This window comes from Lissotriton helveticus, chromosome 2_1 (genome assembly GCF_964261635.1).
Source record: "Lissotriton helveticus chromosome 2_1, aLisHel1.1, whole genome shotgun sequence".
Classification (NCBI taxonomy): domain Eukaryota; kingdom Metazoa; phylum Chordata; class Amphibia; order Caudata; family Salamandridae; genus Lissotriton; species Lissotriton helveticus.
This window is the reverse complement of record NC_136059.1, coordinates 102,268,435-102,412,613: the sequence shown is the minus strand read 5'-3', so window position 1 is coordinate 102,412,613 and position 144,179 is coordinate 102,268,435.

Genomic DNA, 144,179 nt, shown 5'->3' with positions numbered 1-144,179 from the left:
TGCGGGTGGACCAGCCAATCCTGGCACTTCATGAAGCGCCAGGATTGGCTAGGGGGGCACACTGCCTGCTCGCCCTGGCACCTTTGAAACCCCTGCCCTGGCTTAAGCAGCACCCCCGGCCCCTTCGGTCCCTCTCTAATGTTAACTTCACGCTGTCAGCCACTAACGCGCATGCTTGGGCTAGATACAGCCCATAAATCCTCATGCGCAGACAGTACTGTACTGCTGCGGGCATGCTGCAGACAGACAGCCCCACCCCCTGCACGCTCCGCATTCCATCGGGAGTGTCCCGGAATTGAAGCGCTGTGCTGCGGCGCTTCATTATTTGTGAATTACAATTGCAGGCAGCAATTATGCTCTTGCCACGGTGCGTCCAGGGTTAGAGGGGCTACGCCCCTACGCCCCAATGGACGCACCGCTGCTTTGCATTCAGCTCACATTCCCTATAAATGTCTGATTCTGCATCCCCTTTGTGCCGCCTTCATCTTGACCAGCATAAACGTTTCCTGCAGTCGCTTCTGTTTCATGTTTAATTTATCACTGCACTATCTAGCGTATCTCAGTATTTCATCAGTCGATTTGTTCTGTAAACAAATCAAATGCTGCTGAACCATCATACTAATCTCAGGCTGCAGTCCTATCACAAACATAGACACAAAACCTCCCAAGTCTTTCCCTTCTGGGTTCTCCAGGCTGCTGTGTTGCTTAAACACTTGTAACAACCTGGTAAGCATGCACTGTCTCCTTAGGTTCCTATGTGGTTCTGTCGATTTTTTTCTCAGTCAATATCCTTTACAGGCACTTTACCTTTTGGGAACATATTCACCCGTTGATACTTTTTCATCACCTTAGGCGATGGCGCATGAGGTATCGGATTCCTATGAGGCTATTTTCCAGACCACTGAAAATCTACCTTACATTCGATCCATCGATGATTCTGTACCGCTATATCGAGAAAGGTATTCAAAACAACCAACACCTGCAAGATTTTAACAAACCTTTCAACTTGAGTGTACCACTTACCTGGATTCTCCCTTAATTCTGGGAAATCATTTATAAATGATGCAAGATCACTCCTACTCTAATGTACATGTACATAACCCCCACGTGGCACTTCTCTCAATGGAAAATCCTGTGTTCTCTCTCCGTCTGGGACAAGAGGAGGCCGTTCTCCCTTACTCCTTGTAGTAGATACTAGCTTCAATTTCTTCTAGTCTTTCTTTTTTGTACCTCTGCCTTCCCACTTGTCTAACTCGCTCTATTTTTTAATACTGCAGATCAGTTCCCTGATCTGCAGTTTCATCTTTGAGACTCTCGTACTCATTACGGCCTCATCATCAAAACACACACGGTAGCCCCTCTGTAAGGATTTAGACATTGAATTCTGTGGCATACATTCGGGCTAACCTGAGCTTTGGTCATGAGCTTGGCCTGCACGTTGTGTAATGTCTTTACACATATACACAAGTTCATTCTCTTGACAAGTGTCTCTGAGGAAAAAAATCAAGATTGCCTGAAATCGATTCGCCTAATTCCAGTCTTAACCTGACCACATTCACAGGTCTCTCTTTGTTTGGGAGATGAATTTCTCTTCTCGATTCTGAAATGTCATGACATCCAGGGGACCCATTAAAGAATCAAACCAAATCTTCTGTTTCCTGGAAACTAGCACCATTTTGGAAATACGGGGGATGTTAAACGTTATTCCCTTTCTTGGGCTACTATTTGAAATATGCTGTGGTGACTTTCAAATAGATATAGCAGAATTCTGAGATCTTGGGACAGGCTTCTCTATAGGACTGAATCCTGATGTACTTCACATCAAAGAGGCAAGGGGAGATATTCTAGCTCCCTACCCTACAGCGGGCCATCTTAGTCGGGACTAAAGGAATTCTACTTGTCACTCCCAAAATCAGGAGCACCGGGTCATTTTTTGGAGTGTTCAGTCCAGTTGATGCTATCAAGCAATATGTTGTTCCCCCATATGACTCTGGATTATACACGGGAACCGCAGGACCAATAGAGACAGGTAATTTTTTTGCATCTGGGGCATTTGCAACCGGGGGACTCATAGGAGCATGAATCCTTGAAATGTCTCCCATTGGAATCTGAATTAGATTCATAGGGGCTGTGGCACCTTCAGCGGTTCTACCTGTACCAGCGCCACACAAACTGTCAGATGGCGCAACATTATAAGTTGGTGGACAAGATGACAACAAAAAGCCATCACTAGAATCATCTTCGCTACTTTTGTTGCTCTCCATCCCACTTAACATCAGCATAACTACTCACTGGTCTCCTAACTATATTAATATACTTATCCCTTTCCTTAGCACAGGTGGCATGCTCCCAAGCATTAAGTGCTTCATGTTATGCTGTTCTTGGGGGTGCCTTTATTTCGTAAAATACTCTCCTCAGATTTTCAATAATTTTCAAATTAAATGAACCATAGAGAAGAAATCGAAATACATTTTCATTCTGTGGGATCTTACGCCACTGCCTCAACTAAATTCTTGCCCAACCACAGTGTAATCCGATGATGGCTCTCCCCTCCCTCTTCAATCGGGAGGACGAATCGGGAGTAGAAGCAGACCGCGGCTGTGGTCCAGTGTTTCCCAGTGATGTCACCATGTTGCCCTAGGGAGGGGACAAATTGGCAGCCGAGACAGCCCCACATGGAGAGTTGTCTGAACCTGTTGGGGTGACGGAGGAGGAGGAGCTGGAAGCAGGCCCGGTTCCAGGAATTTTTATTTGGGTGGGCCAAGGGTGCATTTGGGTGGGCCACTGCGAGCTCGATTTTTCGCATATATGTCTAGGCAGGCCTGCTTCAGGGGCCTCCTTTATCTCTTCTTAGTCTTACAATGCCCAGTAAAACCCACTCTTTCCCAAATCTCTTTCTAAATGTGATTGTTAGAAGGGGCGATCTCAGAGGGCCAGGTTGTGCTCACCCGACCACCCCAGGACCCACCTCTCCTACAGATCTTGCCGAGTCTTATCGTGAGGTCCTCACTGGGGAGGACTTCGAGTCTAGGATCGTACACACTGAGCTCACACCACACTTACGAACGGACACCCCACCGTTGGATTTCAGCAACAAGTTCTTTATAAGCAGTAAGAGAAAGAAGCACTCTTATGTACACAATGATCGAGGGATCACAAAGTCTTTGAGGATTCGGGAAGAGGGAAGCGGGACAGTCTTTAGCCTTTGGGACAGTACGAGGCGTACCCTACGCACAGCTCTCAATCCTCGAGCCGGGGGATACGGGGGATGATGGTCGTACTGGTTGCTTCACTCACGTCGAGTCGGCTCGGGTCGGACCAGAGTACTCCTCGAGCCGCGACGAGGTCAGCAGGGCTCGATCCGGAGAAGTTCTTGAGGAGCCGCGACAGCGTCAGCAGGGCTCAGATGGTTATAGGTTTCAAGCTCGAGCCGCGACAGCGTCAGCAGGGCTCCGAAGTCTTAGAGATGGTGAGCCGCGACAGCGTCAGCAGGGCTCTGGTGGTTACGAGTTCAGCTCGAGCCGCGACAGCGTCAGCAGGGCTCCGAGATCTTAGAGAGGACGAGCCGCGACAGCGTCAGCAGGGCTCCGATGGTTACGAGTTCAGCTCGAGCCACGACAGCGTCAGCAGGGCTCAGGTGGTTCAGTTCCTTGTTGCGAAGAGGGAGCCGCGACAGCGTCAGCAGGGCTCAGCGATGCGAGGTTGAGTTCTTCTCAGGTCAGCCGCGATCAGAACAGCAGGCTTCAGGTCCAAGATACAACTGCCCTCTAGTTGTCGGGTGGTCCCTGATATAGTCCATTGGCCCTTTGATGTCCGGACCCTCGCAGGCGGAGGTCTCATGCCTTGGGGGCTGGTCGTTGGCGAGGTCCGGCGGTTGGCTCTTTGATCTCTTTGGAAGATGCGTCCGGGGATTCCCAGACGCCCAGCAGGTCTGGAGCCAGCACTCAGGGAGGCCAGAGGTGCAATCGAAACTGGCCCACAGGGGGAGGCCAAAGGTGTGACAGAAACCAGTCTCTCAGGGGAGGCGGAGGTGCCATCGAAACTCCCTGGCTTATCTCACTCGGGGAGCCCTCTACTCCCCAGCCGGGACTGGTGCGCCTTTGGAGTCTGGGTTTCGCTGGGGCCGGGGTCACGCTAGGCCCAGGGAGACAGGGATCTTGGGAAGGGAAAATGGCTGCCGGGCCTTGTGGGGCATGCGGGTTGTAGGCGCTCGGAGCCGGGAGTGGGACGGGATAAGCGGGGCTGGTCGTCGGTTACAGGGTCTGGGTGTACAGGGAGCAGGACGACCAGGGCTCGGGGTGCAGGCTACGCTAACGGGGGGCTGCGCAGGGAACTCAGGGCACAGGGCTACGCTAACAGGGTGCGGAGGAGCAGAGGCGAACCACGCCACGAGGCCGGGTCCAACAGTGATCACTCTCAAAAAATGTTTTTGTCCATGTAATGTCCCTTTGATTGTAAGAGGAGGTTTCTGAGGTGGGAGTATCAGGCAAGTGACACTTCTCGGGCTCCCACTGTGCGAGCCTTCAGGGAGAATCCCTCTTCATTACTACCTCCACCTGACCCCGGACTCTGCAACGCACTCCCTTACAGGCTTGATTATCCACTACTCCTCTCGAGTGCACCTTATCGCACAGATGACCTTGGGTCCCAGCCCCAAATCAGGCACCATCGGGCTCCACTTTAATTTTTCCCGGTAAAAACATTAGGAAAATAACCTTCAAACTTAAAACATGGAATATAGCAGTAAATATAATTAGCACCCACTTTAAAGTATTTTCCACAGTAGCCCTTATGACCCGACTGCTAATTAAATAAACAAAAACAGAAAGGCCGGCTTCAGCGCTGATGCAAAAGTCTTTTTTGGCGAGCGCCAATAACCTCTTTCTTTGTAAATACCTTTACTCCCACCTTCCAACAGTGCCCCTCATCTCCCCATAGCCCCTCCCCCTATTGACCTCCTCCTCGGATTCCCTCAATGCCACCCTCCACCAGTGCCCCTCATCTCTCCCTAACTCCCCCCTCCACCCCATGCCCTCTTCCTCGGATTCCCTCACTGCCAGCCTCCACCAGTGCCCCTCATCACTCCATAGCCCCTCCCACTACCTCCTCCTCGGATGCCCTCACTGCCACCCTCCAACAGTGCCCCTTATCTTTACGTAGCCCCTCTCTCATATGCATTTCATTTGTCGCATAGCGCTACTCATATCAGTGTAGTGTGTGTCAGTACTTTACACAACGCACACATTATACAGATACAATGAATCATACAAGTATGTAAATCAGTCTATAGGGAATGTCACATAAGCCAATGAGGATTACAAGGTGTATAAATCACATGTCATCCATACTGGTGGGCGGAATATTTTAAGAGGGTTTGGTCTGGGGAAACACAACCTTAGGATTTAAAGAGTATTCCATGGGGGCCAGCTTTACTGATAAAAATGTATATCTGCCCAAACATACTCATTTTAACAACATTAGAATAATGAAAGACTGGGGAAGTTCTAACTATATCACAAATCCTAAAAAGCGAAGTTCTTACTATACCATTCTTGTTTGTATGCAGCTCTTAGATGACAGTTCATTGGTTACTGTCCTATGTTAGGATTGTAACTTCTGAACTGCAAGTAACACAAAGATCTCTGTGACAAAGGCAGTTACCCACTGAGCTATCCAGGGCTTTAAGTGGGCCGGGTCTCACTGGGTCTGAGCACCGGCAGTTTTTTTAAAGGGGCCCTATCGGGCTCTGTTTTGTGCGCTGGTCACAGGTAATCCGTTTTTTTCAGAACTGCAGTGACAGCAGTCTGCTGTCACTGCGGTCCGGAAAAAAAGTGCCAGGGCACAAAACAGAGCCCGATAGAGACCCGTTTCGCGACAGCAGGCACATCGGTGTACCCTGCTCACACTATTCACAAGTGGAATGTTACGGCATGACGTCATGCCAGGTGAGCGTTGTAGGGAAAGGGAAATCCTTTAAAGAGTGTCATTTTCTCTCTGGATTTCCCTTCCCTTTTTGAAACTCAGGAGCAGCAACATTGTTTTGATGTCACCAGTGCTTTAAGTGGAAGCTTTTGCAATGATATACAAGCCATTGTTGCTGTTATTTATCTTATGCAACTAAGAGGGGAAGAGGGGTTGGCCTAACGGCTAAGGCGCTCGACCTCGGACCTGGGGAACTCGGTTCGAGTCTCGGTAACGACGCCAAAAAACCCCTGTGATTCTGGGCAAATCACTTAATCTCCCCGTGCCTAAAAAATGAAAGTAACTGGTGCTATGTAAAGCGCTCTGATAACTGATTCGGTTCGGTTCAAGTTCGCGCTATATAAAACTCTCAAAAAAAAAAAAAAACAACCATTGACAAAGCCAATAGCCCTGACTTGTAGATATGATGTTACTTGTTGTATCAAATTCCTGGATGCAATGACAGAAACAGCAAAATACAAGTCAGGCCGCACACTGCTAAACACAGATTTTTAACGTACTGTTTTTAAGCCACGTCCTCAATTACATTGGCCACACCCCTTTGAGAGACCCCCCAGCTTTTTCATCCCACTCAAAGCCCTGGAACTATTTACATAAAATACAGTTCATCTGCATTTGAAAACTACTAACAGACAAATGATTGCTCTCCAGCAGGATTATTAATCACTAGCGTTATCTGGGCATTTTGTATTCTGATTGTTGTCCTGCATCGGCTATTATAATGATAAAAACTGTTTAAATGAAGCACACACGTATCTGTCCTGCTGGGCCTGTGCAAATTTTAAAAAGAAAAATATATAGTAACACATTCTCTTACCTACTCCATTAGTCAAACTTTGTGTCACAGCCTTATGTGACAAGCCACTTCAGGGGTCAGGAAAGGTGCATAGGAATAAACAAACTTCTTTTCTTCTGCGCTGCATATAAAAATCAATATCAACGCAGCAGGACAGTATGCAAAGGTTACCAAAGGTTACCCTTGTCAAAGAAAGGATTTGTCACCTTTTCGCCATGCAGAGATGAAGGGGTGAAAAAATAAACAAAGCCTCCTTAACATATAAATGGTCTTGTAAAGACCTGTGAAGTACTCGGGTGCGGCTGCGATAATCGCTAAAACTGTCTGTGTGTGTGCGCCCCTCGGCCCGGGCTGACACACGCAATGGGGGAGGGTTGAAGCACTTAGATCCCAAAGACGCCTGCCTTCACTGTGAGGGCCAAGGATCCTGTTTGGGTGGGCCAGGCTCATGTTTGGGTGGGCCTGGCCCACCCGGCCTACCCGCTAGAACCGGGCCTGGCTGGAAGCAAGCACGGAAATGATGAATCGCCAAAGACGCCGGGAGCCCCAGAATTGCGAGGACAGCAGTAGGTGAAGGCGAACCACCAAGAGCATCGGACAGATGAACCCTGGACACTGTATAAAACCCAATCATCCAGGGAAGCAGGCAGACGCTGCGGCACCCTCTGCCAGGGGGGTTGCAGCCACAGGCAAGTCTTGTGTGCCAGGGCATCTGTTATACAGAGGTGGTGGAAGGGGATTCATGGGACCCAAAAGTAAGGGGGGAAGGGAGAGACAGGTACTAAAACGGAGAACAGCCAAAGAGCACATCACATGGGGATTCCCGTCTGAGCATATGGGCTTGAGAAGAGAAGGCCAGGATTGTGATAAGAGCAATGAAGAGATGTTGCACAAGTGTGCGGAGATTTGCTCACTCCGCGTTTCACGGAGAACGCGGAGTGTAGGGCAAACCTCTGACTCCGCAACGGTGCGGAGTTGGCCAGCCCCCGCCTCCACTCCCCATTAAAAATTAATTATACATTAATAAAGACAACAAAATGAACACTTACATGTACTGCGGCGTCCCCGGGCTGCCCTCCTCCTCTTCCTTGCCATCTCTCTCCTACTTAGGTTGATTATCTTGCGAAAACTGCGCATGTGTGTGTCCCAGCGCATGCACATTTCTTGCAGAGTAACTCCGGGCGGAGCTGGCATAGCGTGACTACACTGAGGTCCACGGATTTGGGAATAAATTCCGCTCCACCACCCTACTCCACCACCCCATGTGCATATTTCGCAAGATGTTCGACCCAAGTAGGAGATGGCGAGGAAGAGGAGGAGGTCAGGGCCGCACAAAGCCTGTTGACTCGGGGGAGGCTGGAAGCAGAGACAAAATGAAGTCATCACACTGTACAAAGAAGCGTGAGGGACACCACTTGAAATAAAAAATAAGTTTAGACTGCTCTTAAATATCCGGTTAACTCTTCCTAACCCCTTCGCTGCGGGGGTTATTCCCCCGCTGTGCTGCGGGGGGGAGGGTGACCGTCCTGAGATCCTCGGCGGCGGTCGCTCCCCACACTGCTCCCTGCCCTGACCCAGAAGCTGGTATCGTAGCACAAGACTGCCAGATCGCTCTTTGCCTGTTGCCATATCGCTTAGCTCGCATTACTTGGGTTTAATTGTGTGCATTTTCGTAGCGCCATACTGCAGTAGAATTGTATCACAGCGCTTAACTCGTATTACTTGTGTTTTATTGTGGGCATTATCGTAGCGCCATAGTGCAATAGAATTGTATCACAGCGCTATTCTGCTAAAGTGCGCAATTATCACCCATCGATTTGCTGCCTTGACTGAATAATCGTTTTGTGCCCGATTGTACTTGTGCATTTCCAGTGCCATTGCGCCCCAATCTCGTCGTGGTATATTTGGCTCGCAGCCATCTTGTAGTTTGTTGTTGTGACCCCCAGCCCAGCTCTCTCCGCCCCGCTCGCAGCTCCTCCTCCCTCCCACTGAAGTTAAACTCCACCGTTCCGATCTAGCGCTGTGACCGTCCTGAGATCCTCGGCGGCGGTCGCTCCCCACACTGCTCCTGCCCTGACCCAGAAGCTGGTATCGTAGCACAAGACTGCCAGATCGCTCTTTGCCTGTTGCCATATCGCTTAGCTCGCATTACTTGGGTTTAATTGTGTGCATTTTCGTAGCGCCATACGGCAGTAGAATTGTATCACAGCGCTTAACTCGCATTACTTGGGTTTTATTGTGGGCATTATCGTAGCGCCATAGTGCAATAGAATTGTATCACAGCGCTATTCTGCTAAAGTGCGCAATTATCACCCATCGATTTGCTGCCTTGACTGAATAATCGTTTTGTGCCCGATTGTGCTTGTGCATTTCCACTGCCATTGCGCCCCAATCTCGTTGTGGTATATTTGGCTCGCAGCCATCTTGTAGTTTGTTGTTGTGACCACCAGCCCAGCTCTCTCCGCCCCGCTCCCAGCTCCTCCTCCCTCCCACTGAAGTTAAACTCCACCGTTCCGATCTAGCGCTGTGACCGTCCTGAGATCCTCGGCGGCGGTCGCTCCCCACACTGCTCCCTGCCCTGACCCAGAAGCTGGTATCGTAGCACAAGACTGCCAGATCGCTCTTTGCCTGTTGCCATATCGCTTAGCTCGCATTACTTGGGTTTAATTGTGTGCATTTTCGTAGCGCCATACTGCAGTAGAATTGTATCACAGCGCTTAACTCGCATTACTTGTGTTTTATTGTGGGCATTATCATAGCGCCATAGTGCAATAGAATTGTATCACAGCGCTATTCTGCTAAAGTGCGCAATTATCACCCATCGATTTGCTGCCTTGACTGAATAATCGTTTTGTGCCCGATTGTGCTTGTGCATTTCCACTGCCATTGCGCCCCAATCTCGTCGTGGTAGATTTGGCTCACAGCCATCTTGTAGTTTGTTGTTGTGACCCCCAGCCCAGCTCTCTCCGCCCCGCTCCCAGCTGCTCCTCCCTCCCACTGAAGCTAAACTCCACCGTTCCGATCTAGCGCTGTGACCGTCCTGAGATCCTTGGCGGCGGTCACTCCCCACACTGCTCCCTGCCCTGACCCAGAAGCTGGTATCGTAGCACAAGACTGCCAGATCGCTCTTTGCCTGTTGCCATATCGCTTAGCTCGCATTACTTGGGTTTAATTGTGTGCATTTTCGTAGCGCCATACTGCAGTAGAATTGTATCACAGCGCTTAACTCGCATTACTTGTGTTTTATTGTGGGCATTATCGTAGCGCCATAGTGCAATAGAATTGTATCACAGCGCTATTCTGCTAAAGTGCGCAATTATTACCCATCGATTTGCTGCCTTGACTGAATAATCGTTTTGTGCCCGATTGTGCTTGTGCATTTCCACTGCCATTGCGCCCCAATCTCGTTGTGGTAGATTTGGCTCGCAGCCATCTTGTAGTTTGTTGTTGTGACCCCCAGCCCAGCTCTCTCCGCCCCGCTCCCAGGTGCTCCTCCCTCGCCCCTCCCCACTCCACCATCCACATATGACAGTTGCCTATGCGCGCAGCGTTGACGTGCAGCGGTGGCGCCCCATGCGCGACGAAGGCGCGCCAAAGGTAAGCCCGTCTACGCCCGTCCGCGCCTGGACCGCGCCCAGCGCCTGTCCCCCTGGTCCCCGCCATTCCCAACGCACTAAAACCACATATGATGCCGCAACTCTCCACGCCCTCAACCCCGGACGCACACCACAATGCTGCCAAGCCACCCCAGGACGTACCCACGGCCCATTCGCCTGCCTCTCCTGCAAGTACAACTGCTTCAGGACCCTCACCAAACCCACTCCCTCCACACACAACTCCGACCCCAACCGCCTGAAGTGCATCCTGCTTAACACCCGCTCGGTCCACAAACACGCCACTGAACTCTGGGACCTACTCGACACTGCATCACCGGACATCGCCTTCCTCACAGAAACATGGATGAACACATCATCAGCACCCGACATCACCATAGCCATACCGGACGCTTACAAGATTATCCGAAAAGACCGCACCAATCAAACAGGAGGAGGCATCGCCATCATCCACAGGAACACCATCAAAATCACGACCAGCTCCGACGATAATCTTGCAACAGCCGAACATCTCCACTTCCAGATCCACACCGACCCCAGGACCACACTTAGAGGCACCCTCATCTACAGGCCTCCAGGCACCCGCACTCAATTCTGCGATGACATCACGGACTTCGTCAGCCCACATGCCCTCGCCTCCGAGAACTACATTCTTTTAGGAGACCTCAATTACCACCTTGAAAACAAACACGACAGCAACACCACCACCCTTCTAGACAACCTGACCAACCTCGGACTCAAACAACTTGTTGACACACCCACCCATGCTGCCGGACACACACTCGACCCTATCTTCACTTCCAGCAAGCATATCACCTTCGATCGCACCACAGCTCTCCATTGGACGGACCACAGCTGTGTTCACTTCAGCTACAAAACCACCCTGAACCACAACCGCCCACAACCTATCCCTCGAAGAAACTGGAACAAAATCACCTCCGACCAACTCCTCACATCACTCAACCAAAACACTCCCACCCTCTCACTGAACCCAAACCAAGCAGCCACCAATCTCAAGCAATGGATCACCCTCAGTGCGGACGAATTAGCACCCCTGAAAAAGCACCAGATCAAATCAGCCAACAAAAAGGCTCCCTGGTTCAACGATGACCTTAAAAAATCCAAGAAGCTATGCCGCACCCTGGAGAAAACATGGTGAAAAAACCCTACCACCGGCAACATGGCCACCCTCAAGGTAGCCACCTGCAAACACCACCAACTGATTCGATCCGCCAAAAAATCAGCATTCAAGGATCGTCTCGACAACAACTCTCACAACAGCAAGGAACTCTTCAACATCGTCAAAGAATTCACCAACCCCACCGCAGCATCTAACGACATCACTCCCTCCCAAGACCTCTGCGATGCGCTTTCCTCCTTCTTCCACAACAAAATAGCCGACATCCACAACAGCTTCGAGAACACCCCCAGCGATCAGCCCTCCCCACCCCCCTCAGATCCTAATCCGCCAACTAACATCCTTAGCAATTGGAACCCAATCACCACTGAAGACACCACCCGCCTAATGAACTCAATCCATTCTGGCTCGCCAACCGACCCCTGCCCCCACTACATCTTCAACAAAGCTGACTCCATCATCGCACCCCATCTCCGTGACGTCATCAACTGCTCGTTCAACTCTGCCACCTTTCCAGATAGCTGGAAACACGCCGAACTCAGCGCCCTCCTGAAGAAACCCACAGCAGACCCCTCGGAACTCAAAAACTACAGACCCATATCCCTCCTCCCATTCCCGGCCAAAGTCATTGAGAAAGCAGTCAATAGCCAACTCGCCACATTCCTTGAATCCAACAACTCCCTCGATCCATCTCAATCTGGGTTTCGAGCCAAACACAGCACCGAAACCGCCCTCATCGCAGCGACTGACGACATCCGAACACTACTTGACAACGGAGAAACTGTGGCCCTCATTCTACTCGACCTCTCCGCCGCTTTCGACACAGTCTGCCACAGCACCCTTATACAACGCCTCAACAACATCGGCATACAAGGAAAAGCCCTGGATTGGATCATCTCATTCCTCACTGGGGGAACTCAAAGAGTTCGACTTCCCCCATTCAACTCAGAGGCCACTGAAGTCATCTGTGGCGTACCACAAGGATCTTCACTCAGTCCCACCCTCTTCAACGTTTACATGAGTCTTCTCGCCTCCATCGCGCGTCAACACAACCTCAACATCATCTCCTACGCCGACGACACCCAGTTAATCCTGTCCCTCACCAAAGACCCCAAAACAGCCAAAACCAATCTTCACGAAGGCATGAAAGAAGTAGCCGAATGGATGAAACATAGCCGTCTAAAACTCAACTCAGACAAAACTGAGGTGCTCATCCTAGGATCTTCCCCCTCTGCATGGGACGACTCATGGTGGCCCTCCGCACTGGGCTCAGCACCCACTCCCACAGACCATGCACGTAACCTTGGCTTCATCCTAGACTCCTCTCTCTCGATGTCCAGACAAGTCAACGCAGTCTCATCCTCCTGCTTCAACGTACTTCGCATTCTCAAAAAGATCTTCCGCTGGATCCCCCTCGAGACAAGAAAGACTGTCACCCACGCACTGGTCACGAGTCTACTGGATTATGGAAACACCCTCTACGCCGGAATCACAGCAAAATTACAGAAAAAACTCCAACGCATCCAAAACGCATCAGCGAGACTCATATTAGACGTCCCTCGCCAAGATCACATCTCCGGACACCTAAAAGACCTCCACTGGCTTCCCGTCAACAAAAGAATTACTTTCCGCCTTCTCACCCACGCACACAAAGCCCTCTACAATCTAGGACCTGAATGCCTTAACACTCGACTGTCATTCTACAAACCCACCCGCCAACTAAGATCGTCCAATCAAGCCCTTGCCGCAGTCCCGCGCATCCGAAGATCCACCATGGGTGGCAGATCATTCTCATTCCTTGCTGCCAAGACCTGGAACTCACTCCCCACTCACCTCCGCCTTACTCAAAACCACATTTCCTTCAGAAAAGAACTTAAAACATGGCTATTCGACAAATAATGATCCCCTCCCCAAGCGCCTTGAGACCCTCTGGGTGAGTAGTGCGCTATACAAATACTCGAACTTGAACTTGAACTTGAACTTGAGGAGGGCGCGCACAGCGCCCGCATGCTCATGACGAGCTCAGCTCGTCACAGGTGCATTACCTCCCGTGGAACGCTCAGCACAGGAGAGGAATTCTCCCCGCACCTGAGCGTTCCACGGCTCATGACGAGCTGAGCTCGTCATGAGCACCGGAGCGCTGTGGCTCATGACGAGCTCAGCTCATCATGAGCCTCGAAGAGGCTAAAGACTTTTGAACTTATTTCTGGTGTTGGGTCTGTTTCTCCTTCACCAGTGCCAGTTTACACACAATTAACTATTATCCAGCTCTAGTAACCATCCTCAGCGCAACACCTTCTGCTCTATCCTATCACAGTGCTCAATTACATAACAACCCATAGCATTGCAGCACCTGTACCAACTTTCCAATCCCAGCGTGACACACTGTGATGCAACTCTCACTCGTCACAGTGGTTCCCCTTCCTTTACAATTTTCACAAACACAGCTTTTCATAATGCCAAGCAAGCACAATAGACTAAACTTTTGTCTGCTCCACTGAAGAATTAAAAATATTCAATCACACAAGAAATACTCCCGAGTAATACTTTCCAACCGACTCACACACACAGATGAAATCTTTGCCAGCGTAAAATCATCCTGAATAGTGCAGTTTCTCCTTTTGCAGAATATGATCCACCAGCACCAATCACTGTTAGTACTCTCACAACAAAGTTATCGTTACCAATCTCAATTGTGCAGTCGACGGTACCTCACGACTGACACCACAAACCTTTGTAGACAAATTACACCACAATATACTCTTGTCTATCCTGGGATCTTGGACTGCGATGGCCCATAACAACTTTAACAGCTCAACATTAAGTGCATATACATCTACACAAAAATTCAAAACACCATCACGCCACTACATACAATTTCAACAGAATACCGCAAGCTCGAGATACAGCATTCCAGCCGGCACCCTATTAATACTCATTCTCCTTAGCCATTGCAACTCCTTCCTAAATTCTGGAACACCGACGATCCTCCAGCCTGGGGCATGGACTTTAAGGGCTTGGACTGGGCTTGGGCAACTCTAGATTTCATCCAAAGATATTCTAGCTCCCTACCCTTCAGTGACTAACCATCCAGCTGTTACCACCAGATTGGTCCAGGGTATTTGAACCTTAAACCCAAAGTAAGATCATCAAATATACAACCAAAGTCAATGAGATTCCACAGCAAAGGCCTAGAACCAATAAATTCACCCATAAGGTTTTATTTTAGAACATGAATCCAGTCAGTATGTATGTAAAGCAAGAACAAATTTGAAAGGTATAACAATATAGTATGGAGATTAAAATGTGACAGGAAATGTTATCGTAATAAAATCAGATATAAAATAGATATAAAATAGTCACAATACAAAGGAAACAGATTGATCAATCAATCAATCAATCAATCAATCAGAGTACTTGTAGAGCGCGCTACTTACCCGTGAGTTCCATAAAGAAACTTTCCCTTACTAATCGATTCAGACTTCCCAAATAAAGATGGCGCACTAGCAAGACTGTAGGAGGTCAGAGGCAGCATTGCCCAAATTCAGCAGGTCACATCTCTCTTTTTGTTTAAAACAGACACACACATCTCCGGCCTTATACTCTAATCATGGGATTTGGCCTCAAAGCCTCATAACTTGTAACCGCTAGATTCAAGGAAAGGAAATTCTCTCTGATGAGATAGAGAAGTGGAAATTGATGGGCACTCTCCAAAGCACACCACTTGCTGCATTTTACACAGACTGAAACAACAAGCATTGGCAAAGCCAACAGGTCCCATCTTTTAATGGCATTACCGATCATTTGACTTTGCAATACTTTTTACCAATACTGTTCTGCTTTGGCAGAAAAGAAAAAAAATGATTGTCTGCAAATCCTGAACTCCACTTGCAAAAAGAAGCCACTGCAGCATGATGACATATATACACATGCTTCATCACATCATATACATGGCATGCTATAGCTTCTTTTTTTACTTTTAGTTTACCAATTGAAGATGAATAATATGGATGCCAATCGTGGAGTGATGAATTAAAAAATATTAGCAAGCACACTTTAAAGAGAAAAAGAGTAGCATGGTTCCGAAATGGGGCCGCTGAGTCCTGCTTAAAAGGGGGAAAAAAGAGAGAGCAACCTGGAAAGTACAGGTGTAGAGATTAGAGGGGAAGCAGCACACGAGCGAGAGATCAAGAAAACATGAACACTGTAAGAAATTAGATTATTAAAATGGGAGGGGTGTGAATCCTGACCCCAAATCATAATCACAGTTCTTGTTATGGTGAACAACTAAAATCACCAAATAAACGCGTGCTCAACCCTCTGGTAGCTATGGCACAGAACAGAAAAATTATTATTATTATTATTATTATTATTAATAAAAGAAATTTGTAAATAGCGCAACTAAACCCGTAGGCATCAAGGCGCTGGAAGATGGTAAACAGATGACTCAAAAATCACCTACGGAAGAATTAGAGATAGGCTTCTTGAAATAACCAGGTCTTGAGTGATTTACGGAACAGAGTGTGGGAAGAGATCACCTTCAGGTCGTGGGGTAGCGTATTCCAGAGTCTGGGTGCAAGGAAGCGAAAGGACCTTCCGCCCCATCTGGCCTTGGATATACGAGGGACAGCTAGCAAGCTTTTACTGGAAGAGCGAAGTGCTCTACCAGGGGTATAATAGGCCACCAGGGCGCGAATAGCCTCCGGTCCGGACTCATTAAGGGCACGGTGTGTAAGGCATAAGGCCTTGAATTAATCCTCGCCTGCATGGGGAGCCAGTGCAGGTTTTTTCTGATGACCGTGCCCGAGGAGCGTTTGGAGGCACCCACAACAAACCGGGCAGCCGCATTGTGCACGGTCTGGAGGCGCTGGACCAGACCATTGCTAATGCCGAGATATAGTGCATTGCAATAGTCCAGTCTGGAGGCAATGAGCGCCATTACTACCTGTTTGCGTGCCTCAGGGGAAAGATAATGAGCGGTTTTTCTTAAAATCCTCAGAGCATTGCAACAGGTGGACACAGTCCTGCTGACCTGCTTGTCTAGCAAGAGAGTAGTGTCCAGAATTACCCCAAGGTTGTGGGCGTAAAGGGACGGCGATGGTCAGGCGCCAAGGACAGAAGGCCACCAGTCCATAGACCAGGTCTCACTTTTGCCCCCAAAAATGAGGACCTCCGTTTTCTCCCCATTCAACTTGAGGAAGTTCTTAACCATCCATCCGGCGACCGCCTCCATGCAGTTTTTAAAATTGAGAGCAGCTATGCTTACAGATTGAGATATGGAGGCCGTAATCTGCGTGTCGTCGACGTAGGAAAGAACTTCTAGCCCAAAGGATCTTATAAGCCTGGCGAGTGGGGCAACGTAGACGTTAAAAAGCGTGGGGCTCAACGAGGAGCTCTGAGGTACCCCACACTTCACAGGCTTAATGGGTGACGTATACTCGCCTAGCTTAACCCTTTGCTTCCGTTGGTCGAGGAAGGATGTTAGGAGGCTGAGTGCAGAACCCTTGACTCCCAGCTCGCTGAGTCGGCTAATCAGAATGGTAGGGGACAGGGTGTCGTAAGCCGCCATAAGGTCAAGTAACACCAGTAAGGTGGTCTGACCGGTGTCGACCTTGGACCGGATGCTGTCAACAACCACTGTAAGCGCCGACTCAGTGCTGTGAGTCCTACGAAAGCCATGCTGTGAAGGATCGAGGGAGTTGGTACTGTCAAGGAAAGCACTCAGATGAAGGTTAAGGTGAGCCTCCAAGAGTTTAGCAGGGGCAGGGAGAAGGGAAATGGGACGAAAGTTCTTTAATATCCCAGGTTCCAGGGTAGGTTTTTTCAATAGAGGCTTGACAGTGGCCAGATTCCAGGAGAGGGGGTAAACCCCCTCTGAAATGGCCAGATTCATAACCTCCATTAAAGGGGGCAGGATAGTCTGTTTGCAATCTTTGAGGACCTTTAAGGGGCATGGGTCTAACGGCGACCCGGACTTTAGCTTGTCCAGCAGCGTACTGAGATGTATAGAAGTAATGGGGGGGAACTGGGAGAGGGAATGGGAAGGGACAGGAGCTTGGGTTTCCTAGATAAAGGTCGGAGAGGTAGCAAATAGAGAACTGGAATTAAGGGTTTCCAGGTGTTCTGCTCGATTTTCCCGGCCCTCTTTGGAGGAAAGGTGATTGATGGTGACTTCAGTCTCTTATCATTCCAGTGCAAGGGTTAGAGTAGTGGATAGAGCCTATTTACAAGGCACTTTGATATGATTCTGTATTCTCCTCCCTAGATTAGGGCTTATACATATAGGCTAGGGGATAGATTCGCTAGTATTAGGGATAATTCGTCCTTTAGTTAGGGTATTAGTATACTTTCCATGGAGTTATGCTGAATTCGGGCCTGGTAGGCCTCAAACGGGAGAGACTCCATCTTTCTTTCTGCTCCAGCAGCTTGGGATGCTTCTAGGTCAAGTGTAATGTTTTAGTTACGAGGTGTTGTTCGCTTGGAGAGAACCGGTTCAGGCCGGCCCTTGTCGAAGGATTGTATTTTTCTTCATACCGAAGACACAACATCAGGCCGGCCGGCTGGGAACGTGTCCTTGGTACGGGGAGGTACAAGAATCTGGTGGGCGGCAGGTTACTGGCTGGAATTTTCCATGAAGAAACACGCTTCTATATTAGTGAAAGCCCGAGATAGTTGTGCAGTCAGTTTGTAGGCGGCATCTAGCCGTTAGTAGAAAGCCTATCACTTATTCCAGGGAAGACAGACGCCATTCTAAAGGCGGAGAAGAATCGAGAAACATATACTCTCCTAGCAGAACAGCCAGGGAAGGAGAGTAGCTGATGAGAGGAAGGTCCCAGGGGCTTGGAGAAGGGTGAAGGGAACAGCGCATAGCGGTGCAGCCGTGTATCCGTGATTGCGGAGGTGTGACTTCAAGACGAGCCAAAGCCCAGACGAGAAGGGAACCTAGATGACTGCTGACTGTGGACTTCATATTAATAAGGTGATGTCGACCCTTTCTTATTAGAGTGTACGACCTAATCTTTTACTTTTCTTTGCAGGCTATGTGTTGTAGTGTGGTGTTATATGTTTGTTTGTAATGATGGGAAATAAAGTACCCCAGTTCTTAGTGAACCGACATGTGCCGTGTGTTCTTGTATGAGAGGGTAACCTATTCTTCTAGTCAGATGCTGCTATGTGAACAGATGCTAATCCTGATCAGGTAAGTGGTAACTGAATAAGGGAGAGAGGAGCCCCTTGAATTAACGACCATACTGCACATTATCTAAATTGGCAACCGTTGTGTGATCGGGAATACTATGGTTCTATATCCCTGATGAATAGTAAGATCGACCCCTTTGTATAATGGTAATCATAGGATAAGCTGCCGTCTGGGTAGGTTGTCTGGGTCCGTATAGGACTGCGAGATCGCCGATTCTGATACTGCCGTCTGGGTAGAGAGATCTGGGTTCGAATGGGACCGCGAGATCGCCGATTCTGATACTGCCGTCTGGGTAGAGAGATCTGGGTTCGTATGGGACCGCGAGATCGCCGATTCTGATACTGCCGTCTGGGTAGAGAGGTCTGGGTTCGAATGGGACCGCGAGGCCGCCGATTCTGATACTGCCGTCTGGGTAGAGAGATCTGGGTTCGAATGGGACCGCGAGATCGCCGATTCTGATACTGCCGTCTGGGTAGAGAGATCTGGGTTCGAATGGGACCGCGAGATCGCCGATTCTGATACTGCCGTCTGGGTAGAGAGGTCTGGGTTCGAATGGGACCGCGAGGCCGCCGATTCTGATACTGCCGTCTGGGCAGAGAGGTCTGGGTTCGAATGGGACCGCGAGGCCGCCGATTCTGATACTGCCGTCTGGGTAGAGAGATCTGGGTTCGTATGGGACCGCGAGATCGCCAATTCTGATACTGCCGTCTGTGTAGAGAGGTCTGGGTTCGAATGGGACCGCGAGGCCGCCGATTCTGATACTGCCGTCTGGGTAGAGAGGTCTGGGTTTGTATGGGACCGTGAGATCGCCGATTATAGGAGGTACATGGTATGTATCTTAGGAATTCCCTGTCCCTAGGGGATAGATACCTGTTGTGAATAGGTCCTAGGGAGGGGCAGAGGGTAACGTTCTGGCTGGGTTAGTGAGGCTCTGATGAGCTGGTTCTATCTAATCTGAGAACCCAAGCAGAACATTTGGCGTCACAAACCGTTTACGAAACCTGTGTGCGTTGTTGTTGTCTTTTTATTTGTCCTCGGCGTATACGTGCTTTCGTTTGTGTTTTCTTTTTCTGTTTTGTGTGTGTAGTTTTGTTTTGTCAGAATGTTTTTAAGAAAGTCGAAATCTGTTTTTAAGTTGCCTGTTGATATTCCCGGCTGGGATTCAACGCCTTATGAGGCCTTGGCCCGCGAGTGGGCTGATTCTACTGGTTTGAGTGAAAGTTGGAATTCTTGTCTGGGGCTGGCGGAGCCGGATGATGTGATTTCCTGTTTGCAGAAGGCGCCAGTGGCGAAGGGTGATGAGCTTCCTATTTTGGGACGCAGGGGTTGGATTGTCTCGTCTGCGTACAGACTTGTACATGAGAGGTTGTTGAAATTACAGAAGGAGCATGTTGACATGGAACGGAAGTTTGTTGAAGTTCAGAATGATCACACTTTGTTGCGGTGTCAAAATAAATTGCTTGCCGACAAGCTTGAGACGTATCAGACTATCGCCGAAAGGGCGGCTGTGCGGATTGCACGTTATAAATACAAGAATCGTCGGGGTCATGTTTCTAAACGGAAAGTGCGACTGGTCGTGGCGAAAGCCGGACTGGATTGGAATCCTGATGAATGGGATGGTAATATCTGGAATTCGAGTGATTCTCGTTCCTCGGATGAGGAGTCTAACAATCGCGAGTCTTCTCGCTCTAGACGGGTTTTTAAATCTGCTTCTTGTGCTACGGATGTTGAGTCCCGCGACTGCGATCGGTCTTTGCATTCTGTTGATGCTTCCCATACGGATTGTTCTCCTAGGTTTACTGATCAGGCTCCTTCTGGTGCTCTTTCTGCGGTCTCTGCACATCCTGTTTTTCGTAGGAAGTTGCAGCAGACTCCCGGTAATCCGAACGGTATTCCTTTAGATTCTTTGGAGGATTTTACTCAACAGGAAATTAGTGATATCTTGCAGCGCTTTCGACAGCGCGCTGGTGAGACCTTACTTACGTGGATGGTGCGCCTTTATGAACTGGGCGCTGCTGGCATTATGTTGGATGCTGGCGATTCTTTGAAGTTCTGTTCCTTGAGTTCGGATTCTACTGTACAAGATCATTTTCGTAATTATAATGGTGGTGGTCAAATCAGTTTGCTTCAGTTGGCGACTGAGGGGTGTAATCAGAAGTACCCTACTGAATCTGACTGGCCTGTGAATGACAAGCCGTGGTATACATTGCGCGATGCTGCACAACGTCTCAAAGAGGAGGTGATGAAAACTGCGATTTTTCTGAGTACTGCTGACAGATTGCTTGTTGGTTTGTTGACGTCTTCTGTGCGGAATCGTATTATTCGTTCTTCCCCGGTTGCTTATAAGCAGGTCATGATGACCTTATTGATCAATCAGACTGGTAATGCATTATCTATGGTACTGGAATCTGTGCGCCAGCTCGGTGAGTTGGGTGATTGGTGTAAACCTGAGCGACAGTCTCGGCCTGACACTCGTACTACTGGTGACAATAAGCTTACTAGACGTGACATGTTTATGGCACTTTTGGCTGATGGTGTGAGGAAGGAGGATATTGATGGTGAAACTACTTCTCGTTTGTGGGACTTGTTTCGCAAGCGCGGTTTGGACCGAAACGAGGGTGCCCGGCGTGTGCGGACGAATGAGTGTGATCGTGAGTATTCTGATGACAGCGGTGATGACGCCCATCGTGTGCGTTTTGATCGTCGTGATGATCGACGGTATGTACGTGATGTGTCCCCTCGTCATGGAAGAGAGAGAGAGAGAGAGGGGGAGAGAGAAAGGGAGAGAGATGATTATGGTAACAACCGACGTAGAGATGAAAGGGATCAGTCCCCTGAGTTGAGGAGGAGGGAGGATCGACACAGATTTTCCGATCGAAATTCACAGTACAATACGGAGGATAAAAATCCATTTCGTAAGGGAGATGGATATGAACATGATATATTGATACCTGAGAAACGTGAGAACCTTTATCCTGATTTGTCCTGGATGATAGAACACAGTAAAAATGACTAGGAAGTAGGTCAAGCTCCCGTACACAGATGGGCTCACCGAGATAATAGACCCTATGTAGATATTGAAATTTTTTGGAGACATCGTAATATTCAAAGGGCCTGAGCATTGGTAGATACAGGAGCGGAGGCCACTCTTATTCATGGAAAATCAAAGAAATGTAAAGGCCAATTTTTACAATTACTGGTTTAGGTGGAAAGGAAACTCCCGCAGTACAAACTACAATTGAAATGAGAATAGGCAGGATTCCTAGAAAAGAATACTCTGTATTAGTCGTGCCCCTTGTAGAGTACATCATTGGAATTGACATTTTGAAAGGAATGACTTTACATTTGGATGATGGATGTTATCAATTTGGAACTAAACATTATATATCATCCAGACCCGTACGGGTTGGTCGTTTAAGAATGCCCCCCGTAAAGATTCCCCAGGCGACAAAAGTGGTTTGCCAGAAGCAGTATCGTATCCCAGGTGGCCATGAAGAAATTAGTACCACTATTCAGGATTTGGTGAATGCAGGGGTTATAACTCCAGTTACCTCTGCCTGGAATAATCCTGTTTGGCCGGTGCGTAAGAGTGATAACTCCTGGCGCATGACTGTTGATTATCGAGAATCGAATAAGTATACGCCCCCTTTGACTGTCGCAGTACCGGATATTGTTACTTTAATTGAAAGAATTCAAAAGCATCCAGGTACGTGGTATGCATCCATTGATATTGCTAATGCTTTCTTTTCAATCCCGATTGCCCCTGAATGCCAGGAACAATTCAGTTTTACATGGAACGGACGTCAAATGACGTTTAGAAGTCTTCCCCAGGGCTATGTGCATAGTCCTACGATATGTCACCGGCTGGTGGCAGAGCATTTGGCTGAGGTACCTGTACATTCGAAAATTCAGATATGTCATTATATTGATGATGTTCTGATTCAAGGTGAAACACAAGATGAAGTTCAGACCCAATTAGATAAAATCCTTGAATGTTTACGTGAGAAAGGTTGGGAAATCAACCCGGATAAATTACAAGGTCCATCCCAGACTGTAAAATTTGTGGGTATTAATTGGCATGAAGGTCACAGAGAAGTGATCCCACAAGTAAAACAAAAGATTCTTGATTTTGCAGTTCCGAGGAATAGGAAAGAAGCCCAAAGCTTCATTGGCTTATTTGGTTTTTGGCGCCAGCATATTCCTCACTTGAGTCAGATATTGGCCCCCTTGTATCGAGTCACTCGTAAAAAGAATGCGTTTGAATGGGGTAAACCACAGCAAGATGCGTTTAGTTTGGCAAAAGAAGCGATTCAGTATGCCTTGGATTTATGGCCTGTGTGCGATGGTGATGTGGATTTGAATGTGTCTGTGCAAGGCCTTTATGCAAATTGGAGTTTGTGGCAAAAACAAGGCAGAAGTAAAGTACCATTAGGTTTTTGGACTAAAAAGTTACCTGATGCTGGTGAGCGTTATACACCTTTTGAGAAACAGTTGCTTGCATGTTATTGGGCTCTGGTTGATACCGAGCAATTAACTTTGGGACATTATGTGGTCCTGCGACCTGAAATTCCTATCATGCAGTGGGTTTTGAGTTCGCCGAAAACTCATAGAATTGGACATGCTCAGGAGGCGAGTGTGATTAAATGGAAATGGTACATACAGGACAGGGCACGTGTGGGACCAAAGGGAGTTGCATCCTTGCATGAGCAAGTGGCGCGGGCACCGTTGGTTGAGACAGAGAGTGAATGCTCCGTACCTTTAGTGCAGGAATCCCCTGTCAAGTGGGGTAAGCCATTTGATGATTTGTCCCTGGAGGACAGAAACCACGTTTGGTTTACTGATGGTTCGGCAAGGTTCATAGGGACAAAAAGACATTGGAAGGCAGTGTCCTATAACCCGATCACACAAAAGTTGCTGAGTACAACTGGTGAGGGAAAGAGTAGCCAATTTGCTGAGCTTTATGCTGTTTATCAAGTTCTGAAGCAAGAGTTACCTGGCACATGTCATATTTTTACTGATTCCTGGTCTACTGCCAATGGATTGGCAGTTTGGTTACCGACTTGGCATTCCCATAATTGGGAATTGCATTCAAAAGAACTGTGGGGGAAAGAATTATGGCAAGATATTTGGGACATGCTCCCGCAGAGTACTGTTACAATCTTTCACGTGGATGCTCATACCCCAATAGACTCCCTTGACAAATTTTTTCATAATATTGCAGATGAACAATCTAAAATTGCTGAGGCAATGGTGGACATGCAGGATTCTGATATGGAAGGATTGGCGAAATGGGCCCACCAGAAAGCAGGACATTATGCAGAGAAAGCCACTAGCAGGTGGGCTGCTGATCGAGGAATTTATATTCCTTTAGATTTAATCAAAGACATTTTTTTGCATTGTCCCATTTGTCAGCATGCTAGGCAGCGAAAAGTGCCTCAGATTGTTAAAGGTCATTTACATCGCGGGAAACTGCCCGCTCAAATTTGGCAAATTGATTATATTGGTCCGCTTCCTATGAGTAAAAACTGTCAATACATTTGCACCATTGTGGATACATACAGTGGCCTGTTAGTGGCCCTCCCCTGTAAACAAGCTACCCAAGTGAATACAATTAAGACATTGGAATTGATTATGCTCTATTATGGTGTCCCCTTCCAAATTCAATCTGATAATGCATCCCATTTTCGTGGAAGATTGGTACAGGAATTTTGTGTGGAGAATAATATTGAATGGGTGTTTCATATACCATATTATCCTCAGGCCTCGGGACTTATCAAAAGGATGAACGGTTTGCTGAAACATCAACTGTGTAAGCTAACCGGCGACTGTTATAGGAATTGGAGGGACTGTCTATTTCAGGCCTTGTTAATTTTGAATAATCGTCCCTTCCTAAATGCTGAATCTCCATTGATGTGTTTGTTTCCTCCAAATGTCGATGCAAAGCCCAATCAAATTAGTGACCCTGTGATATACTGGGAAATTACCCCCGGAGCACTGGCTCCATGCAGAGCGACCCCGGGGTCGGCAGGTCTAGACCTGCATGCCATGAATGATACTATTATAAAGAGTAAAGATCGAGTCATCATTGAAACCGGTGTTGGTGTCTGTATACCCACTGGAAATTTTGTATTAATAGCCCCTAGATCGGGGCTGGCTGTAAAAGGTATTCAAGTGCTCGGAGGAGTCATTGACAGTGACTATCAGGGAGAGATTAAGGTGCTCCTGCTGAATAGCAGTGAGGTTGATTTACCGATTCATAAAACTGACCGAATTGCTCAATTGTTGATAATGCCTGTTTTCAGTGGTGAGATCACAAAAGGCACTGCCCCAACGTTGCTAACTGTACGAGGACAAAAAGGTTTCGGCTCCACGGATAATCCTGGAGCTAGAGTTTGGGTGCAATCGCCTAAGAATCCCCCTGAACAGGCTGAAATTATTGCAACCGGTCACGACAATACTGTTCTAGTCATGAGACCAGGGAAAGATAGCTGGGAAGCTGGCCCAGCTGACAAATGTTACTTACGAGAATGAATAATGCCTGTTTTTGATTCTCTTTCAGATCATTCTCTGGACTGTTGCTGCAGGATGTGTCGGCGTTGGACTCCTTTTGGACTGCTACGACGGGAGAGGAGGGAACCCATCGACCCGGGCTGATTTGAGAACCCGGATGCCGCGTTCCTTTGCTGCGTGGGATTCATCATCGAACTTTTGGACTACTTTAGCCAAGCGGGTGACCAATGCCCCTCATTTTTGCTTAACGCCGATGCGGTCGGTGACTGACATTCTAGCGACTTGTTTAGTTGCTGTCCCTGCTTCATTGGAGACTTTGGCCCATATTTTCAATGTATCGAATGCCCGTCCTAATGTCCTTTTGGGAGACGTTGCTACACATGAATACTGCCCTTTATGTACTGAGTTGTCTGATTCAACACCCTTGATCCAGTCCCAGATAATAACTTATAATATTACACAGGGTGATTTATGCTTCTTTCTTACTTGTGATCCCAATGCTATTTCTGAGTGTGTGCGTTTAAAATTGAAAGGTGCTACATCATTCACAGCTCATGAAAGGACTTTATGCTTCCAAAGATCACCGAAATCATGTACCTCTGTTCAAAATAATATGACTTGTAAGAGTTTAGTGGTGACCCCTAGTCATTACCGTACAATGCTGCTACCCTCTGGTTGGCTCTTCTCTTGTGGTAATACATCCTGGCCATATATTCCCGCGAACATTTCCGGAGGCCCTTGTGCCATTACCAGACTGAGTTTGTTGATGTTTTCCTCACATCCCCATGCTAATTCCCGTGTGATCCGAGATGCTGTAATGCTACAAGAGGACTGTGATTCGTCTATGCATTTATATTCCAAATCTGAATACCTTAGCTTAGCTTTCTCAATTGTTGGTGTTCCTGCCTTGGCGGTCTATAATGCCAAGTCTATTGGGAAAATGGCCTGCTGGATGGTAAAATCCATTAATCATACTTCTACGATTTTGTCTGACATACTATTAGACGCCCAGGGTGAACGTAGAGCTATCTTGCAGAACCGGGCGGCTATTGATTATCTTTTGCTCAAACATGGACATGATTGTTCTGATTTTGAGGGTCTTTGTTGTTTTAACCTGTCTGACCATACAAAATCCATTCAGGCTCACATCGACAAACTTCATGACTTGACGGAAGAGGTTAGAAAACACATTGACCAGGGCTGGTTTGACTGGCTCTTTAATTGGCTACCTGATCTACATATGTTGCGTCAAATATTAGGGGGGATTTTGATTACTATTAGCATTCTGATTGCTATCTGTTGCTTTATTCAGTGTATTCCTTCTCTACTTCAATACTGCAAACCCGGTACTAGACATAGATCAGTTAGTTTTGTTTCATATTACTCGTCCACAGATGTTAGTTCTGTTTGATGAATGTATAATAGACTGAAGTCAAGGGTGAAATGTTCTGCTCGATTTTCCCGGCCCTCTTTGGAGGAAAGGTGATTGATGGTGACTTCAGTCTCTTATCATTCCAGTGCAAGGGTTAGAGTAGTGGATAGAGCCTATTTACAAGGCACTTTGATATGATTCTGTATTCTCCTCCCTAGATTAGGGCTTATACATATAGGCTAGGGGATAGATTCGCTAGTATTAGGGATAATTCGTCCTTTAGTTAGGGTATTAGTATACTTTCCATGGAGTTATGCTGAATTCGGGCCTGGTAGGCCTCAAACGGGAGAGACTCCATCTTTCTTTCTGCCCCGGCAGCTTGGGATGCTTCTAGGTCAAGTGTAATGTTTTAGTTACGAGGTGTTGTTCGCTTGGAGAGAACCGGTTCAGGCCGGCCCTTGTCGAAGGATTGTATTTTTCTTCATACCGAAGACACAACATCAGGCCGGCCGGCTGGGAACGTGTCCTTGGTACGGGGAGGTACAAGAATCTGGTGGGCGGCAGGTTACTGGCTGGAATTTTCCATGAAGAAACACACTTCTATATTAGTGAAAGCCCGAGATAGTTGTGCAGTCAGTTTGTAGGCGGCATCTAGCCGTTAGTAGAAAGCCTATCACTTATTCCAGGGAAGACAGACGCCATTCTAAAGGCGGAGAAGAATCGAGAAACATATACTCTCCTAGCAGAACAGCCAGGGAAGGAGAGTAGCTGATGAGAGGAAGGTCCCAGGGGCTTGGAGAAGGGTGAAGGGAACAGCGCATAGCGGTGCAGCCGTGTATCCGTGATTGCGGAGGTGTGACTTCAAGACGAGCCAAAGCCCAGACGAGAAGGGAACCTAGATGACTGCTGACTGTGGACTTCATATTAATAAGGTGATGTCGACCCTTTCTTATTAGAGTGTATGACCTAACCTTTTACTTTTCTTTGCAGGCTATGTGTTGTAGTGTGGTGTTATATGTTTGTTTGTAATGATGGGAAATAAAGTACCCCAGTTCTTAGTGAACCGACATGTGCCGTGTGTTCTTGTATGAGAGGGTAACCTATTCTTCTAGTCAGATGCTGCTATGTGAACAGATGCTAATCCTGATCAGGTAAGTGGTAACTGAATAAGGGAGAGAGGAGCCCCTTGAATTAACGACCATACTGCACATTATCTAAATTGGCAACCGTTGTGTGATCGGGAATACTATGGTTCTATACCCCTGATGAATAGTAAGATCGACCCCTTTGTATAATGGTAATCATAGGATAAGCTGCCGTCTGGGTAGGTTGTCTGGGTCCGTATAGGACCGCGAGATCGCCGATTCTGATACTGCCGTCTGGGTAGAGAGATCTGGGTTCGAATGGGACAGCGAGATCGCCGATTCTGATACTGCCGTCTGGGTAGAGAGATCTGGGTTCGTATGGGACCGCGAGATCGCCGATTCTGATACTGCCGTCTGGGTAGAGAGGTCTGGGTTCGAATGGGACTGCGAGGCCGCCGATTCTGATACTGCCGTCTGGGTAGAGAGATCTGGTTCGAATGGGACCGCGAGATCGCCGATTCTGATACTGCCGTCTGGGTAGAGAGATCTGGGTTTGAATGGGACCGCGAGATCGCCGATTCTGATACTGCCGTCTGGGTAGAGAGGTCTGGGTTCGAATGGGACCGCGAGGCCGCCGATTCTGATACTGCCGTCTGGGCAGAGAGGTCTGGGTTCGAATGGGACCGCGAGGCCGCCGATTCTGATACTGCCGTCTGGGTAGAGAGATCTGGGTTCGTATGGGACCGCGAGATCGCCGATTCTGATACTGCCGTCTGGGTAGAGAGGTCTGGGTTCGAATGGGACCGCGAGGCCGCCGATTCTGATACTGCCGTCTGGGTAGAGAGGTCTGGGTTCATATGGGACCGCGAGATCGCCGATTATAGGAGGTACATGGTATGTATCTTAGGAATTCCCTGTCCCTAGGGGGTAGATACCTGTTGTGAATAGGTCCTAGGGAGGGGCAGAGGGTAACGTTCTGGCTGGGTTAGTGAGGCTCTGATGAGCTGGTTCTATCTAATCTGAGAACCCAAGCAGAACACCAGGTCTGTGTAAATGTCCGCGATCTTCTCATGAAAGAATGTGGAGATCTGGTCACACAGAACCTGGGAGGCTGTTATGGGGTCAGGTGTCTGAATAAAGGAGAGGTTGTCAACTATCTTAAACAAATCACTGGGAGATTTGAGCGAGGACGTAAGTTTGGAGTAGTGGGCCTGTTTTTCTGTAAGCACCGCAGCTTTATAGCCTTTGAGAAGGGATTTATGTTTATCCTTCTCTATGGGGTCCAAGTGTGCCCTCCAAAGCCTTTCCTGCCTCCTACATCCTTGTCTGAGAGTCCTAAGGGACTCAGAGTACCAGGGGGCTGAAGGCCGTTTCCTGGCACAATAGTGTTGCCGGGCTGGGGCCAGCGAGTTGACAGCCTCCGTCAGGGTATTAGAGAGGTCGAGAGCCGCAATGTGAACATCCCCGGTAGGATGGGGTTTGAGTGTGGCCAGAAATGGAATGAGGGAGTCGTTGGTAATCTCCCCAAAGTTCCTTCTCAATGCCCACTTGGTGTGATCAGACCGAGGGCCGGTAGGAAAAGAGAAGGTAAAATCAAAGGGAACAGCAAAGTGGTCCGACCACGACAAGGGGAAGGGGGTACCAGTTTGAAGGCGGGAATCGTTGCTAAATACCCCATCCAGGGTGTGCCCCGCTGAATGGGTAGGCCCAGTCACTAACAGCAGCAAACCATAGGAGGATAAGGAGTCCAACAGATGGGCTGTGTCAGGGGAATTGTGGTTTTCCAAATGGAAATTAAAGTCCCCTAAGATGGTTAACCTAGGCCCATCAATATAGGGCTCTTTGATCTTGAGGAGTTCTAAACTGAACGCGGACCTAAGACCAGGGGGTCTATAGACCAGTATTCCAGAAAAGGAGATAGTGGGGAGGGATTAAGAGTGAAATGCATTGCTTGAAGGCGTTCGAGCGGGGAGGACAGATGGACAGTCCGACATTTTATAGAGCTGTGGTACAATATCCCCAAGCCTCTTCCCACTCGACCCACTCTATCCATCCTGGCCAGCGAGTACCCATCAGAGATAGCATTTAACAGGTCCGGTTCGGACGAGTCCTTGGCCCATGTTTCGGTAACGAAAGCCCATGTGGGCTTTCTCTGTGAGATAAAATCCCTAAAGGAGATGTTGTTTTTGACCAGTGAGCGGTAATTAATAAGGAAACCCGCGAGGACAACGGTGGACGACGGAGGTGCCCTCGTGGGGAGGGCAACAGTTAGCCGTATCCGGGGTTTTATGCATAGTGGCTGTGTCATTACATCCACATACAAGGGCGTTTACAAGAGTTTCAGGGGTGAAGGAGTAATGGCAGGGCAGCTTAGAGGGTTTCAGTGCTCGCAGGGCAGATGAGGAATATAAGGGTTCCCCTGAGGCAGCATGCCTGGCCCCTGGTGCTTCCTTGTCGCTGATGGGCGCAGACGGGCTGGACTCTGGCTCGACTCCGGCGCGATTGTGGCGCGACCGCTTATCGCGTCCGCTGCGCGGAGTCATGACTAGTTGTTTAAATACTGGCGACTAGAGCGCCGAGCCAAGAGTGCCCAACCTAATATGGCCGCTTACTATTTGCGCAGCCCGGGAGCCTCAGTCCTTAAATCGGCCGAGAAACGCCCAGGGTGCGTGAGTATGGGAATAAATTACTATCAGCGGCGCAGAGTGCAAATTCTTAGTAGTCCGTGACTCAGCAAAGTGTGTTTAAAATAGGAAGAGCGCTGCGATAAAATCCATGAGCACTGGGAGATAGGGGGGGAGGGAACGGACACAAAGGGTCAATGAACAGAAACAGGATAAAAGTATTTTAAAAGCGCTATCTGAACAATGCCTCCCGGCTTCCGCCTCAGGAGATGAATGAGCAGCAATTATGAGCAAAATGAGCAAAAATTAACTTAGAGGCAATGTGTAAAGTATTTATGGAGTATTAAAAGATTAATAAAGTTGGTATGCAAAACAATGAAAATCCGAAACTGAATTTGAAAAATAGAGGAACATGTGATTGGCACAGTAGCAAAGAACGTAGGCACAATTTGATGCTGACTGCGATAGGGTGCGGGTCAGATGCACTAACAGGTTCATCCTGGTCAAAGGTCTGACTTTCTCACTTTAGTCCTTTAAATCCCAATCCATCACAAAAGTACACTTCTATAGCCCCCCTGGACCTCAGGGAAGGCATTTAGAGACTCAGAGGGTGGCAGGCAGAGGACAACAAGAGAGTCCAGTCCAGGTCCAGTTGCTACTGGTGAGCTGGGCAGTTGCAGGAAAAGGCATCTTGGATCTTTTTGTTGTGTGAAGGTGGAATCTGACTACATGGTTGCCCCCACTTTTTCCTGGTGTTTTGATGGTTTTTGACTTAGGTTGACTGGGATCCTGCTATCCAGCCTATCTGTTTTCCTCTCTAGAATGATTGCATGTACTCTAGGTACACTCCAGTTTGGTTACTGGGGTACCCTTGTGAGTCCCTAGAATATGGTACCTTAGGTACCAAGGGCATAGGTGCCCCAGAGGCCTACCAGGAGCGGCAGCATGTATTATGCCACCCCTGGAAAGCCTTCCAAAATGACACCACAGGACTGCTACTGCACCCTGGGTAAGGCGGTGCATGCACCCCTTACTAAGATATAGGCTACCTATATCCACATTTAATAACTGACACATATACACCTATCAGTCACTCCTATGACAGAGCCTTAACAATCCTGAAGGCAGAGTGCTTGGTTTTGTGTGAGAGGATGCCCAAGCATGAGCAGGACCCCTCTGCAGTTTCCGGAACCTATTCTTTGAAGCTGTTCTGTGATGCAGCCAGACCATGTACTCTTTAGTGCATTATATCCTCGCGGCAAATGCTAACTTTGAAATGGCTGCATGGAAACATGTCGTGTTTGGTGTCAAACACTTTGGAATCCGCCCCCCTCTCCCCCGCCAGTCCTTGTGGCGAGGGTAGAATTCCATCCATCTAGAGGGAGAGACATGTACACACTGGTCTGCCTGGTAAAAGTTTAAACAAGCCCTAGCATCACAAAATGGATGCTGCAGTCACAGACACAAGTCTGGCCTCCTGCCTCTGAACGAAACTCTGGCAGGGGAGGCCTGGACAATAGGTTTCCTGTCACAGGGAGGTATAACCACCTCCCATACAGGCTTTAGTTTATTGGGGCTGGGTGGGTGCACTCTGAGAGTGCTTTGATGTCTGCACTGGGGGCACATTTGGTGTCCCTGTGCATAGTCCAGTTCAAACCGGTTGCAGGGGCACTCAGCCCTTGCTCTGGCCCGAAACTGGACAAAGGAAATAGGTGTAACCACCCCTCTTTCCAGACTCCTCCATAGGTGGGTTCCCAGAGTATGTCCAACCACTTTTCTTAGTATAAGTATGGCACCCCTGGCAACAAGACTTTAGATTACACCTGGACGAAACTCTGAAACTGAATCCTGCAACTACTCTACTCTACTAACGATTAGAGGACAGAAGAATCTCCCTTTGGGTCAAGGAGTGACTCCCCTGTTCAAACAAACCAACAAATTATTTGCTGGTCTGCATCTCTGAAGCTCCCACCGGACTCCGAAGTATTTGCAGCCTAGGTAGAGGATTTCCAGACTTCTCAAGGCCGACCCGAGTCCCCAGCAAAGCTGAGACCTGCAGCCCTCATGAGTGATGTGGAACCGGAACTTCTGGACACCATGTACATTTGCTAGTGCATTGACTTCCCGAGCTTTCCTGAAGTTGTGTACTGGGTTACTTGTAGCCCAAGCCGCGAGCACCATCTGCCCTGAAGATTGTGGGCCTACACTCTACGAGTGTTCCGTGGGCCTGCTTCTTGCATTTCTGCTTGAGGCTCCTTTGCGATCCCTGGTTCGTTGACTGGTGGGTCCCCACACAGGCCAATCTGATTTTCCTAGTTCATTCCTGGTTTCTCCAGACGTGCCCTGACTCCTTACCAAGCGGTGAGTCTCTCAGACCTTTCTGGTCTGCACCGAAGCCTATCTCTGCTTTCTGAATGGGTTGCGGTTGCCTAGGCACCGACACCGCAGAACTCTAACATCTTTTATGGGACAGCTGAAATCCAGCTCCTGGTTGTCGTTGACATCTCTGAGACCTCGTAGCTGAAGAGTCAAGCTTCACCTTCTTCACCTGAAATCACCTGAAATCACCCGACATCGGTGGGCATTCGCCTATCGTGCCCCTGGTCACTGGCTAGTGACCCAGACTCTGTCCCCTCTGCTTTCAGGTTGTTCACATCTCCGATCCAGGCTTGGATCCCACCGTACACTTTCCTCTGGGACGGCAGCAGCACTTTTCAACAGATCGCCATTGCAAACAACAACAAAACCCGACACCATAAGATACCTATGCAGCCGGCTTCCCGGGTGAGGTAACTCGAGTACTCCAGTGCTCCTGTGGGTATTTACTCCAGAACTCCCTAGTTCTAAAGGGGTTTGCTCCAAGTTCTCCTCTAAGTGTCCTTTATCTTTGAATTTCCAACCGCGACTTTCCCCATAGAAGTTAATGGTGATCCGCGGCTGTGTTTAGACACTGCATGCGTCCTCCGTGGGTCCCCCGTGTCACTACCTTGGGTGGATCCTCATGGCCCCAGAGGTTCTACAGGCTCAAGGCCTTGTATCTATGTAAGTCGTGGTTCTTATACTACTTTCTTAATATATGGTTTGGTACGCCCCTAGGGCTCAACGTATATTGTGCTAATTTACTGTGTGCTATTAAGTTTACTGAATGTACTATTGCCTCTAGCCTCATAAAGAGACTAGTGGGATGTGTTTAGAATAAATACATATATTTTATATATATACCTGGTGTGGTTCTCCTTTCATTTGGTCATTCACGAGATTATAGACTGGTAAAACAAGCTGCTTTACATTCCTTCAAGACTTAGCCTGAAGGCTGCTCTCCACAGCTACCACTAGGATAGCTTTCTATAAAGGTTGTCTTTAACCTACCACCAATAAGGGTCGTTTGGACTGGTGCCAGGTGCCCACTAGAATAGTGGGCAGCATATGCCAGGCCAACTTCTCACAGTTGTGACCCTGTGGCTTTAACAGGAGGTCAATAATATGACCCTTGGAGTCCACTTCTTTGTACTCTGTACTAGAGGGAGCAAGGCCAGTCTTCAGGGCTCTTCTTAGGTCACAGACAGGAGGTCTAGTCTTCTTGTGGTCCTCGGCAGGTCCAGAAAGTGTTCTGAAGCGGGGGCCTGGAGATGTTATGACTGGCAATGATGGAGTGCTGAAAGAAAAGGAAAAAGTAGTTCATTGAATGTAAGCAGTGGAAGGTTGCAAGTCATCCAACCAAAAGGATGTTAAGAGGTTATGCTCTAGGCGAGGGAAAATACACAAAAAAAGGACGGAAAACCATTTATTGAGAAACAAGGAAATGAAACTGACAAGAAAGCAAACATTGGTATGAATCAGGATGACTCGAGCCCACTGTAAGTACTGGTATTGTCCACAATAGGTCTTGGAGGACAGACAGCTGTCTGTAGGCGAGATAAAAAATTTAGTAGTAGGGGAGAATCTGACACAGGTGTACAATAATAATTAGGCACTACACCTCTTAAGCAGGCACTCAACGCCAGTCAACGTTGCTGCTAGGGAGAGGAGTTGGCCTAACAACCTCGAATCTGGGGAACTGGGTTCTAGTCTCGGCAATGACGCTGAACATCCTGTGATTCTGGACAAATCACTTAATCTCCCGGTGCCTAACAAAAATGAATGTGTGTCCTCATGTAACGTAACTGGTGCTATGTAAAGCGCTCTGATACCCGATTCGGGTCAAGTTTGCGCTATATAAAACTCTGCAAAAAAAAAAATATATATATATAGAGCAGAAAGCAAGTTCTACAGCCAAGTCTGCTTCAGGGGAGCACAAAAACAAGACTTTCGGTTGAGAGGTCAGGCATTTATCTTCTGGAGGGCAGAAAGAGCTACCGAAACAGAATTGAATCACACTCCTTGTACAAGGGCTGTGACTAGCACAAGAGGGAAGTGGTGGGGTACCAACGCTGATGCAAGCCTCCAAAGTGCACAGCTTTCTCCCTGCTCATTAGGTACCAGGTGATGGGCTCTGCCAGTAGAGAGGGAATCCTCGATTAATAAACATGAAACTTGAAAAGCAGCTTTGTTCACACCTGCCCTCCCTCAGGAGAGTAGGAGCCGGCGGCGTCAGAGCTGCTGCTGGCACTTGTAGGATATTTTTGTGGGATGACACTTTGAGGCTTCTCTTATCTCCACAAGATGGGTAATTTGCTCCCTGGAGTATGTTGTGAAATACCTCTGCACCTGTCAGAGGGAGCCTGCGAGAGAAGTCCCAGCAGCAGTCTTTTCTAATTTGTAAGATGTGGAACTGCAGTCAGGCGTGTCTGAAGTCTGAAGGCTGGTGCGTGTGGGTGTGTGTGTGTCTATGTGTGAGTGTGTGTGTGGATGCTTGTGTGTGTGGTGGTATCCACATGTGTGAGTGTGTCTGTGTGTGTGTGTGTGTGTGTGTGTGTACTTGCGTGTTTTGGGGTGTCCACATGTGTGAATGTGTCTGTGTGTGTTTGTGTGGGTGTTCACTTATGTGTGTGTCTGTGTGTGTGTGTCTATGTGTGTGTGTGGGGGGTGTCCACGTGTGTATGTTTCTTTGTATGTGTATGTATCTGTGTGTGTGTGTGTGTGTGAGTGTGAGTGTGAGAGAGAGAGACAGAGAGAATGTGAGTGTGTGTGTGTGAGAGAGAAAGTGTGTGTGTGAGAGTGTGTGTGAGAGAGTGTGTGTGTGATTGTGTGTGTGTGTGTGTGTCTAGCTGTGTGTTGTGCACATGTTGTGAGTGTTTGACACATGTATGGTAGTAGGACTCTGCTTGTAGTGGGCTTCTGAGTACTGGGACCATTGGGGTTCATTTTGGATGACCCCTGGCCTACCATGGCACAATATGGATGGTGGTACAGCTTCCCCAGGCAGTAGACTACAGACTGCATGTCTTTGACTGGAGTGCAGAGACTGGACCTGAAGTGATGGAGGATGGAGACAGAGCTCACCTTAGAGATTGGTGATCTCATGCTTCATTGTTCTTCTGTATTGGATACTCCTGCATGGAGTGAGCATCATTGCCACCTGCTGTGAAACCACATCTTTGCACAAGGCCTCTGTCTGAGGAACACATTTAAAGGAGAACCCAACCAAACCGATTATGAAAACCCCGCACAGTGGATCCACAATCCCTGTTGAGAAGATGTGAACAAAAGTGAGATTCAATCCACCCTATTTTGTTCCTGTTCCAAGTTTTCATGGCCAAAGAAAAAATTGGAAAGGAATTCTATGCAGAGTACTCAAAGAACTTACTTTATGAGGGCAAGTCTCCGGGAGATGAGGGGACATCACCAGAAAGATGCACTTACTCCTAGAGGATTCGAGGGTCTGCCTAGAACGTGGACCTCTGCCTGTTTGCTAATTAATTGATGGAGTGTGCCTGGCTCTGTAGGCGAAAAAACTTTCCAGGAGGAGAAACCTAGCATGTTCTGAGCATGGGAAAGGCCACATAGAGCGAGCAACTACCAGGGAGCAAATGCAGGAGTGACCCTTGAGTGGAGGGATCTCCCTTTCTCCCAAAATAGTTTTGGTCAAGAACCGCATCAAGCCTTCTACAAAAATCAAATATCAAGTGTGTCCCACAGTCTGCTGAGACTAAAAGACTAGTGCTCCCACTGCAGATGTTGGAGTCAGTGTGTTCTGTCTTTGCTGAGAAGCGCACACTGATTGGCCAACTACCAGAAGTCATCTCAATAATTGTGATCAGCCAGAGGCCACAATTCCGTCTGCAGATGGCCAAGTGAGGCCACAGCAGGCGTAGTCAAGATCATCCCATTCCAATATGGCCTAGAGAGACTGCAACTGCAGAAGACCAGAGCTCAATCAATCAATCATGGTTTTGCAGAGTGCACTACTCACCCGTGAGGGTCTCAAGGCGCTGAGGGGGTGAGCAGCTCTGTTGGCGTCATTCGAAGAGCCAGGTCTTGAGTTCCTTTCTGAATTGGTGCAGTGTCGAGATCCGACGAAGGTGAAGGGGGAGTTTGTTCCAGGTCTTGGACATGACGTAGGAGAAGGATCATCCACCTACTCTGGACCTGTGGATGCGAGGGACTGTAGCTAGGAAAAGGTCGGTTGAGTGGAGGTTTCTCTTGGGTGTGTGGAAGGAGATTCGGTCGTTGAAGTATTGGCCCCGATGTTGTGGAGGGATTTATAGGCGTGAGTCAGCAGTTTGAAGGGTATTCATCTTTTAACAGGGAGCCAGTGGAGGTCGCAGAGATTGTGGGTGATGTGGTCATGCTGAGGACGAGTCTGGCTGCGGCATTCTGGACAGTCTGGAGTCTGCGAAGGAGTGTTTTGTCAGTTCCGGCGCAGAGCGCATTTCTGTTGTTCAGTCTGCTGGTGATGAGTGCGTGGGTGATGGTCTTCCTGGAGTTGGGGGGTTCTATTTGAAGGTCTTGCGGAGGATGCACAGGGTGTTAAATCACGCGGAGGACACAGCATTAATCCGGTGGTTCATGGTCAGTGAATAGTCGATTATGATGCCGAGGTTACGTGCGTGGTCCATTGGGGAGGGTGGGTTTCCGAGGGCAAGGGGCCACCAGATGTTGTCCAATGAGGAGGGGGTGGAGCCGAGGATGAGAACTTCTGTTTTTTCCACATTGAGCTTGAGGCAGCCTTTGCTCATCCATGTTACAACAGCTTTCATCCCTTCTTGGAAATTGCACCTGGTGATGTCGGGTTCCTTGGTGAGGGAGAGGATGAGCTGGGTGTCATCGGCGTAGGAGATGGTGTTGAGCCCATGGTTTCTGATGATGGTTGCAAGGGGGGATATATAGACGTTAAAGAGGGTGGGGCTGAGGGAGGATGCTTGGGGTACTCTGCATCTGATCTCTGTTGGTTCTGAGAGGAAGGGAGAGAGTCTTATTCTCTGTGCTCTGCCTGAGAAGAAAGATTTTATCTATTCTATGGCTATTCCTCGGATGGCGGCATTGTGGAGCCTGGTGGCTAGTGTGAGGTGTGAGACGGTGTTAAAAGCTGCTGATAGGTCTATGAGGATGAGGGGATGCCGTGTGGCATTGGTCGAGAAGGGCGCAGATGTCTTCGGTGGCAGCAATGATGGCAGTCTTGGTGCTGTGGTTGCTGTGGAATCCGGATTCAGAGGTGTCTAGGATGTTGGTAGTTTCTATGAAGTGTGCTAGCTGGATGTTGACGGGTGCAATGGCGGCCCTGTGGAGGATGTGCGGCAGGCAGGGGTCGGTAGGTGCTCCGGAGTGAATGCTCAGGGAGCTGCTTCAGCGAGATGACGTGTTGAAATCTCTGAAGTATGCAAGTTCCAAGCGAGGTCACCACCTCAGCCCTAAAGGCTCAGAAGCTGCAAGAGGAGGACCATGGCACGCAGGCATCGCACACCTGCCCAAACTGCAACATGCAAATGCTATGTTAAAAAGATTTCTAAAGCGCACGGCTGTGCCTAGAAGGGGGCTTCCTGCTGCCAGTCACACGTAAGACGACAGCAGAAGAAGAAGGCCGGCTAGGCCAAGGAGGAGAACAACCAGGTCTTTAGTTGCTTCTCAAAACGTTAGTGGCTTTGACTCTTTCTAAGCGAAGCTGGCAAAGAGTTCTATAGGGCTTGAGCAAGGACGGAAAAGAACTCCGGCTCATCTTGGGTGGGGTATGTAGGCCAGATGCAAGTCTGCTGAGCGTAAGACTCTCATAAAGGAATAAAATTTCATAAGAGCAACAAGACTTGGCAAATGCAGGTAACCATGTGGCTTGAAAACTATGTGAGAACAAAGACTGAACAGCAGACCGAAGTTTAAGAATAAATCCACAAAGAGAAAAGGAAATGGAACTGTTGGATACATATGATTTGGGGGTTACTGAGTGACCGGAACCTGTGCCTAATCAGTGCAGTTCCCAAGATTAGATGTCAGGGATTACTGACTCTGCCAACTCCATTAGTGGGGTTGGGAACAGAAAGGTGTATTGTTCAAGATTGTAAACAGGATTTCCACCATATATTGCATTTCTATAACTGTGCTGTGCATTATAAGTAACGCTTTGTGACTCCACTCTGTAACGGCTTAACATACCCATGTTTCACGTGGAGGGCTGCAGCACGGCTCTGCAGACTGCCGTGGCTTCCAAGGGTGGCTTCCAAGGGTGGTCCCTTTGAAACAACTCTCAGTGCACGAGCTGTTTCACTCCTTCTGCCCTTCTAAACATGCAGCACGGGTGAAGGACCTTCATCTCTCAGAGATGTCCTGACATTGTCTTCAGCAGAGCCAGGAAGCTGAGTCAGTGCCCTGTCACCATGCTCATGCCAGTGCCCGAGACTAGGGCATTGCTCGAACATCCGAAGATACTGTCTGTGCATCTTCTGCAACCAGCCCTTAGGGACAAGGAGCCAAAATGCCAACGAGGGAAGGTTGCATCTGCTGGGCACTCCCGCCTTCTGAGACCCCTTGGCCTCCTTGACACTGGGATGGGGCAAGGAGGGCAGAAGGTCTCAGAGTTAAGGCAAAAAGGAAAGTTCACAAACCAGAAAAAAGGTCTGGAGCTCCCTCTGCTGTTGTGCCACCTTCGTTGCAATTAAGTTCAGATGCCCAAGGCACACACCCATGGGTCTCTTTGTCTGGATTATGAGCGGGGCAGACAGGGAACCCCCTCGCTAGTAAGACCACTATGGGCAAAAGTGAAAACTGGAGTTGGTTGTGTATAACAGCCCCCGCGCTGAGATTCATGTGTAATGAATGTGCTTTTTCCCAAAAGGTTTGCACCCAAACCCTACACTCCCAAAAGAGAGGCAAATATACCACTGCACCTTTAAATAATACAAGTTTGAACAGCACTCCCAAAAGACGAGGCAAAGTCACAGCACCCCCTTAAGGCGAGGCAAGAAAACAAATCCAGGTGCACTCAAAATGACACACAAATGTATTAATGCAATATTTTAGAAGGTAGGCCGAATATATCAGTAAATGCAGATTTCCATATATCAAGTGACTCAAATGAACAATTAGAATAAAATACAGTATATACAAGTAGCAAAGAGTAGAAAATATATATAATATGGTTAGGAACACTTCACCGATCGATTCTGCATCATCCTTGCCAACTCAAGCTGGGGAAGCCCTTCAACAGCCCAGGCAGGAGATTGATCAGGACCCAAATTCCGCACCTCCACAGCAATATGTCTATTCTGTGGTGAACTTCCACCTGGCCCTCGAAGGTTGGCAGCTTTAATTACCATTACTCAACGTGAGGCGAAGCTTCTAGAAAACCTTGCACCCTTCTCATTAGAAAAACCGAGCTGGCTGTACTGGTCTACGTCAAAGCCAAGACGAAGGCAGGCCAAGCTCCCGTATTTTGACTGCGAGACAGAGCTGTACATTCCACAGATTACCTGAAAAGTAACAAGTACGCCTCCCACATAACATATTCCAGTTCACTCAGGACAGTGAGGAGCGAAAAACAAGTGAGGAGCAGAAATATGCCCCCCCCCCCCACTTTGCAGCTACGTGCGAGCTCAGAAAATGGAGTCAGGTCAGAAAATGGAGTTGGTTATGCAAAATAGAGTCAATCGTCAATACATTCTTCTCTAAATCACTACAGCATGGCATCCAAAAACCTGGCGAAATCGGGCCGGTTACTCAATTAATGAATACGTCCACCCCAGATATCTTTGGCCACGATCTTGGTCCTGGAAGGTCCACACAGAGTTTCATCCTTCCAAGGTAAATGAAATTAATAAGATTACGTATAGAATCAATAAAAGTCAGTTATTCAATGCCAAAATGTTCCAAGCAGTGAACGTTCGCTTTACCAATACATATGTAAAAATAACCGAATGGCTGGAGTGACTGCTGCTGAAGTAAACATATGTGCAGCTGGCAAATTTGACTCTCACTATAGGAAGCTCTGCCTTGCATCTTCTGGTTAGCAGTACATTCGGAAATATCAAAAATTGTGTACTGAAATTGCAAAGGGATTTGTGTAACTAGATTGCATGTGCGCCCAGGGAATGTCACGCCAATTCTTTGTGATCGTATCACGACCTATGCAAATTAATGCAAAGAGCTCTGGGATCTCAGATTGCGCTGGTGCATTTGTTCACTGAGGTTTGGACTGAACAATGAGTAAAAAATGTTGGTTTCTACATATAATATGGTGAATAACTTGGTGAAAAATGTCAACACCAGTACTGAAAGTGATAGGGGAACGCCGGAACAAAAGTGCACCCGTGCAACCTGTCTGATTTCACCACAGAAACCGGTCTGCTTGCAATGTGCATGATGCAGTAGTCTGAGAGGGAGGAGTCACATGGTTCTCTTGAGTCCTTCAATCCAAAGAGCTGAGCCTTGATGTGGCTTGCTCGTACCAACCATCCACTAACCTCATGTGCCACGAATTAAAGACAAAAAACGAACCTTTCTTGTAAAACAGGAAGAAGAGATGCCCATCTAGTGGAGGAATCGCACAATGTCATATCAGAAAATGTGAGACAAACACAGTTTCCCCGTCACCAAATGATGTGATCCTAGGCAATTATTCTGCGCCTTTTTCTTCATTATCGCGCATGAGTCAGGATCTGTACTGTTCAAAAATCTCAGTTTTTCTTTTCTTTTTTTCAACAACTCTTGATTGGAAACAAATAGCGAAGTCATGGGCAAGGAGGAGACGATGGGATTATAAGGAAAGGAGTAGGTGGCAGAAAGGGAGGGGCAGTCAACAGTACGGCCAATCCCACCTAGTTACATGATGCATCAATATAGACAAAGAATAAACACAATGGGCCTCATTTATGAAAAGTGACGCATCGCTGCGTGAAAACAGCGATGCGTCACTTTTCACTGCGCTCTCCCTGCGACATGATTGATGCGTCATATTTATAATATGACGCATCATGTCGCAAGGAGTTACAGATACGTCAGTATTTCTGACGTATCTGTAGGCGCAAAAGTGACGCATTGCTGGAGTGTGTCACAAAAGTGACGCAACTCCAGCAATGATTCCTTTCACATGGGGAAAGCCCCATGTGAAAGGGCTTGCGTCAGTCTTACGCCTGCTGTGAGGCAGACGCAAGATTTTGACGCAACATCGTCCTAAAAGTGACGCAGTGAAATCTCATAGATTTCACTGCGTCACTATTACGAAGCTTTTTAGGGGGGAACGCCCCCTCTGCATACATTATACCTGACGCAGGTATAATGTGGCGCAGGGGTTTAAAAAGTGACGCATCTACCTAGATGTGTCACTTTTTAAATATGGCGCAACAAGGCGCATGTTTTACGCCGCCGATGCGTCACAAAAAGTGACGCATCAGCAGCGCAAAACTGACGCAAGGCCTCATAAATGAGGCCCCATATGCATTGAAGGCTTCTAGGCAATAATATAACAAAGCCTCCTCGCTGGCAGACTTCAGAAAGAGACTTAAGGCCTGGCTCTTTGACGAAGACACAGCGCCCAGCTACTCCTAAGGGGAGCAGTGTGCGCTTACACATGCTGTTGAGTGATTGGTTGACTGATTGAGGCAGTGCCAGGGAGGTCAGGACCCTGGCAATCCATCTCACTAGATCACCATGGAGACTGCCTTAGTTATGATCTTTGTTTGGGATGAATGTCTGACATAATATCGACCACAAAAATATCGCAATACAAAAATATCGCAAAAAAAATATCGAGGACAATAATATCGGGATCCTATCTTCATAAAGGTAAGTACAAAAATATCGAAAAAATAATATCGTAGTACAAAAATATCGAAATTAAAAATATTTGTTTTTTAAATGTATTAATAATAATGTAAAAATAATGTTAAAATACATATAATTTAACAAATATTAATAAAAACATTAAAACATAATTAAATAATTAAAAGTAATACATATACATTTAAAATAAATTAAAAATTTAATAATTTAATGTAATTTTATTTCTTTTAATTTCATTTAATTGATTTAAATTAAATTTAAATTTATTTTATTTTTACCCTTTACGCCTGTACCCCAAAAACCCAAAACTGACCCTGAACCCTAAAAATACCCCTGTACCCCAAAAACCCCAAACTGACCCTGATCCCTAAAAATACCCCTTTACCCCAAAACTGAAAACTGACCCTGAACCCTATAAATACCCCTTTACCCAAGAACTGAAAACTGACCCTGAACCCTAAAAATACCCCTTTACCCAAAAACTGAAAACTGACCCTGAACCCTAAAACCCCTTTACCCAAGAACTGAAAACTGACCCTGAACCCTAAAAATACCCCTTTACCCAAAAACTGAAAACTGACCCTGAACCCTAAAAATACCCCTTTACCCAAAAACTGAAAACTGACCCTGAACCCTAAAAATACCCCTTTACCCAAAAACTGAAAACTGACCCTGAACCCTAAAAATACCCCTTTACCCAAAAACTGAAAACTGACCCTGAACCCCAAAAATATCCCTTTACCCAAGAACTGAAAACTGACCCTGAACCCTAAAAATACCCCTTTACCCAAAAACTGAAAACTGACCCTGAACCCTAAAAATACCCCTTTACCGAAGAACTGAAAACTGACCCTGAACCCCAAAAATACCCCTTTACCCAAGAACTGAAAACTGACCCTGAACCCTAAAAATACTCCTTTACCCAAAATTAATTAACATTATTTATTTACCAATTAATTATTAATTAACAATAACAATAAAGTAAATATATTAGCACATTAGCTATAATTAATTTAATTTACTAATTAATATTAATTTTTCCCAAATAATTAATTAACAATAAAAAAAAGTATATATATAAAAAAATTAATCTAATTAATGTAATTAACTAATTAATAATAATTAATTCCCAATTAATTATTAATTTAAAAATATGTACAAATTTATATTAATTAATTAACTAATTAATATTAATTAATTACCAATTAATTATTAATGAAAAATATGTACAAAATTATATTAATTAATTAACTAATTAATATTAATTAATTACCAATTAATTATTAATTAAAAATATGTACAAACATATATTAATTAATTAACTAATTAATATTAATTAATTACCAATTAATTATTAATGAAAAATATGTACAAAATTATATTAATTAATTAAATATTATTAAATTACTTCCCACCCTATTCCCCTATAAACCCACAACCCGCTCTAATACTAAAACGCAAAATGTTAACAAAATGACACATTTTCAAACATACATTTCTAAACATATTTAGCAAACATATAAACAACAAAATAAAATACATAACACTAAACAACAAAATTTCGATATTACTAACATACATACCTTAATCTCGATATTCTGTCTGTCGATATTATGGCACATCGATATACTGTACCATCGATATTAAAACATCGATATTATTGCATATCGATATTTTAATTTCGATATTTTGTCTGCCTACCGTTTGGGATAGAGCGCACATTCCATTCCAGTTATTTTTGTATTAAAAAAACTGGGAACATTCCAGGATAAGGGGCATCCTTCTGGGCAGCGAGGCTAATGGGTTCACAATGGTTAAGAAAACGTCACTGGCGTACAGGAATGATTTAATAGCTCCAGTGAATGAGGGCAGACCTGATATTGTCATTGATGGAAGGTCTACCAGGTGTGAAACTAACATGTGATCCGTGGAATACCAATGGTAGGACCTTACCAAGCCTAGTAGCTAAGCTCTTTGCAAGAATTTTAATATCCACGTTAATGAGAGATATCGATCTATAGTTGGGACATGTGAGAGGATCATTACCAGCTTTAAGTAGTAGGGCGAGTTTTTATTGGATAGGACACTCAGTGAGTCAGAGGTTTGGGTTTCCTTAAAAACGTTATCAAGCACTGGACTTGCAGAGACTTAGTTGTTTTGTAAAATTCCTCTGGATAACTGTCTTTTCTAGCTGAGTGGCATGTGTGGAAATCAGATTTAGCAGCTGAAATTACCTCTGTTGTACGCTATCCTTCTAGTTAATCACCTTCTTTTCAAATGTCACGTGGGCTGTGGGGGCCTGTGTTATGCCCCTGATCCAACCTCATCCTGGCATCACATTTAATCAATCAACTTTCCTCTTCAATCCTTTTGAACGCTAAAGTATTTAGAGTAGAGTTAGAAGTAATGGAAATTAAAATGACTGCCAAGGTGGAGTGGGTGTGGAACTATTCACCTGTAAGGTTTTGTCTCTGTAACTATCAGCAGATAATGGAACTGGAAGAATGGTTGCAACCTTACCTCACCACACCTGATACTCAGTTGAAGAACCACATTTAGCAACTGGAGCTGTGGATCGATGCCACCGTCAAGGGCTTGCAAAGGTGCTGACATGGCGAGGGTGCTGTAATGTCTTTAAGAGATCATAGAATGTCTATTATTCCTGGAATCTCTTGTGTGGTTCCTTGGAGAACAGTTGCATTGCATTGACCTTCGGAGCGCACCACAGAAGTCCTGTTGGCATTAAACGTCATAACTGGCATAGTGTGATTATTGGCCACAGCACTTTAGCGACAATGGCGAGGCCTGCGCATCATCTTTGGGATGCTAGTGAGCGAAGCCATTAATGTGTTTTGGACCATTTGCTGTTTAATGCCAACCGCTGCATCATCAGACAGTTAAGGCACAATTTATTCAAGTACTCTTCATGAGCCATCAGCACTATGGCAGACCTGTCAATCGGCATAGCCCAACTATGATTATTTGCAACAAATATTTTAAGTGAGACCTCCCACTAGACTTACGGTGAGACACTGGAATTGCACATGCTGGAACCTCAAGAGGTGTAAGCGCAGTGCAGGAAAGTGTGCTGGGTCGACTCTTCACATTTACCTGCACCAAAACACGCAGGCTGCAGTGGCAGTATGTCTGTGTTTGGTGAGGGGTCTCTTAGGTTGGCACAATACATGCTGCAGCCCTTAGAGGCTCTCTCTCTTTGGTCAGATGACCCTTGGTAGCACTGGTATCTTTTACAAGATGCTTATATGTGAGCCAGAGGTGCCAATTGTGGAAACAAATGTACAGTTTTGGTGAAAGAACACTGGTAATGGGAACTTGATTAGCAAGGACCCCGTACTATACATTTAAAGTGCATCAGTAGTCTGTCAAAAAGTGTGCGGGCCTGTAACAGAAACCCCCTTTCCTACACAAGCCCCTCCAGCCCATAGGCCAAGAGACTAAGCCAAAGCTGGGATAGTCTTACTAATCTGTCAGGTGAGAAAGAGTAGAGGAAGTGGTCTGAATTATTTCACGGCCTACTCTGCCTTACATCCTTCAGGCCAGGTCAGTTCCTGTGGGGAGCTGGCCTACCTCAACAGTTTCAGGACCTAACTTACACTTCCCCTTTTCTAACTCATTAGTATATTTACCTACTCTTTTTAGTTTGGGGTCAGAGATGTCCACCTCTGAAAATTCGAACTTAGCCAGGACGAAGAGGTCATCAACCCCACCATGATCATTACGGTCAGAAGGCCTAACTTGCTATTTGGCATAGGGTCAGGTCACCATACCACGAATAGTGTAGCCATAGAGGCTAAAACCCAGCAGAGGCCATTGACAGCTGTCAGTGCCCAGAACCACACCTTTAGCTCTTCACTGACAGGTGAAGGAGCAAATATGCAGGCTTCTTTGGGTTCAGGTTGACTGTCTGCTGTTAATAGAGGGGGGTCACCATTTCTGTTAGTGAGCACCCTACTTCCACTCTCTTTTCTGTCAGCTGAGTAGCCACCAACTCAGGCTGGACAGGTGCCTGACTAGTCAGGTCTTTTTGTGGATCAGGTAGGGCCTCACTAGTGGCAACAATGAAGGTCTCCCCTACTGGTGTAGAATCTCCTTTGCTCACTGGAACTGTGGCTAACAGTTGCCTACTTTTCCTACACTTTCTCTTCTTTTTTGTGGGGGGGGGGGGCTACCTACACTAGTTGCAAATTCAACCCCCCAGGTTTCTTGGGTGAGGTCTGGCACTGGACCAGTACTCTGGTTTGCCTCAAACCAACCTCTGGGTGGTCATTCCCAAGGAGACAATTAAGGGGGAGGTCTTTACTGACTACCACCCTTCTCTAACTGAGGGATCCAGCTTTTGCTAGGGCCACTACAGCCACAGGCCTAACAGTGACAACCCCCTGGGACAGACCTTACTCTTTTTATTTCCCCTGGGACATACTGGTTTGAGAGAACCAACCTGTCCTGTACCACAGTCTGACTGGCACAGGTGTCTTTCAGGGCAGTGACTGGGATTCCATTCACCAGTAGATGGTGGAAGTTTCTACTACCCTCTAGAATCTCCAATTCACCTTTGGGCCCCCTTCCCAGTGAAGTTTAGGTGGACTTCCTCATCAGGGGAACCATCCCCAAAGGCTATACTGGCAACCCCTGGAGCTACGCTAGGAGTTTAGTTTTTAGGACAGCTAGGTGCCCTGTCCTGTTACAGTTAAGGCACCAAGTCTTCCTGGGCACCAGTTCTTACCCTGGAACCCATTTTCAGTTTGTAGGGTGTCTCTGGGTCCCATCCTGTACAGTTTTTTGGGGGCCTACAGGGGACTCATTATTGTTATCTTTTTTCAGAGTACCCTACTGTCTGGGGGGGGGGGTCTTCTTGACCTCAATCTTTTGGTCACCCCTACCATATTTAGTTTTGGAAACTGGTCCTTACCCAATGATGAGCCTTCTTCCCAAACTCTAGGGGAGAGACTGGCCCTAGGTCTGCTAAGTATTGATGCATCTTTTCCTGCACACAAGTACTTAATAAATGCACACTATTTCCAGTTAACCAGTTAACCAGCCATCTGGTGTTTTTACTGAGTAGTCTACAAAGTCAACCAGGACTTTTGTTAGCATCCCTAAACTTGATCCTAAACTCTTTAGTTGTGTCCAAACCCCTCAATCAGGGCACTCTTTATGAGGTCATAGGACTCAGCATATAACACAGTGAGTTTCAGAAGTCTTTGCACTTCCCAGTGAACAGTTCTCAAAGCAATGCTCCCCAGTGTGGCCTCCTCAAATGTCTCCATGCATAGGCCCTCTCAAAGGCTGTGAACCATTTTGTGATGTCATTACCTTCCTCATATTTGTGGACAATCCCTTTGTGGACTTCAGGGTCATAAAGGTTCCCTCTGTCCCATGCAATTATGCTGCAGCCACCATTTATGGGTGCTAGGCCCATATCTTCTCTTTCTCTAGCTAGGAGTTTATCCTCCGGGGCAATACTACGAGCCATCCTTGCTAAAAGGATGTCCTCCTCATTGAGACTTGGAGTGAATGACCCACCTATGTGGAAGCTAGGTACTCTTTGACTACTCTTGAAAAGATGGATATAAGGACCATATCTTCTCTGTCTAAGTGAGTAGGTTGGGAATGGTCCCCCTTATCACTACTTTCTCCTTCTGGGAGGTGGTTTGTGAGTCTTCAGAGGGTCCTTAACTCTTTTATGCCAAGATGGAGGTAAGGTGTCAGCTTGAGTTCTACAACTACATACTCTGTATCTCCCATTATTTTACTAAAGTTGGGTCCTTTTTTATAAAAGGACTAAAAACTTCTAGGCACTAACTAAAGTGGGCTTTAACTTTTAGAAATGTGATAGCGACTTAACCAAGGCCTAACAAGAGTTTGAACATTTTGAAAAAATTGTCAATTTCCAAAGACAGTTGAATCTAAAAGCAATGTTGGATTGAAGTCATGTGGTCACTTTTTGTCAGAGTGGTTTAGCAAATGCAAAGTCGTAGTCCCCAGAGCTGATCCAACAATGTAGGAAGCAGGCTTTGTATATACTTTACCATTGTAAGGTATAGAGTGCTCAGAGTCCAATAGGTCCCCAGAGGCTTTACAGAGGCTAAAAGTCGATAATACTAATACTCTCTTTTGTGGCAGTGTGCGCGAGCAATTAGGCTTATCAGAGGGCAGTGATAAGCCTTTGTTGTACACACACAGGCAAGAAATGAGTCCACACACTTCATGACTAAATCCGAGACCAATGGTTTGTAAAAATATTATTTTTATATATTTATTATTTAGAACCAGAGAAACTTTGTTTACAGTGAAATACATTTTGCAATATCACTGTTTTTCAATGTGAAAAGTGGGCATGGTGCATTTTTCAATCAATACAGTCTTATCCTATGGGAGGAAACACAATCAGCAATATGCAGGTGAGTAAACGATGTATAACAAGAAGGTACACAATCAAGTAATCTGAGAACCTCTTGGTACCTAAAGACAAAAGGCCCAAGATAAGAAAAGTGCACCTACCAAGAGATAAATCAATGTCCAGGATAAGGTGTGTATACTCGGCTGGGTGTTGCAATGTTCCAGCTTTTAATTGTATGTGTATATCTTTTGTCTTTTGTAAACACAGCCCTGAAGAAGTCCCAGCAGGGACGAAACGCGTCGGCTGTCCTATTTTCACTCTATTGAAAAATAAATCATCTAAACAAAACGGACTTTCTGGACATTCACATTTGTGAAGTTATCATTGAAAACCTGTTCATTTTATGGTGCACCTGTGCTTTCAATTAACTCATGTTGTAGTTCTGTTTTGAACTGGCATTGTGTTGGCGGGTGTCGTATCGGTGTGCACATGATCCCCACCTAAGGGTTTAGATAAGGGGAATTTTTTCACATAAGTGGCAAAAATTTTTTGTATCAGGTGCATTTGTATCAAGGTTCCGCCATCCACCATGCTATAGAGTAAACGATGTATGTAATTGAGGTTTTGTATGATAGATCAGTACCAGGCAAGGTTCATGTTAGTGATAAAACTGCACCAATGGGGTGACCGGGCTGCATCACGAGCGGCACTGGGGCAACTGGGCTGCATCACGAGCGGCACTGGGGTGACCGGGTGCAGAGGTAAAACTTGAGACCTGGTTCTATTGTTATCCACAGAGAAAGGGAAATCAAAGGGGTACTACGTGCAGGTGAGTAGCACGGTTTTAGAACCCAGTCTCTGAGGGTTTAGTTAAGCACGGGGGGACACAAGGCAGCACCAAACTAACACCCTCAGCAGCACAGGGGCGGCTGGGTGCAGAGGGCGTCCAATGCAATCAAACGGAGAATCTCAAAGTTGGAAAAGGCTTCAGGCTCAGGCAAGGAGTCCCATCAACAGAAACCTACAGCTGCACAGGTTAGTTTAGTTGTGCTGGAGCTTCAGGACGCCATCATATGATATCCCCAAGGCCCAGGGACTCCGGGTGCATGGGTGTCATTTGGTGTTGGAAATCAGCTTTCCAGTGCAGGTCACGGTTGTGAGGTTGCCATGCAGAGGCCGCAAGTGTCATAGTGGAGTTTGAAAGGGGTCAACCCATGGTGGACTCTTGCTCTAAATTGCTAGAGAACCATTGCTGGATTGGTGGGCCACTGAAACTTGGGCCGCGAGCGTCGGTGCAGAGGTGGTCGGTTTTGTGGTACGGCAGGCAGACCACTTAGTATTTAAAGTTGTTTTGCTTCTTGACAGGTCCGCTGTGCACAAGAGATTAGGAGTCTTTTTAGAAGGCAGGCAGCCCTCCCAGGGTTCAGGGGGTTGCTGGGCTGTAGGATGAGTCGCTCTTCTTTAGCAGGGTCTTTGAGGACTGCAGACAGGCCAGTAGGCCTGGGGCGAAGTCAGTTGTTGCCTTCAGTCTTCGCTGCTGCATGGCCCTCATTTGTCTTCTTCTACATAGGTCATTAGTAATCTCAAAGGATTATATACTAATTTTAGGGGTATTGCTGAGATCAGAAGGTAGTAGCCAATGGTCTACACCCTTTGCATGTCCACTCCCTCAAGGGGAGGGGCATATCCCTTAATGGAAAGGATGGCGTGTATAATGCTGTTACAAGTGCTGAATGGCTAGCAGCGATGGATAAGGATGAGATTTTGAAAGAAGCCAGGAAGACTATTCACCAGGGTACATGGTGAGAGGGTTCAGTGTCTGTGTCTGTGTCTGTCAAAGCATATTGCAAGGTGGTTGAGGATTTGACAATATGTGTTGAGGAACTGATCATGAGAGAAGAAAGATGGAGGATTCTAAAAGGGGAAGGTCACTTCAGCTCAGGACACCTTAGGGGTGGTCTTGGCTTGGAGGGGGCACACCTCTCCTGCTTACTAATTTTCTCTCTAATATTGCCATCAAAAGGGGCCTTGGTTAGGGGGTTGGCCAGCTCCACTGGCTGGAGCAGCCCTGGTCAGCATATCAATGGGCAGGCAGCCTTTGAGGCTCACTGCCTTTCTATGCTTATCCTGCTTGAAGGTACGTGTGAAGCACCTCCACCCAGAGCAGGCTTGATTCTGACCCATGAGAGCAAATGACTCCCACCTCTGGGGGTCAGAAAGATGTCTAGAGGAATCAGGCTGGCAAGGACACACTAGCGAGCTGGTCGGATTTCAGTGGGTACATCTGAAGTGCCCTTTGGGTGCATTTTTTAATAAATCGAACAATGGTATCAGTGTGGGTTTATTAAACTGAGATGTTTGATACCAGTGAAGGGTATACAACGTTTACAACGCGCGCGTTACAACGAAGTACCATTACCACGCGGTTATAACAACGAAAGTTGTTACAACGCATTGCGCTGGGGGGGCGCTCAAGGATAAAAAATCATTTAATTTACTATCCCAACACCTTCCCTACTATCCACGGGGACTGGTGTTGGAATAGTAAATTATATTTTTTTAATTTGCGCCCCCCCCAACGCAAGTCGTTGTAACGACTTGCGTTGTTACAACCGCGTGGTAATGGTACCCGTTGTAACAGTGTGCGTGGTAGTGACATACATCCCAGTGAAGCCATCATGGAGCTGTGGAACCCATAATGACAAGCTTCCAGCCCATGTACTCAGTATGGCTTCAATGTGCACTTTTAATGTCTAAGAATGGATTTATATACTTTATAAGGGCATATCTGCTCATGCAGTTATGCCCTCACAAGCGGTATGGTGCACCCTGCAATAGGGCTGTAAGGTCTGCTGTAGAAGTGACTTACCTATGCAAGTAATGTTTATTGTTTAGTTAGTTAAAACCATAACAATTTAAAACAAGTAGCAAAAATGCAATGTTACAATAAACAGTTAAAAAGCAGAAATTTAACTATAAAATCATTTTGTTTCTTAAAAGTTCAATGTCGTGAGTTAGACCTTGTTTGCCCAACTTCCAACCCTTTTAGCAAAGCTTTTTAAAGGCTTGAATAAATTTCGCAGTGCTGTCAGGCATGGCACACACGGATGTGTGCCAGGTTGACTTTTCACTTTTATCAGCACCAAAACACGCATGCTTGTGTTTAGTGAGGGGTCTCTTAGGGTGGCACAATACATGCTGAAAAAGGCCCTTGGTAGCATTAGTACTTTTAACAAGGAAATTATATGTGAGCAAGAGGTGTGCCAATTGTGGAAACAATACTATAGTTTTGGTGAAAGAACACTGGTACTGGGAATTGTTTATCAGGAACCCAGGGCTCTACAGTCAAAGTTGCATCACAAGCTAGGTAAAAATGGGGGGGGGGGCTACTGCAATAGAAACCCACTTCCCTATATAAGTCACAAACAAAGCATGAGTGTATGCTCAGTCCCCTGCTCATTCGGTTGAGGAATAACAGCAAAGCAATTAGGGGCCCACAAATAAGTACCACACTAAAATGCATATTACAAGAATCCTAGTGCCGAAGCTAGCGGACATAAAACAAATCAAATCATATCATGGTTCTGAATCAACAAATTTGAAAAATAATTCAGGAAGTGTAGCAAACAAGGTTACTTCACCCATGTATGTCATGAAAACAGAAGCAGAGTGGGATCAGTGGATGTGGCTTCTAAAGATATAACTAGTCAAATCTAGGATGACCAGCATGATGAAGTGTGAACTTTCAAAGAAGTTCAAAACAAAAAATTTCAAAGAGACAGTGATAAGAAACTCTTTGCTAGGCTGAAGAGGCCAAACTTGATGCAACAAAGATCAGCTCAGATCTTTCATGGGTTTAATATTATATAATTCAAAGTTTGTGAGTACTATTGCTGAAAAAAATGAATGGATCTCAGGCAGGGGCGGCTGGTGACATTTGAAGGTGGTGAGGCGTGGAGGTCCGAGTTAAGTGCCCGGTGGTGGGAGGGGGCAGACTGCAAGGAGGATGCGGGGAAACTGCAAGCCCTGCACAGCCGAGGTGTGAGCGAGAAACAGAAAGGCAGAAAGCGGCATAACAGCAAATAGCCCTCCTTAGCAGCAATGCTGGCTACACAAGGAACTCCAACCAGAGTCCATTAACGTGTGCACATACTGAGCGGGGGGGATCCAGGGCAGGGGGCCTGAGTAGAAGTGGCCTCACTTGTTTCCAGGTGTGTTTCAGCAGTGTAAACTAACGTGTGCATTTTTTTTTACCCCCGCTTTTTTTTTTTAAGTTTACGCTGAAGCAGTCATTTGCGGAAAGGCATTATGCAAATGTGGGCCGATTTTTTTTTTTGCGTGCCTGGGTCTTTTTTCAATCCCAATCCAACCCTGACCCGAACCCGGGGAACACACGGAAACAACTTAAGCAGCGGTGACAAGAGTGACTGTCAATGAATACAGTGACACCCACTCAATTCGGCACTGTAAAACCAGCGCACCTAAATCCTACGGGAGCCATCTCAACGGTGCCGGGCGTGTGCCACACCCACAGACAGACCAAACACAGCCAGGCCCGAGGGATGGGAGCCAGACACAAAGTAGATGGGCTCCACCTGAGCATGCCGGAGACACCAAAATCAAATGTGAAAATAAATGGAAGTTATTGCACAGCACTTGCCTGTTGTCGCACGGTGGCACCCCAGCCTGTCGGTATTTTGCAGTGCTGTGTAATTGATTGACACTTCTTGTAAATATCGGATCCACAAACAGCTACTGGACAAATATGATTGTAGCAGGAAACAACTTGACTCTACAAAAACATCCGTAGTTGCACACTCTTTAGTAAGCAACGGAGAGGGTATGGAACCATATTTATTTTTAATGTATAATCAACAAGATAGATTTTTAATGTGCCGTTTTAGGCTCAATTTGTTACCAAATATTTTAGCTTACCCGTCTGGTTTTACCCTAACAATTGAGCAGAAGGGTGCCTGCGGCTGCGACAATAGGTCTCCGCAGGACACCCTCCATTTTGTATTATTATGTTCTTTTTATCGAACCCCTCGCCACAAATTTCTTGTAGATATTCTAAAGGAGTGAAAACTTTGTCACGCTAAATCTGCTCTAACATTTTTTGTGCTCTATCATGAGTTTTTTTAAAATTGCTGTTAAATTAAGAAACACTAGGCGCTGATTCAGGATGTACTTAATGCTTTTTTAATTTATATCAATTACATTTTTAACATTGTATAGTTCATGAATGTAATGTAATTTATGATTGATGATTCTGTATTATGTATTTTTATGATGGTTTTTAATCATCGAAATAAAAATCTACTAAACTGAACTGAACTGAACTGACTGAGGCCGGTTCCGGTGTCTGTCCTGATCAATGCACCTGCTGCTGCTGCGTGTCAATCAGTCCTGGTGGTGCCGGATTCAGAAGTGCGTGGCGGACGGTGGGCTCTTCCGCAACTCACTCCCTCAGCTCCCGCCTCCCATGCATTGTCCAATCAGTGAGCGCTGGGACTAGCGTGAAGGCAAGGGCTGGTGCCACCCACTGCTCTGCCTTGAGGGGGTCGGCCCTGCCCCCTGCCATTTATTTCAGTGGCACGGTGCTGAAATCACCTGGGGTGCAGCATAGGCGCCCTATATGAAACCAGTCATTTACCGCTTTCTTGGACCACTCCATTCAATATGACGTCACTCTTTCAGCATGTGCTTCGAGGGCGAGCAATAGCTCTCGCCCCGGCAAGGACATGCGTAAGAAGTCTCTGACCTGTGACCTCGTCCGTCCTCCCCCTTCTAGAATTTTTTTTTTTAATTTATAAACAAAACAGAATTTCACACGGGCCGGGACGTGAGCACTTCCATTTCACTTGAGGCTGCTGCATTGCGTGTGGTCAACTTGGTGTCTCTCTTCTTGTCTCCTACCCGATCCTCGTCCCAAGGCTAGTGGGGCAACGCCCCTTTCGCCCCTATGCACCAGTCGCCACTGATCTCAGGATGAAAGTAAAAGAAGTTAAATTTCTTGGGGCAAAGAATACATTTGGGCAATTCAAGGACTAAAGCATGAGATAGCAGTAGCGGGCATGCTCACACCTTCTGACATCAACAGACAATCCATAGTTATGGTGGAAGTTGATACTTCTAGGATTCGGGCCTTTCTTTCCAAAATACACAACGGCAGAGACATGACTGTAGCCTTAGCTTCTGGAGCTTTGAATATTTCAGAAAATAACTATTCGTTCATTGAGAGAGAGGTATTGGCAGCAGTGTGTGGAATAGGACATGTCAGAATGTAGGTATGGGGAACCAATGTAGTCTTGTGGACGAATCACAAAGCTCTGTTGATAATTCTGAGGCATGGACAAAAGTTCAGGTAGGTTAGCAAGATTTGCGGTCAGACTGTAGAGTTTTAACTGTTTGATTGAATACATTCTGGGGTGAAGGAGATGGAGGGCCGATTGCCTTTCATGACGATATAATAAGATTGAATTGATGGGGGGTTATGAGGTTGAAGAGGTTGTGGCATGTTTGGATGATGGAAAAGGAAGGCGTGTATAATGCTGCCACTAATGCTGAATGGTTATCAGCGATGGATAAGAACGAGATTTGGAAAGAAGCCAGGAAGACGATTCACAAGGGTACATGGAGAGAGGGTTCAGTGTCTGGCAAACCATATTGCAAGGTGGTGGAGGAGTTGACAATATGTGATGAAGAACTGAGAGGAGAAAGATCTGTACCTCCTCAAGAGGTGAGAGGAAAGTGATGGAGCGAGGTTCAGAATAATATTTTGTTTTGACTCGCAAAGTTAAACTCCCATAATAAAATAACCGTATTAATAAGCTTGTGAATGAAATGTACTAATCAATCTAGTTTAAAATGCATTACACGACACATGAGACTAAAATGATGTGCTCTATGTTGCACTTGCAAGTACGTTGAAAAATAATAAACTAACCTTGTCTATTGTCTTTGTCAGTATTAAATGCGGCTGTATAACTAATGGCATGTGCTTATTTATGTGCTTATGTTATGTCTTTGTGACAAAAATGCATAAAAGATTTCCAGCAGTTCCTGAAGAAGAAGAAGGTAGATATAAAATGCTGCTTTGTGTGCTTCAGCTAGATAACATTAACTAATGGGTTAATAATTATCAAAGGCGGTGGGTAACAGAATGGTTTTCAATACTCTAATTAATTAATGTCTTGTGTTTGTTTGAATACTAGCTTTCAATAGAGAGACCTAGGGCCTAGCGTTTTTAAAGTGGGTGTTTGGAATCCTGTCGTGAAGAGCCGAGCACAGAGAAAAGTGGAAAGTTTTGCCACGTTGATGTTCATCAGGAAAATAAATAAAATAGACTGTGCAAGACGTGCTCTGAGAGAGACAAATCCAAGGACAGGATGCGGCAAATCAGCCAAGCTAAGGAAGTAATGGACTGTTACTCAAAAAATGTTGCATTTCCGAGGAAGCCAAAAGTTGCGTGAGTGAAAGGACAATGGAGTTTTAGAAAAGCTCAACTTTGGATTGAAAAAGGTGATGATCTCACATGGACTTACATCTGTCAGCCAATTGGAACTCTGGATGGCAGGAGAAAAGTATACTTTTAGTGGAGATTAGCTAGTTAGAAAGGTATACAAACCTAGCCTCATGACAGGAGGGTGCTCCTCACTTTCCGGGTCCTGAAAGACGTGATATGCCGTCGGACTTCTTGCTCACGTAAGGATAGCAGAAATAATTGATTTTTCCTTTCTAGGTGAAGTGAGAATAGTCAGGGAAATAGCTTTAGGGAATGGAAACTGTTATTAGTTAATATTCATGTTTTCTGAGAATGCTTTGATTTGTCAGTCTAATATGCCATTTCCTCCAAAAAAATGCTGCTTATTTGCTAATACAATAAAGACTAATTCAAAATGCTCTTTTCTGATTAATAAAGTAAATAAAATTAGATTTTGAAATGCCAAGCTGGTCTTGTTTATTCATGGTCTAATTACCATCAGTTGATCCATTTACCTAAGTGACTTAATTAAATGATTATTGATTTAAAACCATGGTTAAGAAATGACAAACTGCAGATGAATATACATGTGTAAATAGTTTTATAAATAGTTCTGATTAATTAGGTCACATGATTCAGTTGCCCAAAATTTGTATCGGTTGTTTATGGGCCTTGTGAGAGATTTATGATTAATGGTGAGTATCATGGTGTTGGGTAGTGTTGTTGAGACAGATTTTCTATAGGGGCGCTGCATCAAAAGCTAGCACATCAAGGTAATTTGGGACAGCCAATGACAAAGAAAAAGCTGGAGGAGAGGTTCTGGTGGATGGAGGCAGAGGTATTCAGACATGTGATTGGAGATATGGTATGAAGAGAGAGTGAGAAAAGGTTAAATGTTGCTGCGGGTGGGGGAAGAGCAACATCTTGGTGATCTGGGTGCACCCTGGGTGAAAGTAGGTCTAGATTTCATTGAACCGTTTACATGTTCCCATGTCTGTCGGATTACCAATTTTATGCTGCTGTAGACGTTCATTCCAAAATGCTGAAATTTGTTTTTATGAGGACTGTCACTACCACAAGTACTATCAAAGTACTCATGGATATATTTGTGTACCCCAGTACTTGATTATGGACAATGCAACACAGTTGATCTCCAACCAAATAAGAGATTTCCTGGATAAGCATTGCATCAAACATGTGAGGACACAGCTTTAGAGGTCTCTGCCCAATGGCTAGATAGAAAATGCCAACAGAATAGTAAAGGACCCAATAGCAAAGTCAGTTGAAAGTGAAAGAAGAGGTGAGAGACATGAAGAAGATGAAAACAAATTATTTATTTGATTTCATTTAAAATCATGAAAGACATGTGATGCAGCCAAAGATGAACTCAACAAATTAGACTTTTGTGCTAATTAAAATATTAGGTTACAATCTAGTTAATACAAGGTTTAAAGCTGATAATGCAACAACTTTCCTATGACTTCTTATAAGCCTAGGGCTACCAGCCCTGAAGTCAGTAGATGAAAGATCTAATGCGTACAAGTCTATCCAACTGCACACAGTGCAACGCAAGTGAACGCTAGCAGGTGATACTGTGACGTAAATAAGGGATAAAGTGCTGATGCAATAATCACATCGACTGACAATGTTTGTCGGAAGTAGGCAATGTGCCTATGTGTTGGTTGCTTGTGTCCCTGTGCAAGTTCTCTGAATTTGCATTAGGTTTGTTCAGATTTGATGTTGGCTGTGTGAACAGTGCGCCTCTCTGCATTTCTTTTTCTATTCAATGACTATAGGGTTGCTGACTTTAAATTACCTCATTTTTTTATGGCTCAAAATGACTTGTTAATTAAAAAACACAGCTTTACGAGGCTTAATGCTGGTCCTAGCTTTAATTTAAAATAAACAGGAAAAGCAAAGTTCCCTAACGGGCAGGCTTGATTCATTTGCCTCTCTTTCTAGTTCCTTTGCTGCTAAGCTCAGAACCTTCACAGCCTTGCATGCCATTTGGACAGTCGATCCTCCTAATGATTTTATGATGGCGGATCTGCAGGTTCTTATTTGTTGTTGCTTTAATGTTGGCAGTATAATAATTTTCTGGAGGGGTAGTAACGCAGGGCAAGTGCACAATAGATGGAGCAATGATTTGTTATTATACCCACAGAGGTGAAAGTCCAGGGTTTACCAAGACCGTTTCCACTTTGGTGTTAATCTTTAGCTAAGTCCGAGCCTCAATAACATCAGGTTGAACTTTTTTTGATATTGAGAAGTGGTCCAGGAAGTACAGTTGAAGTTTTAGAGTTTTATATGTTTGCATCGCCACCCAAGCATAGCTTTTGTTCGTCAAGGTTGCTTTGTCTGATAGCAGTGTTTGCAGCCTGATGGCTTTGTTAGTAGTTTGTTTGAACTCGGAGTAGGCCGATACTGTGTGCCAAGCCTCTTCTAACTTTGGAGAGGAAAGTGATTGCAGTAAAACAAAGTGAGCTGAGTTCTTTTGTGTAGATTATTGTTCGATTTCCAGCCAACAATGATGGGCGAGGCAGTTTGCCTCTGCTGCCCTTATTCTCCAGTAAAATGTTATGAGGGCGCCTTGTCTTGCCTGAATCTGCTTTTTTAATCCAAACTCCAGCCTGATGTGAGCTTGTTATGTGTATCGTGGGACTGAAAATAAGTTCTTGAAAAAGCTAGATTGAGCGGTGTTCAAACCTGATGCATCATTAGTTTAAAGTAGTACCGATCCGTACCAAGATTGAGGGCAAGAATTTAGCTGCTACGACCTACAGCAAAGGATTTGTTGAACAGTCTCTGTGTATTTTTGTACGATTCAGACGGCAAAAAGCAGCTGGTTTGCTTTTACTTGCCTTGATACCAATTATTGCTTATAGTTAAGTTGCCGATCAAGTAATACCCCCAGACGTCTTTGGATGTCACAAAATTTGAGGCATTCCTGTGCTTGCTCCTGGATACCTTTGTAATGAAACAAAAAATGTATACCAGGACTCCTAGGCAACTGGATATCTCTCAGAGATCTAGAGCTGCCAAATGTTCTAAGTTAGAAAGAAAAATTATTAAACCAACCAAAGACGCAAAGTTATGGTCTGATCTTCAGTCTGCGGTTTCTTCTCGCAATATGCGTACATTCTGACTCATAATAACCAGAAGTTGGGGTAGAGATCACATCAAACTCCTACTCCTATTGACAAACATCTTTTATATTCTCATTTGTGTGCTCTGTGCGCATCTTCTTCTTCCGTTCTAGCGGATTTGTGACTCAGATTTTTAAAAAGTCTCAGAGATTTGTTTTCATTAAAAAAATTGGAGGTGGTAAAAGTAAACACATATTTAGATGCAAACATCTCAAATGTTTCTTGGGTCCCATATAATCCCTTTCAGGCTGCAAAATCAAAGTCTACGAGAATTGGCCTTTCATAGTTTTTTAATGAACAAAGAAGGAGGGACTTTGTTTTGCTACTAAAGGTGTATATTGCTAGCGTGGTTCCTGTTGCTTTATATGGAATAGAAGCAAGGGCACTTTCTTCGTTTATCTCCAATATTGAATCTGTTTCATGGAAGAGCTACCTTGGTGTAAGCTCTTTCAGCTCTGTTGAAAGGCTTTGTCTTGAACTGGGCTTGATGGGTATTACCTTCCATGCCTACTGACAAAGAATTTAATATTTTCACTAATTATTCAGGAGTCCCAAAAATGCATCGAAAAATGTAACTTGGTAGTTACCTGCGTGGGATAATAAAAAGATTTAAACCTTTGGGGCTCTTTACTGTTATTGTATACCACAGTTTCCCTTCAATAATAATGAGGTGTTATTGTGTCTACCTAGTAGCGCCTTAAAGTGTCACTTAAAAAGGTATGATAGAAATGAAAGTTTCCAGCTTGACTTGCAACATTGTTTAGAAAAAAGAAGATTACAGCTGGGCAGTATGTTCGCAAGAAGTGATTAGATGCAATTGTATTTAAAGTCCATCATTTGTCCCCTTGGGCAAAGATTTTTCATGAAATTAAAGTTTAAAGACATGCCCTGGGGTGCTAATGTGTGGATCAAGAAGGATGGGGTCTCCCCACATCCATGCTGTCAATATTGTGGAGTTGTTAAACATCATTTGAATCATGTGCTTTTTATTCTGTCCTGACCTTTTTTATCTGCAATTTTGTTTCCAACCTGTGATTTGAACGTATTCTGTAGTAACGCACAAAGGAGCACTTAACATTTTTTAAACCCTCACACTGTGAATATTTGTTATTATTGAATTAGGTTTTACGGTGCTTTCTTGATATAAATTGACCTATTTGTATTCCCTACAATGTACTTTACTTGCTCTAATCAAGTTTTGTATTGTTTAATGACATGTATTTTTAATTCACTGTATTCATTGATTGTTGATTGTTGTGGTATTTAAGTTTAATCTGTGGATGTACTTTAAAGATTAAATAAAGAAAGAAAATATAAAAAAAAACTAAAAGCCACATCATGTTGAAGGTGTGCATAGCACAAAATGATTTTGTTTATATTTACAGAGTTATATCAGTAACTAAAAAGAAATAAAATGCTGGGTGTAGGAGAGTAGGATCTGCTTACTATGGTTACCCCCACTTTTTGCTGGTGTTTCACTGTTTCTCAACTTTAGTCTGGATGGGGCCCTGCTAATCAGAACCACAGCCTAGCTGATTGGTTGCTGGGTTACACTTGTGAGTCCATAGTATATGGTACCTTAGGTACCAAGGGCATAGGTACCCCAGAGGCCTACCAGGGGCTGAAGCATGTATTATGCCACCCTTGGGAAGCCTCTGGACGAAACTCCAGCAGGAGAGGCCTGGACAATAGGTTTCTCTGGAAACCTCTGGATGAAACTCCAGCAGGAGAGGCCTGGACAATAGGTTTCCTATCACAGGGAGGTGTAACCACCTCCCAGACAGGCTTTAATGTATTAGGGCTGGGCGGGTGCATTCATAGAATGCTTTTCAGACAGTGCTGGGGGCACACTTGGTGTCCCTGTCCATATCCCAGTTTAAACCGGTTACAGGGGCACTCAGCCCCTGCTCTGGTGCGAAACTAGACAAAGGGAAAGGGGTTTAACCACTGCTCTCCCCATACCCTCCCATAGGTGGGTCCCCAGAGTATGTCCAACCCCCTATCTTAGTATAAGAATGGGACCCCAGTCCTTAGGACTTCAGATTACACCTGGACGAAACTCTGCAACATATATCCTGGAACTTTGACATTCTACACGGCTAGAAGAATCTCCCTTGGGGTCAAGAAGTCCCCAGCAAAGCTGAGACCCGCAACCCGAACGAGTGACGTGGAACCGGAAACCTGGACACTGTGCAAATTTGCTAAGTGCATTAACTTCCCGAGCTTTCCTGAAGTTGTGCTTGTAGCCCAATCCCCGAGCATCATCTGCACCGAAGATTGTGGGCCTACCTTCCACGAGTGTTCCGTGTGCCTGCTTCTTGCATTTCCACTTAAGGCTCCTTCATGATCCCTAGTCCTTTTTCTTGGGCTTTCCTGGTTGCTCTAGATGTCCCTGACTCCCTACCAAGTGGTGAGTCTCCCAGACCTTGCTAGTCTGCACCGAAGCCGATCTCTGCTTTCTGCGTAGGTTGCTGTTGCCAAGGCTTGTTGGGTCCAATCCGGGCACCGACACCGTAGCACTCGACATCCTTTGTGGGACAGCTCGAATCCAGCACCTGGTTGTCGTCGACGCCTCCTGGTACTCATGGCTGAAGAGTCAAGCTTCACCTTCTTTACCTGAAATCACCTGACATCGGTGGGCATCTTCTCATCACCTTCCTGGTCACTGGCTAGTGACCCAAACTATGTCCACTATGCTTTCAAGTTCTTCAAATCTCTGATCCAGGCTTGGATCCCTCCGTATACTTTCCACTTGGACGTCAGCAGCACTTTGCAGCAGCTCTCCATTGAAATTGACGACGTAACCCGACACGAAAAAACACCTATGCACCCGGCTTCCCTGGGTGAGGTAACTCGAGTACTCCGGTGCTCCCATGGATGTTGACTCTAGACTCTCTTAGTTCGAAAGGGGTTAGCTCCAAGTCCTCTACCAAGTGTCCTTTATCTTTAAAATTCCAACCGCGACTTTCCCCATAGAAGTTAATGGTGATTTGCGGCTGTGTTTAGACACTGCACGCTTCCCCCGTGGGTTCCCCGTGTCACTACCTTGTGTGGGTCCTGGTGGTCCCATCGGTTCTAAAGGCTCTAGACCTTGTATCTGTGGTATTGGGTTTCGTCAGGTCTACATACTCTGCAAAAAACTCTCAAACACCATAGAATAGAAGTTGGCACGGAAACTGGAAATGCAAAGGACAAGTTTATTAGGATCCCATGGGGTGGGGGTACATTCCTACAGCACCCTTCGGTAATGCAAGAAGTATCACCCCGAACATCGGTGCGCGACCTCTTTATACAGTTTTACAGCAATAAAAAGGGTAGGCGGTATATTTTGAACAGTTTTAGGTACATATAAGGGCATTTTTGGAGCACAGCCAACGTGTGGGAGGAGTCTAGTACCACTGGTCAGTTTTGGAGAACATTCCTGAGAAGTGACTATCACTAATCTAAATGTTCGAGTACGCATGCGTGAGCTTGACCAGTGCTAAAAATAGCCTGTTGCCGGGCAAGGTAAATGGTCATTGGTACAGAGAAAGGACAAAAGGGCATGCTGACCACGAGGCCGCATGTTCATACAAAATGGAAGCCAGGAAATATGAAATGGCCCCCGCACATTTGGTCAAGTTAACGATGAAAGTTCGTGTAGCTGAGCTGCCGTTTATCAAGTTCGTTTTGCAAATGTATCATCCAAGTGGATTGCGGTACTCCGCTGCTGCACACCGCACCACTTGCTTAGTCCTTCAATCCTGGCACCTAATGTCCCAAAAACGGCTACGCAGTGTTGCGTCTCCTGGGGACTGCTGGAACAACAGCCGGGCATCTTCCGCGGCTCAGGCCAGCCGCATAAATCAAACCACAAAGTTTGCCTGCTGAGGAAGAAGCCACAACATCAGGTAAGTATTCGCCACTCTTTAATGAAAATTGAAGGAAGCGATGCGGGGGAACAGCCAAGTCCGCACAGAATCACCCATTTAGCCATTAGGTGCCAGGATTGAAGGACTAAGCAAGTGGTGCGGTGTGCAGCAGCGGAGTACCGCAATCCACTTGGATGATACATTTGCAAAACGAACTTGATAAACGGCAGCTCACTTGAGGATACCAAAACACTACAAGTACCATGAGCCACGGGGGTGGCCACGCCCATGGGGGCGGAAGTTATCAGATTTAAGTGGTGTAGAGAACATTGCCGTTTATTCTGTGTTCATAGCCAACAGCCCCAGATGAAGTGAGGAGATCACGAAACGCGTCGGGCTAAATGGGTGATTCTGTGCGGACTTGGCTGTTCCCCCGCATCGCTTCCTTCAATTTTCATTAAAGAGTGGCGGATACTTACCTGATGTTGTGGCTTCTTCCTCAGCAGGCAAACTTTGTGGTTTGATTTATGCGGCTGGCCTGAGCCGCGGAAGATGCCCGGCTGTTGTTCCAGCAGTCCCCAGGAGACGCAACACTGCGTAGCCGTTTTTGGGACATTAGGTGCCAGGATTGAAGGACTAAGCAAGTGGTGCGGTGTGCAGCAGCGGAGTACCGCAATCCACTTGGATGATACATTTGCAAAACGAGTTTGATAAACGGCAGCTCACTTGAGGATACCAAAACACTACAAGTACCATGAGCCTCAGGGGTGGCCACGCCCATGGGGGCGGAAGTTATCAGATTTAAGTGGTGTAGAGAACATTGCCGTTTATTCTGTGTTCATAGCCAACAGCCCCAGATGAAGTGAGGAGATCACGAAACACGTCGGGCTAAATGGGTGATTCTGTGCGGACTTGGCTGTTCCCCCGCATCGCTTCCTTCAATTTTCATTAAAGAGTGGCGGATACTTACCTGATGTTGTGGCTTCTTCCTCAGCAGGCAAACTTTGTGGTTTGATTTATGCGGCTGGCCTGAGCCGCGGAAGATGCCCGGCTGTTGTTCCAGCAGTCCCCAGGAGACGCAACACTGCGTAGCCGTTTTTGGGACATTAGGTGCCAGGATTGAAGGACTAAGCAAGTGGTGCGGTGTGCAGCAGCGGAGTACCGCAATCCACTTGGATGATACATTTGCAAAACGAACTTGATAAACGGCAGCTCACTTGAGGATACCAAAACACTACAAGTACCATGAGCCACGGGGGTGGCCACGCCCATGGGGGCGGAAGTTATCAGATTTAAGTGGTGTAGAGAACATTGCCGTTTATTCTGTGTTCATAGCCAACAGCCCCAGATGAAGTGAGGAGATCACGAAACGCGTCGGGCTAAATGGGTGATTCTGTGCGGACTTGGCTGTTCCCCCGCATCGCTTCCTTCAATTTTCATTAAAGAGTGGCGGATACTTACCTGATGTTGTGGCTTCTTCCTCAGCAGGCAAACTTTGTGGTTTGATTTATGCGGCTGGCCTGAGCCGCGGAAGATGCCCGGCTGTTGTTCCAGCAGTCCCCAGGAGACGCAACACTGCGTAGCCGTTTTTTGGACATTAGGTGCCAGGATTGAAGGACTAAGCAAGTGGTGCGGTGTGCAGCAGCGGAGTACCGCAATCCACTTGGATGATACATTTGCAAAACGAGTTTGATAAACGGCAGCTCACTTGAGGATACCAAAACACTACAAGTACCATGAGCCACGGGGGTGGCCACGCCCATGGGGGCGGAAGTTATCAGATTTAAGTGGTGTAGAGAAGATTGCCGTTTATTCTGTGTTCATAGCCAACAGCCCCAGATGAAGTGAGGAGATCACGAAACACGTCGGGCTAAATGGGTGATTCTGTGCGGACTTGGCTGTTCCCCCGCATCGCTTCCTTCAATTTTCATTAAAGAGTGGCGGATACTTACCTGATGTTGTGGCTTCTTCCTCAGCAGGCAAACTTTGTGGTTTGATTTATGTGGCTGGCCTGAGCCGCGGAAGATGCCCGGCTGTTGTTCCAGCAGTCCCCAGGAGACGCAACACTGCGTAGCCGTTTTTGGGACATTAGGTGCCAGGATTGAAGGACTAAGCAAGTGGTGCGGTGTGCAGCAGCGGAGTACCGCAGTCCACTTGGATGATACATTTGCAAAACGAACTTGATAAACGGCAGCTCACTTGAGGATACCAAAACACTACAAGTACCATGAGCCACGGGGGTGGCCACGCCCATGGGGGCGGAAGTTATCAGATTTAAGTGGTGTAGAGAACATTGCCGTTTATTCTGTGTTCATAGCCAACAGCCCCAGATGAAGTGAGGAGATCACGAAACGCGTCGGGCTAAATGGGTGATTCTGTGCGGACTTGGCTGTTCCCCCGCATCGCTTCCTTCAATTTTCATTAAAGAGTGGCGGATACTTACCTGATGTTGTGGCTTCTTCCTCAGCAGGCAAACTTTGTGGTTTGATTTATGCGGCTGGCCTGAGCCGCGGAAGATGCCCGGCTGTTGTTCCAGCAGTCCCCAGGAGACGCAACACTGCGTAGCCGTTTTTTGGACATTAGGTGCCAGGATTGAAGGACTAAGCAAGTGGTGCGGTGTGCAGCAGCGGAGTACCGCAATCCACTTGGATGATACATTTGCAAAACGAGTTTGATAAACGGCAGCTCACTTGAGGATACCAAAACACTACAAGTACCATGAGCCACGGGGGTGGCCACGCCCATGGGGGCGGAAGTTATCAGATTTAAGTGGTGTAGAGAACATTGCCGTTTATTCTGTGTTCATAGCCAACAGCCCCAGATGAAGTGAGGAGATCACGAAACACGTCGGGCTAAATGGGTGATTCTGTGCGGACTTGGCTGTTCCCCCGCATCGCTTCCTTCAATTTTCATTAAAGAGTGGCGGATACTTACCTGATGTTGTGGCTTCTTCCTCAGCAGGCAAACTTTGTGGTTTGATTTATGTGGCTGGCCTGAGCCGCGGAAGATGCCCGGCTGTTGTTCCAGCAGTCCCCAGGAGACGCAACACTGCGTAGCCGTTTTTGGGACATTAGGTGCCAGGATTGAAGGACTAAGCAAGTGGTGCGGTGTGCAGCAGCGGAGTACCGCAGTCCACTTGGATGATACATTTGCAAAACGAACTTGATAAACGGCAGCTCACTTGAGGATACCAAAACACTACAAGTACCATGAGCCACGGGGGTGGCCACGCCCATGGGGGCGGAAGTTATCAGATTTAAGTGGTGTAGAGAACATTGCCGTTTATTCTGTGTTCATAGCCAACAGCCCCAGATGAAGTGAGGAGATCACGAAACGCGTCGGGCTAAATGGGTGATTCTGTGCGGACTTGGCTGTTCCCCCGCATCGCTTCCTTCAATTTTCATTAAAGAGTGGCGGATACTTACCTGATGTTGTGGCTTCTTCCTCAGCAGGCAAACTTTGTGGTTTGATTTATGCGGCTGGCCTGAGCCGCGGAAGATGCCCGGCTGTTGTTCCAGCAGTCCCCAGGAGACGCAACACTGCGTAGCCGTTTTTTGGACATTAGGTGCCAGGATTGAAGGACTAAGCAAGTGGTGCGGTGTGCAGCAGCGGAGTACCGCAATCCACTTGGATGATACATTTGCAAAACGAGTTTGATAAACGGCAGCTCACTTGAGGATACCAAAACACTACAAGTACCATGAGCCACGGGGGTGGCCACGCCCATGGGGGCGGAAGTTATCAGATTTAAGTGGTGTAGAGAACATTGCCGTTTATTCTGTGTTCATAGCCAACAGCCCCAGATGAAGTGAGGAGATCACGAAACGCGTCGGGCTAAATGGGTGATTCTGTGCGGACTTGGCTGTTCCCCCGCATCGCTTCCTTCAATTTTCATTAAAGAGTGGCGGATACTTACCTGATGTTGTGGCTTCTTCCTCAGCAGGCAAACTTTGTGGTTTGATTTATGCGGCTGGCCAGAGCCGCGGAAGATGCCGGGCTGTTGTTCCAGCAGTCCCCAGGAGACGCAACACTGCGTAGCCGTTTTTGGGACATTAGGTGCCAGGATTGAAGGACTAAGCAAGTGGTGCGGTGTGCAGCAGCGGAGTACCGCAATCCACTTGGATGATACATTTGCAAAACGAACTTGATAAACGGCAGCTCACTTGAGGATACCAAAACACTACAAGTACCATGAGCCACGGGGGTGGCCACGCCCAAGGGGGCGGAAGTTATCAGATTTCAGCGGTGTAGAGAACATTGCCGTTTATTCTGTGTTCATAGCCAACAGCCCCAGATGAAGTGAGGAGATCACGAAACACGTCGGGCTAAATGGGTGATTCTGTGCGGACTTGGCTGTTCCCCCGCATCGCTTCCTTCAATTTTCATTAAAGAGTGGCGGATACTTACCTGATGTTGTGGCTTCTTCCTCAGCAGGCAAACTTTGTGGTTTGATTTATGCGGCTGGCCTGAGCCGCGGAAGATGCCCGGCTGTTGTTCCAGCAGTCCCCAGGAGACGCAACACTGCGTAGCCGTTTTTGGGACATTAGGTGCCAGGATTGAAGGACTAAGCAAGTGGTGCGGTGTGCAGCAGCGGAGTACCGCAGTCCACTTGGATGATACATTTGCAAAACGAACTTGATAAACGGCAGCTCACTTGAGGATACCAAAAAACTACAAGTACCATGAGCCACGGGGGTGGCCACGCCCATGGGGGCGGAAGTTATCAGATTTAAGTGGTGTAGAGAACATTGCCGTTTATTCTGTGTTCATAGCCAACAGCCCCAGATGAAGTGAGGAGATCACGAAACGCGTCGGGCTAAATGGGTGATTCTGTGCGGACTTGGCTGTTCCCCCGCATCGCTTCCTTCAATTTTCATTAAAGAGTGGCGGATACTTACCTGATGTTGTGGCTTCTTCCTCAGCAGGCAAACTTTGTGGTTTGATTTATGCGGCTGGCCTGAGCAGCGGAAGATGCCCGGCTGTTGTTCCAGCAGTCCCCAGGAGACGCAACACTGCGTAGCCGTTTTTGGGACATTAGGTGCCAGGATTGAAGGACTAAGCAAGTGGTGCGGTGTGCAGCAGCGGAGTACCGCAATCCACTTGGATGATACATTTGCAAAACGAACTTGATAAACGGCAGCTCACTTGAGGATACCAAAACACTACAAGTACCATGAGCCACGGGGGTGGCCACGCCCATGGGGGCGGAAGTTATCAGATTTAAGTGGTGTAGAGAACATTGCCGTTTATTCTGTGTTCATAGCCAACAGCCCCAGATGAAGTGAGGAGATCACGAAACGCGTCGGGCTAAATGGGTGATTCTGTGCGGACTTGGCTGTTCCCCCGCATCGCTTCCTTCAATTTTCATTAAAGAGTGGCGGATACTTACCTGATGTTGTGGCTTCTTCCTCAGCAGGCAAACTTTGTGGTTTGATATATATATATATATATATATATATATATATATATATATATATATATATATATATATATATATATATATGTATGTATGTATGTATGTATGTATGTATGTATGTATATATATATATATATTACCTACTGGCGGTCGCCAGTAGGTATATATAGTTAGGATTTTTTCTCTATGGGATTTTTGAAAATTCTATGTCTAATAACTTTGCCGTTTGTGGACGGAATTGGCTGAAATTTTCAGGAAAATGGCACATTTTGTTTCTGAGCAGCCTTTGAAAATTTGGGGGGGGTTCGTCAAGGGGGGGCCGAGAAAAAAGGGGGGTCCCAAAACGCGTTTTTCCCATGTTAATTTCCATAGGGCGGTTGGCCTCACTTTTAGCCCGAACGGCTGAATGGATTTGCACGAAACTTGGCAAAATTGTAGGGACTGGTAGCCCGATGTGCCTTTTGTAGGTCTCAATATATGTGCTCCAGTGGATTTTGAGAAATTAACGTTTAAAAAAAGATATATATCTGTAAGCGCGGACCGGGCAGCGGCCTAGGACGCGTACTTTTCGCGCAACGGAGCTTTGTGAAGCGAAGCTGATTGGTTCTCCGGCGTCTGTCAACATTCCAAACAGTCCGTAGTGGCCGCAAACAGTCCGTAGTGGCCGCCATCTTGTCTCTCGGTAGGATCGAGAGACAAGAGGAGGCCAAAGCGAAGGGGCAAATGACCATAAGGGGGAATAGTAGATCCTCGCTGACCCCCTAGGTTTGATATGGAGGTTTTAAAAGGGCCCCGCGGGGCAAAAAAAAAAAATTATAATAATAATCTTACGGCTGAATGGATTTGCACGAAACTTGGCAAAATTGTAGGGACTGGTAGCCCGATGTGCCTTTGCTAGGTCTCAATATATGTGCTTCAGTGGATTTTGAGAAATTAACGTTCAAAAAAAGATATATATCTGTAACAGCGCACCGCTTCGCGTACTTTTCGCGTTACGGAGCTTTGCGAAGCGAAGCTGATTGGCTCTCCGGTGTCTGTAAACATTCCAAACAGTCCGTAGCGGCCGCCATCTTGTCTCTCGGTAGGATCGAGAGACAAGAGGAGGCCAAAGCGAAGGGGCAAATGACCATAAGGGGGCATAGTAGATCCTCGCTGATCCCCTAGGTTTGATGTGGAGGTTTTAAAAGGGCCCCGCGGGGCAAAAAAAATAAATAATAATAATAATCGAACGGCTGAATGGATTTGCACGAAACTTGGTAAAATATTAGGGACTGGTAGCCCGATGTGCCTTTGCTAGGTCTCAATATATGTGCTTCAGTGCATTTTGAGAAATTAACGTTCAAAAACAAGATATATATCTGTAACAGCGCTCCGCTTCGCGGAGATAAAATTATATCTGTATTACCTAGCTGTTGCTAACACCAGTTAGCGACGGCTAGTAGGAGATAGCGACCATCTTGGGCCCCACTTTGCATGTGAGTGATATTTATCACTAATGACATGCAAAGTGGGCATGCCAAGATGTTAGCGACTGGAAACAGTCGCTAACATCGCTATCTCCTATTATCAACTTTTGGAAATATTCGAGATAAGCGCGAATATCTCCAAAAAGTAACAGCTGCCCTGAGCAGTTCTTAGCCATGTTATCCTATGGGAGGTGGATAACATGGCTAAGAGGATTAGCTCGGTAATGCATGAATATCGCTGAGTTTTCAGCGATATTAATGCATTGCGGTCGGTTTTTATCGTATTTGCGATAAACTTTGATAATAGCAAGGTTTATCTGCGATAATTTCTGACGGTAAAAAAATCTTTGCAATGCATCGTTAGGGATAAATATCGCTTAACTTTGGTAATATGCCCCAACGTCTGTTAACGTTCGATTCGAAGGAAATCAGGAAGTGTTGAAAAACATTGTCTGCGCCATCTTGTCTTTTTTCAAATGCCACACTTTTGTCGTGCACGGCAGCCATTTTAGATGCCTTGACCAGACCCACTCTGTGCACGCTGTCGATCCTTAGCATGGCTCCCCACCCTCGCAAGCATCTCCCCCAGGCAGTGGTCACCCCCGCTCTCTGTCTTATGCATGGGTAATAAACCTCCCCCCATCTGCGCTGCTCTTTCCTGAGAATCACACCCTGTGCCCGCCCGACACCTCCCTTTCGCCCTATTCACTACTGCACCCTCTGACACTCCTTTTCCTCTGTGTCCGATTGTCCAGGCTGGTCCTAGGGTATCAGCTAGCCCTGCAGATGTAGTTTATGGCCACAGCTGTAAAGATTCACCCCTCTTCAAAGGAGTTATAGTAGATCAAGGCCCACACTCGATGAGATCCGTCACAGCAGAAGCGTTGCTATTATCTGAAAACCATCCTGTATTGTGATTGGGGAGGGGACCGAGCGTGAAGCGGAAGATTCCAGGGATGACTCTTTGTACATGAAAGTTTTTACAATTATGTGTCACATTAAAAATATATAGCACTCCGACAAAGTAGTAAGATTATAAAACTTTAATAATTTATAAATATATACAAGAAAACAAAAATAGTAATAACATATAAACATTTTTAGGGAAAAACAACGAAGTAGCGGTCGGCTGTGCGAATAGTCCCAACGCAGCACAACGTCCAGATTTCCGGCGTGGGGCGGGTCATCAGTAGCAAACTGTTGTGCGAATAGTTCCAAGGCAGCAGAACGCGCTGAAATCTAGATGACACGAAAGTGATGTCTAGTAAGTTGCCACCCAGCAAATAACGGCGTGGGGCGTCGCGGGGGGTGGGTCTTCAGTAGCAAACTGTTGTGCGAATAGTTCCAAGGCAGCAGAACGATGGCACCAAGGTGATGTCCAGTAAGTTGCCGCACTGGTTTTGGTATCCTACAATGCTGCTCCGAATAACGGCGTGGGGCGCCCCGGGGGAGGCGGCGTGAACGGGCCTCTCCAGGTGGAGTGTCATCTGTTGTAGTGGGGCGCCCCTTTACCGTTTCAGTTGCCATTCCGTCCGTTTTTGGTCCACTGTGTCAAAAGCCGCAATTCAGCTGAGTTGCGCCCACTCTTGCGGTGCAGCGATAGGCGGCTGTCACAGGACTCTCAAAATGGCGGCAGGCTCTTTCCTTTTTGGGCCTGGTCCACTGAAATGGCCCTGGGACACCTTGGAAATCGGACGCTTGTCTGCTAGGTCTTGGACCCCATTCTCGAAAGCGTCCCCTCCGCCTTGAGAATTCATCAAAAGTTTTGGGGGCCCCGACTCCTGCAGGCTTCTGGTGGGGAGCGGCTGCCATGATTGCTCGCGGAATGACTACGACGGAGCTACGAGATGGTGGTGCTCTCATGCTGACGCCAGCTTCAGTCTGAAACATCCAGAAACAAGGTGGGGCTTTCATCGTTTGGAAAAAAAAAAAGTTTTCATCCAATGAAAAGTGTTGTTTTTAGGTCATATGATCAAGCCTTCCATCATTAGGAAACCAAAAGTAAAATGAACCAATGAAAAGTTTTATAAACAAGTCACATGACCTGTTATGCGGCATAGGGTATAAAATGCGGAGAAAATACGTTGGCACGTGAGGCGGCGTCAGTAGCGGACCGATGTGCGAATAGGCCGAAGGCAACACAGCGCGCCAAGATCCGGATGGCACCGAGGTGGTGTCCAGCAAGTTGCAGCACTGGTGTGGCCATCCTACAATGTTGAAAGTCGGCGTGGGGCGCCCCGTTGGCCTGTGAGTTTGCGTCAGTAGCGGACCGATGTGCGAATAGGCCGAAGGCAGCACAACGCGCCAAGATCCGGATGGCACCGAGGTGGTGTCTAGTAAGTTGCCGCACTGGTGTGGCCATCCTACAATGCTGAAAGTCGGCGTGGGGCGCCCTGTTGGCCTGTGAGATGGTGTCCATAGCGGACTGATGTGCGAATGGGGCCAAAGGCAGCGCAACAATATTTTCTGACTGACACCACAAGGCGCTGAGATGCCAAGATCCGGATGGCACCGAGGTGATGTCTAAGTTGCGGACTGATGTGCGAATGGGGCCAAAGGTAGCGTAACAATATTTTCTGTATGGAAGATACCACTAGGCGTTGAGATGCCAAGATTCGGATGGCACCGAGGTGATGTCTAGCAAGTTGCTGCACTGGTGTGGTCATCCTACAATGCTGAAACTCGGCGTGGGTCGCCCCATTAGCCTGTGAGATGGCGTCAGTAGCGGACCGATGTGCGAATAGGCCGAAGGCAGCACAACGCGCCAAGATCCGGATGTCACAGTGGTGGTTTCATAGTTGAGAGGCACTTCATCTGCAGTGGGGCGCCGAGATCCGGATGGCACCGAGGTGATGTCTAGCAAGTTGCTGTACTGGTGTGGTCATCCTACAATGCTGAAAGTCGGCGTGGGGCGCCCCATTAGCCTGTGAGATGGCGTCAGTAGCGGACTGATGTGCGAATGGGGCCAAAGGCAGCACAACGCGCCAAGATCCGGATGGCACCGAGGTGGTGTCCAGCAACTTGCCGCACTGGTGTGGCCATCCTACAATGCTGCGCCGAAAGTCGGCGTGGGGCGCCCCGTTGGCCTGTGAGTTCGCGTCAGTCAGTGGGGGCTGTTTGAGGATCTGACTGCATTGGAAAGCAATGTGATGCTGTGCGTCGCCCCCAAGATGGAGGTTCCTCGGCTGCAGTGGGGCGCCCCTTGGTGTTTCACTCGCTATGCAGCTGAGTTGCGTGCGCACTTGTGGCGAATAGGCCGAAGGCAGCACAACGCGCCGAGATCTGGATGGCACCGAGGTGGTGTCCAGCAATTTGCCGCACTGGTGTGGCCATCCTACAATGCTGCGCCGAAAGTCGGCGTGGGGTGCCCCGTTGGCCTGTGAGGTGGCGTCAGTAGCGGACCGATGTGTGAATAGGCCGGAACCAGCACAAGGCGCCAAGATCCGGATGGCACCGAGGTGGTGTCATAGTTGAGAGTTCTGAGCAGCGCTTGTAACACTGTCTGAAGCTTATTTGCACCTGCTGCAGCTTCACTATTGCCCTGGTGTGGCCTAAGATCGCCCATGACATAGGCGGCCACCTCCCGGGGTCCGGCGGAACTTTTTTCCTTTTCCTTTGTGCATCTTGTCCCACACTCCGTTTGACCTGAAGACACGACCAGGTCCCTGAATGTGTGCAGGGGGACGCTATTGATTGAATCAAAATGGCGGCTTCACACAAAGCTGACTCAAGCGTTGCTGCTGATGCTATACAGAGAAAAACTGGTTTTCAGTTTGTACATTCTTCAGGATTTTTCCATCCAAGGCTGGTTGAGAGTTTGTATAACAATGGCTTCAGATTTTCAACATACTACTCTTCAACATTCTTCCTAAATGTAACAATGTGAGACTCACTAGGAGAACGGTGTAGTGAGGGCCACAAACGGCTGTTTGTCTTTCCTTTCAAAATGCTGCCAACAATATTTTCGGAATGGAAGACAACACAAGGCGCTGAGATTCGGTTGGCACCGAGGTGGTGTCCAGCAAGTTGCCGCACTGGTGTGGCCATCCTACAATGCTGCGCCGAAAGTCGGCGTGGGGTGCCCGAAGGGGGGGGGGGAGGCGGCGCAAACGAGCCTCTCCCGCTTCTCCATGTGGAGGTAGTTCATCTGCAGTGGGGCGCCGAGATCCGGATGGCACCGAGGTGGTGTCTAGCAAGTTGCCGCACTGGTGTGGCCATCCTACAATGCTGCGCCGAAAGACGGCGTGGGGTGCCCGAAGGAAGTGTCCTTATCCAGGGCATTATCGCTGTATCATGTCCTCCACTAAAATGGCCCTGGGACACCTTAGAACTCGGACGCTCGATTTTTTTTTCCTTTCCTGTACATGCAAAAAAAGGTAAATGCCCGGTACGTTACACGCTTCATCTGCCACGATGAACTCTCCAGAGGAACCGAAAAAAAATATAGTTGTGGTAACTATACCATGCATCGTCATATGGAGAGGTGGCACCAATTAATTATAGTGCTGCATAAAAGAGAGATTTGGAGGAGAACCCCTGACCTGCTAGTACATTCATCAAAGAAGTGGCACTGAGAGCTTCAGAGGCAAGGGAAACGGTCCCAAATTTTTAGAAGAACTTTGGAAAGATTAAAATGACATGTTTAGATTGTGGCAAATTAATTTCATGTGGACAGATGAGTGTTACTCTAATAAATACAGCATATGAACATCATCATAGTCGATGGTTGGTAGAGACATTTTGACTATATCCTGGACCTGCCCGTCCTCGCCCAAAATGGCGCCGGAATAAATGGGACTCGTAACTCCTTGTTGTGTACTGGTTGCAGAACCTTGAAATCACGAGATACGTATGCAGTTTTGAAGCACATGGCGGGCGGGGACGAGAATTGATTGAATATTTCGACATCCCTATTGATATTAAGTTCTGATGTGTTATTGATTACTGTACTGTTGAAAGTTCGAATTAACGTCACCCATGGTACTTGCCCGCAAATGTATATCTAGATAATTTTATTGTAACTGGCCCTGTCGTATTTTAATTATAAAATGTACGTCCACCGATTCCGTAACTGTTAGACACCTTAGTTCTTGCAACCTAATGGCCCGCCCGTTACGTTCCTCTACAGTGTAAATGTCTACTCATCACATACGATTACAGTTTGCTCCGTGGCCGGCCCACGTGGTTATAGGCTCGTATTTGTATAATGAAATTTTCACAATAAAGGTTTTTAAAAGAAAACATGGTAGTAGTATATACATTGGTAAAGTTTGTAATAATAGTCACTGTTTTAGAATCATTAAAAGGCAAGTGAAATAAAGCAGACCAATTACATGAAGGGTAAAAGGTATAATACGAAGGAACGCAGTAAAGATAAATGGTCAAGGGCTGTTGTGTTTTCTATTCCTGCAACATAAAGTGATCGATAAGAATCTCATATTCAGGCGTATCGGCGACTAAGACAGCAGGTCGACCCTCTTTTGCTCAACGGCTCCATCATGGGACGAAGAAACGCTCTTTTTCTCGAAAAAAGAATATATTTTACTTGCAGGACAGTTGTAAAATTTCCGGGAAAGTACATTAGTCTGGAACATTATAACATATATTTAAGAAAAAATAATGTTCGGAAGTAATGAAAAGCGTAATTTTTAGGTCATATGACCAAGCCTTTCATCATTACAATAAGAAAAGTAAAATGAACCAATGAAAAGTTTTATTAACAAGTCACATGACTTGTTATGCTTACGTTACGCGCTGCGCGCCCCGGATGACTTCCGGATGCGCTAACGCGGCGCGTCATATGACGCATTACGCGACAACGCAGGTCCAGAATATAGTCAAAATGTCTCCACCAACCAGCGGTCGGAACACAACCCCTTTCAGCAGGCTAAATAGTTCTGTTAAATGACAACAGAAGGGACAGGCAACAAGAACCATCAGTCAAAGAGGGGAGGGCTAGTTCTTCTCTACCGGGTTACATTGGGGCGCTACCGGAACTGATCGAATTGGTAGTCTACAGTGTTTCTGGATGTTTCAGACTGAAGCTGGGGTTAGCATGAGAGCAGCATCATTTCGTAGCTCCGTCGTGGCCATTCCGCAACCAATCATGGCAGCCGCTCTTTATCGTTATTTTGGGCGGGGTGGGTGGCGGAGCCGAGCTGTTTTGCAGCCATCATTGTGTGGAGTTCAGTTCATCTCACTAGTTTTGTATTTGTCATGAGGGGTTGTTCCTAATGTTTCTATTTTAGCGAGGTCAAAAAGAGATCCCATTAGTGGCCTACTGATTTTGCTCGATTCCTTTTCTTTTTTTTACACGATTTTTCGTTATCTGCAAAGACTAAACAGAGTATTGCGACTCTGTGTTTGTTTGTAAATAGAGAATGAACCAAAGAGAACTAATTCTAAAACAGTAAATACTTGGATAACAATCAATCAAATGGAGAGAGAAGCAGGCACGACGGATTACAACGGGGGCAAAGGCCTGCGTTAACTACCTTTCACTATCTGCAAAGAGAGAGTACTCCTAATAGAAATGAGGGGGGGGGGCACCATTCAAAGCAGATCAGTGTGCATAAACACGAAAATGTTTTCACTTACCACGTACTTGACATTCGACAGCTTATGATATTTGCTATTAAAAAACCATTGAAATTCACTGAAAAAACCATAGGTTATAGACCATATATAGTTAGGAATTAGCATTTACAAAACCTTGAAAATTCACTGAAAAAACCATAGGTTACAGACCATATATAGTTAGGAATTAGCATTTAAAAAACCTTATTTTACTCACACAAAACCATTGAAATTCCATATATAGTTAGTTGCACTAACTATATATTGCGCACCCGCAATCCACTGCTGATCATGTCACATATTACATCATTCATGACATGGTCAGTGACATCACTGATGACATCACTGATGACATCTCAAATGACATCACTGATGACATCACTGATGACATCTCATTTGACATCAATGACCACATCACTGATGATATTATTCATGTGACAATACAATGCATCTCTTCACATTTTAATATAACCTCTGTTTCACCCAGTGTTAAAAACAGAGTATAATTTTTGAAACCATTGACACACCAATACTAGTTACTACATACGTACTCACTGATTCCTACGTCTACACACACATTCACTCATTCACCCATACAATCATTCATACATACAATCACTCATGTTTACAACACAATCATATGCACTCATACACCTATACAGACACTCACACTCTGCCACTCATCCATGGAGTTACTCACACACCTAGTCAGTCCTGTAAAGAATCAATCACACTTCCATTTTCTACTCTATACAGTTAAACATAGAGCACCTTACGTTTTCAACCATATACTAACACATACTTACTCTCTTATACAATCATTGATACAAGTACACATTGATCTGTACAGAGTCACACACCTCCCATCCAGCCACACACACACTCAGTCTCCCATGCAAATACTTGGGCAATCAATCAATAACCCATATAGTTACTCATATAGCTACTGATCAACACATGCAGCAGTTTACAGAACAACAGACATAATGATGCACAAATTAAGACAGTTTAGTCACTAACCCATGCACTCAGTGAGACACATTTAATCACTCACTCATACATTCAGTCATGCACCTACTAAATCCTTCGTCCAGACACTTATACATCCACTCATTCTTCAATATGTAAGACATATTTTAACTTTACAGAAACATAGTCACTGGATGTTGTCATCAGTGATGTCATCAGTGATGTCATTTGAGATGTCATCAGTGATGTCATCAGTGATGTCACTGACCATGTCATGAATGATGTAATATGTGACATGATCAGCAGTGGATTGCGGGTGCGCAATATATAGTTAGTGCAACTAACTATATATGGAATTTCAATGGTTTTGTGTGAGTAAAATAAGGTTTTTTAAATGCTAATTCCTAACTATATATGGTCTATAACCTATGGTTTTTTCAGTGAATATATATATATATATATATATATATATATATATATACCTGGTGTGCTTTTCTTTTCATTTGGTCATTCATGTGATTATAGACTGGTAAAACAAGGTGCTTTACATTCCTTCAAGACTTAGCCTTAAGGCTGCGCTCTACAGCTACCACTAGGATAGCTTTTAATAAGGTTGTTTTTAACCCACCTTCAATAAGGGGTTGTTTAAACTGGTGCAAGGTGTCCACTAGAATAGTGGACAGCATATGCCAGGCCAACTTCTCACACCGGGGGGGTGCAGAAGCAAACAGGGGACCCAATGCAGAAGTGAAATTGGGGACTAGGACAGGGGAAAGCAACCTGGGGGACGGAAAGAACATGGGAGGGGCAGAGAAGCACATGATGAGACCAGGGAATTGAGGGGAGCACTGAAGCACACGGCAAGATGGAGCAACACAGACACTGAAGGAGCACACAAGCTCAAAGAGAGATTGACCAACATGGAGTCAGGGGAAGCAACAAGGGGACAGAAACAACACGGGTGAGTCAGAGAAGAACGTGGCGAGTGTTGGAACTGGCCCCCTCTGCAGTATCCCTCCCAAACTTGTTGCCTCCCTCCTCCATTTTTGCTGATCTTGTTTTGCTGGCCTCCGGATTCTGTAAAGTTTACACTGCTAACCAGTGCTAAAGTGCTTGTGCCCTCTCCCAGAACATGGTAATGTTGGCTTATCCCAAAATGGCATATTCAATTTAGTTGTAATTCCCTAGTAAAGTGATATTACATGTACCAAGGTACAGTTGGCCTGTCTCAGGCCTGCACTTACAGCCTGTGTGAACAGTTTTAAACTGCCATTTCGACCTGGTAAAATAAAATGCTTACCAGGCCCAAATCTTCCTTTTTAATACACATAAGTCACGACTAGGGTAGGCCCTGGAGAGCTCAGAGGACAAGATGACGTAGATTTCAAATTTGGAATTGAGCTTTTAAATTTTGCTTGTCCAGGTAGTAATACACTCTTAAATACATTTTTCGGCGCTGAAAGGCCTACTTTTCCCATTGGATAACATTGGAGTTACCTTATTACATTTAATTCCCTGTAACTTCCAAATGGAAGCAGGTATGCAGTTCATGTGTTGTGTCTTTGGAATAGTAATGAAAAATCCTCCCTTACGTTAAGGTCAGATTTCCAACTACAATTTTGAAAATGCCACTTTTAGAAATTTTTAATTTTCCTGCATTAACCATTTCGTTTTTGCAGCCTGCCTCTGGGCCACATGACTGGGTGTAGCTGACAAGCTGGGCTTTGTGTACTCCTCCACATACAATAAAAAGCTTAGGTGTGCCTGGACAGGCCATCACTAGCAGGATGGGAGGATGGAGCTGGGCACAGCCCTACATCCACTTGAATATGTTGGGTCCTGCCTCCAGACAAAGAGATACATGGTCATACCCCTGTAGCTAGTTTGCTGCCAAGGCTGGGGAGGCAGGACGCATGTGCACTTTAAAGGGAAAGCTCTAGAAACTTTTTCCACTTCAAAGAAGGACCCAGGTATAAATATTGGACCTTGTTTGCAGTTCTTCATAAGCTCGGTTTTGGGCTCGAATTTATCAAATGGATGCGGCTTCTGTATCATCAACCACTTGCCCAAGTGGTCAATAACAATAGGAAATCTCCCGTCTTCGTTCTCGGCAGGGGCACCAGGCAGGGTTGCCCCTTGTCTCCGCTTCTCTTTACATTGGCTCTAGAGTCCTTGGTGGCATGGGTTCACCAGGACCCCGTCATACAGGGCCTTTAATGGACTGCAGTGTGGGAGAACCGCATTTTGCTATATGCGGATGATATTTTACTTTACTTGGCCTCCCCGGCTGCGTATCTCAACATGATTTTGGATATATTTCACGTGTTTGGGAGGTTCGCGGGGTATTAAATAAACTCGTCTAAATTGGTGCTCTATGTCCTTTATGGCAAATGGCCTTCACTCCCTCGGGGTTGCCAATTGGCAGAAGCCACAGACGGCTTTAAATACTTGGGATCTGGGTCTCTAAAGACCTATCTAGATTCCACAATTACAATCTCCTGCCGCCCTAAGCGCATCTTAGATCTGACGTCCAACACTGGAAATCACTTCCGTTGACATCTCCAGAACTACTGGCAAACTTCGTGCAACTTACTTGTTTTCCTCGGGGCGTTTAAAACCCTGAGCCCGCTTTTTCACCGTATCCGCTCCCCTGCGTTGCTGTGCCCGCTCACCCTCCGCCGTCGCAACTCCACAAACATCAGTGCGGCCGCTGTGTGTGGGAGAGCTCGTGGGGCAGAAAACTACAATCCCCAGCAGCACTTGCGGCCGGAAGCCGCATACGAGGAAATCGCGCCAGGAGGCGCATAAATCTCGGCATCATTCTCGGTGGAACAGGGACATCTCCAGAACTACTGGCAAACTTCGTGCAACTTACTTGTTTTCCTGGGTGCGTTTAAAACCCTAAACCCGCTTTTTCACCGGATCCACTCCCCTGCGTTGCTGTGCCCGCTCACTCCCCACCGCCCCAACTCCACAAACATCAGGGCGGCCGCTGTGTGGGGGAGAGCTCGTGGGGCAGAAACTACAATCCCCAGCAGCACTTGCGGCCGGAAGCCGCATACGGGGAAATCGCGCCAGGAGGCGCATAAATACCCGCATCATTCTAGGTGGAGCGGGGACATCTCCAGAACTACTGGCGAACTTCGAGCAACTTACTTGTTTTCCTGGGGGCGTTTAAAACCCTGAGCCTGCTTTTTCACCGGATCCGCTCCCCTGCGTTGCTGTGCCCGCTCACCCCCCGCCGCCGCAACTCCACAAACATCAGTGCGGCCGCTGTGTGGGGGAGAGCTCGTGGGGCAGAAAACTACAATCCCTGGCAGCACTTGCGGCCGGAAGCCAAATACGGGAAAATCGTGCCAGGAGGCGCATAAATCTCCGCATCATTCCCCGCATCGCGGGAGCGTCCCGGGCTAAGCCCGGGCAAAGGGCGGGCCATCTGAGGCCGTCCAAGGTCGGCAGAGGCCGGGCTGGGCCACCCCACTGACACCTACCATGGGTAAGAGAAAGCAGTTATTCCGGGGAGTACATGAAGGTAAAAATTTAAAGATACCTAAGAAATCTGAATCAATAATTTCATACTTGACCTCAGCTGTGGGGGTTCTAACCAAAGAAATCGCGAGTGCTGAGAAAGAACTGGGGTTGTGTCCTGTTGACATTGAGCCAGCACTAGAAACTGACCACAGCCCGAGTGTCCCGTTGGAACCAACAATCGTGATTTTAAAACCCCCCTCTATAGTTGAGTCCTTGAATGTCCCTCTAAGATCTCCACACCCTCCCCTTCTTCAAGAGGAAGCATCCCTATTGGTTTCACCACCAAAGCACACGCGTAAGCGTAGGTCAATGATAAAACCATCTAGGAGGAAAAATGCAACGGGTAAGGCTTTAAATCCGGATGCCAGCATAAGGGACCACGTTTGCAAAATTGTCGAGGACTTATTTACATCAAGACTTAAACCCGCACTGGTGGCCATTGCGAAAGACATTGTGGACACATTGAACGTATGTGTAGCGGGACTATTGAGCAAATGTGAAAACATTTATGCTTTTTTTAAACAACAGTCAGATCAAAAGGGGATTTTGGTCCACTCTCAAAACGTAATTACTAATGAGCCCATGGATATTACGATGAATAAGGCCCCAGAAGCCTTAAGGGATAGAAGCCCGGTAATAGTGGGACCCCGGGGTGGGTGGGGACCCATGAGGGTTGGCACAGTGAATATGAACCCTGGAGATAGTAACTGGAGAAATAATAGTTTAGACAGTCTCAGGCCGGTTCCTCATAGGGACAGTTATCTGGAGCTGCCCCCGGAGGCTGCCCCTTTAGTGGCTGTCTTTACAGGAGTCCCCCTAGTAAGGGCTGGCTTAAATGAAACAACCCATGACCTCATGTTATTGGCCAAGCAATGGTGTTCTCAGTTTAGTAGCGGAGGAAGAGACATCACGAGTACTGTATCATCTGTATCATCATGGCAAGGAGGGTTAGTTGGGTTGGGCGAATATTTAAAATCTATTCCTGGGGACTGTGTGGTGGTAAATTTTAACAACCAGGCCAGTGCTGAGAGATTGTTCTGGGATGCCTCAGTCCTGACGAACAAGGGCATTAGACCACTCCCCCTTGGTTTTTTTTATCCACCAATTAGGCCAGTCAGGATAATAGGTAATCCTCAGGTGTCACATCAGGATGATCCCCCTTGCAGTAGTCAGCGCACGTTATCTCACCAGGCTAATACTATCTCACAGCAAAGGACCACACAGGATCTGTCACGATGGGTGGAAAGGGGTCCCTCTACCATGGTGGGTTACCCACAGTAGAGATAGGTCTATCTAATCGTTTCTCTCCTTTGTCCCCTATGGAGTCGAACGATTGACTACCTTCCAGACTGGCAGTAGAGAGGGCTGAGGTAGGAGCCCAGACACCCTTATGCAAATTTTTGACCTGGAATGTGGCGGGTATTAGATCTAAAGGCTCAGATCCGATCTGGCTGGAGTATATTAGGCAGCACGATATTCTTGCCCTCCAGGAAACCTGGGACATTTCGCCCAGTTTTTTACTGGACGGTTACCTTAGTTTTTCCACTCCAGCTGTTCCTGGGACAGCGGGAAGATTCACTTTATTTGGCAGGTGTTTTTAAAAAAACTTGAAACTGATTCAAAGAACTTCCTAATAATTGAATGGATTGTCTCTGATCAGCAGAAATTTTACTAATTAACTTTTATAACTCTAGGGATGGCTCATTTCAAAACGAGCACCTTAGTGCTTTGGACCTTTTTTTGTCAGCCTACAATCAGGAGCAGTCTTCCGCCCCAGAGGTGGTACTTCTGGGAGATTTTAATATACACCCTTGTTCGTGGGACTGTTATAGTGACGAGCATGGAGGGTCACCCGGCGAGGGGATTCCCCATTTCGAGCATAGCAAAGAGGGAGAGGCCCTTGAGGCCCTCCTCTCCAACATGAATTTATTTGAACAAGGTATTGGTGAGGGAGAGAAGAGAGCCCCTACCTTTATAGGGTGAGGTGCAAATTCCGTTATCGATTATATCTTCTTATCCCCTGTTGTTCTGGCCAAAACAATAGCCTATAGAGTAGTCACTTCAACTTTCAGCGACCACAACCCAGTTTTGCTGGAGGTCGATCTTGATGTCCTTAGGGAGCAAAATGATTCAACAAGGGGGAGGGGGGCACCTAGGTACCTATCGACCACTGACCAGGGGAGACGGATTAAATGGAATAGGGTCGTCCCAGAAGCTTTTTTCGAGGACCTCGGAACTAAAACCGAGGCCAACTTGGCTATCTGCTTGGATGGAACTGCTGCAGGAGCCCACGTTGTGGAAGCTTATGTAGCGGTGTGCAAGCAGATTGCCAAAGATCTAGAGGTTGGCGATAGTACACAATCGAGGAGGGCCTTTAGATGGTTCGATAATAACTGTTCTAAGGCTCATGACGCCTTACTCAAGGCCCTTAAAAACAGGCCGAGGAATAGAGTCCTAATAGCCCACCTCCGTAAGGAGTACAAAACTGCCATTGGCTCGCGCAAACGCCACATCAAAGAGGAGGCTTGGGAAAATCTACAATCCGCTGACGTGATAAGGGACAGTAGGACATTCTGGGCCATTATTAATCAGACGTTCTTCTCGGAACAGGAGAACCTAGATACGGATTGCATGATCCCTGATGATAGCTGGCTCCAACATTTCAAGAGCATTTATGACATAGATCAGAGGGGATCAACGCCCGCCCTCACAGCAGGTTCAACTTGGCCGAGGTAGAAAGGGCGATCAGAGAGTCAACTAGACATAAGGCTCCAGGACCGGACGGGGTACCTGCAGATTTGTATATCATGTATCCACAGTTTTGGGCAAAGACCAATGTGTTTAATGCGGTACCAACAGCTGGTTTTCCATCCTCTTGGTCCTCTTCTGTGATAGTCCCCATTTTTAAGAAGGGGAATAGAGGGGACCCCTCCTGTTATAGGCCGATCTCATTGCTAGACTCTGCCATTAAAATCTTGGGCAGAGTCATTCTTCAGAGAGTGGGGGATTGGCTTACGGACAGGGGGGTGCTCTCTAACCTCCAGTATGGTTTTAGAGAACATAGGGGCACCATGGACCAATGTTTAAATCTACACCTCCTCATAAGCAAATACACAGTTGCCAGGGAGGGATTTTTATATTTGGGTTTCATGGACCTATCTTCGGCATTTGATTTAGTTAATCGTTCAAAATTATGGTTTATTTTGCGTGAGATCGGTTTAGATGCATCTTTGGTCAATTTTTTTAAGTGATCTTCACCAGGACCTCTCTGCTTCTTTTAGGGTCATGAGGGAAGGCTGGTGTACTGGGCAATTCAGCTCCAGAAGGGGGGTCAGACAAGGCTGCATACGCGCCCCTCTCCTTTTTATGATCTACACTAATGCCCTTGAAAAATCTCTGGGCTTGGCTGCATTGGACACTCCGCGTATAGGGGGATTGGGTATCCCGGTCCTCCTGTACGCGGACGATGCCGTTCTACTTGGGCGCACGGGCCTGGGCTTACAGAGGCTGTTGGACCACTTTGGCAACTTCATGGAGGCCCTGGATTTGAAAGTTAACATCTCAAAATCCCATGTAATGGTGGCCGGCGCATGGAGTAAGAACACAAAGGTTAAAACCTTCAGGTGCAATGGCAAGGAACTGACGAAGGTGCCTTTCTTCTCCTACCTGGGAGTCCTCTTTGATGAGAAGTGTAATTGGGGTCCCCAGGTGAAGCTAAAGAGCAATGTAGTAGTAAAATCTACAACGGCTCTCCTGAATTTCTCTAAGAGATTGGGAGCTAGACCCATGGAGGCCATGCTAAAGATCTATAAATCCAAGTGCTTGGCGATCGCTTCTTATGGTGCGGCTATTTGGGGCTATGTAGCTCCGAACAAAAAACAAATTGCTGAAAACAGGTTTCTTAGATCTCTCCTGTCACTACCGCACTCGTCTCCTACATTCTCATTACACTCTGAAGTAGGCCTGGGTTATGTTATGGATCATCTAAAAATGGCTCCGCTGATTTGTTGGGTAAAAACCTGGCTGAACGAGATTACACTTAACCACCTGATCTTAAAGGATTGTGTAGCCCTTGAGAAGGCAGATAGGGTCCCATGGTTGGCGTATGTTAGAGCGGCATGCGCCAGTCTGGGTCGGCCAGAATTGTTTTCATCGCCATACGGCATTATGAAGGAGGATATAGGGTGGATCAAACACAACTTTCGTAATCTGTTGGAGGCGGAAAGGGAGGAGCAGAAACTGAGAAAACCAGTGGTGAGAAGCATTTATTGTCTATCAAGTTCCCCATTTATTGAACTGTATCTGAAGTGTGTCACCAAGCCCTTCCACCGCTATTTATTTGTCAGATTTTGTTTCAATCTTATTTACCTTACGTTGGGTACATTTTCTAAATGGGGGAAACCCGAAGATGCAGCGCCATGTTCTTGTGATAACTTTTCCATACAGGACACACTTCATTTGGTAATGTTTTGTGAGCATTATTCAGACGCACGTAAAAAAAAATTTCATCCAATCTTGCGCGAGGCTGGATTTCTACAAGTAAGGCCTGCTCTCACATATTTACAAATGCTTAGTTCTGTCCAGGTCATTTATAGCGTGGCCAGCTTTTTGGCGGCCGCGGACCGGTTAAACAAAAGAAGACTCCTTTAAATATAATTATCCAGTGGGTTCAAAAGGGGATCATGGTTTTATCTGGAATTAACCAATGATGTACTTTATATTAGGTTCATTAACCGCTGGTTAAGGGATTTTTTATACTGTATATGATGTATTTAATGAATTTCAGACTGTGTACATATGAATTGTAATAATCGAATGCTCATTTTATTCTTTTATATTTTTTAATGCGTGGAGGTTCATGTTCCTTGTATTGTCTTTTATGATTTTAATTAATCGAAATAAAGAATTTTTGACTGACTGACTGACACTTCCGTTGACTCTTTTGGGATGCGCGGCCCTATTCAAAATTATTCCCTTCCTAAACTTTCGCAGCCTCGTATTTCAGGGTGATCGACAGCATCGTTTGGGACTTACTGTGGGAGGGTAAACCACCTTGCATTGCAATACATAAACTCACGTTGGGATGGTTTGACGGAGGCATTGGACTCCCGGACATTAGAAAATATTATTGGGCATCGCAGCTTGCAGCAATTAACCAATGCATGTACAGACCGCAGGGGGACCCGGCTTTTCAGATCGACAGGTGGCTCTTCCCGGGTGGTAGCTTTGAGAGTACTTTATATGTAAGCTCTTTGAAATCTGCTCTGACTGGCCTGACTGGACACGCTGTGCACATATGGAAGCTGGCTACTAGGAGTCTGGGATGGGAGGGAAAGCTCACTCAGGCCGCTCCACTCTGGCACAGCGAGCAGCTAGGTCAATTAATCCGCTCGAAGGGCTTTGATAGATGGGATCTCATAGGTATCTCCAAGGTGGGTGTTCTAAGGAAGTCCGAGGATGTGGTTCCTTTTCCCCGGTTACAGCAAGAATATGACCTAGCACAGTCCGAATATTTCAGGTACCTCCAAATCAGGCATGCCTTGCTAGCTGTACTTCCCAGGGGTATTGAACTTCCTGAATCCTCCCCACTTGAAGATAGTATCTTAGACGGTAATCTACCAGAGAAGGCCATTTCACTCTTCTGCAAAAAACTCATCAACAACATGGCGGACCCCTTGACCCGCTTGAGAGCTAAATGGGACCATGATGTGGCTGGTCTTGACGATGAGGAGTGGCAAGCGTCAATGGCCTCCCCGTGGGAGGTTGCCATATCCTCCAGGCTTCGCCTGGTGCAACTAAAGCTTCTCCACAGATCCTATTTCTCGGGCCCTGATGGTTAGCATGGGTTACACGTCGGATGGGGGCTGCGTGCGACAGTGTGGTCAGAAGGGAACCTTTATCCATACCCTCTGGAAATGCGCAGTTATTCTGAGTTACTGGAAGGGGGTGGTGCGCCAGATGTAGGAAGCACCGGGGCAACAGATCCACTGTTATTTTAAAATGGCCTTGTTGAACATTTGGGACCCTACTGACTTGAACTCCAGGCAACGAACATGGGTCACGTTGGGGTTGATGGTTGCTGAAAGGAATATTGACCGTTTGTGGAGAGCACATAATCCGCCTTATGTGACTGATTGGGGCAAAGATATGGATTGGTGTATGGTTACGGAGAAGTCCATCTATGAAGCCAAGGGGTGCCTGAACAAATGGACGCAAATATGATGGCATTGGAATGTCCACAGGGGCGAGATTTGTGAACCCACGAGACCCAGGAAGGATCCTATTGGTGGGACCTAATTCTGCACAATTGCAACTGTCAATGTTGTCTGTGCTGAATATGTTTCAAAGACCTAACTCGTGTGTAAATCATGTTGCTATCTCACATATATAAGTATAGCCTATGTGTCATGCCTACTTTTCAATAAAAAAAATATATATATATATTTATATATATATATTGGACCTCAGACACCAACTCTTCAGTAGACTTTTGGACCTGTGGAGCTTCTGCCAGGAAGAAGGAATGCTAGGCTGTTGATAGAATTGACAATCTCCTAGACTACTGCCTTGCCGGACTGCTGCCTTGTTGGACTGCTGCCCTATTGCCCAGCTGCCCTCCTGTGTGAGTCAGACTGATTGGACCTGAATCTGAACCCAGGATTCCTAGAGTGACTCAAGAACTAGCCCGCTGGCATCCCTTTCAGAGCCACAGGGACACAACAGGCTCCCACCCACCTGAATCAGCACCCAAATCCAGCTGGAGCCGCCATCCCCTGACCCAGCAGTGGTGCCCTACAGGGCCTGGACCCATAGGGCCCGATCCACAGAACTAACTTAAGACAAAATCCTAAAATACTACCATTTTGGTATTCGCAGAAGGCACTTGCTCATTTTGGTATTCACAGAAGGCATTTACTCATTTCGGTATTCACAGAAGTTAGGAGTCCTAACTTTACTACTCCTAAACTGAAAAAAATCCTAACTTTAAGACTTTCGGTATTCACTAACTTCTGTGAATACCGAAATGAGTAAGTGCCTTCTGTGAATACCAAAATGGTAGTAAGTTTAGGATTTTGTCTTAAGTTAGTTCTGTGAATTGGGCCCTTGGTGTGTCGTCAGTGGACTTGAATTTATGTTCTTGGGCTCTTCCCGACTACAAGCTGGCCCGTTAGTGCCAAAACCTTCTCATTCACACATCAAATTGTACATTTTATTAACCCCTTTACTGCTAGGCCTTTTCCCCTCCTGTGCTAAGCCTTTTTTTGGCTATTTGGGTTAGTGCGCGCTTAGGTCCCTGTAACTTTTTGACCGCATAAGGTATCCACGCCAATTTTGCGTACTTTTCTTCCAGGAGGGGTCCCAGAAATTAGCCAAAATACAGTAAAATGTTTTTTTTTCAGAAAAATGGGAAAAACGGGCTACAAATGAAAGCCTCTGGGTTTCTCCCTGCAATTGTTTTCAAAAAAGGGTTTGTGGGGCTGAAATCACTGTTTTACCAGCTTTTAGGGAATGTTAGAGAACCAACATTTTTTATACAGTTTTGGCATTTTTCTGGGACATAGCCTATTTTTGCTATTTTTAGTGCTTTCAACCTCCTTCAGTTAATGGTAAAAATGAGTATGAAAGCAATAATGGATCCTGGAAAGCTATACATTTTAGAAAAGTAGACAAAATGCTGATTTCAGAAAGGGGTCATTTGTGTAGATTGGAAAAATTGAAAATTAGTTGCAAAAAACAGTCTTTTATGTCAACGTTTTCACCTGTAACTTCTTGTAATTATGACAGCTCTTTGAAAGCAATATACCATTACATCCGTTGGACCTTCCTAGTTTTGAGGATATATAGGACTTGTAGGTTCACCAAGAAGCAGATGAACCCAGAGTTAAAAACTGAGTAGCAATTTGCAATGGCTTTTTATTATGTACCGGGTATATAGCAATTATTGTGCGAAAATGTATACATGGAAAAATCGGTATGAAAGACACCTATGTATTTCTGAAATGGGTACAAATTATAGAGTTTATAAACAGTACATATTTGCACATTTTCAAAATTGGGAATACTCATACTAGCATGAGAATTATTGGTCAATTTTCAAAATGACTTCTTTTTTAAACAATGCGTTTCATTTGGAAGGCAGAAATGCATCAAAACTCAATAGGTAATAACAGTTGCTTTACAAATATGAATTACCCTAAGTCTCCTGATAAAAATGGTACCTTGCTTGTGTGGGTAGGCATAGTGGCATAGTGTCCACGACCAGAGAGAGCTCAAAACCCAACGTGAACACACCACATTTTCACAATGAAAATGTACCCTTTTTTTGCAAAGTGTGTAGCTGTCGTTTTTTAACCCTAGCTCTGCCGGCACCTAGGGAAACCTAGCAAACCCATACATTTTTTAAAACTAAACTCCCAGTGGAATCCAGGATGGGGTGATTTGACTTCCTGCCACCATGTTCTGTTACCCAGAATCCCTTGCAAACCTAAAAAAATGTCAAGAAAGCCACATTTTCCCCACATTTCTGTGGTGGAAAGTTTTGGAATCTACGTGGATCCACACATTTCTACCCACCCTGCGTTCCCCAAAGTCTTACGAAAAAAACAGTACCTCACTTGTGTGGGTTGGCCTAGTGCCCGCGACAGGAAACGGTGCAAAATGCAGCATGGTCACACCTCAATTTCGCAGTGAAAAATGACCCTTTTTTGGCAAAGTGCTTAACTGTAGTTTTTGAACCCTAGCTCTGCCGGCACCCAGGGTAACCTAGCAAACCTATACCTTTTTTAAAAATAGACACCCAGGGGAATCCAGGATGGGGTGACTTGACTTATTCCCATCAGGTTGTGTTACCCAGAATCCCTTGTAAACCTAAGAAATTACTTCTACCCCACGGTTCCGAAAGTCTTCCGAGAAAAATGGTCCCCACTTGTGTGGGTCGGCCTAGTACCTGCGACAGGAAACGCAACGTGGTCACACTGCAAAGTGCCTAGCTGTAGTTTTTTAACCCTAGCTCTGCCGACACCTAGGGAAACCTAGCAAACCTATACATTTTTGAAAACTAGACACTCAGGGGAATACAGGATGGGGTGACTTGACTGCTTCCCACCAGGTTCTGTTACCCAGAAACCCTTGCAAACCTAACACATTGTCCAAAACAACACATTTTCTCCACATTTCTCTGGTGGAAAGTTCTGGAATCAGCGTGTATCCACAAATTTCCTTCCACCCTGCGTTCCCCAAAGTCTTCAGAGAAAAATGGTACCCCACTTGTGTGCGTCGGCTTAGTGCCTGCGACAGGAAACGGCGCAAAACGCAACGTGGTCACACCTCAATTTTGCAGTGAAAAATGACCCTTTTTTGGCAAAGTGCCTAGCCTGTGACTAGGAAGAGCCCAAACATAGGGATTTAGAGTATAGCACCGAGAATCCTAAGCGCTACATTTTTTTAAAAATACGTTTTTAACCAGTTCTGCTTTGGACACCCACAAAAGTGAGGTATCATTTTACTCGGGACACTAAGGGGAACGCTGTGGGGTTGGAAATTTGTGCCGGCATGGTGATTCCACACACAATTATGTGGAAAATGTGTTATTTTCAGCTAAATCTGAGGTTTGCATGGCATTCTAGGTAGGAAAGCTTTTGGGGGATCCATGCAAGCCACATCTCATTGGACTCCCCCGGGTGTCTAGTTTGCAGAAATGTTTGGGTTAGGTACTTTACCAAGATGGCCGCCGAGCCCAGGACCCAAAATCTCAGATGCCCCCCCACAAAACAAGGTAGTTTTGCTACAGGTTTTTTGAGGTCTCCACAGTACAATTTGGGCCATTTCCTGTTGCAGCCACTATGCCTACCCTCACAAGTGAGGTACCATTTTTATCAGGAGACCTGGGAGAACGCTGGGTGGGAGGAAATGTGTGGATCCACGCAGATTCCAGAACTTTACCACACAGAAATGTGAGAAAAAAGTGAATTTTTCTGCAAACTTTTAGGTTTGCAGTGGATTCTGGGTAGGAGAATGATGGGGGACCCTTGCAATCCATACCTCACGGGACTCCCCCGGGTGTCTAGTTTCCAAAAATGTATGGGTTTGGTAGTTTCCCAAGATGGCCGCCGAGCCCGGGGACAAAAACCTAGGTGACCCCCCTTGTAAAACCAAGTTGCTTTGTGATAGGTAATTTTGATGTTGCCTCAATAGGGTTTGGGCCCTTGCATGTCGTGGGTACTTGACCCACCCACGCGAGTGAGATATCATTTTTATCGGGAGACCTGGGGGAACGCTGGGTGGGATGACATTTGTGGATCCATGTAGATTCCAGAACTTTCCCACACAGAAATTTGAGAAAAAAGTGATTTTTTCAGCTAAGTGTGAGTTTGCAGGGGATTCTGGGTAGGAAAACGTTAGGGGACCCACGCAAGCCATACCTGGTTGGACGCCCCCAGGTGTCTAGTTCTCAGAAATTTGTGGATTTGGTAGGTTTCCCTATATGGCTGCCAAGCCCAGAGCCAAAAAGCCATGGGACCTCCCTTGCAAAACCAGTTTGTTTTGTTTTAGGTAATTTTGATGTCGCCTCAATAGGTTTTTTGCCCTTTCCTGTCGTGGGCACTAGGCCTACCCACACAAGTGAGGTACCATTTTTCTCGGAAGGCTTTGGGGAACATGGGGTGGGTGGAATTTTGTGGATCCATGCATATACCAGAACTTTCTAACACAGAAATGTGAGGAAAATGTGTTTTTTTGGACAATTTTTTAGGTTTGCAAGGGATTCTGGGTAACAGAACCTGGTGAGAGCCAGTCAAGTCACCCCATTCTAGATTTTCCTTTGTGTCTAGTTTTAAAAAATTTACAGGTTTGCTAGGTTTCCCTATGTGCCGGCTGCGCTAGGGCCCAAAATCCACATGTAGGCACATTGCTAAAAACGAATCCGTGCCTAGTCGGCTTTCTGCCGCCCTGGGGGGGGGGGGGATTTCGGGGGTGGGGTTGCCCTGATATGCCCCCAACAGGGGCAGAAAAACTCTGGCTATTTCTTGGGAGGGTGGGGGCATTGGTATGCCCATTCTGGGCGGCCCCCACCCCCACACATAAAAAAGCCAGCGTAATCGTTGGCGTCAAGTGGGCTTTTTGTCCCCTGAGGGGGGGCAGATTGGGGGCTACTGCCCCATCTTCCCTCCAGGGGGGCATAAAGGCTGTAATTGTTGCAGATGGGGGGTGTGGGCATTGGCATGCCCGTTTAGTCAGCCCCCACCCTAATAAAAATGTGCCCCAAAAAATCCCTGGTGTCTAGTGGGTTGTTTGACCCCCAGGGGGGCAAATTGGGGGCTACTGCCCCATCTGCCCCTGGAAGTGGCAGGAAGGCTGTAATTTTAGCAGGGGGGATGGGTGCATGGGCATGCCCGTTTTGGGCAGCCCCCACCCAAATTCAAATTAGCCCCAAAAAATTCTATGGCGACTAGTGGGTTTTTTGCCCCACCCGGGGGTGCAGAATGGGGGCTAATTCCCCCATCTGCCCCCCAGGTGGGGCAGAAAGTCCACTAGACACCAGGGAGTTTTTTGTGCAAGTTTTAATTAGGTTGGGGTCTGCCCAAAACGGGCATGCCAATGCCACACCCTAATAAAAATTTGCCCCAAAAAATCCCTGGTGTCTAGTGGGCTTTTTGCGCCCCCCCAGAGGGGCAGATTGGTGGCTACTGCCCCATCTTCCCCCAGGGGGGCAAGGAAGGCTGTCATTTTTGTGGGGGGGGGGGCATGGACATGCTTGTTTTGGCAGCCCATCCAAATTCAAATTTGCCCCAAAAAAATCCCTGGCATCTAGTGGGCTTTTGTCCCCCCCGTCTGGGCAGATTGGAGGGTAATGCCCTCATCTGCCCCCCAGGTGGGGCAGAAAGTCCACTAGACGCCAGGGAGCTTTTTGTGCAAATTTTAATTAGGGTGGGGTCTGCCCGAAATGGGCATGCCAATGCCACACCCTAATCAAAATTTGCCTAAAAAAATCCCTGGTATCTAATGGGCTTTTTGCCCCTTCCCCGGGGGGGCCTGATTGGGGGCTATTGCCCCATCTACCCCAAGGGGGGGGCAGGAAGGCTGACATTTTTGTGGGGGAGGGGGTGGGGGCATGGGCATGCCCGCTTTGGGCAGCCCATCCAAATCCAAATTTGCCCAAAAAAATCCCAGGAGTCTAGTGGGCTTTTTGTCCCCCCCGCAGGGCAGATTGGGGGGTAATGCCCCCATCTGCCCCCTAGGGGGGTCAGAAAGTCCACTAGACACCAGGGAGTTTTTTGGGCAAATTCTAATTAGGGTGGGGTCTGCCCAAAACGGGCATGCCAATGCCCCCAACCTAATAAAAATTTGCCAAAAAATCCCTGGCGTCTAGTGGGCTTTTTGCCCCCCAGGGGGGCAGATTGGGTGCTACTGCCCCATCCGCCCTCCAAGGGGGCAGGAAGGCTGTAATTGTTGCGGGGGAGGCGGTGGGGGCATGGGCATGCCCATTTTGGGCAGCCCCACCCTATTTCAAATTTGCCCCCCAAAACATCCCTGGCGTCTAGTGGGGTTTTTGCCGCCCCCTGGCGGGGCAGATTGACGGCTAATGCCCCCATCCGCCCCCCAGGAGGGGCAGAAAGTCCACTAGGCACCAGGGAGTTTTTTGGGCAAACTTTAAGTAGGGTGGTGGCTGCCCAAAATGGGCAGGATAATGCCCCCACCCTAATAAAAATTTGCCCAAAAAATCCCCGGCTTCTACTGGGCTTTTTGCCCCCCCTGGGGGCAGATTTGGGGCTAATGCCCCCATTAGGTAAGGTAAATTTATTATGCATAGTTAATTAAAACCAGTACAAAACATTTTGCAATAAAAAAGATTTTTCTTTTAAAATTCAGTAAAAGAGTTTGGTAACTAAGATGGGTTCTAGCAATCTTATCCCGGGGCAAGAGCGGCATCAGACCTTGCGACCTATTGGCCATCTGCTTGTTGCCAGTGTGAGTGGTCGCCGATTATTGGGGCTTCGGCAGTCTTTGCTCTATCATTTCCAGGAACTTGACGTATTTGCAGTTCAGTTTGGTATTTGCAGGGTTCAAGCAGGCGAGCACCGCTTGCCTTCAAGTGCTCGTCCCTATCTGCTTGAACTGTTCCTTTAAGAGCTGTTGACGGGCTAGGCGAAGCTCTTCACAGAGACAGGTCATATGGAGTATGTCTCCCTTTCCTTGATTGCACAGTTGACAGGCTTTTTTGCTATTGGTCCTAAGCCATGGTGTAAGATGCTCTCTGCTAGGGAGGACCCCTAATCTGTGTTTCAGGAACTTCAGTTTTATGGTTTTTTAATAGCCCTGGATGAAGTGTGCTTGTGGCGTCAGGGATTTATACTTTAGTGTCATCCACGCATGGTTTCTTTTTGCAAATGTAGCCTTATCCTCTAGTAGAGAAAGGGATTTGACATTTTTCCAGACTAGTTTTTTAAATGGGTTATGCCCGAGTGGCATGTCCCAGAGCTCAGATGCTTTGACGGCCTCTAATGCTGCCTGCAGGTAGGATCGTGCTTGAGATGCATCCCTGTTTTGTATGTCTTGCCACAGCAGTCAGTTGAGTGCGTCAGTCGTGGCAAAGCAGAGTTTATGGCAGCAGATAATGCAAGCTCCCTGTCTTGCAAGGTCCTGTTTTAGCAAGCCAAACTCCAGCCGTAGTTGTGCGGGGGAGGTGTAAGGCGGGAGCGAAAACATTGTTCTGTAGGCTTTTACCTGGATAGTGTCTAGGTTCTTGGAGTCTCTTCCTCGTAGTGCCTCACTGCCGTAGGAGATTGAGGGGAGTAGCTTTGCCTGAATGACTTTCAGGTAGGGTGTCAAGGTTGGCCCTGACAGTTGGTTAGCTAAGTTTTTCAGTGTGGCGGCAATCGTGGTTCCTCTTCTTTTTGTTTCCTGCATCTGCTGGACAAATGAACCTTCACTGTCAAAGATGACACCCAGGTATTTGTATTCGTGTGATGGCTCTATTTTCTGGCCGCCCAGAGTCCAGGACTTGTGGTGTTTGTTCTTGTTGTTGATTGACATCGTGCGGGTTTTACTCAGGTTTATTTTTAAGTTGTTTGCAGTTGCGTAGCTGTGCATTTCAGTGAGTAGCTTCTGAAGGTCAATATGAGTATGGCTGAGAAGTACGACGTCATCCGCGTATAGTAGGTTACTTAGAGTTTTTCCACCCAGCCTCGGAGAATGGGAGTTGCATGTACTGAGTGTGCTTGGTAGATCTGCCATAAATAGATTGAACAATATTGGGGCAAGCACACACCCTTGTTTGAGGCCTTTGGTTGTGCGAACTTTAGATGACAAATGGGTGCTGCTTCCTAGCTTCACCTGCACCCAGGTATCGGAGTGCAGAAGCTTCAGCATGTTTAGAGTTGGTTGCGGTATACCCCATTGTGCTAGTTTCCACCAAAGCCTGCCTCTCTCGATGTTATCGAATGCTGCACTAAAGTCGATGTAACACAGGTGCAGCGGCAGTTTGTTTGTTTTTGCTGCATCGATAATCAGTGAGATAGCCAGAATGTTAGTTGCTGTTCCTGTGTTTTTGCGGAAACCAGTCTGGTTCAAAGGGATGATCTGGTTTGATTCCGCCCATAACACGAGCTCCTCTAGGATGGTAACTGCTTTGTTTCTTTGGGTTCAAGGAACATCTGTCTCTTGTGCGGCGCCAATTCCAATTCTATTGGAAATTTGTTCAACCCTTGAGCTTTCCCAGATGAATGTATTTGATGGTCCTAACTTTCTCACTTTATACTATGTCTTCATCTAGTTAATTTGTTTCCTCCGGCATGAGGACAAGGAGGCATATATGTTTGAGGAAGCCTCCCGTGTCACTTGATAACTTGCTTATGATTGACCGATATAGGTCTTGATAGTACCTTGCGATTTCTGCCACTATTTCTGTTTGCCCCTTGACAGGCGGCTCCTTCTTCCTCCGCATTTCCTCTACTAAATTTCTATCCCTTTCCTGCTCAGCCATACATGAACCTCCCTGGTTTATTGACTACTTCATTTAGTCGGTACTGCGAGACCAAGGCGGTGGTTCTATCTTTATTATCAGCTGGATCCCCTTACTCTTGCTGTCGTAGCCTCAGTAATGCCTTACTTTCTTATATACATACTTTGAAGCCCCTCAGGACCACTATGTAGGCTTCCCATGTTAAGAGCTATGAGGTTCCCGTACCCAACTTTTCTTCAATGTAGTGGACAGTGTCTTTTCTCAACTCCTGAGTGATGCTTCTATCTTTGAGGTACCATAGTTCTTGAGTCCAGGCCGTCTCCATCCACTCACCACTAGATTGAAGTTGCCTAAAATGAGTACCCAGTCAGGTAGGCGCAATGGGAGGGTGCCCAGCGTCTTCAAGATCTATGCAAGGAGTTTAGGTGGGACGTATATGGAGCAATGGTTGATTTGTATGCCTGTCTTAGCAGCCCGACTCTTCAACTTATCACCCTCGGACGTCGACACACGTCTTATGAGCGTTAACCTCTTAATTAGCAGTCCTACCCCCTTTGAGTCAGATGAGTGTCCCAAATGTGCCAGCACTTCATATCCCCCTTTTCATTGCCTCACAGTTGATTTCCTTCTGGTGTGTTCCATGTAACATTGCCCCTACATGTCAATAGTGTGTTAGATATTGAACCACTATGCATCTCTTTGTTTTGTTCCCAAGTCAATTTATATTCCAGGTCAAAGCTGTTAATTGGCCCCCTTTGCTGCATGTTTTGTGTAGATACTTTGTGAGATGCTTTGCTTTCCTCTTCATCTGCCAGTTGTGTGGCTTCCCATGTCTCCTAGAGTCTCTGAGACTCTGGGGTGGACACTGTCAGTTGAGACCAATGGCAGCAGCTATGTGAATTTCTCCCCTCTGTACCACCCCATCTCTTTGTCCCACCCTGCTGCCTTGCTGTCTGGGCTTGAAACTACTTGGCCTCCCCAACTCGCCTGTTGTGTCCCCTCTGGTCACAGAAACTGTACTGAGAACCTTCTCAGCTTTGTCCTCGCTCCCCCCATTCCTGCAGTCACCATTTGCCCCTCCATCCTTTCGCCCAGCAGAGCAAATGCAGATATCTAACTGATAGTCTTCATCGTGTTCAGGTGCATTTAACATAATGATAAAACTTCAACAACTATGCAAGCACTGTCCTCAGTCCTCACCTGTCCAATAAAAATGCTTGCTAAATCTGGAGTGGAGCCCTCTCTTCATCACCCGCACAATGGTGCACCTGGCTTGTATATGTCTCCGACCTCTTTGAGATAGGGAGTGTCCCAAACCCCCAGCAAGATTATCACACTGACAGCACATGATAGGGAAGGTATTGGTGCGAGCACTCAGGCCAAGGAACAGCCAATAGGTGAAATAGGAGAAAAATCAACACCCTTTCAGCAAGTCCACCAGCTGTAACCCAGAGCTTGAGTCTTTTTTTTATTCTATTAGAACTGCAATACAACTTTAGAGGGAACATGATTACTTGAACAAGACAACATTTTCAATCCCCTGACGTATCTCCAGAATTTCCCAATTTTTTTTATCCTGAAGTATCAATAAAAAAATTGGATTTCTTTATGCATGGAAAGGAGAAAGTAGAAAACCATAATAATGGTAATAAAATATAAGAATGAGTTTGATTGCATAACAAATCAAAAACCAACATTTTCCAAGTGGGGCATTCTAATTTCGCACCTGGAGCCTGATTGCTCTCTAACAATATGCCTACAGTGCATCACAAAAAAAACAAAAAACTGATCGAAACTCTATGAAAATGTCTGGCTTTTAGGAGAAGATCTATCACCTACCTCAACAATGGACTTATTGCCTTTGGCAAATGAATCTGCAAACACAACGACAAAAAAGCAACTACACACAGACAAAAGAAGATGAGTATATTGCTGCAGTGGAAAATCAAGGAAACCTGTTGCACAATGATATATTAAAAGAAGAACTTACACCTTGCATTTAAAAAAAGAACTGCATAAGAGACAAGTGACTCAAAAGCAAAGAAATACAACTTTTATGTGGAATCAAACTGCACCCAACTTTAAGCCAAAAACGAAATGTTATTCCCTCCCTTTCATAGGAAATAAAACATTTGAAACTGAGCCACAACCCCCTTCATATAGTAATCACATTGAAAGCTGTGATCTAACAACTACAGAAGAGCATGATATTAAACGGACACATTCCTCATCCAAACTCCAAAGGCAACTACAGGATGACTTCGAAAAAGTTAAAAAGTATTGACATTAGAACAAAACTTTCCACCTGAACGCAAGCAACAAGACCCCAAATAGGAAGGAAGAGACAGCTCAACTTTAAAAAGAAAGAGCCAACTGGGCCTCGTGTAACTATCTCAGGGGAGAGGAGTTGGGCTATCGGCTAGGGCAGTCGACCTCGAATCTGGGGAACTGGGTTCGAGTCTCGGCAATGACGCTGAACATCCTGTGATTCTGGGCAAATCACTTCATCTCCCCGTGCCTAACAAAAAAAACCAACAACAAAAATTATGTGTCCTCATGTAACGCAACTGGTGCTATATAAAGCGCTCTAATACCCAATACCTTTGGGTCGAGTTCACGCTATATAAAACTCCGTAAAAAAAAAAAATGTCCATCACAAACTCTGCAGGGAATCCCTATCATAAAGCACAAGAAAAGAAAGAAATTAGTATGAAAATAATCTGGAGAAGAGCCTCGTCATCCCCCACACATATATAGGCCTAACTTGTACTACAAGTCTCTGCTTCCTTTGAGGGAAGGAGTATCCCAAACCACAAGCAACATTAGCACGCTGACAGCACAAGACAGGAAAGCAATCTGTGCGAGCACTTAGGCCTAGCAGCAACCAATATGCAAAATTGAAGAAAAATCAACAACCTTTCAGCAAGTCAAACAGTTGTAACCAGAGCTTGGGAGTTGTATTATTCTATTAGAATGACAATACAACTTTAGAGGTCATATGATCACTTGAACCAAGGCATTATTCTGAAACTCCTGAGTTATCTCCAGAATGTCCCAAAAAGTTTCTGGACAATCAATAAAAAAATACCTTTTTTTCTCAGAAACAATAAAGTAGAAAACCCAAATCTATGATAGATATTAAAATACAAAGATGAGGTTGACTGCATTATGATACAAAACTCAACTTTTGCCAAGTGGGTCATACTAATTTTGCACCTGGAACCTGATCATTCTGTAACAATATGTCCACAGTACAACACAAAAAAATAGGGATTTTGCTGAAACAGAAAATCAAGAAAAGCAACCCTACAATGATACATTTTAAAAAGATTTAAAGCTGTGCATTTAAAAAAAAGAATTGCAAATGACTCAAAATCAAAGAAATGCATTTTTGATATGAAATCCAACCGCACCCAGCTTTGAGCCGAAAATGAATTGTTATTCCTCCCTTCAATAGTAAATATAAAATTCGGAAATCAGGCACAACCCCCTTCATATACTAGTCACATTGATAGTTGTGATCTAACAATTTTAGAGGAGCATGATATTGAACTGACACATTCCTCATCCAATCTCCACCAGCATCTTCACGATGTTTTCAAAAAGGTAAGAAAGTATTGACACTTGAACAAGACTTTCCACATGAGCACAAGCAACAAGATCCCAAAATAGGAAGGAAGAGACCTCCTGTGACTAAGTCCATCACAAACTATGAGGCTCCGCAGGGCATACTTATTATAAAGCACAAGGAAGCCAAAGAAATTAGTGTGAAAAACCTTCATCAAAATACACCAGCACTACCTCAGTCCATCAAAAAATGCAAGCTAAATCTGGAGATGAGCCGTCTCTTCCTTCCCCGCACATGGAGAGTCTACGACCTCCTTGGTGGAAAGAGAATTCTAAACTACCAGCAAGATTAGCAGACTGACAGCACAAGCAGGGAATCAATCTGTGGAAGCACTCAGGCCCTGGAGCACTCAGTAGGTGAAAAGGGGAGAAAAATCCACACCCTTTCAACAAGTCCACCAGTTGTAACCCAGAGCTTGAGACTTTTGTTACACTATTAGAACCGTGATGAAACTTTAGAAGTCACATGATTACATGAAATAAAGCAACATTCTCAGTCTCATGACATATGACCCGAATGTCCAAAAACTGTTTTCTGAAGAATCAATTCATATAGCTTTTTTTCTGCACAGAAATATAGAAACATCTAAACAGTTGTATTAAAATACAAACATGAGTTTGACTACATTATGTTACGTAAATCACCATTTGCCAAGTGGGACATTCTAATATCATGCCTGGAGCCTGATTGCTTTCAAACAGTATGCCTACAGTGCACACCAAAAAGAAAAAAGAAAAAACAACCTAATCGCCTTGAAAATGCCTGGATCTTTGAGGGAATATCCATAAACCATCTCAACAATGAACTTTATTGCCTATGGCAAATGATTCTGTGTATATAAGAACAACAAGTAGCTAAGAACAGACTAACAGGACTAAAAACCATGGTGACTGTGCTGCAATAGAAAATCAAGGAAATCAGCCACACAATGTTACATTAAAAAGAGGAGTATAAGCCCTGCATTTAAAAAAGTAATTGCGTAATACACAAATGAAGATGGATATATGCTGGGTAAATTAGCTTTATGTATTTAACTATTTTTAAGGCACATATATCTAGAGTATGGTGTGCTAATATGTTCATTGATTTTGTTGGTAATAGCGGTTATGCCTTAAACCCATGGATAATGACTGCTATCTGAACTCTTCTACACGGGTTGAGCATCGGCACAATGTTACACATAGAAGTAGAAGAGGACCTTTGGACTTTTAAAAAGTAAAGTCTGATGTCTCCATTAGTGTGGTGATGTCTTACAATATTCTCCAGAAATCAGTCGTAAAATGGTATCAACATGTGCAATTCTTCACAATATAGTGACTCAGAAAGAATTGGAAGTTTGGATGTCTGAGTCAGAATCTGATGAAGAGGGCAAAGATCCATCAGTACCTCAACAAGATGATGAATCAAGAACAGCCCAAGGCAGCGTACGTCTCACTAATGTAACAAATAATAATTTTACAGGGTAAGTTATATAAGTACCAAATCATTTTAGCATAATAATACAAATGCTTTGTAGTTGGTAAACCATAGTCTCGCTTTACTTTCAGATATGGTAACGTATGTAAGCAAAGTAATGTAACATTACTCTATGACACAAAATGTAAATGATAAGGTACAAAGGGTATATGTGTGCTATATCATAATATAAAATAAAAGGTATAACATGTGTGTTGTTACCCTAAACACAGCACAAATAACAAATGACAACTAAAATGTCTAACTTTTCTTTCATGGAAATCTGGGTTTAAGCATTAGTATGTTGAATTTTTTAAAAACCAAATGTAATGATTTTCTTCATGTTTGTCTTTCCATTCCTGAACCATACGCATTGATGCCTTCAAACCTCCAAAGAGTTGCACATTTCGTCACTATGAGAAGTTCAGAGAATTTGTTAGGATTGTGTGTTGGCAACATAGGGAATGCAAGCTCCACATCGACCAGATTTGTCTTAGCCTCCCTACAATTTCCTGGATGACACTCTTTGTGTCTCTTCCACACACTTCTTGCACTAAATGTGTATGCTCTGTGACTGTCATTTATATATTCCGCTTATAGTGCTTTGCCCTAGCAAAGAAGATTAATTGGTCAGTGAGATTTCACATGTGCCTCGGCTTCTGACACATCACTTCCATGAGCCTGGATATCTGTTAGAAAATGGAATCATGATTAATACATTTGTTGTACTCAAGCTAATGTGTTAATGTTTTTTCACTACATCTACTATGATACACTATGAACAATCACTGCTTTTTTAATGTACACTAATATGCTGATTCCATTCCCTATTTATATATACACAAGAATTAAAAAGGTTGTATAATGTATAAGGGCCAGATGTATCAAAGAATAGTTTTGCAATTTTTTAGAGAATCGCTATTTGATAATCGCAAAACTAATCTCCACAGGTGCAGGGGAAGCCTCCCTGGGCCCATGGGACTCGGGCCTGGGCACCCTGCCATGCAGCAGGACCGAGGACGGACTCTGGGGTGGGGAGGCTGCCCTCCCTAGGGGCCCCGTACGAAGCTCCTGAACCCAGCCAAGCAGGGGGAGGCTCTCTGGGCATGATGAAACCCCGTCACTGGTCTTTGGCACACTGGCAGGCCAGGGGACAGGGCCCAAGGCTGGGGCACCCGACACAGGCCCCTGGACCTAGCTGGGGCTCCTTTGCCTGGGCACACAGGGGAAGCCTCAACGGGCCTACGGGACCCCGTCCCGGGCACCCTGCCACGCGGCAGAACGGAGCCCGTGGTGGGGTGGCCGCCCTCCATGGGGACATCAGGAGGGGGAGTCTCTCCAGCCCCTGGTGGAGCAACAGCCTGGGGGACTGAACCCGTGCCCCTGGGCCCCGTCAGGGCTCCTGGCCACAGGGGATGCCTCCTCGTGCCCCCGGGCCCTCTCCTTGACGCCACACCACACGTTTGCCCGAGGGACGGAGCCCTGGCCTGGGGGACCCATCCAGATGCCAGATGAGGACCGCCTGGGTGAGAGGGGTTCCAGAGTAACCTGACCCTAGCAATCCGGAGGAAGGTATACACAGCTTGTTAGTGGTTTTAGGTATAGGTATTTTGGCGCCACTTAGAATTTTCACACAATATTATATCAAATGCCAAATTTGTAACGGTGTATAAGGGAAAGAGAACCACTAATCTTCTTTAAAACTGGCTGCTGCCTTCTAGAAACAAAACACTCCTTAGCACATGTTATACATATATTGAAACTCAAGTGAGTAAGTGTTTCCACACGTTTTCAAAGTAAAAATGCAAGGGAAAAATCTTTTCTTCTTTCTTGTCCACTTTTATTCTTGTGTGGTTTTGTTCAGGAAATAGTTTCACAGCCGACACGTGTTTCGTTGTAAAGGGAATTCTTCCCACAACTTTCTCAAGGCTATTTTCAGTTATGTTCAAAATTATTATATGCGGTGATAATTCCAACGCGCATAGGGGTTCACTGGGAGGAGTCTGTATCTTTAGGTTAGGTTTAGTCCAGCATACTGGACTTCGAGCGGATTGGGAGTCGCTTGCCGTTTAGTATCGGGACTCCGGCGAAAGCCATGTCTACAATTTTGAAAATTAAGATATAGGTCTACGCCTAATAAGGAACCTAAAGATACAGACGGCTCCCAGTGAACCCCTATGCGGGTTGGAATTATCACCGCATATAATAATTTTGAACATAACTGAAAATAGCCTTGAGAAAGTCGTGGAAAGAATTCCCTTTACGACGAAACACGTGTCGGCTGTGAAACTATTTCCTGAACAAAACCACACAAGAATAAAAGTGGACAAGAAAGAAGAAAAGATTTTTCCCTTGCATTTTTACTTTCAAAACGTGTGGAAACACTTACTCACTTGAGTTTCAACAATCCGGAGGAAGGGTACCCTTCTTGGTAACCCTTGCGCAACGCAAGACTGCGAGGACCCAAGGCACGGATGTGACCGATCTCCTGGAGCCCTGGATGGGATCGAGGAGGCAAATGAGCCCTCATAGGGACTTTCAGGGAAGCCCGGCCATCTGGTCACCCCATAGGAAAGCATTGCGTGCGTCCAGATGGCCCAGGGGATAGGTGCGACCAGATAGCCGAGGGGAAAGGTACAACCAGATGGCCGAGCACGAAAGGGAAGCCATCTGGTCGCTGTGCGCCCCAACGAAGCCATGGAGGCTGCGAGGGGGACCCGACAGGTCCTCCGAACCCAGAGCCTGAGGACACCTTGGCAAGCAGAGGAGGCCTGCACGGGACTGACAGACCCCCGTCCTGGGCCTTTGGTGGAGCATCAGGCCGGGGGATGGGGCCCAGGGGCTCCCAGGCTCAGAATCGCAGAGGAAGCCTCCCTGGGCCCGCCGGACACCATCCCAGGCACCCTGCCACATAGCAGGACCGAGGACAGAGCCTGGGAGGGGAGGCCGCCCTCCCCGGGGCCCTCAGGGTCCCCGGGCGGAGCTACTGAACCCAACCAAGCAAGGGCAGGCTCCCCGGGCACCACAGAACCCCGTCCCAGGCCTTTGTCAGAGCGGCAGGCAGGGGAAAGGGGCCCAGGGCCGGAGCAGCAGAACCGGGGCCCAACGGGCCCCTGGACTCAGCCGGGGCTCTCAGGCCCAGAGACGCTGGGAACTCCCCGGGCACACCGGACACCATCCTAGGCACCCACCACACAGCAGGACCGAGGACAGAGCCCGAGGTGGGGAGGCTGCCCTCCCCAGGGCCCTCAGGGGGCCCCGGCCAGAGCTCCTGAACCCAGCCAAGCAAGGGGAGGCTCCCCGGACACCAGGAAACCCCGTCCAGGGCCTTTGGCAGAGCAGCAGGCTGGTGCACCTGACCCAGAGCCCAGCAGGGCCCGTGGACCCAGCCGGGGATCCCGGGTCCGGAGGCACGAGGGAAGCTTTCCCCGGACTGTAGTACCCCATCCGGGGTACCTTGCCATGCAGCAGGACCAAGGACAGAGCCTGGGGTGGGGAGGTCACCCTCCCCTGGGCCCTAAGGGGGCCCCGGCCAGAGTTCTTGAACCCAGCCAAGCAAGGGGAGGCCCCCTGGGCACCACGGAACCCGGTCCCGGGCCTTTGGAAAGTGGCAGGCTGGGGGACGGGGCCCAGGGCTGGAGCACTGAACCCGGGGCCCGGCAAGGCCCCTGGACCCAGCAGGGACTCCCAGGCCCAGAGGCACAGGGGAATGATCCCCGGGCCTGCCGGACACCATCCCGGGCACCCTGCCACGCAGCAGGACGGAGGACAGAGCCCGAGGTGGGGAGGCCACCCTCACCGGGTCCCTCAGGGGGCCCCGGATGGAGCTCATGAACCCAGCCAAGCAAGGGGAGGCTCCCCGGGCACGACGGAACCCTCTCCCGGGCCTTTGGCAGAGCGACAGGCCGGGGGACGGGGCACAGGGCCGGACCACCCGACCCGGAGCCTGGCAGGGCCCAATTTATCAATCAATCAGAACATTTGTAAAGCGCACTACTTACCCGTGAGGGTCTCAAGGCACTGGGAAGGCTGCTACTGCTTGAAAAGACAGGTCTTGAGGAGTCTTCTGACGGTCAGCAGGTCTTGGGTCTGCTGAAGGGGGAAGGTGAGGGTGTTCCAGGTCTTGGCGGTGAGGTGGGAGAATGATCTGCCGCCGGAGGTCGCTCTTCGAATGCCGGGGACTGTGGCGGGGACGAGGTCGGTGGAGCGGACCTGGCGGTGTAGAAGCTGAGTCGTCTGTTGAGGTATGATGGTCCGGTGTTGTGGAGTGCCTTGTGTGCATGGGTAAGAAGCTTGAAGGTGATCCTCTTGTTGACGGGCAGCCAGTGCAGGTCTCTCAGGTGGGGTGTGATGTGGCTGCGGCGAGGGACGTTGTTGATCAGTGCGTGCATACGCGTTCTGGATGCATTGGATTCAGCAGTTTGGCCGAGGCTCCTGCATAGAGGGCGTTTCCGTAGTCCAACCTGCTGCTGACAAGGGCCTGGGTGACCATTCTTCTCGTTTCAGTGGGGATCCACCTGTAGATCTAGAGGAGCATCCGGAGGGTGTTGAAGCTGGAGGAAGAGACGGCGTTGACCTGCTTGGTCATGGAGAGGGTGGAGTCGATGATGAACCCTAGATTGCGTGCGTGGTTGGTGGGTGATGGAGCTGTTCCCAGTGCGGTCTGCCACCAGGAGTCGCCCAGGCCGAGGTATGCGTTGTAAAAACCGCATTGTAAAAGCATGCGTGTCCGAGCATAGCCCATCTGGTCACTGGCAAAGAGCCGGCAGACCAGGAGGGGTCTCCATGCATACCCTGCCCCTAGTAATCTGGAAGAAAGCTACCCCCCTTTCTGGTAACCCGTGCATACCGAGTGATGAAGGGGACCCTACGCGCAGATGCGCCTGACCTCCTAGGGCCCAGACTGGAAATGGGGAAGGCAAATGAGCCATCATCAGGAATTCCAGGGTGGCCCGGCCATCTGGTCGCCCCATTGGAAAGCATGGTGTGCGACCAGATAGCCGAAGGGAAAGGTGCGACCAGGTGGCCGGGACCGAAAGGACTCCGATCTGCCCGCCCGAGCCCTTAGCGTGAGGGGTCCCACCTGCCCACTCAGGGTTAGGGGGCTCCGCATCCAGGGGGGGCTCGGGGACCTCAGGCACGGGGAGGACCACTAGAGCTTTCGGGCCTGGACACCCAGGGGAGTACTGCCCAGGACCCATGGAGCCCATCCCGGGTACTTTGCCACGCCGTGGGCCGGAGGATTGAGCCCCCAGATTGAGGGGAGGTATTGTGTAAGCATAGACCATTTGGTCCCCAGCAAAGAACCAACAGCCCCGGGGGCTGGGGTTCCGGCATACCCTGCTCCTACTAATCTGGAGGAAAGCTACCCCTCTTTCTGGGAACCTGTGCACACCGAGAGACTCAGGGGACCCTAGGCGCGGATATGCCTGAACTTCTGGAGCCCTGGCTGGGATCGGGGAGGCGAATGAGCCCCCATCGGGACTTCCAGGGCAGCCCAGCCATCTGGTCTCCCCATTGGAAAGCATTACGTGCAACTAGATGGCTGAGGGGAAAGGTGTGACTAGATGGCCGGGAAGGAAAGGACTCCCATCTGCCCGCCCTGGCCATCGCGGTTGGGCTCCTGCCTGCCCTTGCATGGCTTGGGGGCTCTGCTTCCTGGGGGGCTCGGAGTCCCCAGCTGGGCCTCAGGTTCCGGGAGGACCACAGGAGCTCTCTGGCCAAGACGCCCGGGGGACGACCGCCCAGGACCCATGGAGCTTCTCCAGGGCACTTTGCCACGCCGTGGGCCGGAAGAGGAAGCCCCCGGACGGAGGAGAGGTGTTGTCCAGGCATAGCCCATCCGGTCGCCGCCTGAAAACCACCAGCCTGGGAGGCGTGTCCCGGTGTACCCTTGCCTCCTAGTAATCCGGAGGAAGGCTAACCCTCCTTCTGGGAACCTGTGCGCACCAAGAGACTCAGGGGATCCTAGGCGCAGACATGCCCGACCTCCTGGAGCCCTGGCTGGGATTGAGGAGGTGAATGAGCCCCCATTGGGACTTCCAGGGCAGCCCGGCCATCTGGTTGCCCCATTGGAAAGCATTGCGTGCGGTCAGATGGCCGAGGAGAAAGGCGCGACCAGATGGCCGGGAAGGAAAAGACTACCATCTGCCCACCCCGAGCCTTCGTGGTTGGGCTCCTGCCTGCCCTTGCAAGGGGCTCCGCTTCCCGGGGGGGCTCAGAGACCCCAGGTGGGCCTCAGGCACAGGGAGGACAACAGGAGATCTCGGGCTCGGACGCCCGGAGGAGGACTGCCCAGGACCCATGGAGCATGCACCGGTCTTTATGCCACGCCGTGGGCCGGAGGAGGAAGTCCCCGGATGGGGGGGAGGTGTTGTCCTGGTACAGCTCATCTGGTCCCCAGCTGAGAACTGCCACCCCGGGAGGGGTGTCCCAGCGTACCCTGCCCCCTAGTAATCCCTCTTTCTGGGAACCCGTGTGCACCGAGAGACTCAGGAGGGGACCCTAGGTGAAGACATGCCCGACCTCCTGGAGCCATAACTGAGATTGGGGAGGCGAATGAGCCCCCCTTCGAGACTTCCAGGGCAGCACAACCCTCTGGTCGCCCCATTGGAAAGCATTGTGTGTGACCTGATGGCCGAGGAAAACGGTGCGACCAGATGGCCAGGAAGGAAAGGACGCCCATCTGCCTGCTTCGTTCCTTCGTGGGACAGCTCCCGCCTGCCAATGCAGGGCTTGGGGCTCCTTTTCCTGGGGGGTGGGCGGCCCCGGCTGGGCCTCAGGCACGGGGAGGACCACCGGGGCTCTCAGGTCCGGACACCCGGGGGAGGACTGCTCGGGACCCATGGAGCCTGTCCCAGGCACTTTGACATGCTGTGGGATGGAGGAGGGAGCCCCTGAATGGAGGGGAGGTGTTGTCTGGGCATAGCCCATCTGGTCCCTGGCAGAGAAGTACCAGCCCGGTAGGGATGTTCCGGCATTCCATGCCCCTAGTAATCCGGAGGAAGAATTCTTCTCTTTCTGGGAACCTGTGTGCACCGCGAGACTCAGGGGACCCTAGGCCCGGACGTGCCCGAACTCCTGGAGCCATGGCTGGGAATGGGGAGGCGGACAAGCACTCATCGGGACATCCAGGCCAGCCCGGCCATCTGGTCACCCAATTGGAAAGCATTGCGCGCTACTATTCCAACAACCTTCCCTACTCGACTTGCTCTAGATGGCGCTCCAACCTAAGGAATATTCCAACACCTTCCCTATGTGACTTGCTCTAGATGGCGCTCCAAAATAAGGAATATTCCACACCTTCCCAACTCAACATGCTCTAAATGTCGCTCCAACATAAGGAATATTCCAGCACCTTCCCTACTCGACTTGCTCTAGATGGCTCTCCAATATAAGGAATATTCCAACACCTTCCCTACTCAACTTGCTATAGATGGCGCTCCAACATAAGGAATATTCCAACACCTTCCCTACTCGACTTTCTCTAGATGGTGCTCCAACATAAAGAATATTCCAACACCTTCCCTACTCGACTTGCTCTAGATGGCGCTCCAACATAAGGAATATTCCAACAGCTTCCAGGTTGGAGTGCTCTAGATGGCACTCCAACCTAAGGAAAGAATAGTTTGGGAATTCTCAAATTGCGGTTCTGTAAAAATCGCTATTTGAGAATCGCTAAACTATTCTTTGATACATCTGGCCCTAAATCATTTGCTTAGACTCTGTAATTTGGTGATCTTGCGAAGCCAGAAATTGCCATAAGAATGGATTCCCCTGCACAGCTTAATAATTCACCAATTTACAACCTTTTTACATACTACAATTTCCTCTGCCTAGCACAAACACGTGCTGGACGATAACAGTTTAGAACAAACCCTGAACTCTCATTGCCAGTACTTGTAGTGACATAAAAAACAGGTTAGCCAGTGAGGATGTGCAAGGCAAGTGCAGGTTGGTGCATAGCAAATGGCCAATTAGCATGACAAGAGACCAGTGTTCTGAACACACTTGAAGCTGATGTCAGATTGGGGGATGGGCCCTGCTGCAGTAGAACACACCTTTGTAAAGCTGACTAAAAGGTAAGCAGCCGGAAGGTTAAATGGCTTGTGACTGACAAAAAACAGCATGAGGTGTAGACAATCTGATCAGAACGTCCAGGGCAGAACGATTTTACATTTGTAAAATTATAGAAACACAGTATGTGTAATTTTCAAATGTCACACAGTATTTCTGAAATCCTACAAATAGATCAAAAACAGCATTGTTCCCGGTTTCTTTAAATTCTAACCAATATGAAGAGGAAACTGACAATGACATCCCAGCTGATGATTTAGGAAGAACTTCTCACTTTGTAAGAAATAGTTAATCATCAAAAGACAGTGGGATACCTGCTATACAATACAACAGGGTTCAATAAGTTAAACAGCTACTTTACTTAATTTAAATAAAGGAAATTGTTTTTACCCTGGAAATAAGAAATGGTGGATTTTAAGCACAATGGCAAGTAGAATTGGTAAAAACATTATTGCATAAGCTGCAGCCACCTTAAACGATCATTACAAAAAGAAACGGTTTAACACCTTCCATGCTCAGGACGGCTCCCAGCTGTCATGAGTCACAGTAGGCGTGTGCTCCTGACGGCCGGGAGCCGTCCGAACATGGCCGCTATGCCCACACGCATTTAATTCCCCACCTGTGTGGGAGAATTAATAAGTGGGCGGAGTTCGGACAGCTCCCAGCCGTCATGAGCACACGCCTACTGTGACTCATGTCGCCTGTTAGTACTTCCATCGCTACCATAATGTCCCTGTGAGTACTTCCACCGCTACCTTAATGTCCCTGTGAGTACTTCCATTGCTAGCATAATATCACTATCAGTACTTCTCTTGCTACCATAATATCCCTATGAGAACTTCTGTTGCTACCATAATGTCCATCTGAGTACTTCCATCGCTACCATGTGAGTACTTCAATTGCTAAAGAATGTCCCTGTGAGTACCCCCATCGTTAACCTAATGTCCATGTGAGTATTTACATCGCTACCGTAATGTCCCGGTGAGTACGTCCATTGCTACCATAATTTACCCTGTGAATACTTCCATTGCTAGCATAATATTACTATCATTACTTTTCTTGCTACCACAATGTCCAAGTGTGTACTTCCAGCGATACCATAATGTCCATGTGAGTACTTCCATTGGTACCATGATGTCCATGTGAGTATTCCTATCGCTATGATAATCTCCCTGTGAGTACATCCGATGCTAGCATTATATCACTATCAGTACTTCTCTTGCTACCATAATGTCTCTGCGAGTACTTCCATTGCTAGCATAATATCCCTGTTAGTACTTCCATCGCTACCATAATGTCCCTGTGAGTACTTCCACCGCTACCATAATGTCCATGTGAGTACTCCTACCGCTATGATAATGTCCCAGTGAGTACTTCCATTGGTAGCATAATATCACTATCAGTACTTCTCTTGCTACCATAATGTCTCTGAGAGTACTTCCATCGCTAACATAATGTCCATGTGAATACTTCTATTGCTACCATAATATCCCTGTAAGTACTTCCAATGCTACCACAATGTCCCTGTGTGTACTTCCATCGATACCATAATGTCCATGTGAGTACTCCTATCGCTACGATAATCTCCCTGTGAGTACTTCGATTGCTAGCATAATATCACTATCAGTACTTCTCTTGCTACCATAATGTATCTGTGAGTACTTCCATCGCTAACATAATGTCCCTGTTAATACTTCCATTGCTACCATAATGTTCCTGTGAGTACTTCCATTGATACCATAATATCCCTGTGAGTACTTCCATTGCTACCATATTGTCCTGTGAGTACTTCCATTACTACCATAATGTCCATGTAAGTATTTCCATAATGTCCTTGTGAGTACTTCCACCTCTACCATAATGTCCATGTGAGTACTCCTATCGCTATGATAATGTCACTGTGAGTACTTCCATTGGTAGCATAATATCACTATCAGTACTTCCCTTGCTACCATAATTTCTCTGTGAGTACTTCCATCGCTAACATAATGTCCATGTGAATACTTCTATTTCTACCATAATGTTCATGCGAGTACTTCCATTGCTACCAAAATATCCATCTAAGTACTTCCATTTCTACTATTATGTCCCTGTGAGTACTTTCATTGCTACCATAATATCACTGTGAGCACTTCCATTTCTAGCATATCACTATCAGTACTTCTCTTGCTACCGTAGTGTCCATGTGAGTACTTCCATCGCTAACATAATATCCCTGTCAGTACTTCCATCCCTACCATAATGTCCATGTGAGTACTCCTATCGCTATGATAATGTCCCTGTAAGTACTTCCATTGGTAGCATAATGTCACTATCAGTACTTCTCTTGCTACCATAATGTCTCTGAGAGTACTTCCATCGTTAACATAATGTCCATGTGAATACTTCTATTGCTACCATAATGTTCCGGTGAGTACTTCCATTGCTACCATCATATCCCTGTAAGTACTTCCATTGCTACCACAATGTCCCTGTGTGTACTTCCATCGATACCATAATGTCCATGTGAGTACTTCCATCGCTACAATAATCTCCCTGTGAGTACTTCCATTGCTAGCATAATATATCTATAAGTACTTCTCTTGCTACCATAATGTCTCTGTGAGTATTTCCATCGCTAACAAAATGTCCATGTGAATACTTCTATTGCTACCATATTGTTCATGTGAGTACTTCCATTGCTACTATAATGTCCCTGTGAGTACTTTTATTGCTACCATAATGTCCCTGTGAGCACTTCCATTGCTAGCATAATATCACTATCAGTACTACTCTTGCTACCATAGTGTCCATGTGAGCACTTCCATCGCTAACATAATATCCCTGTAAGTACTTCAATCCCTATCATAATGTCCATGTGAGTACTCCTACCGCCATGATAATATCCATGTGAGTACTTCCATTGCTACCATATTGTCCTGAGAGTACTTCCATTACTACCATAATGTCCATGTGAGTACTTCCATGGCTACCATAATGTCCTTGTGAGTACTTCCACCGCTACCATAATGTCCATGTGAGAACTTCCATTGCTACCATAATGTTCCTGTGAGTACTTCCATTGCTACCGTAATATCCCTGGGAGTACTTCCATTGCTACCATAAAGTCCCTGTGAGTACTCCCATTACTATCATAATGTCCATGTGAATACTTCCATCGCTACCATAATGTCCCTATGAGTACTTCCATTGCTAGAATAATATCACTATCAGTACTTCTCTTGCCACAAAATATCCCTATGAGAACTTCTGTTGCTACCATAATGTCCATCTGAGTACTTCCATTGCTACCCTGTGAATACTTCCACTGCTACCATAATGTCCACGTGAGTACTTCCATTGCTACCATAATGTGCCTGTGAATACTTCCACCGCTACCATAATGTTTACGTGAGTACTCCTATCGTGATGATAATGTCCCTGTGAGTATTTCCATTGCTAGCACAATATCACTATCAGTACTTCTCTTACGACCATAATGTCTCCGGGAGTACTTCCATCGCTAACCTAATGTCCTTGTGAATACTTCCATTGCTACCATAATGTTCCTGTGAGTACTTCCATCGCTACCATAATATCCCTGTAAGTACTTCCATCGCTACCACAATGTCCCTGTGAGTACTTCCATTGCTACCATAATGTCCTTGGGAGTACTTCCATTGCTAGCATAATGTCACTATTAGTACTTCTCTTGCTACCGTAATATCCCTGTGAGTACTTCGATCGCTACCATAATATCCCTGTGAGTGCTTCCATTGATACCATATTTTCCTGTGAGTCCCACCATTACTACCATAATGTCCATGTGAGTACTTCAATCGCTACCATAATGTCCATTTGAGTACTTCCATCGCTACCCTGTGAGTACTTCCATTGCTATAATAATGTCCCTGTGAGTACTTCCATCGGTAACATAATGTCCTGTGAGTACTTCCATCGGTAACATAATATCACTATCAGTACTTTTCTTGCTACCACAATGTCCATGTGAGTACTTCCATTGCTACCAAAATGTCCCCTGTGAGTACTTCCATTGCTACTATAATGTTCCTGTGAGTACTTCCATCGCTACCCTGTGAGTACTTCAATCACTGTCATAATATTCCTGTGAGTACATCCATTGATACCATGTGAGTACTTCTATCGCTGGCATACTATACCTGTGAGTACTTCCATCACTACCATAATGTCCCTGTGTGTACTTCCATTTATACCCCCTAAGTACTTCGTCGCTGTCATAATATTCCTGTGAGTACGCCCATCGATACCCTGTGAGTACTTCTATCTCTGGCATAATATACCTGTGAGTACTTCCATCGCTACCATAATGTCCCTGTGAGTACTTCCATCGATACCCTGTGAGTACTTCCATAGCTGTCATAATATTCCTGTGAGTACTTCCATTTCTGTCTTAATATTCCTGTGAGCACTTCCATCACTACCATAATGCCCCTGTGAGTACTTCCATCGCTGTCATAATAATCCAGTGAGCACTTCCGGTCGATACCCTGTAAGTACTTCCAATGCTGTCATAATATTCCTTTGAATACTTCCATTGCTTTCTTAATATTCCTGTGAGCACTTCCATCGCTACCCTGTGAGTACTTCCATCGCTGTCATAATAATCCTGTGAGTACTTCCGTCGATACCCTGTGAGTATTTCCATTGCTCTCATAATATTCCTGTGAGTACTTCCATCGCTACCCTGTGAGTACCTCCATCGCTGTCATAATATTCCTGTGTGTACTTCCGTCGATACCCTGTGAGTACTTCCATTGCTCTCATAATATTCCTGTGAGTACTTCCATCGCTGTCATAATATTCATGTGAGTACTTCCATTGCTACCCTATTGTCCCTGTGAGTACTTCCATTACTACCATAATGTAATGTAAAAGATACTTAGCGCTAAAGAGGGAAAGACAGTAAAAGACATCTATGACAGGAGCAAATAGACGTCAACTCTGGGAAAGAGCCAAGTTTTTATTTGTTTACGAAAAGGCAAAAGATCTTTCATCTGTCGCAACTCCTAGGGTAGCTTATTCCAAAGTGTTGCGGCAGCAACACTGAAAGCTTGTCCCCCCAGCTTTGCTCTTCTAGTCAAGGGGGATAAACCCGCAGTACTAGCAGGGTTATTATCGTAGCAATGGAAGTACTCCATTAAGTACTTCCATCGATACCATAATGTCCCTGAGAGTACTTCCATCGCTGCCATAATGTCCCTGTGAGTACTTCCATCGATACCCTGTACTTCCATCGCTGTCATAATATTCCTGTGAGTACATCCATCGATACCATGTGAATACTTCTATCGCTGGCATAATATACCTGTGAGTACTTCCATCGCTACCACAATGTCCATGTGAGTACTTCCCTTGCTACCATAATGTCCTTGTGAGTACTTCCATTGCTAGCATAATGTCACTATTAGTACTTCTCTTGCAACCGTAATATCCCTGTGAGTACTTCGATCGCTACCATAATATCCCTGTGAGTGCTTCCATTGATACCATATTTTCCTGTGAGTCCCACCATTACTACCATAATGTCCATGTGAGTACTTCAATCGCTACCATAATGTCCATTTGAGTACTTCCATCGCTACCCTGTGAGTACTTCCATTGCTATAATAATGTCCCTGTGAGTACTTACATCAGTAACATAATGTCCTGTGAGTACTTCCATGGCTAGCATAATATCAGTATCAGTACTTTTCTTGCTACCACAATGTCCATGTGAGTACTTCCATTGCTACCAAAATGTCCCTGTGACTACTTCCATTGCTACTATAATGTTCCTGTGAGTACTTCCATCGCTACCCTGTGAGTACTTCAATCACTGTCATAATATTCCTGTGAGTACGTCCATCGATACCATGTGAGTACTTCTATCACTGGCATACTATACCTGTGAGTACTTCTATCACTACCATAATGTCCCTGTGTGTACTTCCATCGATACCCCCTAAGTACTTCGTCGCTGTCATAATATTCCTGTGAGTACGCCCATCGATACCCTGTGAGTACTTCTATCTCTGGCATAATATACCTGTGAGTACTTCCATCGCTACCATAATGTCCCTGTGAGTACTTCCATCGATACCCTGTGAGTACTTCCATAGCTGTCATAATATTCCTGTGAGTACTTCCATTTCTGTCTTAATATTCCTGTGAGCACTTCCATCGCTACCATAATGCCCCTGTGAGTACTTCCTTCGCTGTCATAATAATCCAGTGAGTACCTCCGGTCGATACCCTGTAAGTACTTCCAATGCTGTCATAATATTCCTTTGAGTACTTCCATTGCTGTCTTAATATTCCTGTGAGCACTTCCATCGCTACCCTGTGAGTACTTCCATCGCTGTCATAATAATCCTGTGAGTACTTCAGTCGATACCCTGTGAGTACTTCCATTGCTCTCATAATATTCCTGTGAGTACTTCCATCGCTGTCATAATATTCATGTGAGTACTTCCATTGCTATCCTAATGTCCCTGTGAGTACTTCCATTACTACTATAATGTAATGTAAAAGATACTTAGCACTAAAGAGGGAAAGACAGTAAAAGACATCTATGACAGGAGCAAATAGACGTTAAACTCTGGGAAAGAGCCAAGTTTTTATTTGTTTACGAAAAGGCAAAAGATCTTTCATCTGTTGCAACTCCTAGGGTAGCTTATTCCAAAGTGTTGTGGCAGCAACACTGAAAGCTTGTCCCCCCAGCTTTGCTCTTCTAGTCAGGGGGGATAAACCTGCAGTACTAGCAGGGTTATTATCGTAGCAATGGAAGTACTCCATTAAGTACTTCCATCGATACCATAATGTCCCTGAGAGTACTTCCATCGCTGCCATAATGTCCCTGAGAGTACTTCCATCGATACCCTGTGAGTACTTCCATCGCTGTCATAATATTCCTGTGAGTACATCCATCGATACCATGTGAATACTTCTATCGCTGGCATAATATACCTGTGAGTACTTTCATTGCTACCATAATGACCCTGTGAGTACTTCCATAGCTAGCATAATATCACTATCAGTACTTTTCTTGCTACCACAATGTCCCTGTGAGTACTTCCATTGCTACCATAATGTCCCTGTGAGTACTTCCATTGCTACTATAATGTTCCTGTGAGTACTTCCATCGCTACCCTGTGAGTATTTGCATCGCTGTCATAATATTCCTGTGAGTACATCCATCGATACCATGTGAGTACTTGTATCGCTGGCATAATATACCTGTGAGTACTTCCATCGCTACCATAATGTCCCTGTGAGTACTTCCATTGCTACCCTTTAAGTACTTCGTCGCTGTCATAATATTCCTGTGAGTATGTCCATCGTTACCCTGTGAGCAGCCGCGGCCCGTAGAGGGAGTTCCGGTGGGGCAGGCAGGCGGGGCGGGGGAAGGGCAGAGTGGGAGGAGATAAACACCCGAATATGGATGATTGCAGGTAAGTAAACAATTAAATTAATAAAACAAATTTCGTTCCTTGTCCTCCATCGCTACCCTGTAAGTGCTTCCATCTCTGTCATAATATTCCTGTGAGTACTTACATCGATACCCTGTGAGTACTTCCATCGCTGTCATAATATTCCTGTGAGTACTTCCATCGATACCCTGTGAGTACTTCCACTGCTGTCATAATATTCCTGTGAGTTCTTCCATCAATACCCTGTGAGCACTTCCATCGCTGTCATAATATTCCTGTGAGTACTTCCATCGCTGTCATATTATTCCTGTGAGTACTTCCATCAATACCCTTTGAGTACTTCCATCGCTCTCATAATATTCCTGTGAGTACTTCCATCGCTACCATAATGTTTCTGAGTATCCACATTGCTAGCATAATATCACTCTCAGTATCTACATCACTACCATAATTTCCTATGTTTCCTCCTCACTGATTCACCTCCCCTATTTTCTGTTATCTGGATGGCTGGACTTGGGCCATTCCAGACTGTGACCAATCATTTCCACTCTGGCAGCAGATTTTGCATGTGTTTCTAAATCATTTAAATCTGACCCTCTTGTAAGATAGAGGTACCTTGCTCAGATGTCAAGAGCACAGTCATCAGAAACAGAAGAAGAGGAGAAATTAGCTCAAGCATTTTAGACTTGATATGTGGCTTAGAGCTGCTGTCATTAGGGAGAAGCCTGCCATACAGCGCAGCTATCTGGTTTGATAACAACACCTTGGGGACATCCAAAAAGCTTCCCCGGAATCCATTCCCTCATTGTTTGACCATTGGTTTTGTGGTTTGTAATTCACATTTGCTTGCTTTCTATTTGCTCGCTCCATTTTTTAGCTTCAGTTCATCCCTTCTCTTGCCCAAAGCCTACTTACTGTATTCTTCCGCCAGTACTGCATTTCTGTAAACAAGCCTTAAAATCTTGTTCTTATCTTGTCACATGTGCTAGGCATTCAAAGACGGGGTCAAATGATCATGCTCTGACATCCAAAGGAGCATGTTGCTTGACTTTAAAGTGAGAGGATTTATCTGACAATTTTGTGGCGGGAAGTACATTTTTTTTTCTAGCACAGAAATACAAGAGTGGGCTGCTTGGCGCCAACCTTTTCTATTTTTCCAAGAATATAACTTCCTAGTTTGCTGGTTAATGCGTTCAACAATGTTCATGAATGCAGCTTAACCCCTCAAAACACCAGTCCTTTGATTCACTGTGGAAAAGGCAGCAAACAAAACAACATTGCTTCTGCGGTTTGCATTGCAGGATTGAGAACAAAATATCCTGTTAGTGGTTTGGTAAAATATTTTTAAATAATAGATATTTGATATTTGATATTTATTGACGGAGGAACATCAGAACAGGAGGGAAGAAATTTAGAAGAGGTGGGTTTTTAACATCTTTCTAAATTGAATCAGATTGTGTCCTGAGGAATGCGTAAACCCGGTGTCACCACATGTATTTCTATATATGGAATTTCACGGTATCCCGGCTGCTTAAAATTGAGGGTGCAGAGGATAAGGCAAAGCGAGTCGAGCAGCACCTTACTTGATCGCTTCCCTTTTCACTCCATACCAATCCTTTTTAGGTCGAGCCAGGGCAGCGCATGCGCTGCTCTGCAAAGCATGCTGTATTCTGGTATGGACTGTAAGCTCCGCCCACCCTCTGCCCATATTTTTATTGGCTTGCGTCATAGTCCTTTGAAAACTGTGGCTTTTTATTGGTCAATAGGTTTAGTAGTCCATCCTTAGTACCGCTTGTCTCATTTTATCACCTCCCATGAGGACCCCCCCATGTTACATGTGTTGCTACTCGGTAGGCTTTAATTACAGCCTTACAGCATTATTTTGTTAAATGGTTTTCACCTGCCTTCTGTTGCAAGCAGAACACGCTCGACCACAACAAATGTTTATTTTTCATAGCACGCCACGCCACCCTTATGCAGTGATGGCCGTGCCATTTGTTTATTTGTGGCACCAAAAGAGGCTGCATGTTTTTTTTTCTATTTCTTCACTATTTTAATATTTACAAGCTCCCCATGCTGCGCTTTCACATTAATGGTGGCCACGCGCCTTTCTTTAGTCGAGCCGAGGCTATAGAAAGGTGCGCAGCCGCTATTAAAGTGAAACAGAGAAATTTCGGCGCTTTTACAAAAAAAAGCATTTGTTTGTCAACTTGACAAACAGATGCTTTTTTTGTAAAATCGCCTCATACTGTGCTTTCATTTTAATGGCAGCCACGCCCCTTTCATTAGACGAGCCGTATAAATAAAAGGCATCGTTATTTACAATGCCAATAGCTCAAACCCTCGTAAATGTGAGACCTATTGCATTGCAAATGCTTGTTTTTATTACTTCTCTACTTCTATCAGTGCATGGCTAACATAGCCTTTTGTACAAAGACTGATCATTGCAGAGTGTTAGTAGGGCAATGAACCTACGTGTATCAAAGTATAAGCCACAGCCCCGATCACACGGTCCAGTTCAAGATGTACCTTTGGGCTAAGGCCCACTCACAACTCAAGAGTGCCCTCTTTAACCGCATGCGCGCTAGCGGTTTTCCCGCTGGGCGCTGCGATTTTGAAAATCGCGCGTTATGTGACAAGGTCAGCTCGTCATGCGCGTAGCGCAGGTAACGCCCATGACGAGCTGGCCTTGTCATGCGCGCTGAAGGGGTTAACAGTCTGCCTGGCTGACCCTCGTTCATTTCCAGAATTTCAGAATTTGTCAACTGTTTCTTGATTTTCAGGCACGTAACACAAACAGATAAACACCTAAGAGACTCACGCCTATAGTCAGACACAGGTATACAGATGCATACACTCACCAGCATGTAACATACCAACACATGCTGTCACAGTCGGGCTCACAAAGATGAAACCGCTATACAAATGCTACATTAATGTAAAGCACACCCATGCATGTGCAGACAATTGCACACTCGCTCGTACAGGCCCACGCACAGGCTTATCCTTTCAAAGACCCATACACTAAGGCACATAAATGCATAACCTTCACTGCACTTTGCTTTTAGTGATCCTAAATATATTTTTATGTATTGTCTTCCCCTCCCTTTGCTGCACCCCAGGCGTTGGTCTTTGCAGGGGTGTATTGAAGCAAGCCCAATCATAAAGCATGTCACAATTTTTGAGTGAGGGCAGTATTTTCTCACAGAGCACGTGCCACCCTTGGATTACATTTCCCTACTCCTCCGTGTGTGTTATACATAAATGCATACACAGACAGACCAGGAAACTGGCATACACATGGGTGCAATCAGACACATATAGACACAGACACAGTAAATCCCAGACACGTAAATACAAACACATACAAGTTACTGACAGCAAGACTTGCAGACACTCACATGTATATGCAAACCGACGCATGCACATGTAACAATGCCTACACACAATCACAGACCGATGCAAGCACAGACAGGCATATGTGGACACAGAACGAAACCGAGACACATGCACACATCATATACATGATCTGACAGACAGATCGCCTGTGCTTATTACTGCACACTGTAGTTCTGGGATCACATGGAGTGTGTGCCTGTGCATTGTGCTGCTATTACCGCATCCTATTAGCACATATTGAATATGCTAGATAAGATAAAAGCTGCCAGAAAAGGTAACGTAATCTGTGTGTTGTCCTGTCATTGTTGGACACTGATTGGGGGGGTTGACGTCATTTGTAAAATATCTGCACTTGTGTATTGTTGTTACCACATCATGTTCCAGAGTGCTACAGGTTCAGCTGATGTACAGGTATTACCGTACTCTCTTCGGGTATGTCCAGGACAGGTTTGCCAGAGGAAGATGTGTCAATTCCAGATTTTCTTTAATCTGCAGAATATGTGCACATACAGTTACTCTACATAGAACTCATTTATGGATATCGTGGTAATCCTGAAACAGTAGCAAAGATCCGGCCTCCTTGACACAAGTTGAACACCCTTCCTTTAACCAGTGGCGGCTCTCAGAGGTAACGCTGTGAGGCAGTGAGGCGCAGTGGGGGCGGGCTGGGTGGGGGGTAGTGGAGTCCGACATATGACGGCAAAGGTGAACATAAATAAATATCTGCCGTCGTATGTCGGACTCCACTACGCCCCACCAGGCCCGCTTCCAGGGATTTTTATTTGGGTGGGCCAAGGGTGCATTTGGGTGGGCCACTGGGGCTCAATTTGTCGCATATATTTCTGGGCAGGCCTGCTTCAGGGCCCTCATTTATCTCTTCTCAGTCTTGCAAGGCCCAGTAAAACGCACTCTTTTCCAAATCTCTTTCTAAATGTTATTACTCTCAAAAAGTGTTTTTTCCATGTAATGTTCCTTTGATGAGAAAAGGAGGTTTCTAAGGTGGGGGTATCAGGCAAATGACACTTCTTGGGCTCCCTCTGTGCGAACCTTCAGGGAGAATACCTCTTCATTACTACCTCCACCTGACCCCAGACTCTGCAACACACTCCCTTACAGGCTTGAATATCCACCACTCCTCTCCAGTGCAACCTTATCCCACAGCTGACCTTGGGCCCCCGCCCCATATCAGGCACCGTCGGGCTCCACTTTAATTTTGCCCGGTAAAAACATTAGAAAAATCCCCTTCAAACTTAAAACTTTGAATATAGCAGTAAATGTAATTAGCACGCACTTTAAAGTATGTTCCACAGTAGCCCTTATGACCCAACTGCTAATTAAATAAACAAAAACAGAAAGGCCATGACAGGGCTTTATCGCTGATGAGAAAGTCTTTTTGGCGCCACACCAATAACCTCTTTCTCCGTAAATACCTTTACTACCACCTTCCAACAGTGCCCCTCATCCCTCCATGACCCCCTCTATTGACCTCCTCCTCAGATTTCCTCACTGCCTCACGCCACAAGTGCCCCTCATATCCCCATAGCCCCTCCCCCTCATGACCTCCTCCTTGGAGACCAGTACCCCTTATCTCTCTGTAGCCCCTCCCACTCATGACCTCCTCGCCTGACTTCCTCACTGCCACCCTCCACCAGTGCCCCTCATCTCTCCCGAGCTCCCCCTCCACCCCATGACCTCTTCCTCGGATTCCCTCACTGTCATCCTCCACCAGTGCCCCTCATCGCTCCATAGCCCCTCCCACTACCTCCTCCTGGGATTCCCTCACTGCCACCCTCCAACAGTGCCCCTCATCTTTACGTAGCCTCTCTCTCATATGCATTTCATTTGTTGTATAGCGCTACTCATATCAGTGTAGTGTGTGTCAGTACTTTACATCACACACACATTATACAGAGACAATGAATCATACAAGTATGTAAATCAGTTTATAGGGAATGTCACATAAGCCAATGAGGATTACAAGGTGTATGAATCACATGTCATCCATACTGGTGGGCAGTATCTTTTAAGAGGGTTTGGTCTGGGGAAACACAACCATAGAATTTAAAGAGTATTTCATGTGGGTCAGCTTTACTGTTAACAATGTATATCTGTCCAAACATACTCATTTTAGCAACATCAGAATAATCAAATACTGGGGAAGTTCTAACTATATCACAAAACAAAAAAAGCGAAGTTCTAACTATACCATATATGTTTGTAGGCAGCTCTTAGATGACAGTTCATAGGTCACTGCCCTATGATACGATTGTAACTTCTGAACTGCAAGTAACACAATGATCTCTGTGACAAAGTGTAATGAAGAGATAATCCAAGGAAGCCGAGGTCATTTGTTGTATGTTGATCTTTATTTTAGTTTAGGATATAAATTGGAGAACCCCACCAGGAGCGGTATGACATCTGCTCAGCCCGAACTTCAACTGCTATTCAACACACCATTCGAACATTCATGCAATCAACATTCATACACACGCGCACAGGCTGAGCAGCACTCTACATCTTCTCCCTTGTTAACACAGAAAAGATGAACCTTCACAATATAATTATAAGATGTTACTATACAAGGTATTAAGCAAATATAAAATATAATTAAGAACATTTATATATTCAATAGAATTAAAATCAAGTGAAGAGGTGGAGTGAAATCCTTAAACTGTAAAATATGGTAAAACCATTTTCAGAACATGCAAAAAAGGACGTTGAAACAACACAACCCCTCTTCCCTCTTTTAATGAGACAATAAGTGAGCTAAAAGGGGAGTACGCAGAAGGTAGAGATACAAAGAAATGAGAAGAAAAATGAAAGCAAACGGTGTAAAGATCACTAGAAGAGAAAAAGATGAGAAGAAGAGTGAAAAATTTGTGCAGCAAAGAAGGCACAAAGACACAGCAGAGAAAAAGTTAACACAGCAAGAACCACCAAGACACACTGATTGGCCAGACCAGAGCGAAGGAAGCTTGAATGTTGAAAAAGAAAAACAAGTGCAGTATAGAGGAAACAAGACTTAGTAGAGTGGTTAAAATGTAAGGTGAAACATACATAAAAATTGTGGAAGAAACACAAGTAAAAGTAAAACATGAAGAGAAAGGCATCAAGTCTCCACACGTCTTTAAATAAGACCCATATATATATATATATAGCTGGAGAAAGCTTAGTGTGGATAGTGACGCACTTAAAAAGGAACTTGACCCTTTTTTTTTTTTAAAAAGGGGTTCTGGGTGCCAGTACTTTGTTGGAGGTTTCCTTTTCAGTTTGGATCCTTTTCTTAAGGTTTCACTTTTCGTTCCGTTTCCTTTTTTTTTAAATGTCTTTTAAATTTGCACGGAGGTCCGTTTCTGAAGCGTCGCCAAATGTAATGAAGAGATAATCCAAGGAAGCCGAGGTCATTTGTTGTATGTTGATCTTTATTTTAGTTTAGGATATAAATTGGAGAACCCCACCAGGAGCGGTATGACATCTGCTCAGCCCGAACTTCAACTGCTATTCAACACACCATTCGAACATTCATGCAATCAACATTCATACACACGCGCACAGGCTGAGCAGCACTCTACACAAAGGCAGTAACCCACTGAGCTATCCAGAAGCAATAGAGTTCATCTGCATTTAAAAACTACTAACAGACAAATGATTGCTCTCCAGAAGGATCATTAATCACCAGCGTTATCTGGGCATTTTGTATTGTCTTATTGCTGTCCTGCATCGGCCATGATAAAGATAAACACTGTTTAAATGAAGCGCAAATGAAGTATGTGTCCTGCTGGGCCTGTGCAGATTTTAAAAAGAAAGAAATGTAGTAACACATTCTCTTACCTATTCCATTAGTCAAACTTTGTGTCACAGCCTGATGTGATAAGCCACTGCAGGGGTTAGGAAAGGTGACTAGGAATAAACAAACTTCTTTTCGCCTGAGCTGCATAGAAAAAGAAATATCAACGCAGCAGGACAGTATGCAAAGGTTACCAAAGGTTATCAGTGTCAAAGAAAGGATTTGTCACCTTTTGCCATGCCGAGATGAAGGGGTGAAAAAAGTAAACACAGCCTCTTAACATGTTAATGGTTTTTAAAGACCTGTGAAGTACTCGGGTGCGGGGCTGCGATAATCTGAAACAAGCATTTACAATGCAATAGGTCTCGCAGCATTAAAGTTTGAGTTATTGGCATTGTGTATGACAATGCGGTGCATAACATTTATAGCAAACTTTGAATTGGTGAGCAGTGAGAGTGTGTGCAACAGTATGCTGTTTTTCAAAGCAGTGTGGTAGAGAGTGTAGGAATTTGGGTAACTTGAGCAATGTGGATGATGCACCTCACGCACGGGGCTGCCGCAGTTATTATTCACACAGCTCTGATGGTGCACTTCACGCACAGGCTCACTGCTGTTATTATTCACACAGCTCTGATGATGCACCATACGCACGGGCTCACAGCTATTATTCACACAGCTCTGATGATGCACCTCACTCACGGAGCTGACGCAGTTATTATTCACACAGCTCTGATGATGTACCTTAGCCATGGGCTCACAGCTGTTATTATTCACACAGCTCTGATGATGCACCTCACGCAGTGGGCTGGCGCACTTATTATTTACACAGCTATGATGCACCTTAGGCACGGGCTCATAGCTGTTATTATTCACACAGCTCTGATGATGCACCTCACGCACAGGGCTGACGCAGTTATCATTCACACAGCTCTAATGATGCACCTTAGGCACGGGGTCACTGCTGTTATTATTCACACAGCTCTGATGATGCAACTCACGCACGGGGCTGACGCAGTTATTATTTACACAGCTCTGATGCACCTTAGGCACGGGCTCACAGCTGTTATTCACACAGCTCTGATGATGCACCTCACGCACGGAGCTGACGCAGTTATTATTCACACAGCTCTGATGATGTACCTTAGGCACGGGCTCACAGCTGTTATTATTCACACAGCTCTGATGATGCACCTCACGCATTGGGCTGACGCACTTATTATTTACACAGCTATGATGCACCTTAGGCACGGGCTCATAGCTGTTATTATTCACACAGCTCTGATGATGCACCTCACGCACGGGGTTGACGCAGTTATCATTCACACAGCTCTAATGATGCACCTTAGGCACGGGCTCACAGCTGTTATTATTCACACAGCTCTGATGATGCAACTCACGCACGGGGCTGACGCAGTTATTATTTACACAGCTCTGATGCACCTTAGGCACGGGCTCACAGCTGTTATTATTCACACAGCTCTGATGATGCACCTCAGGCACAGGCTCACAGCTGTTACGGTGCTTCCTTCTTTTTTACTGGGGGGAACCTGGCTGGATAAATGCAGTGAAGTTTCTCAATGTAAAGACTTTGCTGCCTCAGCTGCATGTTTAAGTCTAAGCTCGGGACTAAGCTCGGGAGAGGATCCATGCAGTACAGTCCGGATGCCGCTTCACTCTCACGGGCTCTCTTCCACCTGTTGCCCCGCAGCAGGAGCCCTCGGGAAGCATCACACGGGTCATGAGGAGAGTTCAGCCCACAACGTACAAAGTGTTCAGCAGTCGGAAAAAGATGTCCCCCTATCAGGCTGTTCTGGGGCCAAACCAGTAATAACGAGCAACACCTTTGGGTAAAGTTCGCACTATACAAATTCGCATTACATAAATAACAATAACAAAAAAACGATCGCTATTGTAAAAAAAAGGTAAAACCCCTACCAGATATGCGACCCCAGGGCGAGAGAGCGGAATGAGCGGAAGCAGGAATAGACGTGCAAGTGCACAGACTGCGTATAAACAATGGATTCTAGGCTGTAAGGCCCAATTTTACGCCAATTCCATCTTGCACACCTCTAATGGGACTAGAGAACTTTTTAAGATAGTCAGAGACCTGTCATCTCCAACATGTCTGAGCACTAAAGTGGTGGCTTCTCAGGAATTATGCAATGATATTGCTCTGCATTTCCTGGATAAAGTGGGAAAGATTGTTAGATCACTGGAGGAGCATAATACCGACACCCACCCCTATAGACCACTGGAGACGGAGGAGGCCCCGAGCCAATTACACATTCTTGATGGCTTTCAGGGTCTCTCTGACTCCATTGTTACAGAGGTAGTGCAAAATATATCCTCAGGATCTCCCTCTGACCCACTGCCACAGAAAATGTGGAAAACCTATGGCCGGGAAACTCTTCCCTGGCTTAGACAGATATGTAATCAGTCATTGGAAACAGGAACTGTCCCGGGGGAATGGAAACACGCGGTGGTGACACCACTGATTAAAAAACCTTCTCTAGACCCCACAAATCCAGTCAACTTCCGCCCAATCTCACTGCTTCCCTTTCCTATTAAAATCTTGGAGAGGGTGGTAAGTAGGTCCTTGTCAGACTTTTTTGAGAAACATCATTTGCTGGACAAGGATCAGTTTGGGTTTCGGCCAGCGCACGGGACGGAGTCTGCTCTCCTGACTATGCTGGATAACCTAAGAATGAGGGCCGACAATGGGAATGGTGCAGTATTGGTACTTCTCGATATGTCGGCCACGCTCGATACGGTAAGCCACTCAACACTGTTAGAGAGATTGGAAAATATGGGGGTCAGGGGCAAAGCCTTGCAATGGCTTGGCTCCTATCTGACAGATAGAGAACAGACAGTTTCTATGGTACCTTTCACTTCCGGCAAGACGCCGGTCACTCATGGGGTGCCTCAGGGTTCTGCTATTAGCCCGGTTCTCTTTAATGCCTATTTACAGCTGCTGTTCTCTGTTATCAAATCGTTCGGGGTTGACCTAGTCAACTACGCGGACGATACGCAGCTGGCATTTTCTTTAGAAGGAGAACAGGCAGTTCCCCTAGAGAAGGTCCAAGAGTGTATGCCCACACCGCGGATTGGCTGCGGAGGAATTCTCTGCAGTTCAATAGCGGGAAAACTGAAGTGCTCTACTGTTCCCCTGCAAGACCGACTATCTACTCCCCACTGGAGTTGAGACTCACCCCGGAGGTAGACCCGTTGACCCCGGCCAATACAGTACGGAATCTGGGGGTCCTAATTGACAAAAACCTCCAGATGGAGTCGCAGGCATCCAAGACTGCAAATGTGTGCTTTGGTTTGTTGCGCCTTCTCCGTCGAATACTCCCTATGTTGCCAAGAGAACTGCGTGCTACGGTGGTAAGCAGCACAGTGCTGAGCAGACTGGACTATTGCAACTCTCTATATTTAGGAGCCCCCAAGTACATCTTTCAGGGGCTGCAAAGAGTTCAGTCTGCGGCGGCAAAACTGGTACTGGGGCTGCGGCGTGATTCTTCTTCCACCTCCGCACTGAGGCAGCTCCATTGGCTACCAATTAGAGAAAGCGTTCTATTCAAATCACTCTGCCATGTGTACAGAGCCGTACACGAGATGGGCCCAATTCCATTACAGGAAAGATTTTCCTGGTATCTTCCTCAGAGATTGCTCCAGTCTTCGGGTATCGGTCTGCTGGCTGTCAGAAAATGTAAACGCTCCCGGGTGGGGGGGAGGGCTTTCAGTGTGGTAGGGGCACAGTTATGGAACAAGGTACCACAAATGATTAGACAGAGTGTCTCACTAATCGAATTTAGGAAAGGCTTGGCTTTTCCCTAAACTCTGATCTATGTTTCCATCTCTTCCTCATCAACCAGCTGACCAAGTATCTGGATATCTAAAAGCGCCAGGATACCCGTAGGGTGACAGTAGCGCTATAGAAGTATAGATACAATACAATACAATACACTGCCGAAAACTGCCGTGGGGCGGGACATCCGTTTCTGCTGGAAGCCCGCGGAGTGCCCGGCCAGAGGAGCAGTGGTGACGCGGGGCTCCCATGCCCGAGGGAGAGCCCCGCGGTGGCGGCTGAAGTCTGGAGTGAGGTGAGTGGGGCTTAGTTGAAGTGGGGGGTGGCGGCGGGGGAGGGGGGTGTCTCTGCGCGCTGGTGTGTGTGTGTGCGCTCGTGTGTGTGAGTGCGCGCGCTCTTGTGTAAGTGCAGCAGGTGGGTGTCTCTGTGCGCTCGTGTGTATGCGTGCGTGTATGTGCGCTAGTGTGTGTGCATATGTGTATGTTTCTGCGTGCGTGCAAAGAAAATGAAAGCTGGCAACACTGTCGCTTGAACCGCGCACTCCCAGAGCCATCTGGACAGCAGTAAAAACAAAACTTAAACAAAGTAAAAGCACTGTCTCTCTAAGCACGCATTGGAAGGGAACCATAAGCTGCTCAATGGAACACGCGTTCGCGTTCGCGTGCACGTGGCCCGCTCAATTCCGACTCTTTCACATGCGCGTGGCCAGTCTTGTTTCCTGGAAAGCATAGTCGCTAACAAAGGGTCTCTGGCGAGACCGTGCTTTGCGCAGTTAATGCCACGAGACCTAAAAACGGTCTGTGTGTGTGCGCCTGGGAAAGCTGTCTCGGCCCGGGCTGACACACGCGACTTGGGCTGACACACATGACTTGCGCATTGCGCGCCTGCCTTCCAGCCCTCACTGCTGAGGGCCAAGGCTCCTGTTTGGGTGGAAGCGGGCCTGCGCCCCACCCTGCCTTGCTATGCCTCACCGACACACAGAGTTTAGCTCTGCGAGCCGCCACTGCCTTTAACACAGTTTGGATGAGATGTCATATGGATGGCGATGCAACACTATATAAGAATCTGTTAGCATGAAATGCAGACTCAGAAGAGTGCCCTGCATCCCCACTCATTGTCCCCCCCCCCACACACACACACCATCTACTACCAATCACACCCCTCCTCCTCCAACCAAGGGCGGGGTGTCGAGCCACAGGGAAACATGTTTTTCACTAGTGGATACAGTATTAACAGTGTCTGCAAGCCTCGTGGTGGAGAGTGTGTCCGGTTCTGGAGGTCATATCTGGGACACGACCTTGTATCCAGTGCTGAATCTCATGTCCCTGTGGCATAACAAGCATTGGCAAAGTCAATACGTCTCACCTATCTGAGATCTATTGGCTTTGTTAATATTGTTTTTTTAGTCATTCTATAAAAGCACTGCAGCTGCTGGGCAGCATGGCTAAAAGTAAAAACACATAGTGCTTTGACACGGTCGACGCTAGCTGCCTTATAGTTCTTTTTTAAAACTCTCAACCACACTGCACAGCAGCCATGCAGCTGTACAACGTGGCAAAGAAAGCCTTGCCAAAGCCAAATGTCTCTACTCTTTGTCCTTTCAATGTTTTTCAGCCATGTTGTACGGCTGTGTGGCTGCTGTGCAGCATGGCTAAAAGTACAACAACAAAAAGCTCTATGCTGTAGCCAGCGTTGACTGCATCAGAGCACCTTTTTTTCTCTGAGCCAGGCTGCACAGCAGCTGCACTGCAGTGCAACATGACTTAAAAAAAAAAACATTGGCAAAGCCAATAGACCTCACATAGGTGAGACCGTTTGGCATTGCCAATGCTTGTTTTTTACAGCCATGCTGCGGAAATGATTCATTGCTAAAAATAAATGTTATGTGACTTTCAGTTATTAACCCGTGCTATCATTTGGGTCCAAATGCAAGTGCTGAAAGCAGGTTTCATTTCCCATCCATGCCTAGAACAGTTTTGTGATATAAAATATAATTTGCCTGAACAAGCAGACTCCTGGGTGCAAGAGATGGAGGGCTGCACTGTTCAGCTTTCATTCACTCTGCTATCTAAACCTGAGCTACAATGGGCTCACCCCCAATGCACAGATGGTGGGAGAAGGACTGCCAAGTAGTAATTCAATTACTGAATAGAATCAGACACACCACCTTCTGTTCAGAATAGAGGCCGCGCCAGACCTTTGGGGGGCATCTCCCTCTTGAAGGCTTGTACCAAGTGCTAGTGAAGGGAGGGGGAGTCCCTTTCCTCTGTAGATCAGGAGTCTGAGCTAGGAATGGGTGCATTTGAGAGGTAAAGGAGAGATCGTTTTGACTGCAACAGGATATTGCATTTTAGGGACAAGTATTGGCAATGTCAATAGGCCTAGCTTATGAATGGAAGTTTCTTTTGTGTCACTCATGGGTTTAGGCACTCGATCAGTTATATACACTGTGTCACTCGTCTTTGCACTCGTGCACCCATTCATCCATCCACTCACTCATTCTTGCATTCACTCATTGACACAAGCGCAATAAAACACACACAAATGTAACATATGCAAGAACATTTTAAAGAAAACAAGTTAAAAAATATATATATTGTGCTTATAATAATGAAAACAAGCATAGCAGTGGATGACCTTCTTTCAAAGGTCTTGTAACTAGTTCATTGTTACTTTAAAGTTCAAGCACGGCTGCCACATTTAGAACCAATGCGTTGGCCATCTTGGAATGGTAAAACAATGGCACACTATGGACAACAGCATACCATGATGGCCTCCTGTTTTAGAGGCAGTGGCTACGCAGGATGCTGCTCACTGCAGATGAAATGAGTGGCAAGCAAACAATGTGTCAGCACTGCCTGGAGGGCTGTAGTATCCTCTTAAGAAACATTACAATAAGAAGAGGAGGAACAAAGAAATTAAAGGGGAAATGTAAAAGTAGAAAATTAAAAACGAAAGGACTAGACAATGAGCCATGAAACTCAAGTACATTCAGTTTCACATGAAAAATGTAATTGAAAGGACAAGATACAAGAGAGCCAATGACTGATGTTGACTGAACTGTTACCCCATGCAGTTCACCATCATGTATGGAAGCTTGATTAACCCATTTACTGGGGCCGTTATCTCGGCGCAGTGCGGGCGTTCCAAAGAGTGGGCAGTGCTGCGTCGGCCGTTGAATGTTCGCAGCACCAGCCAAGTAGTGCTCCGAGCGTTCAGAGGCCAACGGCAGCATCAATGGGGTTAAATGACACTTAGGCAGACCAGTGGCAGAATACACCTGACCCAAAGGCCCTCTATGTGGCTAGATGAATTTATATTTATATGTCAGGATGTAGGTATTACTTAATAATGTTTTTATTACAAGATCCTGAGAGACCGTTAAGAAGAGATTCTAGCAAGAATGATGGCAGTACAAATCATCTCTCACTAGTGTTTGTCAAAGGAGGTAACCCACACCAAAATACTTCCCTACAAAGATAGTATGACTTTTCATTTGGCAAATTACCTGTAGAATTTCATACAGAGAAATAACAATGCTCCCTTAAATACCTATTGATTTTAACATATGATTTTCAAAAGCAATGTGTCAGGCCTAATGTGATTATCATAACTTTTCATAATAAACAGATCAGCCCTATGGCAACAGAAATATTTTTTTATAGTGGACCGATCAGGCCTGGAGCCATTATAACTCGCCTGTTGCCTTTTACACTTTAATGAGTAAGAGCATCTTGCTTTCTCATAACTTTTCATTATAAACAAATCACACCTAAGAAATCATCCATAACCTTTCCCAGTAAACCAATAAAGTCTCAAGCCTTTACTAGTGGCTTAACACTATATACAACCTGTAGTGTCTTGCAAGTTAGAAACGATAGATCACTTTTTGTATTTCGATGGACTCCAAAGAACTTTGCCCTAGGTGTGAGAGCTCAATGCAATGAACACTGGTTTACAATATTGAGTTTTGCAGTTGCAGGCAGACACATAAAGAGGCGTAATACAAACTCCTTGTGTGGTGAAGTCCTTTGTGGGTACCCAGACTTGGGGGGACGCAACACAACCCAGGCCAACTGAAGTGTCATAATCTGGCAACCACCAGGCACACATTTATAAAATTGCAACTATATACAAAATTGGCAAAACAATATACAACCCCTCTCAATAGGGCCTAATGAGAATAATCCGAGTGTAATCCTACTCCCAGGGTTTGTCAGAGAGCATGACCAAAACCCTTGCCTTCTATAGTAATCTGTGAGTTTACATGTAATCAAATACCTTTCTAGGACCTGTAACATAATGTAACAATAATCACCTGCTAGAGGCCTATTAGCTTTACCATATGCCTTTAGTAATAAATAAACCAGGTTACTGCCTTTTTATTTAACAACAAATTTTATTGATTTTCAAGGTACCAAATGGGCAAAGCCCAGCGAACATCGAAGCATGTATGTATACAATATGCAAGACACCACATAACATCCCAATATCCCCAATGAAGTCTGCAAAACAGCAGACCCCAAAAAAAACTCCCCCGCCCCAACAACACACCCTACATCATTTATACAACATTATACAAACGTAGTGCAATCTTGCTCCCTCACCTCTGCACAGGTTACTGTCTTTTTTAATAAGTTGCCATAATAAGCAGGCCATACTTATGGCATCAGGCATAATATTTCCCAGCACACCAATCAAGCCCATTGCTGCTATTTGTGGCCTGTCCTCATAATTAGCTATGCCAAGTGTACTGAGCATCAGCTTTCCCACAAGGGAACCATCAGGTATACAATCATAAAATGTCAAACGTATACAAAATGATAGTTGGCTAAACAAAATACTCTCTCCCCTAACAAGGTTTAACAATGATTCTCAAAGAGCAAAACTCATGGTTTGTCCGAAGGGGTGAGCAGCACCAAACCCCTGCCTAGTAAGGTAACCTATGATAGTCCAAGAAACAAAACAACCTCTCTGTAGGTTTGAATTCAGAGTTATGACAAAGCTCTCTTACATATGCTTTCCCAATCAACATCTCAGGCCTCTTGCCTTTTTCGTTACGTTTCATAACAAGCAGTCAGACAGTTTATTAATTTGTAACCAGCTCAAGCCTATTGTACTGAGGTGAGCTTTCCTCAAGACAACCATCCACCATACAGTCATAAAAGTACAAATGTATACAGAATTACAGTTTAAAACACAAAATCCTATCTCTTCTAAGTCAGCCAACAAGGATTATTGTGATGCATATATTTTATCCCGCAGTTTGTTTGGGTGAATCACCAACATCTAAACCTTTCGTACTCTGGTATGCGGTGAAATTCAAGTAACAAAACTTCTGCCTATAGACTTTAGCACAGTGTGATAACAATCCATACTTAAAAGCCTATGGTCTTTAACACATGCTTTTCACAATAAGTTGGTCAGACCTACTGGCTTTGTCATAGCGTTTCATAATAAACAGATCAATCCTATGGAATCCAGAATGACTTCGCCCAAAGAACCTATGACGCCTTTGACCTTTAGCACGGGCATTAGTAAAGATGTGCGCATAAACTGGCAACCATCATGTATACAGGTATACAGTTACAAACATGTAAAAAAATACAGCTTGCAAAACAATATACAACCCCTCGCAACAGGGCTTAACAAGAATCATCACAGTGAAAAACCCCTGTTTTTTTCAGAGTGAGTGCCCAACGCCAAAACCTCTGCCTACTACAGTAATCTATTAGATTACATGTAACGAAATACCTCTCTGTAGCCTGTGACACTATGTGATAAAAGCCAACTATGAAAGGCTTACTCGCTTTAATATCTGCGTGTCACAATTTTAAAGGTTGACCAACCACCTTTGTCATAATGCTTCAAAAATAAACAGATCTGACCTATCGCATCAGACATAACGTTTTTAGTGTACCAAAATAGGCATATATATCCTGTTACTATAGCCAGCTCTGGACTATTTGAGCATATGCTTTTCCACAAGTCAACGATCAGACACACAGTAATAAAATTGGAAAGGTATATAAAATTACACTTGGCTAAGAAAAATTCTATCTCTCGGAAGGCAACCTAACAAGGATTCTGAAGGAACAAATCTTTTATATGCCCGGTTTGTCACACTGCGTAACGAACACCGAAACCACAGTTCCCTGTGGTAATCTTTGAGAATCCATGTAACAAAATTCCTACCTGTAGGCTTTAATATAGAGCAATAACAAACCACACATGAATGCCTATGGAATTTATCATTTGCTTTACATAATAAACTTGTCAGTCCTAGTGCCTTTATCTTAGCATTTGATAAACAGATCAGGCCTATAGCTATGATTGTTGGCTTGCCACCATAACTTGTCAGGTTTAATCCGCAGGATCCAGTTGTCGAATAGTGGTTCCACCTCCAAATGTCACCAACACCCTGATATTACAAAACAAGGTGTTCGAGCCATTAGGCGAGGGAAAATATACGAAAAATAAAAGAAACGGGAAGGGAAAGGAAGGGGTCAGCAGGGAAGGGAAATCTGAAACGACAAAAGGATATCTGCATGAAATCTCATAAACAAGCAATGCTACACTCATATATTCTCGCTAATAGGAACCAAGTATACCTGCATAAGGAAAAGGAAACCAGACCATTCAATAGATTAACACTCTTCACTCTCCACAACTGTCTCAGTTAATCCTAAGGGAACATAAATGAGAAACATATAGTCACAGGCAATTGTGTATAACCACGAACACATAAATGAGCCTATCTCTGTCTGGGGACCTACCACTGACAGCATGAAGAAATGTTGAATAAGGGATTCTGTAGAAATGAATAAACGAACTCAAAGTGAAACAAGCTCCTAATCCGACTTGCAAGATTTGGACACGGTAATGTGTAGGAGGCAATAACCACAACACTCCGCTCCTTAATGGTCCATAGATAGTCAATAAGCCTTGAGCTGGTTCAGCCAGTACTAAGATAAGGGATACTACAGTAACGCGTAGTTGCGTCCAGTACCGCGTTCTGCTCCCTTCCTTCAATGCGCAAATGTACAGTAAAAAACATGGCAGCGCGTAGTACGAGCTACCACAGCGCTCCGCTTTATTTACTTTAAATCACAGGTTCATTTAATGCCCCAAACAATGCGGCTGCGCGAGGTTAAATTCACCACGATGCTCCGCCTAGAATATAAACTCCTCTTCAATTCCAGGGCAAACGTACATGCGAGGCATTTCAAGGATCAAGATAAAAAGAAAGAAGTCACTCCGCCTCTTGAAACTCAGAAGCGGAATAGTTATACAAACAGCACGGACGTCGTGACTGAATACAACACGACTCCGTGCACTTGCCGAATCTCGGTTCTTACCGAAGGACTTCCACGAACAGCGTGCCAGGGGAAAGGACACCCGATGATAGCCCAGGACGCCTACCACGAGGATCGGGCGCAGATGGCAGCCCGAAACAGACTTGACAATTGGGATCGACGTGCAGAGCAGCCGCTCCCACGTCAGGAAACCAGAACAGGAACCAGAATAACACGCACCAGGAAGCGTGCACCGATCATTAAAGTAACTTCCTGACAGCGCCGCTAAGAGTCATGGGCAATGTAGTTTTTCCGTAATTTATGAGCAATGTAGGCGCAGGTGATGCGAAACCTGACATTACTAGCTCAGTCCTGCTGCATCAAGTATAAACTTTGCTACCAGCAAAAAAGTGCAATATTAGCAGCTTTTAAGTGGAAGCACACACAGGCAGCACAATCGAACCCTGTACTCAGGGGAACCAAAACGTGGGTGAAGACTGAGGGCCTTCCTCCAAAATATAAATCCCATAGGACATAATGGGATTTATATTTCGGCAGACAGGATAGACTTTTCTGTTTTGACGGAGTAACCCATCTGCCCCCTTTCTCAGTAGCACTCTGAAAGCTCTTTTTTGTAGATCACATGTAGTCAGATTACAGTTGTACTGTGAAGCTAGAACACAATTCAATGTATATTACTGTAGTCCTGGGGTCTCAAACACAAAACTGTGTTCTGAATTCTAATATTAGTAATTGCCCTCCTCCTACTCTGTGGTGCTGCCAGATAAAAAGAAAAATCAAAAATGATCTAGTAACCTGAGACAGTTTAATACCATTACCGTGCCATCTATATACCCCCGTGCTGTCAAGCCAGACCTAAAAAGGAATCACCCGGAATGCTGTGCTATGAAGCATCTTCCCAAAATAGGAAAATCAAATGGAGTAATAAGAGTCCCTTCTGCTCCCAGCCCATCTATCCCTCTACTCACGTGTTCACGATATATTTCCCTATGTTGTTGTTGTAACAGGCTTTATTTCGATATAGTTGATATCTTAAAAAGCAATACAAACACGTAGACATTTAAAAAAGACAGTACATGAAGATAAATATGCAGTTCATGATATGATGTCATATACATAAAAACAGTCTTTAAAAATGGATTTTAAGCAATGTACAAAAACCTCCTAGATCTAATGCGCCATGCCCATCCCAGATACTTTGCCAGGCCACAAACAAACAGGAGCAGAGAATCTGATTTTAAAATTCCTAGGGCCTCCTTATGTGATCTAGTGCCGAGCTCTCTGCAAAGTGGCTTCAGCCATCTGCGACGTGGGGCTGCATATGCTGAGCATTCAAACAGTAAATGGGAGACTGACTCTGTTCTGTTAGTACAAAAGGGGCAGAATGGTGTTGACTGCGCCTGAACCTTCCAGTTAGCAGTTAATTGACCCACTGGAAGTAGGCCTACCCTGAACTTAAAGTAAAGGGCCCTGTCCCAGGAATTTAGGATAGTATCCAAGTAAGGCTCACAAAAATGCACTTCCTTCACCATAAGGAATTCAACTGTGGACTTACACAAGTTGGCCCTGCTATTTCTGCCATCAGAGACCCAACCCCAATATAACCTCTTCAAGACAATCTTGGGCGGGGCAGATCTGGTGGACCAAGCATCTTCAAGGCCCGAGTCAGTGAGGAGGCGCTTAACTTCCCTCAGCCAACGGATCTTAGACCAACCAGGTAGTGAGAGAACTTCCTTTAGGCCCTCTGCAAAAGCGACAGTTCTGGCACTCTCCAAATGCGTGACCACAAGAGAAGAGGGCGCAGCCTTGCTGGGTCGCTGATGGGCCGAGTGCCCATATCCAGAAGAAGTGGGAGAGTTGGAGTACTATAAGGGAGGCCCATAAGATCTTTGTGGAACTTATTTTCTGCGCGAGACAAATGGTCCACATTCTGCACACCCCATAGTTCAGCCCCATACAAAGCTGCGCTAACCCCTCTTGCCCTGTAGATGTCAAGTACTGGTGCGATGGGTTTGAGGGGTGAAGCACGTTGTTCCTTGAGAAGAGCCCCCACCACTCTCTTATGGAACAGCAGCATCTTCTGTAGATGGCATTGCCAACTCATAGAGTCACAAAGGCGAATACCTAGGTAATCGAATTCCCTAACCCTTTCAAGTGGAACTGATTCCAGGATAGGGGGGTGGACAGTCTTCTTTGGGGGATTTAGAACCAGGAACTTAGTTTTCCCTGCATTAATGACTAGCCCCCTTAAATCGCAAAAGGTCTTAAAACTCGTTAGGAGACTCTGCAGGCCTACTGGGGTTTTGGAGATCAGGAGGGTATCATCTGCAAATAGGAGGGTGGGAATTTTTCTGCCCGCCAGGGAAGGTGCATCTGCTGGATGTTGTAGCAAATGCTCCACCACTCCGTTAACATACAATGAGAACAGAGTGGGGGCTAATACACATCCCTGGCGGACACCTCTATTTACAGGGATACGCTGGGTTTTCTGTCCCTGGTTACCCCACCTGATCTGCGCAAAGTTGTCTTCGTGCAGTTTTATCAGCAAGTTAAGGAGGTGAGGGGGAATACCCAGTGCATCAAGTACACTCCAGAGTTGGTTACGTGGGACCAGGTCAAAGGCAGTCCAGAGATCTATGAAAGCAAGGTACAGACTGCCTTTGCCCAGTACAACCACTTTCCAGAATAGCATCATAAGTCGGAAAGATTGTTCGATAGTCCCCATACCAGTTCTGAAGCCGGCCTGGAAGTCTGAGAGGATTTGCTTCTCCTCTACCCACTGTAATATTCTTCCTAGGATCACTTTGCCTGCCACCTTCTGCGTGGAATCGAGGAGACTTATAGGGCGGTAATTAGCAGGGTCATCCCGACTTCCTTTCTTAAAAATCGGGACGACCTCTGCGCCCTTCCATGAGTCCGGGAAAGTCCCCCCAGCCATGCCCGAGTTCAGTAGGGAAGCAATCAATTTCCCCCATTCATCTGGGTTAGCCCGAAGCAGGTCCCCCGGGAGGCCGTCAGGACCCGCTGCCTTGTTTAGAACAAGGCACTTGACCATCCCCGCTACTTCCTTAGGTGTAAAAGGTATTACCACATTGGGCTCTGTGCATGCCATGGGGGGCTGTTCCAATGGGGTAGCGGCAGGATCCACAGACAATGTATAAAGCTTGGAGAAGTGGTCAAACCACACTCCCCCAGCTATATTACATGTGATCAGAGAATCTACCGGTTTATCCCTAGCTCTTAACAGGTCCCAGAATGCCTTCGAATCCTTCCTGGAACTAGCCACCTTTAGGTCGTTCCAGAACTGATTCTAATGTTCGACCCTTGCTTTAGATAGAACCTTCCTGTAGTTCCTCCTGGCAAGACTAATCAAAATGCCCTCCTTGGTTTTCACGGCTTGGATTAATTCCCTTTTGGCAGTACGGCAGGCAGGGGAGAACCAGCCGGTGTTACCCATCGGTCCCCCTCTTGCATTGCCCCTTGCACCCACAGATCGGACCACGAACAATTCCCCTAGCATTTGGGTGGTATCGGAAAACAAAATTGGACCATCAGACTGGTTGAGACCAGGGGAATCTAGGCGCAACATAGTGTTAGACATTATGGAATTTGCTTCCAGGATCTTTCCCTCATTGGCTGCAACTTTATTCCACTTCAAGCGCCTGCCACAGTTGGAGGGGCGGACTTCGTGTGATGTTTTCCAAGTATTTGGGGATGAAACCGGAATCACACCCATCCAGGAGGTAGACAAGGTCAGAGCTAGGGGGTTGTGGTCACTATCAATAGATGGTAGGACCACCATGTCAATCAAGAAGGCCCAAATCCTATAATTCAAAAGAATATAATCAATACGTGAGGAGTGGCCCACTCTATTAAATGTATGCGCCCAGAGGAGTCTGATTTTGATCTACCATTGGCTGCTCTAAGGCCGTGTTCCAGGCAGAGGGCATTAAGATCAATGGCTCTTTGGGTCCAGCTTTTAATGGGTGGTAAAGGGAGGGGGGGTATGCCTCTCCTAACATCATCTTCCCTGGAACCAAGGATGTCATCACTAGTAAGGGGTTCAAATGTACAATTGAAATCCCCAGCTAGGATGACAAGTGAATCAGCACTACAAGAGCCTAGTTCCTCCTCAATGCCTGTGAGATGGAGCATAGATGTACCGGCCCTTGATCCTCTAACATAGATATTGAAAATTTCGAGCTTCCGTCCCCCTGCTGTCCCTCTCATGAGTAGTCTCTGCAGGTCAGGTGATTTAGTCGGTAGGGACTTGGTGGTCAATCCCAGTGAAACCCTAGCCCAGATTAACAGGCCGCCAGAAGGGCGGCCTTTCCCTCCCAGAGGTTGGGACGCCGGTACAAAGTAGCTGGTATAACCCACCTTGTAGCGTGGTTCCAAACACCAGGTTTCCTGAAATAAACATATCTCGAAGGATTCAACAAAGGAATTCCATTCGGGTATGTCGATATTCTGTGCGAGGCCCGCTATGTTCCAACTGATCATCTTCAGGACAGAGCCTCCAGGTCTAACCGACCGTGGAATAGAATCAGTCACTGGAGGGTCAAGGGTAGAACTAGGAACCCTGAGCATGGGCATGGATATATGTTCTGCCTCGAGAAAATCCGGCGAGCGCCGGGCTAGTTCCACCCCCGCAGTTGGTATTGATAGTGTATTGAAACCACTACCAGAAATCCCTTCAATACAACTTTCTACAACCAATGGAAGTGCCGCCAGAGGAGATGGGTCAACAAGGGGCAAGATGTGTGGCTCGTTCACAACCATTAGTGGAGGAGTACACATCACACCCCGTTCAATCATTAATGCCAGGCCCTTCTTGATGCTGGTAAACTTCAGGGATGGATCAGGATCTAGGGAGCTAGATACCCGCCCCCCTGCACTCGAATTTACAGTTAGAGGTGGGTTGCTCACTCCCACAATACACGATGTTGATGTGGGTACAGTGCCAATTGTAGGAGGTGAACTTTCACAACGAGCTTTCCTCGGGGTGAGTCAATCCACTTCTTCAAGGCAACCAAGCCTATTAAAGGTTGACGCCCCGTTCCACCAATTTTGGCTACCCTGCCAAGGATCTACAACCCCCCCCTGGTCATAATGTCTAGGCAATGACCAATTTCCCCCGTGATTGGGACGTGGCCGTGGTGGGTAAAAGAAAGTGAGGGGTCTGGCTACAATAGTCGAATACCCACCATAACTGTTCCATGAACATATATGGTGTGCCGTTTTCGGGTCATCAAAGGAGACAACAATACAATCGCCTGGAATGGATTTGTGGGAAGGGCCTATCCAAGGTACCCTTCGCACCATTAAGATTTTGCTTCTAAGGTGATTGGGTAGCGGCCTATTTTCGTTTAGCCAGTGGGTAACCTTATTCCTTAATGACCAAAAGTTTTCTTGGTGATAGTTACCAATTTCAGGTACTCCGGCTAACACTGCAACATATGGCCCTGCATCAGGAGGAAGATCTATGAAACCCTCGCGATGATTCTCTGTGGGACGAGGCACCTGTAGATTTGACTGATGGGCCTTAGCTTCTTTTGCCCTCGGAGGAGCAACTTCTTTAAGGGGTGGTAAAGATTGTATGGTCAGTTGTTTAGATGCCTTCGCTAGAGGTTTGGTTGCATTAGAGCGAGAGACTAAGAGCGAGGTTTGGGTATTGGTTTGGCTAAGGGAAGTGTTGGTGGAGTAGGAATAGGTGCCGGTGCAATAATATCAGCACTGGGTGGAGTATTGGGGTTGATTACTTCTAGCCTAAGACTTGCCAATGCTAAAATGCTATTTTTTACCTCGAACAGGTGATTTTCAATTTGCGCTAACCTGATTTCTAGAGGGGTTAAAAGCTTTTTTAGCGTTTCCCATACAATCTTCAAGAATTCCTCGTCACTACCCTCTACCTCACATACTGGTACCCCACCCATTGTAGCGCTAATTTGTGAGACGTGCACTCCTACTGTAACAACTGGTGTAACCTCATCCACATTCGGGTTAGTTTTTGTGTCGCTACAATGTGCCTGAGCTGGTACTTTGTGGAAAAGTAAATTTTGCCATGTTCTGTGTCCCTACGTGTCATCCATCATATGTTATGTGTGCATGATTAAATATGCATATGTACTCCCCATGTCCGATTAATGACGCAATTACAGTTGTGTCCACCTCTAGTATGCCAGTTTCCAGTCCTCGTGAATACTACGAATATCAGGCCTATGTAAGGTTATGTTGCCACGTTTCTCAGTGTGCACGTTATTCTATTATAAAGTCCCCGTTTCTAAGCCTCAAAAGGGCCTGGACACTAGATTCAGCTCCTGTCTCCTGAAGCCTCGCTGAGGAGCGATACAGCCCCCACCTGTATCCTCGACCCTTCACTTACTTCCTGCCTCGCAGTGCCCGGTCCAGCCTGGCTCTGCCTCTGAGTCTGCCAAGACTATGTTATGATTCCAGTTATCAGTTCAGCCCTCCTTCCCTGCATTCCTAAACTACTGAATCGCATCAATAGTTTCCGTCGTTGTCTAGCCTTCACGTCTCCACGTTAGAGAAATACTGCATTTAATGGTCATTTAATATTCTTCATCACGCACTACATGTAGAATAATACATGGTCCAGTCTTAGATTCAAGTTAGCCTTTCCTCTCCTGACTTATAGTTTATATCAACATGTTCTCTAAACATCAGATACTAGATACTGTTTAGGTACATGTCGCTCCGACCCTCCAGACTTCAGTCTCTGCTCCTAGCACAGAGTTCATAGCCCCCAGCTTCTCCTAGTGATACGTCATTGCCAGTTTGCGCGCACCACTAGGTTAGAGGTCCCGGCTCCCCAGGTAGCCCCCTCCATGGTTTCCGCCCCATTCATGACATATCCTGTTACGTTTGCATCACATGTCTATGTATACGCCCAGTTACACCTACTTTTACCCTTATCTTTCGCGACTGCTACGCGTCACGCCTTCTGCTCCACCCACTGCTACGCCCACTGCAATGTAATGCTATGTGTTTGCGTTATGTATATATGCTCATGTATTGTTATTAAAAGCCAGCGCGCTCATCCCAGCCCCAGCAGCTGCTGGGCCCTGCCATCCTATTCCTATGCAGGTTGTCCTGTTCCTGTCCTTAAGCTGTATTAAACCTGCAAAACTCCTACTACCTCGAATCTTGACTCTTATTTATTGAGCTATCTGTTATGATATATGTCTAGTCAAAAAGAGAGGTATTATTTATTTATTTACCACAACTTCAACCCCACTTCCTACAGGGGGCTTCCTGCCATTAAAATATTGGGCATTTGAAACTTTGGCCTTCTTCCTGGAGTAGGCAGATGTAGTGTTGCGCTACCGTTTTAGGACAGTTCCCTCTTTAATAGCACACAATTTACCCCCAGACGCCATACTTGTTTTAGGGCTAAGCTCAGTAGGTGCCCCTATTTCTAAATCAGTTACATTTAGGGGTGAGCTCAGGTTAGTTGGTGGGTGGGCTAGACCTGATATACTAGGTGGCGTGGGTGGAATGGTGTCTGTTGTACAATGGATGTCTGCCTGCGTGATGATAGCTACTGGGGCAGTCAAACGCTCGGGAGTTTTAGCCGTTGCAATGTGGGCTAAAGATGATTTTCTAGACAAGGCTAGGTCCTGGGACATTCTTCTAGCTGCCTCCAGCTCTATGGAAACTCTATGTTGGATTTTAGAAATTTCCGAGTCTATGACAGTGTTAGTCCTGGTTATGAAATCATCAAGAGTACCATTCAAGAGCTTCCCTCCTTTGGCTGTCCTGCTTCGGCTTTCTTGCGTGCACATTGTTATTAAGGTCTCCCCACAAGCTGGTAAAAACAAAAGTCAGTAACTGAGGACCAGGGCCATAACCAAGGGGGGAGGCCCGGTCCGGTCTTACTCGGTCTCTAACGGCCTCAAACGGCCCCGCCCTTTGACCGGGCTTCGCTCCGTGCTTCGTGCTGCGCGCGTCCCGCGTGCGCGGGTTTGCGTCGGTTTATGAACGTGTTCGTTGGGGGCGTGGCTACCGGGGAGAGCGGGCCAGGTGTGTCCAATTAGCCTTGCAGGGACTCCTGGTCAATGGAGTCCCTGCCTTTGACGCTCGCAGCCCCGTTGAGCCAACACAGCCCACGCTCACTTTCTCCGTGAAGCGGGACCCGCGGAGCGGGTCCGGATAACTGTGACGGTGACAGGAGGTAGGAGGTTGCGCAGAGCAGAAAGGCAGAGTCGGTGCAAATCAGGAATGCCTCTGTCCCAGCACACGGAACAGAGAGCAAGCAGGTCCCACAGTTGTGCAGAGAAATGCTGCTAATCACGGGTCCGGTTCGCTGGGGCGTGGCTACCGGGGAGAGCGGGCCAGGTGTGTCCAATTGGCCTTGCAGGGACTCCTGGTCAATGGAGTCCCTGCCCTTGACGCTCGCAGCCCCGTTGAGCCACCACAGCCACGCTCACTTTCTCCGTGAAGCGGGACCCGCGGAGCGGGTCCGGCGAACTGTGACGGTGACAGGAGGTAGGAGGTTGTGCAGAGCAGAAAGGCAGAGTCGGTGCAAATCAGGAATGCCTCTGTCCCAGCACACGGAACAGAGAGCAAGCAGGTATGTATATAGACACATACATACAAACATACACTGCCGTTGGCGTTAAGTTGGAATTGGTGCAGGGGCGACCAATAGTGATAAACTAGACCTACCCTTTAAATCAAATGCTTGTCATGTAATTCAGATTTGTAGAGCGCACTATCAAGAGGGAGGGTATCCTGGCACTGAGCAGATGTGAGTCTAGCCAAACCTAGGGCCTAGTGGGACCACTCAAAAGCCTGGTCTTAACTTCTTAAGGAATTCCAGAAGTGAGGAGGAAGCTCTTATGTTTAGTGGTTGGTCATTCCATGCTTTTAGGGTCAATGTAGGGGAAGGCTTGACTGCGGGATCAGGTGTTCCGTGTGAGTGGAAAGTGTGCAAGTAGGAGTCTGGATGAGCCGAGGTATCTGGAAGGTTTTTAAAAGAAAATGCGATTATTGATGTATGCTGCCGTATGCTGGGCTTTATGAAGTGCATTGAA